This window comes from Muscardinus avellanarius (assembly GCF_963383645.1).
Source record: "Muscardinus avellanarius genome assembly, chromosome: 1".
Lineage (NCBI taxonomy): Eukaryota > Metazoa > Chordata > Mammalia > Rodentia > Gliridae > Muscardinus > Muscardinus avellanarius.
The window spans coordinates 232136382-232275801 of NC_137786.1; the positions used below are offsets into that span (position 1 = coordinate 232136382).

A 139420-nucleotide genomic window follows, 5' to 3' on the forward strand; every position below is an offset into this window, starting at 1 on the left:
AGACCCTGTTTCAAAATAAAGAATAAAATCAGGCTGGGGGTGTAGCTCAGAGGTCAAATGCCCCTGGGTTCTATCCCCAGACCCGCGGAGGGGGGAAAAAAAAGAATTACTAAGAAAGCCTACACTTCCGGGAAGATGGCGACCGAGAAAAGCGGGACTTAAGAGCCCCGCTAACAACAAATATCCATTACCACAAAATCAGCGCCTTCCAAAGCCAGGAAACAACATCACCAGAGAAACAAAAAAAATCACCAGGCTCCAGAGAGAAAGCGGACTGAGAACAGAGCCACAGAGGAGATCCTCACGCCCGAGGACGCGGCAGACGCGGCAGCAGCGCCATACTGCCGGAGGCACTGGCGAATTCACGGGACGGCCACAGCAAGCCAAGGGGAGCCGCTGCGGAACAGCCAGGCGGGATTTCTCGGCACAGAGGACATCTAAAGCTCCCAGTGTCTGAGCTCAGCACACGCTGCAGGGATTCAGAGTGGAAATCAAAACCAAGAAAAAAAAAACGCCAGCCCAACAGCCGAGGGCGTAGCAGCGGCGCCATATTACCACCGGCGGCAGCAGCAGCGAATTCACTACAGCTACATCTGCGTACTCAAGAACAGTGAGTCAAATTACCGGCCACAGCGGAGAAATCCCAGTACTGTACTCACTGGGACTTGACCCAGTGGGGGAGGGGCGGTGGCAGTGATATCACACCATAGGAGAACGTGCAACCTGGCACCCCCCACAGTCTAAAGCAGCCTCTATCGACTCTCTGGGTCGGAGACTCTGTGATACAACCCAGTAAAGGAGTAGTGGGGTCTGAGATACTACTGACTCGAGATCCAGAACACCTTAAGTGAAGTCATAGTGACCCAAGGGAAGAACCCAGAGAAGACACAAACTTCCGAAATCATGGGAAAGAGGAATAATACTGGAGCAATGAATGCTCACAACCCCACAACATCAGAATCCGATAAAACAGAAAATCAGAGATTTCTAGAAGATCAAATCAGGAAAATAACTGTAGAAATAATAGAGGTGCTTCGAAAAGAACTCAGAGAGAGCCAAAAAGAGATAAAGGATGCAATTAATGAAGTTAAGGCCTCAATTCAAAGCACAAACAACCGCTTAGAACACATGGAGAACAGAATCTCGCTCTTAGAAGATGATCATTCCAAAAATGAACGCATAGTTTCTAATCTAGAAAAAAATATCCGACAGCAGGAATCTGATATTGAAGACATATGGGCCCATTTTAAGAGAGCTAACCTAAGAATAATTGGAATAGAGGAGGGAAAAGAAAGTGAAACCAAAGGGATCAACAATCTCTTCAAGGAAGTAATAGCAGAAAATTTTCCAGACATAGAGCAAGAGGTTGATACACAGGTCCAGGAAACTTATAGATCTCCCTTTAGACAGGATCGGAGAAGAGTATCCCCACGCCACATAGTTGTCAAAATGACCAGTGTGGAAGCCAAGCAGAGAATCTTAAAGGCAACAAAAGCAAAGGCCAAGTGACATTCAGAGGCAAACCAATTAGAATCACTCCAGACTTCCCAAACCAAGTTATGAGAGCCAGAAGGGCTTGGAGTAACATATTCCCAATTTTGAAAGAAAACAACTTCCAGCCAAAAATTTCCTACCCAGCAAAACTTTCTATCAAATTAGATGGAGAAATAAGAAGCTTCCATGACAAACAGAAATTGAAGGAATTTATGTCTTCAAAACCAGCACTAGAGAAAATACTCAAAGAGATTAACTACAAAGAAGAAATAGGTAACACACATCAGAACTAGAGAAACAAGATTTTCCATCCAACAGACAGCTAAGATTGGTTATCTGTGGAGATTGATTATTTATGTTAGTCTTTTACCTATCTGTAAAGGGTATTGTTTGCCTTTATTGTTGTTAATTTTTAGGATTTCTATTTGGAATATTAATATACCTTCAGATATAGCATTTGGAAATATTTTATCCCATTCTATTAGTAACTGTTAACTCTGTTTACATTGTCTTTGGATATACAATATGTTTTTTATTTTTTAGGGAGTTTGTATACTCTTCTGTTGCCTGTGCCATTGAAATCATAACCAAGAAATCACTGCCAATTTCAATGTTGTGAGGTTTTATGTCCCAGATTTTCTCCTAAAAGTTTATAGTCTTAAGATTTATATTTAGGTCTATTATCTATTTTGAGTTAATATTTGTATATGGGATTAGGTAAGGGTCCAATTTTATTCTTTTCCATGTAATTATTATTTTTCAACAATATTTAGTTAAAAGATTATTATTTCTACCACCAAATGTTCATGGAAACCTTGTCAAAAATAACTTGACAATATAGGGAAGAATTTAGGTCTAGGCTTTTATTTAACTCCAATGGTTAATATATCTGCCTTTAGAATAGTACTACACTGTTTCAATTATTGTAGCTTTATATGGTTTGAAATCAGAAAATATATATCTTCTAGCTTTGTTCTTTTTCAAGATCGTTGTGGGTACCTAGAGTCCATATTCCATATTAGGATAGATTTTTTTTCTGAAAAATAAATATATAAATATACGATAGTTTCACCTAAAAATAGAAAAAAATAGATTCTCTGGTAAGAAAGAAAGCACAAAGAAATATTGAAATGTTATCTTTAAGTCATCAAAAGCTTGGTATCAGACAAATGAAACTGTTATGTGAGATTATCATTTTTAATTTTGGATAAATTGCTATAATACTAGATGTCAACTACTAAGCCAAGCATAGGAGGGGGGGGATAGGGAGAGAACGGGGTGGGGATCGGGTGAGGGCTGACTGGGCAATGTGTGCATGTATGTCTACAAAAGTATGTATCCCACTATGATGTATGAATACAGTGCACCAATTAAAAATAAATATGAAAAAGAAAGAAAGCAAAAAGAAATATTAAAATGTTATCTTTAAGTCATCAAAAAAAAAAAAAAAAGAAAGCCTAGCATTATTTGAAACTAATCTATTTGGGGAAAATCAAGTTGATTTTATTTTGGGGGTTCCTAGAGATTCAACCCAGGGGCATTCTACCTTTGAGCTATACTCCCAGTCTTTTTTATCTGTTTGAAATAGGGTATTACTAGGTTGCTGGAAGTCTCACTGAATTATTGAAGCTATTACTAGGTTGCTGGAAGTCTCACTGAATTATTGAAGCTGTATTCAAACTTAGAATCCTCCTGTCTCTGCATCCCAAGTACTGAGATTACAAGAGTGCCCCCCATGTCTGCCTTAGAAGCAGTTTAATGAATGTTGACAAACATTATTTTGTATAAGGAACTAAGCTAGATACTCATGGAAATACAAAATAAGAAGCCGGGCTCGGTGGCTTGATATCCCCGTGCTTGGGAGGCTGAGACAGGAAGATCGCACAGGTTCGAAGCCAGCCTCAGCTACTTAGTGAGGCCCTCAGCAACTTAGTGAGACCCTGTTAACAAATGAAATCTAAAATAGGTTGGGGGTGTAGCCCGGAGGTAGAGGCCTCTGGGTTCCATTCCCAGGACCAAAAACAAAGAAATACAGAACAAGACCTGGACCTCACCCTCCCGGCACTTGTTGCGTCCTCTAGGGTTTATATCTGATTGTAAGCACCTCCGACTTAAATATAGCTTTCCCCTACTTAGTGAGATCCTGTTTCCAGGTCTGGGAGTATAGCCCAGAGGTAGAAAGCCCCTGGGTTCCACCCCCAATACCACCAAAAAAAAAAAAAATATATATATATATATATATATATATATATATATATGTATGTATGTACGTATGTATATGTATATAAACTTTCCCCTGTCCTACTACCTGTCCTACCAGGTAAGAGTGCTTTGTCTCAGTCCATAGTGATGGCCGTGGTGGTCTGAATTATGGTCCCCTAACTCCTGGAACCTGTGAATATGTTGCCTTATATAGTTAAGGGGTTTTGCTCATGTGACTAAGTTAAAGATCTTGAGGAGGGAGCTTATCCTAACTGACCCAGAGGACTGAATAATCACGTGGGTCCTCATAAAAAAGAAAAGCAGGGACCGGGCGTGGTGAGGCATGCCGCTGTCCCAGTTATTTGACAGGCAAGAGGACAGCGAGTGCAAGGTCAGCCTGGGCACTTTGCCAACCTCTCAGAAAAGAGCCGGGGAAAGTCAGGCGCGGTGGTGCACACTTGTAACCCCAGCATTCCGGAGGCTGAGACCACAGCCTCAGCTACTTAGTGAGGCCCTCTGCAACTCAGTGAGACCCTGTTTCAAAATAAAGAATACAAAATAGGGCACGGGGTGTAGCTCGGAGGTCAAATGCCCTGGATTCAATCTCCAGACCTGCAAAAAAAAAGAAATAAGGGCTGGGGATACAGCTCAGTAGTAAAGTAGCCCTGGGTTCAATCCCTAGTACCACAACAAAAAGAAAAGGAAAAGAAAGAAAGGATAGTCTGAGAAAATAGAGCATTAGAGTGTTGGCTTTGCAGTAGGGTTGGGCCATGAGCCAGGGACCACAGGTGGCCTTAGAATTAGAAGCTGAGAAGCCGGGCTGGTGGTGCACGCTTGTAAACCCAGCATTCGGGAGGCTGAGATGGCAGAATCGTGGTTCTCAGACAGCCCCAACTGCTGAGTTAGGCCCTTTGCAACTCAGTGCGACCCTGTTTTAAAATAATAAAAAAGCTGGGCGTGGTGGCACACTCTTGTAATCCCAGCATTTGGGAGGCTGAGACTGGAGGATCGCGGTTCGCGGACAGCCTCAGCTACTTAGTGAGGCCCTCTGCAACTCAGTGGGACCCGGTTTCAAAATAAAGAATAAAAAATAAGGCAGGGGATGTAGCTCGGAGGTCGAATGTTAATAAAGAATAAAAAATAGGACTAAGGTTGCAGCTTGGAGGTAGAATGCCCCTGGGTTCCATTCCCAGTACCTTAAAAAAAAAAAAAAAAAAAAAACTGAAGATAAGGAGTGGCTTCTCCCTTCGAACCTCTGGAAGGCAGCAGCCCTGCTGACTTCTTGGTTATAGGATTTCTGATCTCTAGAACTGTAAGGTAGTACATTTGTTTTATGACACTAAGTTTGAGCTAATTTATTATAGCAACAGTAGGGAACTAATATAGCTACATGTTAAAAAGTCAGAGTTCTTGGGATTTTGTTATAAATCACAGAAACTGGCTGAGACTTAACTTAGGAGAAAGAGAATTATTTAGGAAAACCCAGGTAGCTTACAGACGGGACAGGGTATTAGAAACCCAGGCTTGGGACCGAGACATGGGCCTAGCAGCCCCAGTGTCCAGGCAGCAAGAACCCCCAGCTATGCCATCCAGGTACCTGGAATAGGTCGGCTCCAACCTTTCTTCAGTCCTTGGCTTGTTTACCTTGAGATTCCAGGTCGCGGAGGAGAATGCAGGTGGCCTAAGCTGGGCCATGTGCCCCGTGGCTTGGGGAGGACAGCCCCTGCTTTGTGAGCCTGCCTGGTGAGAAGGCTGAGCCTCCGAAAGCAAAGCGGCTGCTGTTGGGAGGAGGGGACAGAAACTGCACGGCCCTGAACAGGCACCCTGTCGTCCCTCTGCCTAGGGCTTCCAACCACCTGCCTTTTCAGACCCTGTAATCCCCCACGTCTCCAGCCACCGCAGACCGCCAGGTGGTCCCTCCCAGAGCTCACCGCCTGTCGTTGCTCTCCTGTCCCCCGCCTTGCCCCGTTCCCAGGAAACTCCTGACCCCAGCATCTCACCTCGGCGAATGCCTTCCTCGCAATGCTCGGGTGCACCCTAACGAAGGTGCTGCTTCCTGGCAGGACTCACCTGTGCCCTCCACCCGCTGGGGTGTTCGTGGTGGGGGGTGATGAGGTCTTCCTCATTTTGGATCCCAGAGTTACACACATATGGCGGCTCTCAATAGTGGGTACTGCAGCATTTCCCCCTAATGCTTCTCCCACCATCTCAATATCATTCCTCTTTATTTTGCGGATCTGGGATGGAACCCAGGGGCATTCAACCTCTGAGCTACACCCCCCTGCTATTTTTTATTCTTTATTTTGAAGCAGGATCTCATTAAGTCACAGAGGGCCTCACTGAGTAGCTAAGGCTGTCTGCGAACCACGATCCTCCAGTTTCAGCCTCCCGAATGCCAGGACTACAAGTGTGTGCCACCACGCCCAGCTTCAATCCTCTTCTAATTGAGACTTTCCAATTCTTTCTCATAGAGTTCGAGCAAACTATGGTTATGGTTGCCTGTGGGCCGTACACCACATCTGACAGCATCACGTATGAGCCCCTGCTGGACCTGATCGCCATCATCAACCATGACCGGCCGGATGTCTGCATTCTGGTAGAGGCCCTGGGCCAGCGGTGCACAGGGAGGCAGAAGGGGGAACTGGGGAGTCAGCCTTAGAAAAGAGTCCTGGGGGAGCTTGTGGAGGGGCTGGGGTGCAGCTCAGAGGTAGAATGACCCTGGGTTCATCTCCAGTACCGCAAAAGAAAAATAAATAAAACTAAAAAATAGGGCTAGGGGTGTAGCGCAAATAGAAGGCCCCAGGGTTCAATCCCCAGTACTACACACAAAAATAAAATGATTGGGCTAAAGCTCGGAGGTACAATGACCCTGAGTTTAATCCCCATTGCCAAAACAAATAAACATACTACAGTCAGCATGGCGGTCGGTTCCCTTGCTAGATATAGAAAAGCCCAGCGTCATGGAGGGCAGGGTAAGGCTGTGGGGCCCGAGCGCCTCCCTCAATCCAGGTCTGCTGCTGTGGAATCGGCTCGGTGCCCTGCCCATCTACTGGGTGGACCCTGGGCCTAGAACTGCTAGAAGAGCTTACCTGGAGGCCTCCGCGGACATGCACAGCTTTGATTTGTCCATCTGGTGCCTTTGTCCCCTCCCGGCTCCTTTGCAGTTCGGTCCTTTCCTGGATGCTCAGCATGAACAGGTGGAGGTGAGTGTCCCGCTCGGGCAGGCGCGCTGGGGGCTGGGCCTGGCATTCAGTCCAGCCCTTGGTTTTAGTTTTTATTTTTTGTAGTTTATCCACATCTGGAATAAGCCTAAATTAACCTGTGGCTAATCAGAAAAACACCGTAGGCGAGCAATTTTTATAAAAATATGGAATTTGAGGGTTTCATCTCACAACTACAGGCTGGAAGCTGGGGAGGGAAATGATGTGGCCCGTCGCGTGTGGCACTTGGTGCTAAGGCCCCGGGGCAGCGCCACAGATGCAGGTGTCGCGGGGTCAGGGAGCCGTGCGGTGAGGTGCTTGACACAGTGACAGCCCAAGCGGGGAACTTGCCTCTAGCTGTCCTTTGATGCATAAACACGAAGAGCTCCTCCCAGCATGACCGAGCCAGGGTCCCCTACCTTCAGCTCAGAATACTTTGCCTTCTGTGGACAAGACTTCAGGGCACTCTTCCCTCCGTGTCTCTCAGCCTGCTTTTTTTTTTTTTTTTTTTTTTTTTTTTTTTTTTTTCCAGTACTGGGGATGGAACCCGGGGACTACACCTCCTGCCCTAGATTTTATTCTTTAATTTGAAACAGGGTCTCACTAAGTTGCGGAGGGTCTCACTAAGTAGCTGAGGCTGTCTGCAAACCGCCATCCTCTGGTCTCAGCCTCCTGAATTGCTGGGATTATAAGCATGCGCCACCACACCCGGCTTTTTTATTCTTTATTTTGAAACAGGGTCTCACGGAGTCTCAAAGGGCCTCACTAAGTAGCTGAGGCTGTCCAAAAACTGTGATCCTTCTGTCTCAGCCTCCCAAATGCTGGGATTACAAGCATGTGCCACCATGCTGGGCTTTCAGCCCCCATTTAAAGGGTGAATTCTTCCCCATATTTCCTGCCCTCACCTAGGCTCAGCTCCTTACAGGTAGAGATCACTTTTTTTGTATGTGGTGCTAGAGATTGAACACAGAGGACAGAGGCATTCTACCTCTGAGCTACACCCCCTGGTCCTTTTTTCTTTTTCTTTTTCTTTTTCTTTTTTTTTTTTTTTTTTTTTTTTTTTTTTTTTTTTTTTTTTTTTTGGTGGTGGTACTGGGGATGGAACCCTTCTACCTTTGGGCTACACTCCCAGACCTATTTTATATTTTATTTGTACACAGGGTCTTTTAAGCCAGCGAGGCTGGCTTTGAACCTGCGCGATCCTTCTGTCTCCGCCTCCCAAGCGTGGGGATTACAAGCGTGCGCCACTACACCGGGCTGTAAATCATGTTGACAATGACATACATGCACACTGGCACTTGGTACCCCGCCCAAGCCTCCCCATTTCCATCCCTCCCAATACAGGTACTCAGATTGACATTTGTATATATTCACATGTATACACATGGTCTATGGTAGTATTTCCATTAATGAACCTCAGTTCCTCCATCTCTACCCTACAAGAGGCTTCTCCTCATCATCTGGGTCTCCTGCATCCATTTACTCCCTATCCTGCACATAGTAAAGAAAACATATGACCCTGCGCTCTCTGTGATTGGCTGATCTCACTGAACATAATGTTCTCCAGGCCTTTGCATTTTCTTGCAGATGATATAATTTTGTTCTTCTTTATTGCTGAGTAGAATTCCCTGTTATTTCCCATAGTTTTGCAATCCATTCCTCTGTCGATGGACACCTAGGTTGGTTCCATAATTTGGCTATTGTGAATTATGCTGCTATAAACATGGGTATGCATATATTTTTGTAGTTCTCTGGTTTCAGCTCCTTTGGAAAGATACCCAGGAGTGGTCTCCCAGCCCTTTTTGTTGTGTGTTTGGAAACAGAGTCTTGCTAGTTACTGAGGCTGGCCTTAGATCTGCGATCCTTCAGTCTCAGCCTCCCGAATGCTGGGATTACAAGCGTGCGCCACCACGCCCGGCTAGATCACAGCTTTGTCATCTCTGCATCTCTTTCACCTCTCAGCCCAGCAGCTGGTTACCTAAGGGTCACCAAGTAAGTGAACACCAGCCATCCAGCCTCCAAAGCCACCTCCTTCCTTTTCTTGCAGAACTGTCTGCTGACAAGTCCATTTGAAGACATCTTCAAGCAATGTCTGCGAACCATCATTGAAGGGACAAGAAGGTCAGAATCTCAAACTCTGGAAGAATCTGAAGCTTCCCAGGTTCTTCCCGAGTTTCCCACTGAGAAACCCAAACTATTTCACAGTCATGGTAGTTCCTGTCCTTGCCGTCCTTTTGAACTCTGAGATCAGATAGAACCCTTGAACTTCAAGTGCGCAGACGCCCAGTGAAGCAGCTTCTTTGTGAAGCCCAGAGATAAACACTCGAAAGGAAAAGCCGTGCAGACTCCCTCTCTCCCTGCTCTTTCTCTTTATTTACTTGCTTTTCTCACTCTCTTTTGTATAAACTAGTATTCCATGGGAATGTCCCCCGATGGTTTTGAAAAGCATTAGATGACTGACAACAAAATCGTGGGCGAAGCCAAGCATGGTGACGCATGGCTGCAGTCCCAATACTTGGGAGGCTGAAACCGGAGGATTGCAGATTTGAGAACAAACCTCAGCAAGTAGTGAGATTCTTATCAGACCCTCTTTCTAAATAAAAATAAGCTGGGCGTGGTGGCGCACGCTTGTAATCCCCGCGCTTAGGAGGCAGAGACAGGAGGATCCCGCAGGTTCGAAGCCAGCCGCGTGCGCTGGTTTAAGAGACCCTGTTTCCAAATAAAAAAAATGTAAAAATAGGTCTGGGAGTGTAGCCCAGAGGTAGAAGGGCTTCCAGGAACCCCAGTACCACCAAAAAAAAAAAAATTAAATAAAAGCTGGGGGTGGTGGCGCATGCTTGGAATCCCAGTACCTGATCGCAGGTTCAAAGCCAGCCTTGGCAATTTACCAAGGCTCTCAACAACCTAGTAAGACCCTGTTTCCAAATAAAAAATAAAATCAGGCTGGGGGTGTAGTTCAGAGTTAGAATACCTCTGGGTTCAATTCCCAGCACCAAAATAAATGAATAAATAAATAAATATTTTAAAATAGAGCTGGGGGCGTAGCTTAGAGATAGAATGTCTCTGGGTTTAATCCCCAGTACCACACAAAGAACAACAAAAGATAAAAATAGCCAGGTGTGGTGGCGCACACTTGTAATCCCAGCATTTGGGAGCCTGAAAGTCAGGATTGCAGGAAGATTCTAACCCGGAGGATCCTGGTTCAAGGACAGCCTCAGCTACTCAGTGAGGCCCTTTGCAACTCAGTGAAACCCTATTTCAAAATAAAGAATAAGCCGGGCGTGGTGGCGCACGCTTGTAATCCCCACGCTTGGGAGGCAGAGACAGGAGGATCGCGCAGGTTCAAAGCCAGCCGCGCGCGCTGGCTTAGGAGACCCTGTTTCCAAATATAAAATGTAAAAATAGGTCTGGGAGTGTAGCCCGGAGGTAGAAGGGCTTCCAGGAACCCCAGTACCACCAAAAAAAAAAAAAAAAAAAAGAATAAAGCTGGGCGTGGTAGTGCACGTTTGTAATCCCAGTATTTGGGAGGCTGGTAATCCCAGTATTTGGGAGGCTGAGCCTGGAGGATCACGGTTTGCGGACAGCCTCAGCTACTTAGTGAGGCCCTCCAGAACTCAGTGAGACCCTGTTTCAAAATAAGAAAAAAATAGGGCAGAAGATGTAGTTTTTAGGTCCAATGCCCCTGGGTTCCATCCCCAGACCCACAAAAAAAATAAATAAAATAAAGACTAAAGCCAGGCGTGGTGGTGCATGCTTGTAATCCCTGTGCTTGGGAGGCCGAGACAGGAGAATTGCACAGGTTTGAAGCCAGCCTCAGCTACTTAGACTCTCAGCAACTTAGTGAGACCATGTTCCCAAATAAAATATAAAATAGGTCTGGGAGTATAGGTTGGAGGTATAAAAGCCCCTGGGTTCCACCCCCAATACCACACACACGGAAAAAAAAAGAATAAAAAATAGGACTGGGAGTATAGCCTTGGAAGTAGAATGCCTCTAGGTTCCATCCCAAATACCACAAAAAAGAAAAGAAAAGATAAAAATAAAATAGGGCTGGGGGTGTGGGTCAGAGTTAGAATGCCCTGGGCTCAATTCCCAGTACTGCAAAAAAAAAAATCTTATCTTGCAAGGCTCCAGGCCGCCCCCTCTGTGATGAGTGCTGGGCAGAGCCCAAGTTCCTTCCCTGCTCAGTGCTTCCTGTGGGTAGGACTGCAGCGAGGCGCGCTAAGCACTCAGTGAGGGTGGGGATCTTGAGTCCTTGCCATCGCCTGGACGGAAGGGACCATGAAACCTCACAGCGGTGATGTAAGAGCGGCGTGGTTCTAAATTGAGAGGAAAGTCAGGATTGCAGGAAGATTCTAAAGTGAGAAGCAGGAAGCATGCGGGAAGCTGACACCTCAGTTCCTGTCCCTTCTCCAGTGCCAGGGGCTGCAAAAAGTGCTCTAGTGACAACTTGCGTGCCTGTACCTGAGCGCATAAAGAACAAACATTCCAGAGGCCGAGCTTCTAAGAACAAGTCTGTAACAAAGGTGGCTTAAAAACAAGATGTCCAAGTTTCCATCTCGGCCCGTGAGAACAGATCCCAGAGGCGATTAGCTGTAACACTGCCTTGCACTGGCAGCGGTGTGGGGGCAGCAGACCCGGCAGGGAGCACCCTGGGGTCACCCTGGAGCCTGGAGACCGGCAGTGCCAGTGGCAGCTGCCCTCCCTCAAGTGGAGGTGACACCGGGGCTTCCCTCCTCTTCCCCAGACCCTTTACGATCCCCGTCGATCTCAGATCCCCATCAAGCTCATCGCACCTGGAGCGTGCTCAGGCTCCTCGGGAGATCACTCCCTGAAAAGCAGGAGCGGGCCATGTGCCCCTTAGTAGGCCCCCAGGGATGGCAGCCGTGCCCGGCGCTAGCCAGCTTGAGGTCAGGGTCTGATGTGGGCTCCTCACCCCGTGTGCTGTTGACGGCAGTGATACAACAAGGAACAGACGAGGCATTGTCCCCGGCCTGGTCCCGGCGCCGGCACCCAGCACCACCAGGCACTTTCATGGGGCCCTGGTGCCGCCCCGCCCTTCCAGAGCAGAGTATGGGTGTCCGCCCTCAGGTGGGCCGTCAGAAAGGCCAAGCATTGGGCTCATTGGTCAGAAGCAGTGGGAAAGCGAGCGCCTGCCCTGGTGGCCGGCCCCAGTGCTCCTCTGCGGGAGGGAGCAGCTGGGGCCCTCCCACCATGATGTATGAAGTGGTGCAATGCTGAGCATCGCTGGAATTTTCTTCCTGATCCCTCCCCCGACGCCCGTTCATAACCACGAGCAGGAGGGCTGTTTCCGCCTTAACCACTGCTCTTCCGAAGCCTGTGCTGAAACAGAGCCATCCCAGCCTCCAATGGCAGCCAGCTGCCCCTCGATTCTTCACATCCCTCACAGACTTTGAACACAGATTGTCCCCTTCGAGTCACCCCGTGGCTTGTTTACCAGATTCTAGCACCCCACCGGACTCGGTAATCACAGTGACCGTGCCAAGGTCGACGGGATTGTGATCAGCACACGCAGCGCCCTCGTTGGGCTCATGGCCTTCTGTTGCAGCCGTCTTGGCTTGCTCGTGTAGTAGGCGTGACAGACAAGGGTAGAGGGACGGGCACTGGGCCTTGGTCGACGCGAGGGTCCCGTGCCTGGAGGGCCACCAGCATTTCGGGCACAAAAAGGAAGGAGGGGAGGGAGAGCGATGGCGGGCTGTGACCACGCCCACAGGGGCGCTTCACACCTGCTTGGTTCCTAGTAGGCCCCGCTGCCAGGGACAGCAAGGGAGCCAAGGGAGCAGGATTTTTCCCCTTTCCTCTTTTGTGTGGCTGGGGAAAATAAAACAGTTGGCCTGGAGAGGAACGGCTTTCTCCTTCACTCCCTGGCAACCCTAGGGCCCCTCCTCCTGCCACCGTCAAAGGAAGCGTCTGCTCTCATCTTGGTCTCCGCCGTTGCTGTTCACTATTTCACTTGCCCCAGACAGTCTGCTCAGACGTAGGACCCGAGGGCCTGGCTTCCCTCTGTGAGAGGGCAGACAGAGTGTGCCAGCCCAGCGGAGCCCGGCGTCTGTTCTGCTCCCTGGAACTGTCTGCTTTGTTTTCCAATATTTAATTACCGCTGAGTCTCAACACTAGCCAAGAGCGTTCCATCTGATCTTGGAAACCTTGGAGCAGACTCAGGATCCGGCCAACACTCCTGGTTTCTCCTGAAGAGACCCCAGCTTCACTCGGATCACCGAGCTGTGTGTCAGGGCACCGTTTTTTGTTTTGTTTGTTTGTTTGTGGTATTGAGGATGGAACCCAAGGGCATTCTACCTCTGAGCTTCACCCTCAGCCCTATTTTTTATTCTTTATTTTGAGACAGGATCTCACTGGGTTGCAAAGGGCCCCCACTAAGTAGCTGAGGCCATCCGCAAACTGCAATCCTCCTGTTCCAGCCTCCCAAGTACTGGGATTACAAGCATGCGCCAACACGCCTGGCCAGGGCACTTTTCAGTACCACACCTATTCAGTAGTATGGGGTCAGAGCTGCAGTTGCAGCGCTGGCTCTGGGGCTGTGATCCTTTAGTCAACTCCTTATCTGTCTAAATTTTCTGCATCTTGATTTCTTCCCTTTTCTGTGTGTGTGTGTGTGTGTGTGTGTGTGTGTGTGTGTGTGTGTTCTGTACTGAGAATTGAACCCAGGGGTATTATACCTCTAAACTCTACCCCCAGCCCTATTTTATTTTTATTTTGAAACATGCTCTAAGTTATAGAGGCTGGCTTCAAACCTCCTGGCAATCCTCCTGTCTTGGCCTCCCAAGTCCTAGGATCACAGGCATGCGCCACCACGCCCAACTTCTCTCTGTTTTCTTCTAAACAATTGTTTCCCTACACACTCACACACAGAGAATGGTGTCCTGGGTGATCCAAGCCAGAGGTGTACACACTAGCAAATGGCCTTTCCCTCGCAGTGTCCCAAGGGCAGAGCACCTCTTAGAGCAGAATTCCTTCCGGGCCTCCCTGGAGGAGGGCCTGCCATGCGACGCTCCCGCGCTTCAACCCGGCCGTGCCGACTCGCCACGCTCATTTTCTCCCTCTTCCGCTGTGTTTGGCATCGTAGCTCCGGCTCCCACCTAGTCTTTGTCCCTTCGCTGAGAGATGTGCACCACGAGCCCGTGTACCCACAGCCGCCGTTCAGCTACTCCGATCTGCCTCGAGAGGACAAAAAGGTAGCAGCGGGCACTGGCCCTCGCCCCGGGAGGGGTTCAGGACAGGCTGGCCCCTCCCAGTGGTCTCCCTGTCCCATAGAGACCCTGACTAGCCTAGAGGTTTTGTGGGGAAGAAATGTCCAGCTCTTCTGTGCAAATGTTTGTGCCAACTCCTTGTCGTTTTAGCGAGTACAGTTCGTGTCAGAGCCCTGCAGCCTCTCCGTCAACGGGGTGGTCTTTGGGCTGACGTCCACAGATGTGCTGTTCCACATGGGGGCCGAGGAGATCAGCAGGTGAGTGGGCCTTGCAGGCCGGAGGCATGGCGGCCGCCTCCTGCGTCCTGCCCACCCCGGCCAAGACGCCGTCCTGACCTGAGCGCCACCCAACCCTTTGGCCACCTGGGTCTCTACTCAAGAGGAGCGATCAGATGCGTTTGTTCCTGTCGCCGTCTGAGCAGACCCCGAAGAGCCGCGTCTGCCTGGACTTTGCACGTCACCTACAGGCCCAGAAATTCCCTTCTTGGCACTTTCCTCTTGCTCCCAGTTGGTTACCTGCGGGAGTGAGGGGATCGTGTGGGTGGAGGGTGAGCTGCAGACGTGCCCCGCAGGGCTTCGTCTCACCAGACAGCGTGTGACTCCACAGAGAACCAGACGCCGCCAGATCTGTGGCCTGGGGGTTGGTGGTTGGGTTCGCGGTGGCTCTTGACAAGAAGGAGCATGCAGGGCGGCTCAGGAGTTCAGCGTGGTGGGGCCCAAGATGCCCCATGCTGGTGCAGACGTTGCGACCTATTATACAAGATGGCGCCCGCGAAGGCCTTTCTCCATCTTGGCTACCAAGATTCCTGCCCATTCCCGTACCTCAGGGTCCTGCTTCCCTTTCCTGTGGGAACAGCCTGCGCTGCTATGGGCAGGTGGTTCTGCTTCCCAGGGGAGTCCTATGGCTGCACCCTGGCCGTTCAGCTCCCCCCCCCCCAGTTTATGGAACCCTCAGCCCTCCCCACGGAGCAGCTAGGAAACGGTTCTGCGTTCCACATCCTACTGTCCTTCCTTTCCCAGCTCTTCTGGAGCTCCCGACAGATTCAGCCGAATACTCAAGCACGTCCTGACCCAGAGGAGGTGAGCTTGCCAGCTCCCATCAGCTGACCGTGCAGAGAGTACTTTGGGATCATGGGCTGGGACAGATGTGACTGTCAAAGCCTTCATTGGGCCACTACCAGGGACTTCGCCTTGTGATGACAGGCCTGCGTTCTGGCCCCCATACATGGAAATGAAAAAGCCAGAAGCCGGGAGTGGTGGCAGTACTTGGGAGGCTGAGACAGAAGGATTGCAAATTTGAGGCCAGTCTTAGCAACTTAGATTCTGTTTCTTTTTCTTTTTTGGAGGGGATTGAATCCAGAGAGGTTCTACCTCTGGGCAACACCCCAGCCCTTTTTATTTTTTTATGGTGAAACAGGGTCTCACAAAGTTACTGGGGCAGGTCTCAAATCTGCGATCCTTCTGTCTTAGCCTCCCAAGTACTAGGATTACACGCATGAGCCACCATGCCTGGCTGAGACCCTGTTTCAAAAAGAAAGGACTAGGGGTGTAGCTCAGAGAGTGCCCCTGTGTTCAATCCCAAATACCAAAAAAAGGAAAGCCGGTCTGTGAAGGGGAGCTGTGTGGAAGCTGGTGGTTCCTGAGCCAGCCCCACACTGACCACCTCTCTCCCCTCTGCAGCTACTACCCGCTCTACCCTCCCCAGGAGGACATGGCCATCGACTATGAGAATTTCTATGCCTATGCACACCTGCCGGTCACCCCGGATGTCTTCATAATCCCCTCAGAGCTGAGGTACTTTGTCAAGGTAGGTCAGACCTGGCTTTTTCCAGAAACATCAGAAGCAGCTTTTGACTCTGCCTTCCAGAGCACCTGGCACTTGGTCTTTGTGGGTCTGCGCTGGGGACAGTGGCCTCTGTGGCCCAGCACCAGGGCCTCAGTGCTTCTAGGGAGCTGGCAGGATAAGAGCAAATCTGTGGGTAAGATGGGCGTGGGGACACACACCTGTAGTCCCAGCGTTTGGGAGGCTGAGACAGGAGGATCATGGTTCATGGACAGCCTCAGCTACTACTTACTGAGGCCCTTTGCAACTTTGAGACCCTGTTTCAAAATGAAGACTAAAAAATAGGGCTGGCAGTATAGCTCGGAGGTAGAACTCCCCTGGGTCCCCCCTCCCCGGTACCGCAATAAATAAATAGTTAAAAAATTAGCCAGGCATGGTGGCACACGCTGGTAATCCCAGCATTTAGGAGGTTGAGACCAGAGGATCACGGTTCGCAGACAGCCTCAGCTACTTAGTGAGGCCCTTTGCAACTCAGTGAGACCTGGTTTCAGAATAAAAAATAGGGCAGAGGGTGTAGCTCGGAGGTCAAATGCCCCTGGGTTCCATCCCCAGACCCGCAAAAATAAATAAATAAAATATAATAATTAAATATAGGGCTGGGGTTGTAGCTCAAAGGTAGAATACCCCTGAGTTTAATCTACAGTAATGGAAAAAAAAAACTTAAAAATTTTAAAAAGAGTCGGAGGTAGATTGTCCCTGGGTTCAATCCCCAGTACACCCACCCCCGAAAAAACTCCACAGCTTGAGTGAACAGTGCCCCTACTCTTCCCGGTGTGCAAGCCCAGGCGGCAGCGAGTAGGAAGGCCCTCAGACAGTCACTGTCAGTCAGCCCGGCCGTGTTGGGGCGACCTGGGGGCATTTCGTCTGTGCCCTGTCCTGCCCTGCCGTGCCCCCAATGGGACCTCCCAGAAGGCTCAGCTGGGGATATTTTGAGAAGCCCTTGGGGTCCTGGTCTCGGCCACCAGCGGCCCTGCCTGCCTTGGGGTTTGGTCTGTGGCATAGAAGTCCACCCAGACCAGAGCTCCTCCAAACCAGAGCCATCCAGCCTTGGGAGGTGAGTATTTTTCTTCTTAAGGAACAAGAAACAGCTGGATCAGGTTTGTCTCCAAGTAGGAGAGCTGGCTGTCCTGCCCGGTCACCTCCTTTACTCTGTCTCAGAATCCCAAGGATTTCAGTGAATGTGTTTGGTCGCCTTTGTTGTTCTTGTATGAAGCCCTCTTTGGGGTCGGTCCACGAGGCCTTGGTCACATTGGCCCCACCAGTCTTCTCCCTTCCCCAGGACATCCTCGGCTGCGTCTGCGTGAACCCCGGGCGCCTCACCAAAGGGCAAGTGGGTGGCACCTTCGGCCGCCTGTACCTCCGGAGGCTCCCCAAGCACGGGCCAGAGAGGCAGAGTCCATGTGTCGCCGCCCAGGTGGTCAGGATCTGAGTCTCCAGCCCCTTTCCGTCCCCCATGGGTGGCCCTGGAGCACACCAAGCCCAGGCATCACCCGCTGATGACTGCAGGCTGTTGGGCCATGAGGGCAGCCTCCCACCGGGTTTCACTGGAAGCTCGGCTTTGGAATGGACGTGCGGTGTCCAAAGGGAACCAGCGGTGCATGCTCAGAGAAGGCAGGAAGGAATTTTCTACACAAATCAAACATGGGAACAACTTCTGGAGAAGTGAAAATAAATTCTGAACGTAACTTCTGAGTATGTTCTTCCACTTTCTTTTTCCTGGTTGTGGCCAAGGAATGTTGCCCTGTGTCCGGGGAAGGCAGAGCCGGTCATGCTGGGCTTCTAGCCAGCCCTGGAGCTGGAGGCCCCACCCAGGCCCCTGCCGCTGGGCTGAGCTGGGGCGCCGGGCTGCGGATCGAGCAGCTGGCAGCCGGCCTGGCCTTCTCTGCGTGGCCTCACATGCGAGCAGGTCCCGCCTGACCTCTCCATCTGGAGGAGGCGGCCTGCGAGCTGTTCAGCGCCGCAGTCCCCGTGGTGACCATGCTGTGCAGCTCTGGTAGCGCTCAGATAAGGGCAGGTGTGCATGCCCATGTGGTGTGCGTGCCCACACGGGCGCCCGTAGTAGGCTGGCAGGCCGTCCTGCTATGCGTGACAAAGCCACACCCAGAAAACCCCAGCTGTGGGACCCCCGGCATTGTGTGAGGGAGCTGGGAGTGCAGATGCCTCAGGCCTGGGCTCAGAGAAGCCAGAAACCTCCCAGCGGCCAGCCTCTGCCTCCCCATCTCACAATGGTGCGGGGGAATTGGGCCACAGATCTGGCCAGGGCTGGGCAACATGGCTCCTTTCCAACCCAAAGAAGTACCACTTCACCTCTAGTTTTGAGACAGTTTCACTAAGTTGTTGAAGTCCTCACTAAGTTGCTGGGGCTGTCCTCGAACCTGCGATCCTCCTGTCTCAGGCTCCCAAGTACAGGGATTACAGGGGTGCGCCACTGCACCTGGCTTCGTTAGTTTTACAGATGCCTCCTGTGAGTAAGATTTAGAAACAGGTCCCAAGTTGGGGAGCCGGTTTTCCTCTTCCACACATGGGGCGATGTACCTCGTCAGCCTCCAGATGTGGCATTTGTGGGGGCCACACGTCTCCCAAAACCCAGCACAGGTACCCCAGGTGAGGAGCATTTGCGTTTCCACCATGCCGAGTATCAGCTAGAAATCCGCCCCTCCCTGCCTTGGAAAGCGCAGGCCTGGGAAGATTAACCCCCAGGCCTCTGGCCATGATAAGCCGGCGGGCTCTGAGCTGCATCCTGGCCCTTATCACTGCGGCCATGTGGGCTCCCCTGGGGTGCCCCGGCACTCAGCGGTTGCCACGTTGACAGACGCCTCTTGGGGGATAGTAATATCTTGCTCCCCTCTTGGCACAGTACGGAGCCTCTTTCCTCTTCCAGACTCAGGAAGATCCAGAGGGGTTGGGGGGCTGGCGGGCTGGAGGCCAGTGCAGGGTGGGGCCAGAAGGCGAGGGAAAGAGGAAGCTGTCACTAGGCCCAGAGCGGTTGCCTGGATACACGGCTGTTACTGCTGGAAATGATCCCGGAGCTCTGAGCAACCATTTAAGATTCGCAGAGAGCAGGATGCGAACCCGAGAGCAGACGTAGGCCAGAGCTGCCTCTGCCGCCAGACTGGAAGCCAGTGCCAAGCGGTGCCGGCTGGCTGTCCCCAGACTCCGTGTGTGTCATCGCAGGGCTCGCTCCTGCCTGCCTTGGGGTGCACTGGTAGATCTGAGGCTCCGGGAGGGGGCGGTGAGAGGCCAGGCCCGTCTGCTTCTCACCCCGCCAGTGCATCTCTGAGAGGTCTGGTCATGCCTCGTGCCCTTGACCCATGATCCCAAGGGCAAGATAGACAGCGCTGAAGAAACCAAGTCCAGTGATGTGTGTGTGTGTGTGTGTGTGTGTGTGTGTGTGTGTGTGTGTGTGTGTTACTGGGGATGGAACCCAGGGGCTTTCTACTTCCAGGCTACACCCCCAGACCTACTTTATTTTTTATTTGGAAACAGGATCTAAGCTACTGAGAGCCTCATTGAGTTGCTGAGTGGCCACAAACCTGTAATCCTCCTTGTCTCGGCCTCCCAAATACTAGGATTGTAGGTGTACACTACCATGCCTGGCTTTGTTTGTTTGGTGCTGGGGATTGAACCAAGGGGCAGTCTACATCTGAGCTACACTTCGATACTTTTATTTATTTATTTATTTATTTATTTATTTATTTATTTGCAGTACTGGGGATTGAACCCAGGGTCATTCTACCTCCAAGCTACACCCCCAGCCCTATTTTATTCTTCATTTTGAAACGGGGTCTCGCTAAATTGCAGCAGGCCTCACTAAGTAGCTGAGGCTGGCTCTGAACCTGTGATCCTCCTGTCTCAACCTCCCAAGTACTGGGATTATAATCTTGTGCCACCACACTGGCCGTGTGTGTGTGTGTGTGTGTGTGTGTGTGTGTGTGTGTGTGCGCGTGCGCGCGCGCCCGCAAAACAGGATCTCACTGAGTTGCAGAGAGCCTCACAAAGTTGCTGAGGCTGTCCTTGAACTTGCAATCCTCCTGTCTCAGCCTCCCCAGTACTGGGATCATAGGTGTGCACCACCATGCTGGGCACTTCATTTCTTTCCGTGGCCAAATGATACCCCACTGTGCAGCTGTACAATACTCATTTAGCTGTCCAGCCGTGGTGAGGATGGGCTTGTTTCCACCCGTTGGCTGCTGTGAAGAGTGGACTTCTGCCTATAAGCTTTTGTGTGAGCCCTGTTTTTGGTTCTCTTGGGTATATTCCTAGGACTGGTGGAAGGTGCTTTGGATTTACAAAGGAAGGGAGAGAGAAGGGAATGAAGAGGAGGAGAAAAGGAAGAGGGAGAAGGATGGAGGGAGAGCGGGGAAGAGCCACAGGCCTGGCACTGCTCTGGCACCAGCTGGTGGAGTCTAGGATGCCTCCCAGGGGAGTGTGGGCTGCATCCTGTGGCCTCGGGGGACAGGTCGGACACGGCCTGTGAGTGGGGGTGAAGCAGTATCCAACCTGCATCCAGAGAGGACGGCAGAGCAGGGAAGAGCGAGGTGAAGCTGGGCCGCAGAAGCCAAACCCGTATTTTCTTCTTTTTTTTCTTTATGTATTTCTTTTGTAGTACTGAGGGTTGAAGTACAGTTCAGTCCTTTTTATTACTTTTTGTTTTGGAACAGGGTCTCACTAGGTTTCTGAGAGTCTCACTACTTGCTGAGGCTGTCGAACGAATGAGTGAGCCTGCCATCCTGCCGTCTCCCAGGTACAGCAGTTACAAGCATGTGCCACCATGCCCGGCCAAAGACCAAACCCTTTGCAAGCCATCAGAGGACGGGCCGTCAGCAGCCACTTCCCACTGCTGTGAACACAGCACCCAGCTTCTGGGCGGGTGCCCAGCTTCCCTCCAAGCTCTTCCTCTGCCTACACCAAACTCTACTGCAGCTGGCTTCGGGGGTGGGTGTGACCTGAAGCTTTCCAAACTGGGACACCCAAGACTTCTAGGGGTGACTTTTTACCAACAGGAAGGGAAACCCATTCTGAGTGGACGAAACCAGAGGACGCAGAGCCAGGAGAAACAGAGACCTCACTAAGCAGCTGAGGCCGTCCACAGACCGCGACCCTCCAGTGCTAGGATTACAAGCGTGCGCCACTACGCCTGGCCTTTTTGAGGGAGGACATGCTGGGGATTGAACCCAGGGGATTCTGACTTTGATCTATATACCCAGCTTCCTCCCCCCCCCTTTTTTTTTTGTGGGTCTGGGTATGGAGCCCAGGGACATTTGACTTCTGAGCTACACCCCCTGCCCTATTTTTTATTCTTTATTTTGAAACTGGGTCTCACTGAGTTGCAGAGGGCCTCACTAAGTAGCTGAGGCTGTCCACGAACTGTGATCCTCTGGGTCTCAGCCTCTGGAATGCTGGGATTACAAGCGTGCGGCTAGAGAATGAACTTTTCTAAGGACTTAGGTGCAAGTGAACTGACATCTAACCCTCCCACAAAACCAGCCAGAGAGGCTCTGAGAGGTTTAAGGTCCCAGGTCTCAGAGGAGAGCCCTGAAGCTGCGAGTTAAACTCGGCCATGTTGATGGCCCACCATCAACTCAGCCGCCCAACCAGGACCCCTTGAGAAGAGCCCTAGATGCCAGCCCCGAGCCTGGAGCCATGGAGGCTGCTGTCTGTTGGGGCAGGTGGGGTGAGGGCAGCACCCAAGGGGGCTGTGGAATGCCAGGAGCAGCTCTGGTGAGATGGGGGTGTGGAGAGCATGCTGTGGGGCGCACTGGACTCCAAAACTAGGAGGGGCAGGGATGGGCAAGATACACTTCCATGGCCGTGGAGGGCACTTTGGACAGCACTGGCACCTGACCGCAGCGTGAAGGGTGGGAGCAGCAGTGGGGAGATGCAGAGTTCTGGCTGGGAGGCCAGAGGACAGGCCTGGCCGTCGAGGGGGCTCCACCAGCTGCACCCAGGCATTGGGGCCCCTCTGCCACCACCCTGGGGTAGGTCATTCTGGGTTCTCTGTCCCTGGGTACCCAGGCCTAGCACTGCTCCCTGGGGTGACTTGGAAATGACGGGGGCCTGGGCTGGGCCGCCTTCAACCAGGCTGGGCTCAAAGCCAGCTCCAGATTCTCCTGACCAGGCCGCTGCTGCCACTGCCTCCTCCTCCTCCTCCTCCTCCATCTCCTCTCCCTTCCCATCCCCCAGAGCCATCCTGACAGCTGAGGGCCTACAGCTGCTGCTGGACAAGGGCCCCTTGGAGGTCTCAAGGCCAGCTGCTCCTCCTGCCCCCGCTGACCTGCGCCCTGACCTCCCAGCTGACTCCCCAGGCCAGCAGGGCCCAGCCAGGGGCTCTTCTGCCCCTCGTGCTGAAGGCTCTTCCGGGGTCTGCGGGTTCCATGCTGAGGAAGCAGAGTCAGTAGCCCCCAGGGGAGAGGTGAGGGGGGTGAGGCCAGGGCAGCCCCCAGCCCCAGCCCCCTCCAGAGGAAGCCTGGGACACCCTAGGGAGGGTCTCCACGGATCCCTCCATTGGTGCTGAGCCCTGATGGCTGCAATCTATCTACCACAGAGCAGCTCCAGGGAGAAACAGCTAAGTCATCCCCAATTCCTCACAAGCTCTCATAAGGCCCACTGTCTGCTTGAGGACTCGAATGATCAACTCCTGAGAATATTCCAGGCAACAAAATGCCTCTGGGGATGGGCATCACAGGGCTCAGGGCAGGGGTGGGAGGGCTCAGAGGAGGATTGGTCATATTTTTTTTTTTTTTTTGCAGTACTGGGGATTGAACCCAGAGGCATTCCACCTCTGAGCTACACCCCCAGCCTGATTTTTTTTTTATTTTGAAACAAGGTCTCACTGAGTCTCATAGGGCCTCACTACATAGCAGCTGAGGCTGACCACCAACCAGGATCGTCTCAGCCTCCCAAAAGCTGGGATTACAAGCCTGTGTCACCACGCCCAGCTTTCTACCCTGATGTCTTCCTGGAAATCTTTTTCACGTATGTATGGAGCAGCATCGGGTCAGGATGACTCGGTGGGGCGCGGGGATGTGCTTCTGTGACTCACAGACCACCCTCGTTCTGGAAGACCATGCAGCTGTAACAATGGGAGCAGGAACGCTGGGCTGGGCCGCACACGCCTGTGATCCTAGCGGTTGGGAAGCTCAGAGAGAGGATGGCAGGTTCAAGGCCAGCCTCAGCTACTTAATGGCAGCCTCTGCAACTCAGTGAGGCCCTGTTTCAAAAGAAAGAATACAGCAACCGAGCGTGGTGGCCCACGCTTGTAACCCCAGTACTTGGAAAGCTGAGACAAGAGGATTGAAGATAGGCGGCCGGCCTCAGCTACTTAGGGAGGCCCTCTGCTACTTTAGCAAGACCCTGTTTCAAAATAAAGAATGAAAAATAGGGCTGAAAGCCGGGCGTGGTGGTGCGCACTTGTAATCCCAGCATTCCGGAGGATCGCGGTTCGCGGACAGCCTCAGCTACTTAGTGAGGCCCTCTGCAACTCAGTGAGACCCGGTTTCAAAAGAAAGAATAAAAAAAAAAAAAAAATAGGGCAGGAGGTGTAGCTCGGAGGTCGAATGCCCCTGGGTTTCATCCCCAGACCCGCAAAAAAAAAAAAAAAAAAATAGGACTGAAGGTGTGGCTCAGAGGTAGAATGCCCCTGGGTTCAATTCTCAGTACCACACACACAAAAACAAGGAGGCCCGGAGTATAACTTGAAGGTAGAAAGAATGCACCTGGCTTTAATCATAAGGAAGGAGAGAGGGAGGGAGGGAGGGAGGGAGGATGCTCGCTCTGGGAGATTGGGGTAGAGGTGAGAAGACTTTGTGCCTCTTTGCAACTTCTGAATTTTGAGCCGTATGAAAGCAGTCGTTGGTCCAAAAAGTAATTGAAATGAAAAAAAAAAAAGGATTGTACCCTCACATGCAAGTCTCTTGTATTTGTGGTGCTGGGGATTGAACCCAGAGGCATTCTACCTCTGAGCCACATCCCCAGCCCTTTTTATTTTTTGTTCTCAAACAGGTTCTTAGTAGGTTGCTGAGAAAGACTTGCTAAGGCTGTCCTCAAACCTGTGATCCTCCTGTCTCAGCCTCTCAAGAACTGGAGGTGCACGCCCGGCTCACGGACTGCTGATACCCTCCTAACGTATTCGGCAACTAGCATGACATATATCCCTCACCTTTAGTTATTCCGTAATGGGCCTTTACTTCTCAGTGGCAAGTAACGGAAACCCAGCTGAGGTGTTCTTGCTTAGGTAATAGGAACTGCTCCAGGTATGGCTGGATCCAGGAGCACAGTCACTGCCATGGAGACTCATTCTCTTCGCTCCGCTTTTCTGTGTTGATTTTATTCTCCGGCAGGCTCGCCCTCAGGTTGGCAGAAATGACCGCTGGCATTCTTGGCCTCCTAAATACGGGGATTGCAATCCTAACAGTCCCGGTAAGTCCCCAGGCTCATGGCGGTTGGTGTCACGTAGGCTTGGCAGGCGCAGGCTTCACACCATGTGTGCAGTTGGGGGTGGACTCAGCCACCCTGGAGACTGGCGAGCTGAGGCCGGCAGGCACCAGAAGCACCGGGGTGGATGCTGGGCAGCGCTGTCCCCTCCCAGGCCTTGGCCCGCTGGATGTCCCTGGGTTCCTGGTCACAGGAGGCCTTTCCTTGCAGTCTCCTGGCCTTCCCTTTGCTGGCCTCTGCCCGCTCCCCTGAATGTCCTTCCCTCGCTCCACCCAGCACATTCCTGCTCATCTGCACACACTTTGTCCTTGAAACCCTTCTTTCTTATCTGTACTAGGAATGGAACCCAGGGGCCTTCTACCGCTGAGCCACACACCCAGACCTACTTTATTTTTATTTTATTTTATTTTATTTTAGTACTGGGAATGGAACCCAGGGGCATTCCACCTCCAAGCTACAACCTCAGCCCTATATTTTATTCCTTATCTTGAAACAGAGTCTCACTAAGTTGCAGAGGGCCTCACTAAGTAGCTGGCCGCAAACTGCGATCCTCCCGTCTCAGCCTCCCAAATGCTGGGATTACAAGCAGTGTGCCACCATGCCCGGCTCTTATTTTTTATTTGGAAACAGGTTCTCACTAAGTTGCTGAAAGCCTCACTAAATTGCTGAGGCTGGCTTTGAACCCGTGCGATCCTCCCATCTCAGCCTCCTCCTAAATATGGGGATTACAAGCGTGTGCCATCCCCCCCCCCAGGCTTCCTGAAATCCTCTAACACTCCTCCCTCCTCCCCTTGGCAGGACAAATCCTTGTTTCTGTTTGGTTCTTCTCAATTCCCAGCTGCTGACTGAGCCTCACCAGGTGACTCAGAGCCCTCTGCTACCCTCGAGGCACAACTTGGCTGAGAATTAGTTCTTCATTTCCTCGGGGAGGTCCCTGAGGGGCTGGGCCCAGCTGGCTACCTGTGTCTTTCCCAGTCCCCTGAGGCCCTACTCAATGACCAGTTTCCTTGAAGGCATGGGAAGTTGTTTAAGAAGGCCTCTGCTGGCTCCATTATTTTTTCTCTAGGCCAAATAGCCCTGGGGGAAAAAATAGGGCCATCCTCAGGGGCCTCTGGGAGGAAGCGCCTGGGCCAGTCCCTGCTAGGACAGCTGTCACCACCCTGGAAACCCCCCTGTCCCTGGGTCAGAGGCCGGAATCCAGACCTAAAGGAAAGTCCCCCAGCACTCCCTGCCACACAACTCCCAAAGAGGGGTCCCCGGGTAACTGGGGTGACCGCCTACCTCCACTCCCAGCAAGGACCGCAGATCTGCAGCTGGCAGGAGACCGGGGACAGAAGGAAACAAATGAATGGAGGAAAAATGGAGCCGGGGCCTGGGGTGGGCTCAGGCCCTGCTGGCCAGGTGTGGGGAGCCTGGTGGCCCTGCTGGGGAGGCGGCCCCTACTGAGGTCTCCCTCACTCGGTGCCTCCCCTAGACACACCCTCAGGAGGCTCACCACCCTTCCCCGGGACTCTGTCACTCCACCACTGGGTCCCCAGGGGTGGGGGTGCAGGAAGGGATTTCCCCACCGGCCAGCGAGGGGGAGGGGCATCCAACTCTGTCCCCAGGGCCGGTGGCTGCTAACCAACCAGGGTAATTTCCAGGAAGAAGGAGCCTGGAAGGAAGGAGGGGCTGAGTCAGTGGGGGGTGGGTAACAGCAGTGCGGGAAGATGCTGGGTTGTCTGGCAGAACCTCCCTGCCCTGGAGGCTCCAGGCTGAGGGAGAAGACAGTATCCCACTCCTCCATCCTCTTCCTTCTTTTTTTTTTTTTTTTTTTGTGTGTGTGTGTGTGTGTGTGTGTGGCACCAGGTTTTGAACCCTTAGTCATTCTACCTGTGAGTTAACCCCTGGCCCAATTGTTTTTTGTTTTTTGTTTTTTTCTTTTTGTGGGTCTGGGGATGGAACCCAGGGGCAGTCAACCTGAGCTACACCCCCTGCCCTGTTGTTTTTTTTTTTTTTTATTCTTTCATTATTTATTATTTGTGTGTGTGTGTGGTGGTACCAGGGGTGGAACCCAGGGGCTTTCTACTTCCAGACTATACTTCCAGACCTATTTTTATATTTTATTTGGAAACAAGGTCTCCCTAAGTTACTAAGAGCCTCACTAAGTAGCTGAGGCTGGCTTCGAACCTGCGCAATCCTCCTGTCTCAGCCTCCCAAGTGCTGGGATTACAAGGGTGCGCCACCACTCCCAGCTTTTATTCTTTACTTTGAAACAGGGTCTCACTGAGTTGCAGAGGGCCTCACTAAGTAGCTGAGGCTGGCTGCAAACCCCAATCCTCCTGTCTCAGCCTCCCAAGTACTGGGATTACAAGTGTGTATCACCACACCTGGCTTCTTTTCACTTTGAAACAGGGTATCAGTAAGTTGCAGAGGGCCTCACTAAGTAACTGAGGCTGGCTACAAACCTATGATCCTCCTGTCTCAGCCTCCTAAATACTAATATTACAAACGTGTGCCACCACACCTGGATTCCTTTATTTTTATTTATAGTACTGGAGATTGAACCCAGGGACATTCTACCTCTTGATCTACACCTTCATCCTTATTTTATTTTTTATTTTGGAACAGTCTCACTAAGTTGCTGCCCCTGGGCTTGAACCTGTGAACCACAGGTCAGCCTGTGTACGGGGATCACAGGTGAGCCCATCATACCTGGCCATTCTGGTGTCTCTGAACCATGGTGGTCTGCCTTTCTCCTCCTGGCTCCTTCTCCATCAGAGCATTCAGGAGCCCCTCCAGGGGACAGGCCAAGCCCCCATGCTGAGGCATCAGACCTGGGCCCAGGGCCCAGGTGGGGGTGGCCTGTGTTTACCTGAGGAGTGTTCTTGGGTCTGAACTGTAGGCTAACCTGGTGTCCAAGGCTCAGGCTCCACCCCCCAGCTCCTTATGCATAGCCTAAGAAGCAGTACAAAAAGCCAGTTTTAGGTCACTACAGTGGTGCACACCTGTAATCCCAGGACTTGGGAGGCTGAGACAGGAGGATCAAAGGTCTGAGACCAGCCTCAGCAATAGTGAGACTTGGCAGTTATTTATTTTGAAACAGGGTCTCACTGAGTTGCAAAGGGCTCACTAAGTAGCTGAGGCTGTCCTTGAACTGAGATCCCCCTGTCTCAGCCTCCTGAATGCTGGGATTACACGCGTGCACCACTGAACCTTATTTTAAAAACAGGATCTTGCTACGTTGATGAGAGTCTCACTACTTGCTAAGGCTGTCCTTGAACCTGACATGCTCCTTTCTCAGCCTCCCAAGTACTGGAATTACAGGTGTGCACCGCCATACCTAGCTTTCCCAGAATTCTTTTGTGGGGGGGGGGTACTGGGGATAGAACCCAGGGGCGTTCTACCTCTGAGCTATTCCCCAGCTCTTTTTCTTTTCTTTTCTTTTCTTTTCTTTTCTTTTCTTTTCTTTTCTTTTCTTTTTTTGTGGTACTGGCGATTGAATCCAGGGGCATTCTACCTCCAAGTGACACCCCAGCCCTATTTTTATCCTTATTTGGAAAAAGGATCTCACTGAGTTAGTTGCAAAGGACCTCACTAAGTAGCTGAGGCTGTCTTCGAACCAGGATCCTCTGGTTTCCACCTCCCGAATGCTGGGATTACAAGCGTGAGCCACCACAACTGAATCTCAACCCATTTTTAATTCTTTATTTTGAAACAGGGTCTCACTGGGTTGCAAAGGAACTCACTAAGTAGCTGAGGCTGTCTGCGAACCACGATCCTCCTGTCTCAGCCTCAGAATGCTGCGGTTATGAGTGTGTGCCACCATGCCCAGCTTCTAAAATTCTTATTGTAATGTTTCATAAACCTATGCTGCCTACTGGACCACGTGTTCCCATTAATAAAGCACATGTGGGTTTCTTGTTTGGGACTCAGGGGACCTGACTATTTTCCTCTTTTACAAGCAAGGACACTCAGAAAGAGAAAGTTCTTTGCCAGAGGCCACAGAGCAAGTCAGCTCAGACCCTGGCCAGACTCAAAGGCCAGTCTTAGGTCCCTGGCTCTGTCCCCCCAGACCCCCTGGGCTGGGATGACAGAGGCTGATGAGAGGCTAAGGGGAGGGGCCAGAGCGCTTCTGTCCAGCCACCTCTAGGCTAAGCAAGTTACTGTCCACATCTAATCCTCAGTTTCTATCTGGAAAATGGAAATGATGGTTTGGGCTTTGGCCCTCTAGAAGATTTGCAGCTTTCAGAGACAACAGGCAGTTGGTAAAGGTCCGGGCAGGTCTGGAAGTGCCAGGGGCCGCCCAGGTAATGAGAGCTACACTAAATTAGCTACATGCTTGGTCCATTTTCTGCTCTATAATATGATACCACAGACTGGGTAATTTTATTTTTTGGGTGGTACTGGGGTTCCTGGAAGCCCTTCTACCTCCGGGCTACACTCCCAGACCAAGTTTTATACTTTTTGGAAACAGGGTCTTTTTTTTTTTTTGCGGGTCTGGGGATGGAACCCAGGGGCATTTGACCTCCAAGCTACACCCCCTGCCCTATTTTTTATTCTTTATTTTGAAACCGGGTCTCACTGAGTTGCAGAGGGCCTCACTAAGTAGCTGAGGTTGTCCGAGAACCGAGATCCTCCTGTCTCAGCCTCCCAAATGCTGGGATTACAAGTGTGCACTACCACGCCTGGCATTATTATTATTATTATTATTATTATTATTATTATTATTATCATTACTACTTGGGTACTGAATATGGGACCCAGGGCCATTCTACCTCTGAGTTATACACCCAGCCCTATTTTGTTTTTAATTTTGAAACAGTGTCTCACTAAGTTACCACATGCTGGCCTGGAATCTGCAAGCCTCAGGTGTCAGCCTTCCAAGTACTGTTTTGTTTTTGTATTTTCGGTACTGGGAATAGAACCCAGGGGCATTCTACCTTAAGCTGCACCTCCTGCCTGGTCTTATGTCTTATTTGGGTCTCGCTAGGTTGATGAGAGTCTCACTACTTGCTGAGGCTGTCCTGGAGCCTGTGATCCTCCTGTCGTCTGCATTACAGGCGTGTGCCAGGTGAATATGAACATCTTTTTTTTTTTTTTTTTTTTTGCGGGTCTGGGGATGGAACCCAGGGGCATTCCACCTCCGAGCTACACCCCCTGCCCTATTTTTTATTCTTTATTTTGAAACCGGGTCTCACTGAGTTGCAGAGGGCCTCACTAAGTAGCTGAGGCTGTCCGCGAACTGCAATCCTCCAGGTCTCCGCCTCCCAAATGCTGGGATTACAAGCGTGCGCCACCGCGCCCAGCTTGAATATGAACATCTTTACGGAGGACATTATTCTGCCTAGCATGACCCTTCTTCCCATCCTCCCACCCTCTGGGCTTGATCGACACTTCCCCTGTCCCCTGCATCCTTCCTCCGGCAGGAGGAGACTTCCTGCCTGGGCTCTTCTAAGGGCCACTCCCACATTTACAGTATGGAAGTCCACCCTCCTGTCATACTGTTTCCGGCTGTCACCCCCCAGAAAATGAGGTTCCTCTCACCCCACCACTATCCACCTCCTGCTTCGCGGCTCTCTAGCGCCTACCCGCCCGGAAGGTTATCCTGTCCTACGTGGGACCGTGGATTTCTTGTCTTTCCCTTCAGTGGCGGAATCTCCCGCACTTGGCCTTAGTATTTGCTTAACAAATATCTTTCGAATCATTGAATGGAGCAAGGGCAGAGCCTATCCCCAGATGCTGTGCAGCGCGGGCCCTTCACTATTTCTGGAACTGTAAGACTGAATGAATGAGTCATGGCCCCACCCCCGCTCAGGAAGCCACGTAACTGGACGGCAAATACAGGTGTGCCAGGCCGCGCGCCAGTTCATCCTCTCTCTTTCTCCCTCTCGTCTCTTTCTTTCATCTCTTTGTTTCCCTCTCTGTAGGGGACAGTAAGCTCTTTACAACGCTCAGACGGTTTTAACGTTGGCGTCCAAGGCCCCATTCATGCCTGGAGCAGCCACTGAATGTACTTGTGCGGGCGTCTCCCCCTACCCATCCTAAGAAAGGAACCGGTCCACAGATGCTCAGAGGATTCGGAAGGATTCCTTGCCCGGGCTCCGCTCCCCGGCCTTTCTAGAACAGAGGGTTTTGACAGCTGGAGCCCGGGGAGTCGGGCCCCGGCACCGGCCTCGCCTGCGGGCCGCCGCGGGAGCCAGCACCCGCCCCAGCGGGAGCTTCTGGAGAGGAGGGCCGGGGGCGGGGCCGGGGGCGGGGCCAGGTCGGAGCGGCCCGCCATTGGCTCGGCGGGGAGGGGGCGGGGCTCAGGGCCTCTGTCCGCGCTGTAAGTTCACAGCCCGGGTCGGGTCCCGGCTCCGCGCCGTCCGGCTCCCGAGCTTTGGGCGCCCGCGACTCCGCCGCCTCACGGTGAGTGGGACCCGGGCTCCGCAGCCGCCCTCGGCCCGCAACCCGGCGAGGCCCGGTTCCAGCCGGGGCGGGGCCGCGCTCGCCTCCCGCAGGTCCTCACGCGGCGCCTTGGGCCCCCGGGCTCCCCGCCTGTCTCCGCAGCCGGCCGGGGGGCGCCGCACCCCCAGCCTGACTCCCCAGCCCGCCCCGCGTCTGTGCTGAGCCCCCGCCTGGCCGCAGAGGCTCTTCTCCCCGCCGCCCCGGGTCCCCGCCCCGGCTGGGTCTGTATTTTTAGGCGCAGGTGAGGTGTTCTCCTATCTTTAGCCGCAGGCTGCAGTGTCCTGAAAGGGACCGGGCCGGGCTGGGCCGCCCCTGGGCAGGGGACCGGGAGGGGTCGGCGCCCCACCAGCCCGGGCGGAGGAGCCGGATCCGCGGCCGGGTGGGGGCCAGCGCGCCGAGCCCTGGCCCTGCGCCGAGCGGACACTCGGACATCGCCCAGGCGGGGAAGCACGGGGGGGCTCCTCCCAGAGCTTGAGACGAGCAGGGTCCCCGGTCGCCCTTCCCGCCCCTCCGACTGTCTGACTGCGCGACCACCGACTCCCAAGAGGAAGCGAGCAGGCGACCCACCCTCCCCCGGCACGGGAAGGCGCAGCTAGCGCGCGGTGGGAGCGGGGCCGCCGGAGCTCGGGCGCTCCGGGGACCGCGGGGGCGCGCGCCATCTAGCGGCGGCGGGCGGCCCGCACCGCGCCCCGGGGCTCGCCGGGGCTGGCCAGCCGGCCCGCGGGCGGCGACGCCCAGGGCCAGGGGTCTTATTGGAAGCGCTGCCCCCGGAGAACCAAAGTGCTCGAGGAAGGCTTTGCAGATATTTGGCGAATATCCATTTTACAGACCCGAGAGTGACACCACCCGGCCTATTGTGCAGCGGAATGCGCTCTTGGAGCATAGCAGGGAGGGCTCCAGCGGCCCTCGGGTGGCCTTATTCTCAGTCCATTTTATAGGTAGGAGAGGTGAGACCCGGCGGGAGAGGTGCCTGGTGCAAGGTCTCCGACTCCCACGTGGAGCTGGATTCAAAGCCGGCCTCAAGGTCGGGGACTGTTCCTTGAACACCCTGGCGGCTGTGGTCTCCAGGACCACTCAAGGAGGGGCTCTGTCTCTCCGGGGGAGGTTCAGGGCAAGCCCAGAGAGCCGAGATGGCTCCCATCTGCTCCTCCGCGGCTGGGAGCTACCCTTTCCGCCCCCCGCAGCCTTGTGCTAACGAGCGCTCTCCCTCCTATCTCTGGACTCTGGCGAGTTGCAGGGGAGGGGCAGCCAAGGGGCCAGACCAGAGGGGAGAGGCCTGATGTTTCTCCTGCTTCCTAACCCGATCCCGGCTGGCCTGCCCCGCTGCCTTGGAGCCGCGGGGCGGGCTGGGTACCCGTGCTGCTCTCTAGCTGGGTGACCTTGCATCTGTGGGCTCAGCTCCAGCCTCCGTGCAGGGCAGGCCGGCACTCCACACTCGCTGGGATGTTGCTGGGAGCATGGGAAGCTGCCTGGCAGGCTGGAGCCTGGGGTCTTGTGGTTGCCAAATCCAAATTCTTGGGGCTTGCTTGTTGTAATTCCCAACTCTCCCCTGGGTGGTGGATGCTGGCCCCACCCTCCCCTTAGCCTCTTCTCCCACATCTGGAATTGGGCGGGTACATCTGGCCCTGAGTGAGACAGCTGTCAGGGACGCCCAGTTTGCTGGGGAAATGCTCAGGCTGTCTTGGCGCTGATTCGGTGGGGGTGTCCAGGGGGCCCAGGCTCCAGTCAAATCCCACCAGACAGCTCAGCTCCCTGGGAGGGCAGAGGAAGAGCAGGCTATCCCAGGAGTCTCTCCTGAGGAGGGGATGGATTGGATATTTGTCAGCATGCCCCTGGGCCTGGCACGGTGGACAGGGAATGAATGGGAGTCCAAGACCTCTGGCGCCCGCCTCCCCTCCCCCAGGGCCTCCCGAGCCCAGCTGTCCACCCGTCTTTTCCCCTGGTTTCCTGTTAAGCTGCAGGTGCTCTGGGAGGAGCAAGATGTCCTGGCTCTGGGGCTCAGCATGACTGGCCTGGAGTGTCCGGTCCTGGGGTGGGGTTTCCTGAGCCCTGACCTGCTCTGGAGGGGGTTGGGACTCTGCGCCTCCTGCACCCTCCCTCCTGCCTCCTCCTGCCTCTGGCTGGTCCGCAGGTGGGAGGCCATGGGAGAGGGCAGGCGCTCCTGTGTGAATCCTGCCCCGCCTTAAACTGCTGGGTGACCTTAGACAAGTTCATTTTTGTCTTTTTTTTTTTTCCGTTTTCTTTGCAGTACTGGGGATGGAACCCAGTGTACCTCCAAGCTATGCCCCCATCCCTATTTTTTATTCTTTATTTTGAAACAGGGTCGCACTGAGTTGCAAAGGGCTTCACTAAGTAGCTGAGGCTGGCCCCAACCCATCATCCTGTCTCAGCCTCCTGTTTCTATGTCTTTTATGCTGATTGCTCATCTGGTGCTGGTCCTTCATCTGATACGCTGTATTGGGCCAGTCAGGCCCTCCATGCACCAACCCAGAACCACAGGACATTCTTTTTTTTTTTTTTTTTTTTTTGTAGGGTCTGGGGATGGAACCCAGGGGCATTTGACCTCTGAGCCACACCCCCTTCCCTATTTTTTATTCTTTATTTTTTTGAAACAGACTCTCACAGAGTTGCAAAGGGCTTCACTAAGTAGCTAAGGCTGTCTGGGAACCAAGATCTCTGAACCTCTGGTCTCAGCCTGCCAAATGCTGAGATTACAAGACACAGGACATTCTTGCAACTTTTGTTTTTGCAGTATTGGTACTGGGGACAGAACCCGGGGGACTTCTACCTCTAGGGTCTACTCCCAGACCTATTTTATATTTTATTTGAAAGCAGGGTATATCCAAGTACCAGACCTATTTTATACTTTATTTGGAAACAGGGTCTTACTAAGTTGCTGAGAGCCTCACTAAGTAGCTGAGGCTGGCTTTGAACCTGCTCAATCCTCCTGTCTCAGCCTCCCAAGCGCTGGGATTACAAGCGTGCGCCACCACGCCTGGGTTGGCTCCTTTCTTTGTTAAACCAGTGTGACACCCTTTGTTAGTGTATTTATTTTATTTTTTGAGGTACTAGGAATTGAACTCAGGGGCATTCAACCTCTGTGCCACACCACATCCCTATTTTATTTTTATTTTGAAATAGCATCTTACTAGGTTGCTGAGGCTGTCGTCAAACCTGCAATCCAGTCTCTTGCCTCCCAAGTACTGGGATTACAGTCATGCACAGACATACAACCTAAGGCTGCTTTTGAACCTTTGACCCTCCTGTGTGTCACCACGACTGGCTATATTTATTTTACTTATTTTATTTTATTTGTAGTACTGGGATTGGAACCCAGAGACATTCTACCTCTGAGTCACAACCCCAGCCCTATTTTTTATTTATTTTATTTTTTGGTGGTACTGGGAATAGAACCCAGGGGCCTTCTACCTCCGGGCTACACTCCCAGACCTATTTTATATTTTATTTGGAAACAGGGTCTCTTAAACCAGCTGAGGCTGGCTTCAAACCTGCACGATCCTCCTGTCTCAGCCTCCCAAGCGCGGGGGGATTACAAGCGTGCGCCACCACGCCCAGCCTTATTTATTTTAATTTATTAATTTATTTATTTTTGCGGTATTAGGGATGGAACAGGAGCATTGTGCCTCTGAGCTACACCCCAGCCCCATCCCATATATATATATATATATATATATATATATATATATATTTTTTTTTTTTTTTTTTTTTACTCTTTTTAGTTTTTGAAACAGGGTCTCACTAAGTTGCGAAGGGCCTCACTAAGTAGCTGAGGCTGTCCACGAACCGCGATTCTCCAGTCTCCGCCTCCAGAATGCTGGGATTACAAGCGTGCATCACCACGCCCGGCCTTCCCAGCTCCATTTTTTTTTATTCTTTATTTTGAAACAGGGTCACACTGAGTTGCAAATGGCCTTACTAAGTAGCTGAAACTGTCCAGGAATGATCCTCCTGTCTCAGCTTCCCAGATGCTGGGATTACAAGTGTATGCCACCATACCCAACTTGGCTATATTTATTTTTACACATTAAAAATAGCTTTATTTTTTTCCTGACTACGTAAATACATGCATATAAATAATGTGTGTTCATTATTAAGAAGTCAGTGGCTCAGGGGGCGGCTCAGTGGTAGAGCACTTGCTTAGCGCACTCAGCAAGGCCCTGGGTTGAATCCCCAGCACTGCTTAAAAAATAAAAGTTGGCTGGGCGTGGTGGCACACACTTGTAATCCCAGTATTTGGGAGGCTGAGATGGGAGGATCGTGGTTTGAGGACCTACTTCTTAGTGACTCAGCTACTACTTAGCGAGGCCCTTTGGAATTCAGTGAGAACCTGTTTCAAAATAAAGAATATAGGGTTGGAGATGTAGCTCAGAGGTAGAATGCCCCTGGGTACATTCCCAATACTTCAATCAATCAATCAATCAATGTTGTTTAAGCTGGACGTGGTGGTGCACCCGTGTAATCCCAGCATTCGGGAGGCTGAGACAGAAGGATCTGTTTGCGGACACCTTCAGCTACTTAGTAAGGCCCTTTGCAACTCAGTGAGACCCTGTTTCAAAATAAACAGGGGTGTAGCTCAGAGGTGGAATGCCCCTGGGTTCCATCCCTAGTACCACACACACACAAAAAAAGTTGCTTATTAAAGTCTAAGCTGGGTGAGCCGGGCGTGGTGGCGCATGCTTGTAATCCCAGCATTCAGGAGGCTGAGACCAGAGCCTCCGCTACTTAGTGAGGCCCTCTGCAACTTAGTGAGACCCTGTTTCAAAATAAAGAATAAAATATAGGACAGGGGGTGTAGGTCAGAACTCAAATGCCTCTGGGCTCCATCTCCAGACCCACCAAAAAAAAAAAAAAAACAGTCTAAGCTGGACGTGGTGGCCCGCGTTTACATTCCCAGTATTTGAGAGGCTGAGACAGGAGATCGCAGGTTTGTGGCTTCAGCTACTTAGGACTTCTGCAACTTCATGAGGCCCTGTTTCAATATAAAGAACCAAAAAAATAGAGCCGGGGGTATATCTTGGAGGTAGACTGCCCCCGGGTTCAATCCCTAGTACCACACACACAAAAATAAAATTTGAACAAGAAAAGAGCCAACCCGAAATTCCGTCACCTCGAGCCGCCATACTTCAGCATTTGGGCAAAGACCACTTGGTGTTCACGTACGCCAAATGCATAATCATGGTAGGGCGAGGAGACCACGGTTTCAGGGTCACTTTTATTCAGGACACTCTTCCACATCAGTGACTCCACCTCCCTGCGCCCGCCTGTCCGGGTAGCTCCTGTGATAACTTCGTGCCGCCCTTCCAGATTCTTTTCTGTTCTTCTACAGGATAGATTCCTATACAGACCTGTACGTGTCTCTACTAATGATGGGGAGGGGATGGCATCGTCCATACCACGTTCTTGCGTTTTGCCTTCCTCTGCAATGCCTCGTGGAAATCCTCCCAAATGTGTGTGATACCTTTATTCATTCTTGTGTGGTGCTGGGATGAAACCCGGGGCCCTGAGCATGCCAAGCAAGTGCTCTTCCGAGCTACACCTCCTGCCCTATTTTTTTATTCTTTATTTTGAAACCAGGTCTCACTGAGTTGCAGAGGGCCTCAATAAGTAGCTGAGGCTATCCGCGAACCGCAATCCTCCAGGGTCTCAGCCTCCCGAATGCTAGGATTCCAAGTGTGCGCCACCACGCCCGGCTTTTATTCTTTTTATTTTGAAAAAGGGGCTCACTGAGTTGCTGCAGCTGATCTTGAATCTGAGATCCTCTTGTTTCAGCCTCTCGGTACTGGGATTACAAGCGTGTGCCACCACATCCAGCTACTTTAATTTTATTTTATTGTTTTTCTTTTCCGGCACTGGAGATGGAACCCAGGGGCATTCTACCTTCGAGCTACACTACCAGCCCTATTTTTATTCTTTTTATTTTGAAACAGGGTCTCACTAAGTTGTAGAGTGTCCTCACTAAGTAGCTGAGGCTGGCCACGAACCTGCGATCCTCCTGTCTCAGCCTACCAAGTACTGGGATTACAAGCGTGCACCATCATACTTGGTTTAATTTTATTTTTTTCTTTTGTTCTTTCTTTATTATTTATTTATTTATTTATTTATTTATTTATTTTTGTGGTACTGGGGGTTGAGTCCAGGGGCATTCTATCTCTAAGCCATACCCCTGCCCTGTGTGTGTGTGTGTGTGTGTGTGTGTGTGTGTGTGTGTGTGTGGTGCTGGGGATGGAACCCAGGGGCATTCTACCCCTGAGCTACACCCTCAGCCCAATTTTTTAATCCTTATTTTGAAACAGGGCCTATGTTGCGGAGGGCCTCACTAAGTAGCTGAGGCTGTCCACGAACCCAGATCCTCTTGTCTTAGCCTCCCAAGTACTGGGATTACTAGTATGCACCACCACACCAGGCTCCTAGCCCTATTATATATTTATTTTGAAACAAAGTCTTGCTAGGTTGATGAGAGTCTCACTAATAGCTATACTGGCCGGGCGTGGTGGTACATACCTGTCATCTCAGCACTTGGGAGGCTGAGACAGGAGGATCACAGTTCATGGACAGCCTCAGCTACTTAGTGAGGCTCTCAACTACTTAGTGAGACCCTGTTTTTCAAATAAAAATATAAAATAGGTCTAGGAGTGTAGCCTGTAGGTAGAAGGCCCTTGGTTTCCATCCCCAGTATCACAGAAAGAAAGAAAGAAAGAAAGAAAGAAAGAAAGAAAGAAAGAAAGAAAGAAAGAAAGAAAGAAAGAGAAGAAAAGAAAGCAAGCAAGCTGAGCTCTCATTCCACCTTCTCCTCAGGTGCTAGGAGCAGGGAGGAGATACAGAAACTAGCCATGCAGCCCCGCCCTGAAGGAACTCCTAGGTTGGAGGAGGAGAAAAGGGTCCTCAGAAGGGACCTCACCTCCAGGTAGATGTGACTGGGCCCTACAGAGGTGTCTCCATTCACGACTGTTGGTTGGATATCCAAACGACAGTTGGATATCCCCAGCCTACTGCGTGTCCAGCCCCTTATCACACCTGAGTGGGAGAGACAGTTTTCAAACAATCTGTCAATAGCGTAGGGAGAGGCCAGGCATGGTGGCGCACGCTTGTAATACCCTCATTCAGGAGGTGGAGACTGAGGATCGTGGTTTGAGGACAGCCTCAGCTACTTAGTGAGGCTCTCAGAAACTTAGTGAGACCCTGTTTCCAAATGAAATATAAAATGGGTCTGGGAATATAGCCTGGAGGTAGCAAGCCCCTGGGTTCCACCCCCAGTACCATAAAAAAGAATTTTAAAAAAGAATAAAAAATTAGAGCTGGGGGGGGGGGGTCACTCAGAGGTAGAATGCCCCTGGGTTCCTTTTAAAGACAGCGGTCTAGAGCCCGGCGCGGTGGCGCACGCTTGTAATCTCAGCATTTGGGAGGCTGAGACCTGGAGGATCACGGTTCGCAGACAGCCTCAGCTACTTAGTAAGGCCCTCTGCAACTCAGTGAGACCCAGTTTCAAAATAAAGAATAAAAAATAGTGCAGGGGGTATAGTTCAGAGACCAAATGCCCCTGGGTTCCATCCCCAGGCCCGCAAAAAAAAAAAAAAAAAAAAAAATAGGACTGGAGGTGTGGCTCAGAGGCAATGTGGCATCCACGGGGAAGTAACACAGAAAAAAAAAAAAAATCAGATGCTTCCCCCAGTATGCAAAAACTAGGAAGAAATGGGTAATAGGAGGAACTCTAGTTGAAGAAAGGGCCCTATGGAGAAGCAATTAAGGTGACCTATCAGAGGGGATGGAAGGGGGGAAGATGGAATCTCTTTAAAGCACATGATATTCTTAAACAAATATATCAAAGTCAATCACTAAATCAAGCATGGGAACGAGGGGGAGGGAATGGGATGGGGATTGGATAAAGGCTAATTGGGTGATGTGTGCTTGTATTCCATTGAGATGTTTGACTACAATGCACCAATAAAATATATATTTAAAAAAAATAGGGATGGGGTATAGCTCAGAGATAGAACACCCCTGGGTTCCATCCCCAGCACTGCAAATAAAGAAAAAAGAGGATAATGACCTAGGGTGGGGGGGTCTATGAAGACATGCTTCCAGCAGAGGGCTCCCCCAGGAGCGGAATTCCAATTGAGGTTCCAGGACTGATGCAGAGACCAGAAATGAAATGGCTGCTCCTGGTTTTGTCCACCTATTCCTGACTTGTGTATCTCCTTTATATTTTAGCTCCTGGGACCTGGACCGGGTAGAGACCGAGGGGCTGAGACTAAAGCACATTGCTGTGGACACACTCTCTGCCTTTCCAATTCTGATTCTCAGAAAAGAATCTGCTTCCCTTTGGGGAGGATCCTTGTGTTATTTAGACCCCCGGACTCCACTGGCCTTCCATCCTGCTTTCCCTGATTCCTTGGGCCAGCTGGTCACGCCCACACCCCCGTCTCCAGCCCTTGGCAAGTTCTCAGCGCCAGAGCCTTGCAGGTTGGGGCGGTCGAGAGGAGGCTGCGCGAGCCGTGGGCTGGGCGTCCAGGCCTGAGGCTGAGGTCACCATGTCCACCAAGGTCCCCATTTACCTGAAGCGTGGCAGCCGCAAAGGCAAGAAGGAGAAGCTTCGGGACCTGCTGTCGTCAGACATGATCAGCCCTCCGCTCGGGGACTTCCGGCACACCATTCATATCGGCAGCGGTGGTGGCAACGACATGTTTGGGGACATCTCCTTCCTGCAGGGCAAGTTCCACCTCCTGCCGGGAACGGCAGTGGAGGAGGCCGAGGAGGATGGCAGCTTCGACCTCCCCTTCCAGTTCACCCGCACAGCCACCCTGTGCGGGCAGGAGCTCCCCGTCGGGCCGTCGCCTCTGCTCAAGAACGCCATCTCCCTTCCGGTCATCGGTGGGCCCCAGGCCCTCACCCTGCCCACAGCCCAGGCCCCACCCAAGCCACCGCGCCTGCACCTGGAGACCCCGCAGCCTTCCCCGCAGGAGGCCGGAAATATGGACATCTGGAGGATTCCCGAGGCCAGCTCGCCCCGCAATGGGCTGACCCCGGAGTCCGGGGCCGAGGAGCCCTTCCTGTCCCACGCCAGCTCCCTGCTGTCCCTGCACGTGGACCTTGGGCCCTCCATCCTGGACGATGTCCTGCAGATCATGGATCAGGACCTGGACGGCGTGCAGATGTCCACGTAGGGCGCTGGCTGAGCAGCCGGGCGCCCGGGCTATGGGGCGGCCAGGAGTCGAGACCAAGGTCCCCCGTGTCACTGGCCAGTGATTCTCACTTTGAACCTTTCCCTCTCTCCCATCCTCTCCCCACGGACACAGTGAGCCTCACTGATGTCCCCTGACCACCCACTGAGGACACACACAGACGTCAGCCTGGAGTGCCCCAGGCCCCTGGATGCGGGCCTGCTGAGATGACCCCCCCGCCCCGTCGGATGCGCTAGAGGCAGCTGGCGGGCTGGCACTGGGCAGGCTGCTCTGGACCGCTGGCTTTGTGTCCTGGACTGGCCTTGCTCAGCAGATACGTCCTGCCCTTCCCTTCCTCACGTAACCAGGGCACGTGGTTGCAATAAAGCTGCTGCTGCTGTTGGCTGAGCATTCTGCCCCTCGTCCCAGCCTTCCTCCCAGAGGTGGGCCGCCTGGGAGACCCCACCCGGAGCTTGGTGGAGGGCAGGCCCTGCCCTCAGGGGTCGGACCCCTTCTCATCCCGAGGTGAGAATGAGGCGGGAACAAACCAGTGTCCCCTGTGGGTCCTCAGACACTGGCCCAGGAGTTTGGCGAGAGGTGGCTGAACCTGAGTTCAACCTCTGCCCAGGGAACTGGGCTCAGCCAGTTCCGAGTCTCCCCACAAGCCTCGAACCAGCGACCAACTGGCAGCTTCTCCAGCTTCAGGGGGCGTGCGTGGGGAGGAGGGACGGCAGGGGCTGCGAGAGACCTGGCAGTGCCCACTCGTGGACTTGTCCATCATGTTAGACAGACACATGTTTACTGAGCACCTGTAGTCTACGTGGCAGGGCTCCAGGCTCTGGGGATGCAAGGCAGATTTGATCCCTGCTCTCCGGGAGCTTATATTCGGTCTAGCCAGGGGAGGGATGTTAAATATATACACACAGCCAGTGTGGTGGAGTGCGGTTGTCATCCTAGTACTTTGGAGGCTGAGACAGGAGGATCACAAGTTCGAAGCCAGCCTCAGAAACTTAGTGAGATCCTGTTTCCAAATAAGAAATAAAATCAGCCAGGCATGGTGGCACACGCTTGTAATCCCCACACTTCAGATGCTGAGACAGGAGGATCGCACACGTTCAAAGCCAGCCTCAGCTACTTAGTGAGGCTCTCAGCAACTTAGGGAGACTCAGTTTCCGCATAAAATATAAAATAGGTCTGGGAGTATAGCCCGAAGGTAGAAAGCTTCTGGGTTCCACCCACAGTACCACACACACACACAAAAAAAAAAAAAAAAGGAGAAAAAAAAAGAAAAAGAAAATCGGGCTGGGGGTGGAGCTCAGAGGTAGAATGCCCCTGGGTTCAATCCCCAGTGCCACACACCCAAAAAAAAAGTGTAAACAAGAGGTGATTTCCAGCTTGGGGTAAATGCTAGTCAGAAAACATCACGACTAAGCCAGGTGTGCTGGCTTCGAGCCTCCGAGTTCCTCCTGTCTCAGCCTCCCAAACGCAGGGATTACAAGCGTGCGCCACCACACCTGGCTTTGTCTCAACATTTTGAACTATGTTGTAAAAATCATCACCACCAATACATCCTATATAAGAGTAGGGGAAAGAAAACAGAATAGAGAATTAAAATATCAAAGTAATATGCTCAGCCAGGTGTGGTGGGGCACATCTGTAATCTCAATGCATGGGAGGTTGAGACATGAGGATCATAAGTTTGAGGCCAGCACTAGCAGTACAGCAAGACTCTCAGTAACCAAGCACCCTGTTTCAAAACAGATACATGAGCCAGGCATGGTAGTGCATGCAGGTAGTACTTCGGAGGCTGAGATGGGGATTGCAAGTTCGAGGACAGCGTGGCAAGTAGTCAGACTCATCAACCTAGGGAAACTGTTTCAACCTAAAAATAAAATGGGGTTGGGGTAGAGATAGAATGCCCCTGGGTTCAATCCCCAATACTACACACACACACACACACACAGTGAAAAGGGCTGGGAGTGTGGCTCAGAAGTAGAATGCCCAGTACCACACACACAAAAACCCTCATCTGGAAGTGGTGACACATGCCTGTAATCTCAGTATTTAGGAGGCTGAGACAGGAGGATCACAGGTTTGTGAGCAGCCTCAGCAAATTAGCAAAACTCAGCAATCTAGTGAGATCCTGCTTCTTTCTCTTTCTTGGTACTGGGGATTGGGCCCAGGGCATTCTGTTTGCAAGACGAGTGCTTTACCACTAAGCTACCTCCCAGCCCAAGATCCTGTTTCAAAAATGAAAAATAGCTGGGCGTGGTGGCGCACGCTTGTAATCCCAGCGCTTGGGAGGCTGAAGCAAGAGGATCACAGGTTCGCGGCCAGCCTCAGCTACTGAGTGAGGCCCTCCAAAACTTGCCGAGACCCTGTTTCAAAAATTAAAAAATAGTGCTGGGGGAGCTGGGCGTGGTGGCGCACGCTTGTAATCTCAGTACTTGGGAGGCTGAGACGGGAGGATTGTGTAGGTTCGAAGCCAGCCTCAGCTACTTAGTGAGGCTCTCAGCAACTTAGACCCTGTTTCCAAATAAAGTGTAAAATAGGTCTGAGTGTAGCCTGGAGGTAGAAAGCCTCTGGGTTCCACCCCCAGTACCACAAAAAAAAAAAAAAAAAAAGAGAGAAAGAAAGGAAGGAAGAAAGAAAAAATAGGAACAGGGGTGTACTATAGCTTGAGGTAGAATGCCCCTAGATTCCATCCCCAGTACCGCAAAAAATAAAAAATAAATTAAAAAATAAAAAAAACTAAAAAATAGAGCCGGCAGGTGTGGCTCTAAGAAATAATGCCCCTGGGTTCCATCCCCAGTACTGCAAATAATAATAATAATTAATAATAATAATAATAAATAGGGCAGGAGGTATAGCTTGTAGGTAGAATGCCCCTGTGTTCAATCCCCACATCCACAAAAAATTAATATATTAAATTTTTAAAAGGGTTGCAGGTAAGCCGGGCGTGGTGGCACACACATGTAATCCAGCATTTGGGACGCTGAGACAGGAGGATGCACGGGTTTGAAGCCAGCCTCAGCTACTTAGTGAGGCTCTCAGCAATTTAGTGAGACCCTGTTTCCAAATAAAGTAAAAAATAGGTCTGGGAGTACAGCCTGGAGGTGGAAAGCCCCTGGGCTCCACCCCCAGTACTACAAAAAAAAAAGGGGGGGGGAGGTTTGCAGGTGTAGCTTGAAGGTAGAATGCTCCTGGCTTCAATCTCTAGTACCACAGTACACGCGCGCACACACACACTCTCTCTCTCTCTCTCTCTCTCTCTCTCTCTCTCTCTCTCTCTCTCTCTCTCTCTTTCTCTCTCTCTCTCCTGGGGCTGGAGGTTATAGCGCAGTGGTAAAGTGCTTGCCTAGCATGCAAAAGGCACTGGGTTTGGTCCTTAGCAACAAGTATAATTAAGGCCCAGGAACAATCTCAACTTACAATTTAGAGAAATCGTTACTGTGCCCCATGGTGGAAACATTCCTCTCTTGAGTTCTAAAGACTAAATCAGCCAGAGTCCAAAGCTTCGGAACAGAAACAAAACATCTGGCCAGAGTTACTAAGATCACAAGAGGCAGCAGCCCTGCTCCCACGCCTTGGTTTCTGTCAGAGAAACGGCACAGACCCGGCTCCTGGGTCAGAGCTTGTAGAGTAGGTATTGTTCAGCTCCGTGGCAGGTCTTAGAGGAATTCTGAAAGTACTGAAGGGTAGGCCCAGATGTGGTGGTCCACGCCTGCAACCCCAGTACTTGGGAGGCTGAGACAGGAGGCTCAGAGGTTCATAGCCAGCCTCAGCAACTTTTTTGTGTGGACAGGGGATGGAACCCAGGGGCATTCTACCTCAGAGCTACACCCCCAGTCCTATGTTTTAGTCTTTATTTTATTTATTTATTTTTTTTCGGGTCTGGGGATGGAACCCAGGGGCATTTGACCTCCGGGCTACACCCCCTGCCCTATTTTTTATTCTTTATTTTGAAACCGGGTCTCACTGAGTTGCAGAGGGCCTCACTAAGTAGCTGAGGCTGTCCGCGAACCACGATCCTCCAGGTCTCAGCCTCCCGAATGCTGGGATTACAAGCGTGCGCCATCATGCAGCTGTGACCCTGTTTCAAAATAAAGAATAAAAAATAGGGTTAGGGGTAGAATGCCTCTGGGTCCCATCCCCAGTACAGCAAAAAAAAAAAAAAAAAAAAAAAAGGGGGCGGATATTTAGCCATGCTTGCCAGTAGGTTTGCACCATTTGGTAATGAAGGAGCAGGAATGTTACAGAGAGAGGAACAGCAGCACAAGAACTCTTCAGAACCCAAGTGAAGGGAGTGAGCTGAGACAGGAGCGGGAGAAGGGGAGGCAAGTGTCAGTGAAGTTGAGGCACTGGGTTTAGCAGAGTCAGGTTCTGTGTATCAGACAGAGAAGGTTAGGCCAAGTTGGGCCTGGCAGTGCACGCCTGTAACCCAGTGCTTGGGAGGCTGAGACAGGAGGATTGCAGGGTCAAGGTCAGCCTTAGCAATGTAGCAAGCCTCTCAGCAACCTACTGAGACCCTGTTTAAAAAAAAAAATAAGGCCCGGCATGGTGGCCAGGCGTGTAGTAGCCTCAGCTACTTAGTGAGGACCTTAGCAGCTCAGTGAGACCCTGTTTCAAAATAAAGAATAAAATAGGGCTGGGGTGTCACTCAAAGGTAGAATGACCCTGGGTTCCATCCCCAATAGCACAATAAAGAAAAGAAAGAGAAAGAGAGAGAGAAGAAAGGAAGGAAGGAAGGAGGAAAGAAAAAGAAAGAAAGAAAGAAAGAAAGAAAGAAAGAAAGAAAGAAAGAAAAAATAGGGCCAGGGGTATAGCTCAGAGGTAGTGTGTCCTTGGGTTCGATCCCCAGCACCGCACACACACACACACACACACACACACACACACACACACACTCACAAATCTGGTCAGGCCAAAAACCTGCCTGGTTCACCTTCCCTGCCTTCGTCCTCCTCTTTCTGAATTGGGCACAGGAGATTGCTTGGCATGCATGAATCCCTGAGTTAGAGCCCCAGTACAGGAAAAACAAAAATTTATCAATGTTGTGCGTGGTGGTGCACAACTACAAACCCCGCAACTTGGGAGGCTGAGGCAAGAGGACCGCAAGTTTGAGGCTGTCCTCAGCAATTTGGAGAGACTTCATTCTCAAAAAATAAAAAGGACCGGGAACTGTAGCTCAGTGGTTAAAGCGCTCACCAACCATGCACGAGAGGCACTGGGTTCAATCCCCGGTACTACAAAATAAAGACAACTAGCTGGGCGTGGTGGCGCACGCTTGTAATCCCCGCGCTTGGGAGGCTGGGACTGGAGGATGGCACGGGTTCGAAGCCAGCTGAGCTGGCTTAGGAGACCCTGTTTCCAAATAAAATATAAAAAAGGTCTGGGAGTGTAGCCCGGAGGTAGAAAGCCTCTGGGTTCCACCCCAGTACCACAAAAAATATAAAAATAAGTAAATAAAAATAAAGACAACGGCCCTGCGTTCGGGACCGCGGTGGGCGGGACACGGCTCCTACCCTGGGCTCCGGCCCCCGCCCTGGCCTAGCTGACCTCCCGCCTGACCCTTCCGCCAGGCTCCGCGCCCTCGCAGTGCAGGGGGCGGGGCTCCAGCCCGAGCCGCGGGGCGCGCGCCCGGCTCCCTCGCGCCTGCGCGTCGCGCTCCCCCGGCTCCCTCCGCTTCCCTCCCCCGCCTCCGCGCTCGCGCGCGTGCGCGCGCGCCCGCCCGGCTGCGCCTGCGCAGAAGGCCGCGGCCGCCGGCGCTCCGCGCGGTCCGGCGCCTGCGCGCTGCGGCTGCGGGGCCTCCGGGCCTGAGCGAGAGGAGCGGGGAAGATGGCGGCGGTGGTGGAGAATGTAGTGAAGCTGTGAGTGCTTGTTTCTTTCGCCCCCTAGGCCGGGCGGTCTGCGAGGGCCCCAGGAGCAGGGGGCGGTGCGAGAAGAGACGAGGCGGAGAGAGGAACTTGCCCGGGGAGGCCAGGTGGCGGCTCCTCTGGGGAGGGCGACGCGGGACTCCGGAGAAGACGTTGCGCTTCTTTGGGAAACTTGTGGAGGCCCCAGCGGGGCGCCCGGAGCCCGAGGCCGACCGCGCCCGGGGCGCCCCCGCCGGGACCCGCGCCCAGCGGCCCGTGACGTGTGGGGCGGGCGCCGGGCAGAGGTACCCGGGCTTAAAAATACTCCTGGGAAGAAGCGATCGAGGAGCCCGAGGTTGAGGGAGGGAAAGAACCGAGGGGAGTGGGCCTTGGCGCCATCAAACGCGGCCCGGGACGCCCAGCCCGCGCGGCCCCGAGGTGGCCATTCTCCTCTGGAAAGCATCGCGCTGTCAGATCTCGAGCCAGGCTGGGAGTTCGTGGTTGCTCGGAACACTGAGACCGGCCCGTTAGCGGCTCCCGTGAACTAGGGATGTTTGGGGACTTTGGTGTGTTCAGCCCGTTGTCTCCCTGCAGAAGAACCTGCATGAGTTTTGAAGCGGACTGTTTGGTTAGTGTCTCGTGGGCAGACAGAACAAGCTCTTTTTTTAATGGCTGTATTGGGTTTGATGAAAGGATAGGAATATTGAGAGGTGTCTAGCATTTTGACTGGATGACAGGGTAAAGGTTTGGGGACTGTTCTAAGGGACTCTCAGCGTCTCATCTCTCTTTGTCCTGGATTGAGCCACTCTTCCTAAGAACCATTCTTTTAAGGTTAAGTTACTCCCCCAGCCCCCGCTCTTTTTTTCTTGAAGAATGCTTTCCCGCTTCCATTAAGCTAAGTGCTTCTTCCTCCTCTTGTGGCTTTTTTTTTTTTCTTCTTAACTTGCTTTTGCTCTATGCTGCCTATTTGAGCCACCCCTCCTCCCAAAGCTATTATCTTTCCCTCTGATCTGCCCACTCCAGTTTCCCCAGCTCTCTCTTCAGGCTGACATTTCCCTCAATTTAGAAATGACGCTGTTGATCTGCCATATTTATAGTTATCCTTCCTGACTCAGATGTTCTTTCTTTGTTTCCCTGCCTTTTGTTGACTTCTCCCATCTCACTGTAACAGGAGGTTTTACACAGGTTTTATTATTGTAGAAAGAGGTTCTGAGAGGTAGATGTAATGAGGGTCTTCATATTGAAAGACTTTCAAGAAAATGGGTTGCCAGTCTTTACATGAAGTTACAAGTGATGGGTTCTCCATTTAAATAGAGCATGGCTTCTTATTTATGTTTAAAGAGCTCTAGAGATTATGGAAGTCACCAGCCACTGATTCCTGAGTGCAAGTGATGAGAAATCAGCTTTCTCGTAATCAGTTCTAGTTACAGAGGACTGCGGACCATAACTGATTTCCCCACAGGACTGTCTTTTTAAGAAGGACTTTTATTTTTGTGCCATTCTCGACCTGGAAAGAGATGCTTTTCTGGCACTTTGCTTGATTATAGTTTACCTCGTTTTCTGAGAGTTGTGGTTCTGCATTGGACTCAAGACTTCCACTACCTCATCTTTTCTGACTTTCAACTTGTTCTGGGAGAGGGATTTTTCTACTTGTAAATCATCTGTCTCTTCCATAAGTGATGTCAGAATTGAAACAGTCTTTGAGGGGTCTTATTTATTTATTTTTTTGGTGGTACTGGGGTTCCTGGAAGCCCTTCTACCTCTACACTCCCAGACCTATTTTTACATTTTTATTTGGAAACAGGGTCTCCTAAGCCAGCGCGCGCGACTGGCTTCGAACCTGCGCGATCCTCCTGTCTCTGCCTCCCAAGCGCGGGGATTACAAGCGCGCGCCACCGCGCCCGGCTGAGGGGTCTTAATAGGGCAAGGTATTTGTACAAAATAACTGGCTGCCAACTAGTTAGTAAACTTTCTGAGTTAGGTAAAAAGATCTAGAGAATAATGTTACCTTGAAATATCTTGCTTTTCTCATCAGATTCACACACAGACACACATTTAGTGATTCATTCCTAGACATCTTACCCACAAGACCACTTGCCCTACCTTCTGAGATCCCAACCAAATTACAGGGGCTTTGCAGAACAGCTCTCATCCATTCCCTCAAACCATTTCCAGCCTCGTCTGACTTGGGAGCCTTCAGCCTGTCTAGACCTTCTTCCGTTTGACTTCCAGTGTCAGTATCAATTCCCATCAGCAGAAACAAAGGAGCTGCTGCACTCAGCCTTGTTTATCCAATTTTCCTGTGTGGTGAGGACATGGCTGCCTCTTAAAGGCGAATGAACATGAGCCTCTTTCCTTCCCCACCCTACACGCCAATACAAGATTCGTGCCTACATCAAGTTACAGTCATTATAGCATTTCGAGTCAAACCAGGCTGTCCTTGTGATGTTGCTGTGTGTGTGGTGTGTGTCTTTCACTTGCTGGAAACATGCTAAGCCATGCCATGGTTTGTTGTGACAGCCCCCTCAGATTTCAGAGCAGGGCATGTTGGTATATCTCAAGTTATGACCATAAGCGACAGAGCCTTACTTTTCCAGCTCTTCATGCCCCCTCCCTCAGAATCATGATATGTCAGCCTGGCATGGTGGCACATGCTTGCAATCCCAGTACTTGGGAGGCTAAGACAGGAGGATCACGGGTTCAAAACCAGCCTCGGCAACTTAGCAAGGCCCTCCTCAACTTAGTGAGACCCTGTTTCCAAATAAATAAAATAGGGCTGGGGGTATAACTTGGAGGTGGAATGCCTCTGGGTTCAGTCCTCAGTACCAAAAAAAAGAGAGAGAGAATCCTGCTGTGTCAGAGCTTGTCTAGTCCAACCTCCCCAATACATAGAAGAGGAACAGAGGTTCATATGGATTGACTAAATGTCCACATTCCTGTGGTAACTTGAACCCAACCACGTCTTTACTCCCAAGTCCACCCTGGTGTATCTCCAACATCTTTATTGATAATGGGAATATTGTGCAAGAGAAAACACCTCTGTCCCTAATTTGTTCATTATGATTGATTGAATTTTGAGCTGGGATGTAGCTTAGTAGTAGAGTATGTGCCAAGCTTGCAGGAAGCCCTGGAATTTTTTTTTTTTTTTTTTTTTTTTTTTTTTTTTTTTGCGGTACTGGGGATAGACCCCAGGGACATTCTCCCTCCAAGCTGCACCCCCAGCCCTATTTTTTATTCTTTTCTTTGTGTGTGTGTGTGTGTGTGTGTGTGTGCGCGCGCGCGCGCGCGCTACCGGGGTTCCTAGAAACCCTTCTGCCTCCGGGCTACACTCCCAGACACCGATTTTTTATTTGGAAATAGAGTCTCCTAAGCGGCTGGCTTCAAACCTGCGTGATCCTCCTGTCTCTACCTCCCAAGCGTGGGGATTACAAGCATGTGCCACCACACCCAGCTTTATTCTTTATTTTGAAACAGGGTCTCACTAAATTTATGGAGGGCCTCACTAAGTAGCTGAGGCTGTCTGTGAACCTCGATCCTCCGGTCTCAGCCTCCCAAATGCTGGGATTATAAGCATGCGCCACCATGCCTGGCTTTTTATTTTTTATTTTGAAACAGGGCCTTACTGAGTTTTAAAGGGCCTCATTAAGTAGCTGAGGCTATTCACAGACCACTATCCTCCTGTCTCAGCCTCCTGAATGCTGGGATTACAAGCGTGCATCACCACGCCTGGTTGGTCCTGGAATATTGACTAAATAGAAATATGAATTGCCAGCCAGGCATAATCGCTTGTAATCCCAGTACTTAGGAGGCTGAGACTGGAGGATCATAGTTTGTGGCCAGCCTTAGCTACTTAGTGAGGCTCTTTGTAACTTAGTGAGACACTGTTTCAAAATAAATAATAAAAAATAGGGCTGGGGGTATAGCTCTAAGGTAGAATGCCCCTGGGTTCAATTCCATACTACCACACACATAAAAAAGAAAAAGTTACCATCTTTAATAGCACAGGGCTACATGAAGTAAGAAGCTCAGAATGAGTGTTCACACCCCCCCCCTTTTTTGGTGATTCTGGGGCTTAAACCCAAGCAAGTGCTCTTCACCCTCCAGCCCCTCTTCTCCTCATTGTGGGTTAAGACTCAGGTCTGGTTAGACACATGAGGAAGTCATGTGTTCCTGATGGTGATTTATTTGTAAAGTACCTTTCTTGTGATGGCTTAGTGAAGGGGCTTGGTGTCCCATGAGGCAGAAATGGAGGCACATAGGACCAGACAAACAGCCTGCCAGTCCCCTGAGCCTTCTAGAGAAGCAGTTGGTAGAGGAGAGGGCCGATCGGCACCCACGCCTGCTGCGTATCTTCCACACAGCCTTGGGGAGCAGTACTACAAAGATGCCATGGAGCAGTGCCACAGCTACAACGCCCGCCTCTGTGCCGAGCGCAGCGTGCGCCTGCCTTTCCTGGACTCACAGACCGGAGTGGCCCAGAGCAACTGTTACATTTGGATGGAAAAGCGACACCGGGGTCCAGGTGAGGGTGCAGACTCAGATGCTCCCTCCTCTTACGTGGTGGGTAGATGAGCGGCCCCCCTTGCTCCCCCCTGTGGATGAACATGGCCTTTCTAAGCTCAGAGGTGGCCCACACCTCTAATCCTAGTACTTGGGAGGCTAAAACAGGAGGATCACAGGTTTGAAGCCAGTCTCAGCAACTTAGCAAGACACTGTTTCTAAATTAAAAAAAAAAAAAAAATAGGGCTGGGAGTATAGCTTGGAGTAGAATACCTCTAGGTTCAATCCCCAGCACCACCAAAAAGAAAAGAAAAGAAAGCTAGGAGGATGAAACGGGTAGGTAGGTTCATACTAGCGCCTTTGTTTTCTGCCCTGCTGAGAGCGTCTGGAAAGCAGCGTGTTAGCCAAGGTCCCTAAGCTTTCAACTACTCTTCCACAAACTATCCTGCCCCACCGCAGGCTCTCACTGTTAGTGTTCCTCCTTCACTCTGAAAGCTAGAATTTAGCGGCGCCTTCTCTTCTAGAAAATGTTTGGTATTGTTTTCTGGGACTGGATTAGGGTTTGACTTCTTTTTCTTCCTTCCGTAGGATTGGCCTCTGGACAACTGTATTCTTACCCTGCCCGGCGCTGGCGCAAAAAGCGGCGAGCCCACCCACCTGAGGATCCTCGGCTTTCTTTCCCATCCATCAAACCAGGTAAGGGACACCCTCCTGAGCTGAGCAGGGCCGTGGCCTACTGTATGGCAAGAGGCCTGCTAAGCAGCTCTTACCACCAGGCCCTGTGCTAGATCTCCAAGATACTAAAGTGAATTTAACTGATTCCTTCTTCAGAGAGCTCAGTCTAGCAGGGGAGGCAGGTAAAAGCTAAGGTACTGTGCCAGCTGAACCAGGGTGTCTTGGCTCTGAGCAGCCGGAGAACAGAGGCTGTGGGCAACCTTTGTTGGCCCTGGCACTGTGCAGGCTCTGAGCTTCAGCCTTCTGAGCTTTGCTTCATCCTGACCATGTTGTAGACACGGACCAGACCCTGAAGAAGGAGGGGCTCATCTCCCAGGACGGTAGCAGTTTAGAGGCTCTGTTGCGCACCGACCCCCTGGAGAAGCGAGGCGCCCCAGATCCCCGAGTTGACGATGACAGCCTGGGCGAGTTTCCTGTGACCAACAGCCGAGCCCGGAAGGTACAAGATTACCCCTGTGGCCAGGAGAGCTCTAATGACAACCTTCTTTTCATGGGGGACCACCCAGTTAGCAGAGCGGAAACAGAGGGTGGGAGAGCGCTTGCCCAGCACCCACAAGGCCCTGGATTCATGCCCCAGAACTGTAAACAAGCAGAGCAGAAGCTGAGGCAGCCCCTGTGGGCCTGCCCCTGGGCCGACTGTCTTCTCTGCTGCCTCTAGTCTTTCCTCTCCTTTCCTTCTACGTACGGGCTCTCATTCATCCTCTTTTGCATCAAAGTTTCTGTCTCAAGCCAGGTGTGGTGCGCATGTGTGTAAACCCCGCGCTTGGGAGGCAGAGACAAGAGGATTGTGCAGGTTCAAAGCCAGCCTTGGCTGGCTTAAGGGACCCTGTGTCCAAATAAAGTATAAAATAGGTCTGAGAGTATAACCTGGAGGTAGAAAGCCCCTGGGTTCCATCCCAAGTACCACCAAAAAAAAAAAAGTTTCTGTCTCAAAGTTTTTTGGTGTCTAAGGTTGCAGAGGTGAAACAGACCAAATCCCTACGCTGGGAAGCTAACGCTAAGTGTAGAAATAAGGAGAATTGTAGGTAAGGGACTGCTGTGAAGAGACACAGAGGAAGGAAAGCCCTGAAGGGGCAGGAATGGGATCCTCGGGTGAGGAATGACGCCAGCATGGCAGGTCCCAGAGGAGGCTCTGGGCAAGGGCGTGGCCAGTCCCGTGTCAGGTGAGCTTTGGGATGTGCACTATTTCTGCTCACTCTGATTCTTCTGTCTGCAGCGGATTCTAGAACCAGATGACTTCCTGGATGATCTCGATGATGAGGACTATGAAGAAGACACTCCCAAGCGCCGGGGGAAGGGGAAGTCTAAGGTGAGGGCCAGTGTGCTGCCTGTAGCATGGGGCAGGGCATCCTGCAAGGCCTGGGCTCATTTCCTATAGAAGCCTCTCTCCCTCTCAGCAGCCACTCTCAGGAGAGATTAATTTAATCCTAAGTAAGGTTTTTTTTTTTGTTTTTGTTTCTGTTTTTCGCTCCTCTTGCCAGGGTAAGAGTGTGAGCAGTGCCCGGAAGAAACTGGACGCTTCCATCCTGGAGGACCGAGACAAGCCCTATGCCTGTGACAGTGAGTGCCTCTGAGTGGGTGGGGCGTCCTTGCCGTGGACCCAGCTCCTGCTCTGGATGTGAGGAGGGAGGGTTGTGTTGTTGCCCCGAGTGCTAAACAGGCCTGGGTGCTCGGCCTGCCTGCAGACTGGTTCCCCAAGATCCCAGGCTGGCCTGAGCCTCTGCTCTGGCCAGCGGCCCTGCATGCTCTGGAGCAATCTCCGCTGCTCTGGGATGGAGGGGGGCTGCTCCCAACAGGCAGGGGCCTGGCCCGAGGCCCCCAGCGTCTGTCCTCTTTCCCTTGCTTGGCTCGGCCGCTTCCCTGCCTCCGCCCCGAGCAGCCGTGCTGTCGGGTTCTCTCTCGCTTGCTCGCTCTCCTGCTGCCGCCGCCACCCCGTCTCAAGCGTATCAAGGCCTCCTTCTCATGACTTTTCTTTCTGTCTTTCAGATAGTTTCAAACAAAAGCATACCTCGAAAGCGCCCCAGAGAGGTAGCTCTCTCACCTTTTCAGACTTTCGGTTTTCCTATCCCTTTTTCCCTCCTCCCACGTTCCTCCTGCCTTTCTCATCTCCTGTGATGCTAGCTTGGAAGTGTCTGGAATGGCATGGCGGTAGGAGCTGTGGAACTGCAGTCGCGCTCCACTCCTCAGACTCCCAGGAACTGCCTTTACTACTGCTTGTCCCCCACAGACTCACTCCTAGGGCCGCTTCCCCAGTGCATGGGGTGGTTCCAGAGGCATTTGAGGGACCTGTTACACACAGACCCATCTGTTCTCCCGTCCGCAGCAGGCACCCAGTGGTCACTTAATGAGTCCATTGTCCCCCACCTTCTCCCATCGCCCTCAGTCCTTCCTGCTGGCCCCTCACCTTCCTTGGTGTCAGGATTATAAGGTGCCGGTGGGGATCTGCTTTTCTTGCCGGTTGGCAGGGGCTGGACAGGCACGGTGCGAGAGTGTGTTCACCTTTCCCTTGGGCTATCTCATTTGGCATTTGTCCCCAGCAGACCCATCCTCAGCCCTTTGTCCATTCAGCAGGGGTGGGTTCTGTGGTACATATGGGGAATTTGAGCGTCCCACATTTACTGAGAAGCGGAAGAGTTTGCAGGCTCTTCCTCACCTTTCCCCTTCTTGCCATGATGCAAGGTCATAGAACTTTCCTTCCCCTTCCCGACCTGGAGCTGCCCAGGCTGCTCCTCTCCCCAAGCAAGTAGTTGATGCAACAAGGCCGAGCCCCCACTAAAAGCCGGCAGGGAAGAGTAGTAGTGACCGAGGGGCTGGGGTCCGTGAGGGAGGAGAGTCCCAGGAGCTGCAGAGCTCCTGGACCTGGTGCTCCCGGCTGAGGGGTGGTGTCCAGAGTAGAGCTGCGGGCCGGGGGTGGTTGCCCTTTGCCTCCGGGGTGGGGAAGTGGCATGCGTGAATCCTGACACCTTTCTCTGCAATCTCCTCCCCACTCAGTTTGTGGAAAACGTTACAAGAACCGCCCGGGCCTCAGTTACCACTATGCCCACTCCCACCTGGCTGAGGAGGAGGGCGAGGACAAAGAAGACTCCCAGCCGCCCACCCCGGTGTCCCAGAGGTCCGAGGAGCAGAAGTGTAAGCGGAGGTGTCAGGCGGGGAAGTGAGGCCGCCGAGGGGCACCCGGACCCTGAGCGTCGTCAGACTCTCCTCTTCCTCCCTGTAGCCAAGAAGGGTCCTGATGGGCTGGCCCTGCCCAACAACTACTGCGACTTCTGCCTGGGGGACTCCAAGATCAACAAGAAGACAGGACAGCCCGAGGAGCTGGTGTCCTGCTCTGACTGCGGCCGCTCAGGTACCTCCGTCCCCAAGGAGAGGGCTGTTGGCCCGCTGGCTTTCAGTGCTCTCGGGCCGCTCGCCTGAGCCCTCCCACGTTTCCGGCCATCCATTTTACTCACCTCCCCCCACAGGGCACCCATCTTGCCTGCAGTTCACCCCCGTGATGATGGCGGCCGTGAAGACCTACCGCTGGCAGTGCATCGAGTGCAAATGCTGCAACCTCTGCGGCACCTCCGAGAACGACGTGCGTGCCCCGCCCGCCCGCCCGCCCGCGGCTCCCCACAGCCCCTGCGAGGCAGCTCGCTTTTCACGGGGCGACATGCCTCCCGCACACCCCTGCAGCATTCCACTGGAACTTGGATTTGTCGTCAAATCCACGTTTCCTGAGCTCCGGCTTTGGGTCTGACACTTTCTAGGCTCTAGGGATACTAGGCAGGACAGGGCCCCTGTGTTCTTCTGGGAACAGCAGTAAGCGAAGAACGGGCTTTCATGATAGCCTTGAAGAAACGGAGCCAGCGACTTGGCGGACAGTACCTGGGCACTGCTTTAGATGTGTAGTCAGACATGACTTCTGAGGAGGGAGGTTGGCGTTGAAATTTGGATGATACCAGGAGCCAGTTCAAGAAGGTTTGGAGGTGGAGCACTCCCACTGGAGGAGCAGCCAAAATGGAGGCCTTAAGGCCAGCAAGCTGGGTATTGAGAAAGCCGCTGTGCAGGCTGGAGCCTTCCTGTGCATGGGAGAGCGTGGGAGATGGATCGGAAGTAGGCACCACTAGAACTGTGGGGGGGTTTGTGTGTGGTACTGGGATTGAACCCAGGAGCATTCTACCTCTGAGCTACACCGCCAGCCCTATTTTTATTTTTTCTTTTCTTTTCTTTTTTTCTTTTTTTTTTTTTTTTTTGGTGGTACTGGGGTTCCTGGAAGCCCTTCTACCTCCAGGCTACACTCCCAGACCTATTTTTACATTTTCATTTTTGGAAACAGGGTCTCCTAAGCCAGCGCGCGTGCGGCTGGCTTCGAACCTGCGCGATCCTCCTGTCTCCGCCTCCCAAGCGCGGGGATGACAAGCGTGCGCCACCACGCCCGGCTTATTTTTTATTTTGAACATGGTCTCACTAAGTTTCTAAGGCTGTGATCCTCCTATCTCAGCCTCCCAAGTACTTGGATTACAAGTGTGCACCACCACGTGTGGTCGGTTTGCTTTGTTTTGTTTTGTTCCAGCACTGGGAATGGAACCCAGGGGCATTCTACCTCCAAGCTACACCCCCAGCCCTATTTTTAATTTCATTTAATTAATTTATTTTTTGAAGTACTGGGGATGGAACCCAGGGGTATTCTACCTCCCAGCTACACCACCAGTCTTGTTTTTTTTTTTTTTTTTTTTTAAACAGGGTCTCACTGAGTTACAAAGGGCCTCACTAAGTAGCTGAGGCTATTCTCAAACTGTGATCCTCCTGTCTCAGCCTCCCAAATGCTGGAATTACAAGCATGCACCACCACACCCTGTGTGTGGTGGATTTTTTTTTTTTTTTTTTTTTTTTTTTTTGGTGGTACTGGGGGTGGAACCCAGAGGCTTTCTACCTCCAGGCTATACTCCCAGACCCTTTTTTTTTTTTTTTTTTTTTTTTTTTTTTTTTTTTTGGAAACAGTCTCACTAAGTTGCTGAAAGCCTCACTAAGTAGCTGAGGCTGGCTTCGAACCCATGCGATCCTCCTGTCTCACCCTCCCAAGCGGTGGGGATTACAAGCGTGCGCCACCACGCCTGGCTGTGTGGTGGATTTTTGAGGGGATTGAATTGGCCCCTCATCTATGCTAAGCACACACTCTACCACTGAGCTACAATCCCAGCACTCAGGCCTCGGGTTCTATTCTAATATAGTGGGATGCTATTGGAGGCTTTTAATCAGCGGTTTGATGTGTTTTGTTTTCTATTTTGAGAAGATAATGTTAGGTGCTCTGTGGACAAAGATTTAGGAAAAGAATGGAGGCCAGTTAGTCAGCTGAGAGCTCGGGCGCCATCCAGATGAGGGTGACCGACTTGTTTGGGGTAGAGATGGACAGTCTCTTTCTTATCAGGAGATCCCTGCATCTCTTCCTACCTGCACCTGCCCCTCTAGGAGGTAGCAGCAGTGTTCCCAGGAGCCCTCACCTTCCTCCAGCCAGTGCCTGAGGCACGTGTCCTTGAACCCCTTCCTCCTCTTGTTTTCCCTAGGACCAGCTGCTCTTCTGTGATGACTGTGACCGTGGCTATCACATGTACTGTCTCACCCCATCCATGTCTGAGCCTCCTGAAGGTAAGTGGGCAAGATCTTTTATCCAGAACAATTACTTTGTAAATTAGAAAATCACCTGTACAGTAAATATTGAATTTTGTGTTCTCTCTGTTACCAGTTGCTTTTCCGAGTTAGGGTTTAAGAACCTTACCTTGCTTGGTTCCAGCTGCTTTCCCAGCATTTTAGCCTAAAAGATTTAACATTTACACATTATCATCAGTTGCGTTTACAAAGACAGAAATCAGCAATCCATGGGAAAGAGATGCTGAGCAGAGAATAGCCGCTCAGTAAAGAGATTGGTCTCCCTCCTCCCAGTCCGGAAGCTGAGTTGGTAGCTTGTCTGATGTGACGCTTTCATTTCAGCACTTCAAACTTGATGGGTGTGAGTGTTCGTTTCCTCTCCCCTCCTCTCAGTTGGGGACGGAGTTGATTCTGGAACCTGGCTGGGTCACTCAGCCTCACCAATAGTTGGCTTTAATAGTGCTCCAGTTAGGCCGGGTATGGTGGCGCACGCTTGTAATCCCTGCATTTGGGAGGCTGAGAGAAGGATCACAGTTCACAGACAGCCTCAGCTACTTAGTGAGGCCCTCTGCAACTCAATGAGACCCTGTTTTAAAATAAAGAATAAAAACTAGGACTGGGGGTGTAGCTTGGAGGTAGAATGCACCACCTTGAAGAAGGTGCTGCTTCTAACACCCCTCCCTCTGGGTTTTGTGCCTGAACCCCTCTTGATAGATATCCGGGAGCTTACCTAGGAGAATGAAAATGTGTGGGTGCTGTCCTGTGCACAGAGAATGTGAGCCAGCTTTCTAGGCAAGAAAGTGGTCCACTGAGAGTGCTAAAAGCCTCATAATAAGGGGGCTTTGGGAGGAAGTCAAGCTTTGCATTTTGGGGTGTGTGTGTGTGTGTGTGTGTGTGTGTGTGTGTGTTTTCCCCTGGGGATTGAACCCAGAAGCAGTCTACCTCCAAGTTATACCAGTAACCCGATTTCCTTCCTTCCTTCCTTTCTTTCTTTTTTTCGGGTCTGGGATTGGAATCCAGAGGCATTCAACCTCTGAGCTACACCCCCTGCCCTTTTTTTTTTTTTTTTTTTTTTTTTTGGGTGGTACTGGGGTTCCTGGAAACCCTTCTACCTCCGGGTTACACTCCATACCTATTTTACGCTTTTTTTTTTTTTTTTTTTTTTTTTTGAAACAGGGTCTTTTAAGCCAGTGAGGCTGGCTTCGAACCAGCGCGATCCTCCTGTCTCTGCCTCCCAAGCGCAGGGATTACAAGCGTGCACCACCACGCCTGGCACCTGCCCAATTTTTTATTCTTTATTTTGAAACAGGGTCTCACTGAATTGCAGCGGGCCTCACTTAGGAGCTGAGGCTGTCCACGAACCGCGATCCTCCTGTCTCAACCCCGAATGCTGGGATTACAAGCGTGCACCACCACGCCCGGCTTTTTATTATTCTTTGTTTTGAAACAGGATCTCACTGAATTGCAAAGGGCCTCACTAAGTAGCTGAGGCTGGCGGAGAACCTGTGATCCTCCTGTCTCAGCCTCTCAAGTACTGAGATTACACTACACCTGGCTTATTTCTTTTTTTTTTTTTTTTTCGACCTCCGAGCTATACCCCCTGCCCTGTTTTTTATTCTTTATTTTGAAACAGGGTCTCACTAAGTTTCTGAGGGCCTCACTAAGTAGCTGAGGCTGTCTGTGAACCACGATCCTCTGGTCTCAGTCTCCCAAATGCTGGGATTGCAAGCGTGCACCACCATGCCCGGCTCTATTTCTTATTTTGAAACAGGGTCTCACTAAGTTGCCAGGGCTGGCTTCAGACCTGCCATCCTCCTGTCTCAGCCCCCCAAGTACTGGGATTACAAGACTGCACCACAACGCCCGGCCTGCATTTTTTTTCCCCCTTAAGAGTGTGTGTGTGTACATGTGTGTGTATGTGTATGGTGTATGAGAGAGAGAAATACTGGGGTTTAAATCCAGGAGCATTTTACCTCTGATCCACACCCACACCCAGCCCTTTTTTGTTGTTGTTGTTGTTGTTTTTTGGTGGTACAGTGGTACCCCAGGGGCTTTCTACCTCTGGGCCATACTCCCAGACCTATTTTATATTTTATTTGGAAACAAGGTCTCACTAGGTTGCTGAGAGGCTCACTATATAGCTGAGGCTGGCTTTGAACCTATGTGATCCTCCTGTCTCAGCCTCTCAAGGGCAGGGATTACAAGCATGTACCAACATGCCCGGCTTCCAGCCCTATTTTTTATTCTTTGTTTTTGAATCAGGCCTCACTAAGTAGCTGAGGCTGGCTGAGAACCTGCGATCCTTCTGTCTTGGCCTCCCAAATGCTGGGATTACAGGCAGGTACCCACAAGCCTCGCTTTGCTTTTTTTTTTTTTTTTTTTTTTTTTAACCCATCAAATAGCAGCTTGCAGATGAAAACTTGTAACTGGACAAGGCTTTCCCCCTGGCATCCTGTCAGATAGGCAGGTAGAGGAGAGCTGCAGGCCGTCCCACCCTCAGCTGAGCACCTAGAAGGCATCAGATGGTCTCAGCTCTAAGTCAGGGTTGACAGACTGTGGCCTGCAGCCAAGTCCAGCTGCAACCAGTTGATATAACTTACAAGCCAAGAATAATGTTTATATTTCTAGAAAGGTGTTTGTTTTTGTTTTTGTTTTGTTGTTGTTGTTGTTTTTTGGTGGTACTGGGGATGGAATCCAGGGGCCTTCTACCTCCGGGCTACACTCCAAGACCTATTTTATTTGGAAACAGGGTCCCTTAAACCAGCTAAGGCTGGCTTCGAACCTGCACGATCCTCCTGTTTCAGCCTCCCAAGTGCGGGGATTACAAGCGTGCGCTACCACGCCCGGCTTCTAGAGAGTTTTATAAAGCAGAGGAAGAACCAGGCGCAGTGTCTTACCCCTGTAATCCCAGCCCTATTTACTTACTTACTTACTTATTTATTCCAAGTCTGAGGATGGAACTCAGGGGCATTCAACCTCCGAGCTACACCCCCTGCCTTATTTTTTTTATTCTTTATTTTGAAACAGGGTCTCATTAAGTTGCAGAAGGCCTCACTAAGTAGTTGAGGCTCTCCTCAAACCGTGATCCTCCCTTCTCAGCCTCCTGAATGCTGGGATTACATACGTTTGCCACCACGCCCCGCTAGTCCTATTTATTTTTATTCTTTATTTTGAAACAGGGTCTCACTAAGTATCAGGCTGGCTGCAAATGGTGATCCTCCTGTCTCAGCCTCCCGAATCCTGGGATTACAAGCCTGCGCCACCACACCCAGCTGATAGTTTTTTCTTGTTTTTATTTAATTTTCAGTACTGGGGATGGAACCCAGGGAGCTACACCCCAGCCCTATTTTTATTCTTTATTTTGAAACCGGGTCTCACAAAGTTGTAAAGATCCTAAGTAGCTGAGGCTGTCCGCGAACTGCGATCCTCCTGTCTCAGCCTCCCGAATGCTGAGATTACAAGTGCGCGCCACCACGCCAAACTTTAAACCCTGCTCTTTTGACCTTCTGATTGATTGGAAAGGAGTGTGTGTGTGTGTGTGTGTGTGTGTGTGTGTGTGTGTGTGTTTTACTGGGAATGGAACCCAAGGGCATGCAGTACCTCTGAACTATACCCCTGGCCCTATATTTTTTAGTTTATTTCTTATTTCTCATTTTTTGTGGTACTGAGGATGGAACCCAAGGGTATTCTACTTCTGAGCTACACCCCCCAGCCCTATTTTTTATTCTTTAATTTGAAACAGGGTCTCACTAAGTAGCTGAGGCTGTCCACAAACTGTGATCCTCCAGTCTTAGCCTCCTGAATGCTGGGATTACAAACATGTACCACCACACCCGGCTAGTCTTTTTATTTTTTTATTTTTTTATTTTTATTTTTTTGTGGTGGTACTGGGGTTCCTGGAAGCCCTTCTACCTCCAGGATACACTCCCACGGGCTACACTCCCACACCTATTTTTTTAACTTTCTTATGTGGAAACAGGGTCTCTTAAACCAGCACGGCTGGCTCTGAACCAGCACGATCCTCCTGTCTCCGCCTCCCAAGCACGGGGATTACAAGCTTGCGCCACCACACCTGGCTAGTCTTTTTAATTTTGAAACAGGTATTTACTGAATTGCGAAGGGCCTCACTAAGTAGCTGAGGCTGTTTACAAACCACGATCCTCTGTTCTCAGCCTCCCAAATGTAGGGATTACAAGTGCGCATCACCACACCCGGCTTCTTTTTATTTATTTTATTGTGCTGGGATTGAACCTAGAGGCATTCTATCTCCAAGTTATAACCCCTATCCCTATTTTCTTACTTGAAAACAAGGTCTTGCTAAGTTGTGAAAGCCTTAAGTTACTGAGACTGAATTGGAACCTGAGATCCTCTTGTTGAAACTTCCCAAAGTACTGGGATTAGGGGCATATGCCACCATATTTCATCTTTTTTAATTTTTGAAACAGTCTCACTAAATTGTAGAGGGCCTCACTCACTAAGTTGTTGAGGCTGGCTGTGAACCTGTGATCTCCTTTCAGCCTCCCAAATACTGGGATTACAAGCATGCACCACCATGTTTAGCTAGGTCATGTATTTCTTTTATTTCTTTTTCTCTTTTCTTTTCTTTTTTTTTTTTTTTTTTTTTTTTTTTTTTTTTTTTGGTGGTACTGGGGTTCCTGGAAGCCCTTCTCTGGGCTACACTCCCAGACCTATTTTATATTTTTTTATTTATTTGGAAACAGGGTCTCTCAAGCCAGCGAGGCTGACTACGAACCTGTGCGATCCTCCTGTCTCTGCCTCCCAAGTGCAAGGATTACAAGCGTGCGCCACCACGCCCGGCTTCCTAAGTCATGCATTTCTGATGAGTTTAGAAAAGCTGTGAATCCTTTCCCAGAATAATATTCAAAACCTCGTATGTACAAGTATGCTTATAATTTCAAAACATTAAATGTTAATTATCTCAAAAGAAGAAAAAAGGAGCTGGGCATTTTGACACATGCCTATAATCCCAGTAGTTTGAGACTGAGACAGGAGGATTGCAGGTTCATGGTCAGCCTTTTGCGGTACTGGGGATGGAACCCTTTTCCTCTGACAGGTCTTTAGCCTCACACAGGCATCTGGCTATGGTGGCAGCCATCTCATCTTACAGCGTGTTTCACAAAACATTTGGGGATCAAACCGAGGGCCTTGTATGTGCTAGGCAAGCACGCACTCTGCCACTGAGCTTCATCTCCAGCTCTTTTCATTTTTATTTTGAGATAATGTCTTGCTAATAAGCTGGCAAGGCTGGCCTGGCGCTTGCAATCCTCCTGCCTTGGTCTCTTGGGGAGCTGGGATTACAGGTGGGCACCACCATGCCAAGCAGAAAGCTCTGTCTTAAACCAGGCATGGTGACACGCATTTGTAACCCCAGGACTCGGGAGGCTGAGACAGGAGGGCTGCAGGCTCAAAGCCTCAGCACTTGGCAAGGCCTCAGCGCCGTAGTGAGCCCCTGTTTCCAAATAAGAAAATCAGGCTGGGGTATAGCTTAGAGGTAGAATTCCTCTGCATCCAACCCCCAGTACAAAAACAAAAGGCTTTATCTTAACATCAGTCCAGAATTGGATTTCTGGGAGCCTTTTTCCATGTCCTTTGTGCTACTTTTGGGGTCGTGAGAATTGTGATTGATTCTTCTCTAATAACAAGTTTAGCCGGGCGTGGTGACGCACACTTGTAATCCCCGTGCTTGGGAGGCAGAAACAGGAGGATCGCGCAGTTTCAAAGCCAGCCTCACTGGCTTAAGAGACCCTGTTTCCAAATAAAATACAAAATAGGTCTGGGAGTGTAGCCCGGAGATAGAAGGGTTCTATCCCTAGTACCACAAGTCTAAAGTGGGACACTTTATTTTTTTTATTATTATTATTATTTTTTTTTTTTTTTTGGTGGTGGTACTGGGGTTTCTGGAAGCCCTTCTACCTCCGGGCTACACTCCCAGACCTATTTTTTTTTTTCCCCAGTATTCCATGGACACATTTATTAAAGGGGCCAGGGCCAGAGTGGGTACAGGTTGCAGGTTGGGAAGGTGCTGGGGTGGGCGCGATGCTGCCGGCCTGAGGCTCAGACGCAGGCGGCCAGGCAGGGACTCGGCAGTGGAGCTTGGTCAGCGGCACGCAGGCGGACGAGCGCTCCTCACGCTGCCGAGGTCAGTGCTCAGGGCGTGGTTGAAGTCTTATAGAAGATGCGGAGGGTGTAGGTGCCTGGCTCCCGCGGGGGCCAGATGAGGAGGAGATCCTGGCCCCGGAGGTCTCTGACCATCAGGTGGCAATGTGAGTGGCAGCGGCGACAGCACTCGGAGATCAGGGGAGGGCGCCTGGGCGACTTGGGGGTGGGCCAGCGACAGCCACACCGGCCACAGTGAGGGGGCGAGCAGCCAGGGCCCCGGGGGAAGGGGGGCCGGGTCGGAGGGCAGCCCCTCCTAACCCCGCTGTGGTAGGGGCGCCGCTCCCGGGTCCAGGCCCAGTGGGTCGGCTCCTTGGCCATAACCTCCTCACAGCACCGGCGGCTCACAGCGGCCCTGAAGTCCATGCACGCCCACAGCACGTCCCTCTGCCGCAGGAACTTCCCCACACGGGCACACCAGCCTTCCCCCAGCGCCCACGGGAAAATCTCACACTTGGGCTCCTCCAAGTCCTCCTCCATGTCATTTGCAAGGAACAGTGCCAAGAACAGGCTGCCGTGGTTGTACTCCCTGAGAGTCAGTTTGGCGCGCTGGAAGTAGACCAGCGCCATGGCCAGGAGGTACTTATCAGAAATCTGGAAGCAAGGGTCTTTGGAGAGGAATTCCTGGAAAAAACTGTCCTCCAGAAGGTTGAAAAAGGCCTGGAGCTCCTGGTCCTCCTGGTGGGGACGGAGAAGCCCATTGCCCCCACCTTGACGGCCGCAGCCCCCCAACTTCACCTGCGTGGTCACCACAGGGATGGTGGCAGAGTCTCCAGCGTCACTCATCTCCCAGGGGGTGGAGGAGGGGAGGGGAGGGGGCGAGGAGACCTGCGCTTAGGTGATACCCACAGCAGCTATTTTTACATTTTTATTTGGAAACAGGGTCTCCTAAGCCAGCGCGCACGGCTGGCTTCGAACCTGCACGATCCTCCTGTCTCTGCCTCCCAAGCACGGGGATTACAAGCGTGCGCCACCACGCCCAGCTTAAAGTGGGACACTTTAAAAACTTATATCTAAGCTGGGCATGGTGGCGCATGCTTGTAATCCCAGCATTTGGGAGGCTTAGACTGGAGGATCTCTGTACGTGGACAGCCTCAGCTACTTAGGCCCTCCGCAACTTAGTAAGACCCTGTTTCAAAGTAAAGAATATAAAAAATAGGGTACAGGATGTAGCTCAGAGGTCAAATGCACCTGGGTTCCATCCCCAGACTCACAAAAAAATAAAATAAAACTTGTATCTGGTTGGTTGTGGTGGCTCACACCTATAATCTCAGTACTTGGGAGGCTGAGACAGAAGGATTGCAGGCTCACAGCCAGCCTCAGCAACTTATTGAGGCCCTCTACAACTTAGATCCTGTTTCAAAATAAGATGAGGTTAGATTGTAGCTCACAGGTAGAATGCCCCTGTGTTCAGTCCTCAGTACCAAAACCAAAAACAAACAAAAAAAAACTTTTATCTGCCTAGACCCTCCTGCTGTGCCCAGGGCTTCTGGTATAACAGGGCAAAGCGGGCCTGAGCGTCTATTCCAAAACTGTCCTCTGGCTGAATGTTTTTTATCTTCGTGGAGAAAGTTTTTGTTATCATCTGAAGGCTGAGTGGTCCCTCTCAGCACTAGGTAACCATGAAACGCTGCCACAGAACTTCTCCCGTGCTGCTTGTAGATGAGGTGTGGGGAGCGGAGGGACAGCAGTAGGGGTGTGTGGGGCCACCCTGACCTCCTCATGCTTCTCTGCAGGAAGCTGGAGCTGCCACCTGTGTCTGGACCTGTTGAAGGAGAAAGCTTCCATCTACCAGAACCAGAACTCCTCCTGATGTGCCGCCCCGCTCCCCGCACCTCAGGCTCTCCCCACCTTGTTCTTCACACCCACCTTTCCCGTCCTCCTCTCTCACAAGTCCAGACTCTTGGGTGGTCATGCCAACCTGCCTTCGGCCAAGCAAGCAGGGGTGGAGCTCTGACCGCCTGTGGCCCAGGGAGAAAGGAGCAGCCCGCCGCCCAGGCAGCTGTGGGCCCAGCCTTTCTCCGCTCTCCATGAAGCGCATTCACTCTGCTTGCCTTGGGCCCAGGCCTTGTGGTCACAGGGTTCAACTGTGTCCTCCGAGAAAGGGCGGGAGAGCAGCTCCCTCCTCCCAGCCGCGCCTCAGTTCTGGTCTCCGGGGTTTCCTCTCCCTGCTCCCCCAGGCTGGGCCTGTTGATGGGAGCCTCTGGAGTGAGCCACCGGAGGCCTGGCCCGGAGCTCGCCCTCACGCCCCTGTGCTGCTTGCCTGCCTCCTCCCTCCAGGGTGAGGTCCTGCTGGGCCCTTGCCTGAGCCAGGATGCTCCTGGTCACCCTCCCGTCTGTGTCTGCCCACCCCGCCCAGGGGAGGGGCGGCTTCGCCTGTCCTGCGCTCGCCTGGCCCGCTCACTGCAGCATCTCTAGAGACCCACGCATTGCCCACCCTTGGAACTTTTTCTGCCTCCCTCCTGTTCCTTTTGGTTTTGTGGGGAGAAGGGATGCCGCAGGGGGCCAGGCCAGCATTTGGGGTCCACAAGGAGACGTTGGATAATGTGCCTGTTTTTTAACTCAACAAAAAAGCCTACCTCCAGAATCCCCTTTTCGTTCTCCCTGGACCTGGGCATTCGGCTTCCTGCCCTTCACTGGCTTGGGAGCCTCAGCCTCCTGCCTGGCTCCTGGCTCCAGGTCACAGGGCACCCTAGGCGCCCCTCACCCTTGCACGCTCGCTCGCAGCCGGTGAGTCTTCGCGCCCTGACTCCTTGGCTTTCTGCTTAGGGCGTTGACGTTGAGTAGGAGGGGACGGTCCGTGTCGGGCTGCCCTGGAACGGCCTTCCTCTGCTCTGGGCAGGCCCGACTCACTGTCGCTTCGGAGTTGTGTCTTCTCCCCCCTTTCTTTAGTCCTGTGTTCTAAACATTAGTAAAAATAAACATTTTACACAGAGCCTTCTGGATGGTTTATGTCCTCTCTTCTGGTCAAGAAGGCCATCATTGCATCTAAAACATTCTTTAGGACAGTATTTTTTCTTAACATCTGAAATATAGATTTACCCACCCAATAGAACTTTTGTTGAATCTTAAATGTAAAGCAGATAAGATATTGGTTATTTTGTTAGTTTTAATTTGCTATGTAATTTCAAGTTTATAACAATTATTATAAAGAACAATGAAGCTCTTTTGATCAATACAGAATCTGGGTTAAAGTCCACTTTGGCATCCTATTTATTTCTATGTTTTGGTTGATCTGGGGGGAATTTTGTTGAACTCGGATAGAAGTGATGATAGTTCATCTTGCAATGTCCGATACTTAAAATGGATTCAAAAGCTTGATTATTATCTACATATAAAAAATGACATAGCAAACCAATGGTGTCACCACAGGGCACAGGTTGGCTTTTGCTCAAGAACGTGGGCAGCCTGGGTCAGTGAGAGGCCCTTGGTCAGCGGTCTCAGCCTTGCTTGTCCAGCATAGCTTTAGCCTCCTGCAATGCTGTGGGCACGGCTGGCTGCGGTACAGCCCCGCAGCCTTTCCCAGGATGTTTACCACGCGCACGGAATGAATCCCTTGAGCCACTGAACATTCTGATGCTGTGTAGTGGGTCTTGTTACCTATTCCACTCATTGTGTTTTGAAGTTCTTCATTTTGTGTGGTCTTGAGCATCAGACCCAGGGCCATGCACCTGCTAGGCAAACAAGGCCTTTGTACTACTGAGGTAAACCCTTAGCCCTTACTTTTTTTGTTTTAAAGAAAGATTTCAATGAACCATTTTTGGGCCCTCTGAATCTGCTCAGTTGTTTTCTGGAATATCCCTAAAGTCATTGTTGGCTGTTGGAAGGCTGAGCGCAGCCCGTCCTCTTACCTTTACACTAAGTAGGGCAGGAGTTGAGAGAGTGAGGCCAAGACTGGTAGCTAAGGGCCAGAAAAATGGGAAAATGAGAACATTGGAACAGGCCTCCGAAGTTGTGGGAAGGGGCTGTGGGAGATGGAAGTTGGAGGGATGGACAGCGTCAGCGGGTAAGATACAGAGTGGGAAAGCTGGGGCTGCAGGTTAGTGTCTACATTTGTTCAGGACAAGATTCGCAAGGAAAGGAGTGATACTAAATCTTGAGCTTAGGAACTTGAATCTTGTCACGAGGTACCTAAACTAGTACAAATTAGTCCTTTCCCTAAATCCGAACTGGTCACAGGCAATTGGTGCCCAGTAGTCGGACTTTTAGACTTAAGGCCAGCGCTGTCCATGGTAACTAGCTTTTGTGTAGCTTAAAGCTTGCAACCATTTTCTCCATCATTTGCCCAAAACGACTCCTTGAGGGCCTTTAGCCCTGTTTGGTAGGCGAAGGAGCCAGGGTCACGGCCTCTAGGCGTTGGGCACACCCTCGAGCGCTCAGGTCCTAGGGTTGGCGGGCAGGGGGCCGGCGGCGCCTGGGGAATCCCGCCGGGTCCTGGCCCCGCCCCCTGGCCCATCACGCTAGAATCCCCGCCCCCAGTGGGCCGACGAACCGCCACTTCCGCGACGTCCAATGAGACCCGGCCGGGGGCGGGCCGGGGCGCCGCTGAGGGCCAATCTGGCTGGGGCGGGGCGGGGCCGCGGCGGGTGGGCGCGCGAGCGCTGCAGCGCGGGCTTCCCGGCCCCGAGAGGGCCTGCCGTGCACGCGCGCCCTCCCGCCCGCGCAGCCTCGGCCGCTGGCCCTCGGGTCGGGGCGCGGGGCCTGGCCCTGCTCTGCATTCGCGGTCCGCACGGGGCTCGGGAGCCCGCCAGGGGCAGGGGCGGGAGCCGCGGGACGCGCGCCTGAGGTGGGTGCGGAGCGGGAGGCCGGGCCGGCGGGTCGGCGCCTGGGTCCGCCCCGCTGACCCGCGCGGGTGGAGGTGGGAGAGGCCGGCCGGGGCGCAGAGCCGGCCGCTGGTTCGCCGGGTCCCGGGCGCCCGGCCCTGCTCCCTGCCCCCCCAGGCCACCGTCCTCCCGCGGGGACACCCGCCCTCCCGCCGCCAGAAGCGCCTCACCCTCGCCCTTTGTCGCCTGCACCTGCGCGCTCGCCGGCCGCCCTCCCCCCCTCAGGCCCTAGCTCCCTCCTGGTCCTCGCTCCTGCGCCACATTAGACTCATCCGTCCCCCATAACGAGCCTTCCCCTTTGTCGTCTGTACACCTGCCCCCCTCAACTCTGTACACTCACTCCACCCCCCAACATCATCCAGACCCAGCCCAGGCCATCATCCCACCTCCCTCCCAGGAGCCTCCCCTGGAAGCCCCATTGTCCCCCACACCTGCCACTGAGTCCCAGGCCCTCTCAGTCCGTACTCCTTTGTTGTCTCTGCAGCTGTCCCCAGGACTATTCATCCTTCTCCCCCAGAGAGGCCAAACCCTTCCAGACTCCTCTCTCCCTCTGACCAGAGATGCCTGCTCCAGCTCTGTTCTGGCGCTCACCCGCATGGCGCCCAGCCCATCCTCACTCAGCCTGGCCACTTCCCCTCCTCTCTCAGTTCATCACCGGTCCCCAGCCTTCTGCTGGTCTGTCGCCCTGTCCTCACCTCTCCAGCCTTCCTCCCTGAGCTCTCTCTCCTCTCCCCACAGGAGCTCCGGAGGAGCCATGGAGCTGAGTAGCAAGAAGAAGCTGCACGCGCTGTCCCTGGCTGAGAAGATCCAGGTGCTGGAGCTCCTAGATGAGTCCAAGATGTCCCAGTCAGAGGTGGCCCGGCGCTTCCAAGTCTCCCAGCCCCAGATCTCACGCATCTGCAAGAACAAGGAGAAGCTGCTGGCCGACTGGTGCAGCGGCACCGCCAACCGAGAGCGCAAACGCAAACGCGAGTCCAAGTACAGCGGCATCGACGAGGCCCTGCTCTGCTGGTACCACATTGCCCGGGCCAAGGCCTGGGACGTGACGGGACCCATGCTGCTCCACAAGGCCAAGGAACTGGCAGATATCATGGGCCAGGATTTTGTGCCCAGCATTGGCTGGCTGGTCCGCTGGAAACGCCGCAACAATGTAGGCTTCGGGGCTCGCCATGTCCTCGCCCCTCCGTTTCCCCCCGAACCACCTCCTCCAGGGCTCACGTCCCAGGCCCAGCCACCTCTTTCCCTTAAAGACTTCTCCCCAGAAGATGTTTTTGGCTGTGCGGAAGTGCCCCTGCTGTATCGGGCAGTGCCTGGCAGAGCGGCCACATGTGATCGGGTGCAGGTACTGCTGTGTGCCAACAGCAGGGGCACTGAAAAGCGGCGGATATTGGTGGGTGGGGTCCAGGCTGCCCCGAGATGCTTCTTTGGGGTCAACAGTGAAGCACTGCCTGCCTCCTACCACCCTGACCCAGGCATCCCTTGGTCAGAGTGGCTGGCACAGTTTGACCGGGACATGGAGCAGCAGGGCCGACAGGTAGCCTTGCTGCTGGCTGCTGGAGTCGTGGAGGAGTTGGCAGGCCCGCCTGGGCTGCACCACGTGAGGCTCTTGCCTCTGTCCGCCTCCAGCACCACGCCCCCCCTGCCCAGCCCCGTGGTCTGGGCCTTTAAGGCCCATTACCGGCACCGTCTGCTGGGAAAGCTGGCCGCCGTCCAGATCCAGAGGGGCAGTACCTCACTGGCTGCGGCTGGGGCGGGCATCACGGTGCTGGACGCTCTGCACATGGCGGCGGCGGCCTGGGCCAAGGTGCCTCCTCAGCTCGTCCTGAGCAGCTTCATTCAGGAAGGGCTGGCTCCCGGCAAGACGCCCCCACCCTGGGACAAATCCTCTGTGATGCCGCCAGTCCCCCGTGGGCTGAGCCAGGAGGAGTTCTACCGCTTCGTGGACCTGGAGGGTGAGGAGCCGCGGCCTGGGGTGTGCAAGGAGGAGACGGATGCTGAAGATGAAGAGGGAGGTGGGGAGGACGGCTTCCAGCCTCTGCCCGCCAGAGCCGACGCCCTGCGGGCCCTGGGCACCTTGAGGAGGTGGTTTGAGTGTAACGGCGCCTCTCCCGAGCTCTTTGAAAAATTCTACGAGTGCGAGGCAGAGGTGGAGCGGCTCTGCTGCCTGTGAGGTGCCCAGCGGCCGCTGAGCATCTGCTGTTTCCCATGGAAACGCCTCTCCAGAAGGCAGGTCACCTTTTCCCATGGAAATACAGCATGTGGAAGGTGGAGAAGGTAGAATCGAGACCCCCAAGTCTAAGCGCGGCATGCAGTTGCCAAGCCCCTGAGAAGTGGCTCTAAAGATGGGGCCTGGAAAGTAGGAGGCTGGGATATGCTGCTTTTAAACCCTGGGTGAAGGAAGGTTTTGAGAACCTTGGGAGAGAATTTGTTTAGAGAGGCTGGGGCTTGGGAAGGTAGGACTGGGCTTTATAGACAATGACCCCAACCCTTGAACTCCATGTTAAAAATAGTCTGCTTCTGGAAATAAAGTTGTGGATTTTTTTGTTGTTTTTCTAGAAAAGAGGCCAGGGTGTGACTTTCATGGGAGAAGGGTGAAATCTTTCCACTCAGATTTGAGAAATTGACTGCTCCCAGGTTATGGTGGCACAGGCCTATAATCCCAGCAACTCAGGAGGCTGAGCAGGAAGGATTGGAAGTTCTAGGTCAGCCTGGACAACTCAGACAACATAAATAAAAAGGACTAGGGGCTGGGTATAGTGGCGCACACCTGTAATCCTAGTACTTGGGAGCCTGAGACAGGAGGATCACAAGTTTGAGATAGGCCTCAGCAATTTGGCAACACCCTCAGCAACTTAGCAAGAGGCCTATTTAAAAAAAAAAAAAAATGGGGGAAGCCGGGCATGGTGGTGCACACTTGTAATCCCAGCATTTGGAAGGCAGGAGGATCACGGTTTGCGGTCAGCCTCAGCTACTACTTTGTGAGGCTCTTTGCAAGTCAGTGAGACCCTGTTTCAAAATAAAGAATAAAAAAATAGGGCTGGGGTGTAGCTTGGAGGTAGAATGCCACTGGGTTCCATCCCCAGTACCGCAAAAAAAAAAGGGGGGGGGGGAGCCAGGCACAGTGGCATACCTTTGTAATCCCAGTACTTGGAGGCTAAGACACGAGGATTGCAGAGTCTCAGCCAGCCTCAGCAATTTAGTGAGGCCCTCTACAGCTTATTGAGACCCTGTTTCAAAATAAAACATAAAAATAGGGAGTACCTCAGAGGTAGAACACCCCTAGATCCAATTCCCAACACACACACACACACACACACACACACACACACACACACACACACACAGAGGACTGGAGATTTAGCAAATGGTAGAGCACCCTAAATTCAACCCCCAGTATTCCTGTATCAAAAGGAAAATCAATTCCTGACACTCGCTTTAGCGCAGCTCTCTGTAGGGCTCCTCCTTCCAAAGTTCTCGCTGCCAGGACTCAGGATGGCCACTCTTCTTGGGCCACCCTGGCGCGATCCGGGGCTTCAGGACAAAGATCTCAGGCTTGGTCCCTGACATTCTGCAGCTCGGATAACTTTGCTCTCTTGGTCTCCAATTGAGTGTGTTTGGGGCAGGGATGGGAGGCAGGCCGGGGAAACAGAAAGGAGACAGACCTTGGAATGGTTATTCATTCATTGAATTTTTCCCCCCCTCAGAACTAGGGGTTAAACCCAGGAACATTCTACCTCTGAGCCACATCCCCATCCCGATTTTTTATTCTTTATTTTGAAACACTGAGTTGCAAAGGGCCTCACTAAGTAGCTGAGGCTGGCCTTGAACCACGATCCTCCTGTCTCAGCTTCCCAAATGCTGGGATGCCAAGCCTGGGCCACCACGCCCAGCTTTGTGGCTCTTTCTTGTCTAATCCAAGTCTATCTACTTCACACCTGACTGGCTGTAGCTCTGGCGCTGGGGCCTGATCTCCTGTTCTTTCCAGTATCCTGGGAACATCTAGCCTGAGGCCACTCTGGTTCTTCAGCTGAAAGGTGCAAATTTAGCACAGCACAAGAGGAAACGAGAGCTAAGATTTATTATTTACAGACCTTGGCTGGGAGGGCGCAGTGAGTGGGGAGGGTAGTTCTCTGTCCAGAGGTTTCTGAAGACAGAAATGAAAAGTTAGGCTTAAAGCAGGCATGTGGCTCCGGTCTTAATCCCAGAATTTAGGAGGCTGAGATAGGAGGATCGCAGGTTTGAGGTCAACCTTGGCAACTAAGCGACATAAGGTTCCAAGATAAAAAATAAAAAGGAAGCCGGGTGTGGTGGCGCACGCTTGTAATCCCCACGCTTGTGAGGCTGAGACAGGAGGATCGCACAGGTTCAAAGCCAGCGTCAGCTACTTAGTGAGGCTCTCAGCAACTTAGTGAGACCCTGTTTCCAAATAAAATATATATTAAAAAAATAGGTCTGGGAGTATAGCCCGGAGGTAGAAAGCCTCTGGGTTCTACCCCCAGTACCACCAAAAAAATAAAAAATAAAAAGGAAACCGGGCATAGTGGTGCAGGACTGTAATCGTAGTACTTGGGAGGCTAAGACAGGAGGATTGGAGGTTTGCAACCAGCCTCAGATATTTAGTGAGGCCCTCGACAACTTAGTGAGACCCTGTTTCAAAATGAAGAATAAAGCCAGGCGTGGTGGCGCACGCTTGTAATCCCAGCATTCCGGAGGCTGAGACTGGAGGATCGCGGTTCATGGACAGCCTCAGCTACTTAATGAGGCCCTCTGTAACTCAGTTAAACCCTGTTTCAAAATAAAGAATAAAAGATAGGGCAGGGTGTGTAGCTCGGAGGTCAAATGCCCCTGAGTTCCATCCCCAGACCCGCAAAACAAAAACAAAAACAAAAATGAAGAATAAAAAATCAGGGATGTAGCTTGGAGGTAGAATGCCCCTGGGTTTCATCCCTGGTACCACAATAAAATAAAAATAAAAATAAAAATGAAGCCAGGCGTGGTGGCGCACGCTTGTAATCCCTGCGCTTGGGAGGCGGAGACAGGAGGATCGCGCAGGTTCGAAGCCAGCCGTGCTGGCGTAAGAGACCCTGTTTAAAAAAAAAAAATAGGTCTGGGAGTGTAGCCCGGAGGTAGAAGGGCTTCCAGGAACCCCAGTACCACCAAAAAATAAATAAATAAATAAATAAATAAATAAATATAAATAAAAATAAATAAAAATAAAAATGAACCAAGTGTGGTAGCGCACACCTGTAATCCCAGTACCTAGGAAGCTGAGGTAGGAAAATCACAGTTTTGAAGATAGCCTTAGCAAGTAATGAGACTCTCAGTAATTGAATAAGACCCCATTTCAAAACAAAAACATACAGCTGGGCATGATAGCGCGCATTCGGGAGGCTGAGACAGGAGGATCGCGGTTCGCGGCCAGCCTCAGCTACTTAGGCCCTCTGCAACTCAGTGAGACCCAGTTTCAAAATAAAAAATAAAAAATAGGGTTGGGTTTGTAGCCTGAAGGTAGAATGCCCTTGGGCTCCACCCCCAGTACCGCAAAAAAATAAATAAAATAAAATAGGAGTAGGGATGTCGTTCAGAGGTGGAAGTCCCCTGGATTCAGTCCCCAGTACCAAAAACAGAAAAGAAGCCAGTCATGGTGGCACTCATTTGTAATCTTAGTACTTGGGAGGCTGAGACAGGAGGGTCACAGGTTCGAGGGGAGTCTCAGCAAGTAGTGAGACTGATCACCGGAGCAAGAAAAATAAAATAGGGCTGTGGGTGTAGCCCGTAGGCAGATGCCTATGGGTTCAATCCTCAGTGCCACACACACAAAAATATAAAAACAGTGTGGAGTTAGGCACAGAGAGAAGGGGAGGCGATAGCATTATATAGAAGGAAGTGGGGGCAGGTAGCTTTTGTTTTTTGCAGTACTGGGGATGGAACCCAGGGGGCCATTCTACCTCCGAGCTGCACCCCCAGCCCTATTTTTTATTCTTTACTTTGAAACCAGGTCTCACTGAATTGCAAAGTAGCTGAGGCTGTCTGTGAACCACCAGTCTCCTGTCTCAGCCTCCGAAGTGCTGGGATTACAAGCGTGGGCCACCACGCCTGACTCTACAAATACATATATATATATTTTGAATATTTAAAGAAGTTTATTTAAAAGATAGAAATACAGAAAATAGAAATTCAGAAAATAGTTACAGCCCCATGCCAAAATGGCATGAGGGGGGAGGGTGGCCCAAGGCAACTCACCACTCCCCCTATATATATATATATTTTTTTTTTAACAAATATTTTAAAGCTGGGGCTAGATGTGCACCTGTAATTTTACTTATTTATTTGTTTGTTTATTTTTTGTGGCACTGGGGATGGAACCCACGGGCCTTTTACCTCCAGGCTATACCCCCAGACCTATTTTATACTTTATTTGTTTTTTGTGGGTTTTTTTTTTTTTTTTGCGGGTCTGGGGATGGAACCCAGGGGCATTTGACCTCCGAGCTACACCCCCTGCCCTATTTTTTATTCTTTATTTTGAAACCGGGTCTCACTGAGTTGCAGAGGGCCTCACTAAGTAGCTGAGGCTGTCTGTGAACCGCGATCCTCCTGTCTCAGCCTCCCGAATGCTGGGATTACAAGCGTGCGCCATCTCGCCTGGCTCCACTTTTCAATTAGGTGATTTGGGGTTTGTTTTTTGCTATTGCACTGTGTAAGGAAATTACTTTTTTTGTGTGGTAGTGGGGTTTCTGGAAGCCCTTCTACCTCCGGGCTAACCTCCCAGAGCTTTAACATATATATATATATATATATATATATATATATATATATATATATATATATATTTTTTTTTTTTTTTTTTTTTTAAACAGGATCTCTTAAGCCAGCGAGGCTGACTACGAACCTGCATGATCCTCCTGTCTCTGCCTCCCAAGCGCGGGGATTTTTTATCGGTTGGACAACTTCTGGAACACCTGAAGTTTGTGATTTATGGTAATCACCCTTAGAAAATGTTGTAGTTAGCCGGGCATGGTGCACATGCTTGTAATCTCAGTATTTAGGAGGCTAAGACAGGAGGATCTCAGGTTCAAGGCCAGCCTCAGCCACTGATTGAGGCCTTCAGCCACTTAATTCCTGTTTTATTTTATTATTATTATTATTATTATTATTATTATTATTATTATTATTATTATTTGCGGGTCCGGGGATGAAATCCAGGGGCATTCAACCTCCAAGCTACATCTTCTGCCCTATTTTTTATTCTTTATATTGAAATCGGGTCTCACTGAGTTGCAGAGGGCCTCACTAAGTAGCTGAGGCTGTCCGCGAACCGCGATCCTCCGGTCTCAGTCTCCCGAATGCTGGGATTACAAGGGTGCGCCACCACACCCAGCTAGTTCCTGTTTTTTATTTTATTTTATTTTATTTTATTTTATTTATTTATTTATTTTTGCGGGTCTGGGGATGGAACCCAGGGGCATTTGATCTCCGAGCTACACCCCCTGCCCTATTTTTTATTCTTTATTTTGAAACTGGGTCTCACTGAGTTGCAGAGGGCCTCACTAAGTAGCTGAGGCTGTCCGCGAACCACGATCCTCTGGTCTCAGCCTCCCAAATGCTGGGTTTACAAGCGTGCGCCACCACGCCCGGCTCTAGTTCCTGGTTTTTTGTTTTTTGTGGGGTTTTTTTTGGTGGTACTGGGGGTGGAACCCAGAAGCTTTTCTACCTCCAGGCTATATTCCCAGACCTATTTTTATACTTTATTTTGAAACAGGGTCTCACTAAGTTGCTGAGAGCTTCACTAAGTAGCTGAGGCTGGCTTCGAACCTGTGCAATCCTCCTGTCTCAGCCTCCCAAGCACTGGGATTACAAGCGTGCGCCACCACGCCCGGCTCTAGTTCCTGTTTTAAAATACAAACATAGCCAGGCATGGTAGCCCATGCTTGTAATCCCCGCGCTTGAGAGGTGGAGACAGGAGGATCATGCAGGTTCGAAGCCAGCCACGCTGGCTTAAGAGACCCTGTTCCAAATTTTTAAAAAATGTAAAAATAGGTCTGGGAGTGTAGCCTGGAGGTAGAAGGGTTCTATCCCCAGTACCACCAATAAATAAATAAATAATAAAATACAAAAATAGAGCTAGACATGGTGTCACATGCCTGTAATCCCAATACTTGGGATCAGACAGGAGGATCATAGATTCATGACCTGCCTCAGCTACTTAGTGAGGTACTACTCTGCAACTTAGACTGTTTCAAAATGAATAAAATGGGGTTGGGGGTGTGGATGGGAGGTAGACTGCCCCTGGGTTCAATCCCCAGCAACACACACACACACACACACACACACACACACACACACTCCTGGCGGTGTAGCCCAATTCCAAGTACCCAAAGGAGAAACAAAAAAACTTTGTAGTTACTCCTTTCAAGCACAAGGGGGTGCAACTAACATGCACTTGTGCTTTTTTGTGTGTGTGGTACTAGGGGTGGAACCCAGGGGCTTTCTACCTCTGGGCTATACTCCCAGACCCATTTTATATTTTATTTGGAAACAGGGTCTCACTAAGTTGCTGAGAGCCTCACTAAGTAGCTGAGGCTGGCTTTGAACCTGTGTGATCCTCCTGTCTCAGCTTCCCATGCGCGGGGATTACAAGCGTGCGCCACCACGCCCGGCTGCTAAATAAGTTTTTTAAGGGACCTGGCTATGAAGGGTATTAATGAAAGCAGGAAGAAGGTTCTTAGTTCTCAGGGGACCAGACCTTATTATTAACTTTTTTCCACCACAGGGAGAGAGGCCGGTTTCTCTTTAGATTCTCTGCTGGTGAGTGGAGGTTTTCTGATCGCCCAGCCTTCCAGGAGTCAGCCCCCCACCACTAGAGGACCGCAGTCTAGTCCTCCGTCCGACAGCTCTGCTGGCTGCCCAAGGTGGAGGAGTCAGTGCCCCACACATCCTGGCACACTGCCATTCCTTGTTTGCTAAGGACAACGTTCTTTACTTCCTTCTCGCTCAATTAACAAGAGTTTTTGTTTGTTCTGTTTTGTTTCAGACGATGAGGATTAGGCCCAGGGGTACTCTACCACTGAGCTACATCTCCAGCTATTTTATTTATTTACTTATTTGAGACCCGGTCTCACTACACTGCCCAGGATGGCCTTGAACTTGCAACCCTCCTGACTCAGCCTCCTAAGTAGCTTGTATCGTGGGTGTGCACCACCACACTTGGCCTTGTTTACCTTTTTCTTTTCTTTTTTTTTTTTTGTGGTACTGGGGATTGAACCCTAGGGAATTTTACCTCTGAGCTACACCCCCAACCCCATTTCTTTCTTTTTTTTTTCTTTTTTTGGTGCTGGGGATGGAACTCAGGGGCTTTCTACTTCCGGGTTACACTCCCAGGCCTATTTTTTTTAATAATTAGTTTGGAAACAGGGTCTCACTAAGTTGCTGAGAACCTAAGTAGCTGAGGCTGGCTTTGTTAACCTGGGTTATCCTCCAGTCTCAGCCTCCCAAGTACTGGGATTACAAATGTGCGCTGCCATGCCCAGTGTAAGAGCTGCAGATAATTTTTTTTTTTTTTTCCGGTACTAGAGTTGGAAGCCAGAGCCATTCTACCTTCAGGCTACACCCCCAGCCCTGTTTTTTATTCTTTTATTTTGAAACAGGGGTTCACTGAGTTGCAAAGGGCCTCACTAAATAGTAGCTGAGGCTGTCCTCGAACTGCGAACTTCCTGTCTCAGCCTCCCAAATGCTGGGATTACAAGTGTGTACCACCATGCCTGGCTTTTTTATTTTTAAATTAAATTTAATTAATTAGTTTATTTACTTTTGCAGTACTGGGGATGGAACCCAGGGGCATTCTACATCCGAGCTACACCACCAGCCCTATTTTTTATTCTTTTTTTTTTTTTTTTTTTTTTTGTGGTACTGGGGTTCCTGGAAACCCTTCTACCTCTGGGCTACACTCCCAGACAACTATTTTTTATATTTATTTGGAAACAGGGTCTCTTAAGCCAGCAAAGCTGGCTTTGAACCTACGTGATCCTCCTTTCTCTGCCTCCCAAGTGTGGGGATTACAAGCGTTCACCACCACGCCCAGTTTATCCTTTATTTTGAAACTGGGTCTCACTGAGTTGCAGAGGGCCTCACTAAGTAGCTGAGGCTATTCATAAACCACGATCTTCCGGTCTCACCTTCCGAATGCTGGGATTACAAGCGTGCGCCACCACATCTGGCTTCTTTTTTATTTTGAAACAAGTTATTGCTAAATTGCTAAGGCTGGCCTCAAACCAAGTGATCCTCCTGTCTCAGCCGCCAAGTACTGGGATTATAAGCACGTGTCACCTCGCCCAGTTTATTATTTTTGTTTGTTTGAAATAGTTTCTCACTAAGCTTCAAAGAGCCTCATTAAATTATGGAGGCTGGCCATGAACCTGCAATCCTCCTGTCTCAGCCTCCCAACTACTGAGATTACAAGTATGCCCACCAGCCCGGCTCCAGCTAGAGTGTTGATGACACGCAAAACCAAGCAGGGCCTCTGCTCCATGGAGCCAGACTAGAAGAGACAGAATATAATCAAGGAGTCACACAAAGGAGAGTGTGAAATTACAGACTCTCTCGGGGCGGCCCACACCGCAGTACCTGGGAGCTTAGTGAAATGCAGTCTCAGACCTTCCCTGAGCCAACTCAATCAGAAACTCAGGGTCAGACTCAGCAATCTGTACTTTAACAAGCCTTCCAGGTGATTCTTTTTTTTTTTTTTTTGGTGGTACTGGGGTTCCTGGAAGCCCTTCTACCTCCGGGCTACACTCCCAGATCTATTTTATATTTTTGAAACAGGGTCTCTTACGCCAGCACGGCTGGCTTCGAACCTGCGCGATCCTCCTGTCTCCGCCTCCCAAGCGCGGGGATGACAAGCGTGTGCCACCACGCCCGGCCCTTCCACACTAACATAAGCCAAAGAAATCCACCTACATGGGTTACTGAAAAAAGTCTCCCTAAACCGGGTGTGGTGGCGCACGCCTGGAATCCCCGCCCTTGGGAGGCTGAGACAAGAGGATCTCACGGGTTCGAAGCCAGCCTCAGCTACTTAGTGAGGCTCTTAGCAACTTAGTGAGAACCTGTTTCCAAATAAAATAGAAAATAGGTCTGGGAGTGTAGCCCGGAGGTAGAAAAGCCCCTGGGTTCCACCCCCAGTACCACCAAAAAAAAAAAAAAAAAATTGGCATTGTCAATATGATTTACATTATGATGTGACTATAATGCACCGATGAAAGCATAAAAAAAATAATAAATTGGGCTGGGAATGTTGCTTGGGGGCAGAATATCCCTGGGTTCAATTCCCAGTACCAAAGAAAAGAAGGAGGAAGAGCAGGTGGAGGAGGAGGGGGAGGAGGACAGCAGCAAGGGGAGAGAAAGAGGAAGAATAAGGGTGGATGGGGAGGCGATGGGAGGAAGAGGAAGAACCACAAGGTTAACAGGAGTTAGGGATTCTGTGGCGGGAGCCCTGCAGCAGGGCGGGGCTGGGGCACGCAGGCTGGGGGAGCCAAGGATCCATGCCAGGGACCGTGGGCAGGGTGTCCTGGTGCCTGCAAGGGACTGGGGACACCAGTGAAGTCACACCCACAGACTGCATCCTCTGGGCCCCGCTGTTTAGCGAGTTGGATGGACAAGAGCCAGTCACCGCTGGGAAAATAAGGCTGCTAAATTGGGCGTGGTGGCGCACACTTGTAATTCCAGCATTTGGGAAGCTGAGACGGGAGGATCGCGGCCGGTTCGCAGACAGCCTCAGGAGCTTAGTGAGGCCCTCTGCAACTCAGTGAGACCTGTTTTAAAATAAAGAATAAAAAAATAGGGCAGGGGTGTAGCTTGGAGTTAGAATGCCCCTGGGCTCCGTCCCCAGTACCACACACACAAAGGCTGCTGTTTGGCAAAGGGCCTGCAGGCGCCGTTGGAACATGCTTGCGCTGGTCCTAGGTACCCGCTCTGCGCACTGAGCCCCAGGCACCAGCTTCCTCTGTCCCTCAAAGCAGGTTCTCCAAAGATGCCCTAGTTCCTGGGAATTTCTGCTCTCTAAATGAGTTCCTAAAAGGAATGGCGACCTTGGCCCGGGTGTGGAGCTCGGTGGTAGAGCACTTGTTTTGCTTGTGCAGGACTGGCCTTGAACCTTATTTATTTATTTATTTTGGGGGTACTGGGGATGGAACCTATGGGCTTTCTACCTCCGGGTGACACCCTCAACCGTATATTTTATTCTTTATTTTGAAACAGGGTCTCACTGAGTTGCAAAAGGCCTCACTAAGTAGTAGCTGAGGCTGTCCGTGAACCGCGATTTTCCAATCTCAGCCTCCCGAATGCTGGGATTAAAAGCGTGTGCCACCACGCCCGGCTTTAGTTTTTAATTCTTACTTAGCAATTGAGGTGGGTAACTGCCAAGGGGTGGGATGACAAGGCAGACGCAGCCAGCTTCTGCACCCCTCTCCTGGAGATGACCCAGAGGGGTCAGGACAAGCGAAGAGACAGGTGTGCGAGGACTGAGGGAGCAGGCGAGGTGGCAGGGACAGGGAATTGCCACTTCATTAGGTGAATGTTTATTGAACACATCTGCTCGGGCATCCGCTAGCCCCAGAGGAGAGGCTGTAACACAGTCAGCAGCTGCGCAGCCGAGGGCTGGGGTGCAGGGGAACCCCGAAATGGGGGGATGAGGAGGTGCACCTGCCTGGGCAGGAGTCTGCGCTGCTCCTGAAGGTAATGGGGACACCTGAATCCATGGGACAGGTGGGAGAAGAGACCGGACCCCAGGGCATGGGTGGTGTGGAGGTGGCCAGGGTCTCTGAGTGCTCCAGAGAGGACCCCGGCCGGCTCCTCTTTGCCTAGGGCTCTCTGGTTCCGGGAAATAAAGGGATGAAGGTGAGCGGTGCTGGGGGGCCGGGACCTTGGTGCCCTGCTCAGGTGTCCCATGGCCTAGGGGGTCAGAGCCTCAGGATTTTTTTTTTAATTTTTATTTTTTGGGGTGGGGATTGAACCCAGGGACATACTACCTCTGAGCTACACCCCCAGCCCTTTTTATTTATTTTATTTATGTATTCATTTTATTTTTAAGCAGAGTCTTGCCAGTTTGCCGAGAGCCTAAGTCACCGAGGCTGGACTCGGGCCTGGCTCCCGCCCCGGGACCGCACTGGCACTGAGCTCGGCGCTCAGGCCCAGGCGTGCAGGAGGTGCTCGTAGCTGAGGAAGGTGACCGCATTGACCGGGAAGGCGCGGGCGCTGTTGATGGCCAGTCCGCGGAAGAAGACCCGCGGGCCCTCGCGCCGCAGGCTGCTCGCCGCGCAGTCCAGCAGTCCACGGTAGGCCGGCCGCCGCGGCCCGTCCATCTGCATCCGCGACTTGAGCACGTCCAGCGGCGTGGCCGCCACCCACGAGGCGATGCCCGCGAGGCCCCCGGCCACCAGCACGGTGCCCGAGCCTGGCGGGAGCAGCGGGGTCGGGGTCGGGGTCAGGATCAGGGTTGGGGTCAGGGTCAGGGTCGGGGCCGGGGTCAGGGTCAGGTCGGGTCGGGGTCAGGGTCAGGGTCAGGATCGGGGTCAGGGCCGGGGCCGGGTCAGGGCCGGGGTCAGGGTCAGGGTAGGGCTGGGGTCAGGGTCGGGGTCAGGATCAGGGTCAGGGCGGGGTCAGGGTCGGGGTCAAGGTCGGGGTCAGGGCCAGGGTCAGGGTTGGGGTCAAGGTCGGGGTCAGGGTCAGGATCGGGGTCAGGGTCAGGGCCGGGGTCAGGGCCGGGGTCAAGGTCGGGGTCAGGGTCAGGATCGGGGTCAGGGTCAGGATCAGGGTCAGGGTCGGGGTCAAGGTCGGGGTCAGGGTCAGGATCGGGGTCAGGGTCGGGGTCAAGGTCAGGGTCAGGGTCAGGATCGGGGTCAGGGTCAGGATCGGGGTCAGGGTCGGGGTCAAGGTCGGGGTCAGGGTCAGGATCGGGGTCAGGGTCAGGATCGGGGTCAGGGCCGGGGTCAAGGTCGGGGTCGGGGTCAGGGCCTGGGTCAGGGTCAGGGTCGGGTCGGGGTCACGGCGGCCGCCCCCCAGCCCACTCACCCGGGCTCTGGCCTGGCGGCGTGCCGCGGCGGCACAGCCCCTCGTAGGTGACGAAGTAGAGGCCCAGCGTGGGGGTGTCCCGCAGCACCAGGCTCCAGGCCCCCCGGAACAGCCCCCGCGGGCCCTCCTCGCGGACGATGGTGGCCGCGCAGTGCACCGGCCCGCGGTACCGCGGCGGGGGGCTCCCGGGCTGCCCCCGCGGCTCCGTCTGGTTCTGTAGGCGGACTTTGATGAGGTCGAAAGGGGCCAGGATGTAGGACTGTGGGGAGAGAGCGGGCGGCTGGGGGCCGGCTGGGGGCCTCCTCCGGGTCAGCCCTGCCCTCCTCGGACATGGGGCGGGGGCGGGTCTCCAGCCTCCCAACCCACAGCCCAGGGAAGAACTGACCCTTAGCCGGCGTGGTGGCGCAGGCCTGTAATCTCCCTACTCGGGAGGTGGAGATAGAAGGTCACAGGTTCAAGGCCAACCTTCCCGACGCTGTTTTGAAATACAACATGAAAAATAAAAGGGGTTGGGGTGCAGCTTGGAGGTACACTGGCCCTGGGTTCCATCCCTGGTACCAAAACAAAACCTAGTTCCATCTCCAGTGACAACCCAGCCTCGGCTTGGTTCCCAGTCTCTCCTTAGCTTCAACAGTCTGTCATTTCTTTTTTTCTTCTTCTTTTTTTTGTGTTACTGGGGATGGAACCCAGGGACAGTCTACCTCTGAGCTTCACACCCAGCTCTATTTTTTTATTCTGTTTATTTATTTATTTATTTATTTATTTATTTATTTATTTTTGCGGTACTGAGGATGGAACCCAGGGGCATTCTACCTCCAAGCTACACCCCCTGACCTATATTTTACTCTTTTTTTTTTTTTTTATGGGTCTGGGGATGGAGCCCAGGGGCATTCTACCTCCGAGCTTTATTCTTTATTTTAAAAGAATTTTGAAACCAGGGTCTCAACTAACAGAGGGCCTCACTAAGAAGTTGAGGCTGTCCACGAACCGTGATCCTCCTGTCTCGACCTCCCAAATGCTGGAATTGCAAGAGTGTGCTACCATGACCGGCTTCTTCTTTATTGTTTTGAACAGGGTCTCCCTAAGTTGCAGAGGGCCTCATTAAGTAGCTGAGGCTGTCCGGGAAACGTGATCCTCCTGTCTCAGCCTCCCGAATGCTGGAATTACAAGCATACGCCACCAAGCCCGGCTTTATTCTATATTTTAAAACGGGGTCTCACTGCCGGGCGTGGTGGCGCACGCTTGTAATCCCCGCGCTTGGGAGGCGGAGACAGGAGGATCGCGCAGGTTCAAAGCCAGCCGCATGCTGGCTTAGGAGACCCTGTTTCTAAATAAAAATATAAAAATAGGTCTGGGAGTGTAGCCCAGAGGTAGAAGGGCTTCCAGGAACCCCAGTACCACCAAAAAAAAAATAATAAAAAAAAAATAAAATAAAACAGGGTCTCACTAAGTTGCAGAGGACCTCACTAAGTAGTTAAGGCTGGCTGTGAACCTGTGATCCTCCCGTGTCAGCCTCCCAAGTACTGGGATTATAAACCAGTGCTACCACGCCCAGCTCAACAGTTTATCTTGACATAGTTGCATCCCAGACTCAGACCCTCCCTTTTCCTCAGCACCCACCTTCACCCAGGCCCAGTCCCACTGCTACCCCCTAAATCCATGTCTTCTTTGCCCAAGACAATGGTCAGAGTTGGAACAGTGGTCAGGAGCTGTCACCCAGTGTCCTGGACTCAAGGAATCTCTAGGGCTTGGTGAGTGACGGAGAAGCTGGGCCTGTCACTAGAACAAGGCCGATAGTGACCTGCTGTAGCCCGGGGGTCCGTTCTGTGTGTGTGTGCGCACACACACGCGCATGTTTGGTGCTGAGGATTGACCCAGGGGCGTTCTACCTCCAAGCTATGCTCCCAGCATGATTTTATTGGAAACAGGGCCTCACTGGGTTGCTGAGAGCCTCACTATATTGCTGAGGCTGGCTTTGAACCTGCGATCCTCCTGTCTCAGCCTCTCAAGCGCGGGGATTACAGGCGTTCAGCACCACGCCCGGCACTCTTCCTCATCTTTGTGAGATGCAGGTCCCAGGTCTTAGGAAATACATAGGTGTGTGCCCTGCCCAAGAAGGACCAGAAGAAAAGCCGGGATTCCTGGGGTCGTGTTAATCATTAATCCCCTTCAGCAGCAGCCTGACTTTGTCCTTTGATCTCGCTCCCTGCCCTGTGAAATGTGTCAAGGGTATGGGGCAGGTGCCCACTAGGAGGTGGCCTGGGCACCCAGCTGGGGCATGGGATGGAGCCAGGCACCTGCCCCTCTGCCTCTTTATTCTCAGAGATTCTATTGAGTTCAGGTTCCCACTGGGACCTGGAGGCCAATTTTGCCTCCACTCCACACCTCAAAAGCCCAGGCACTCTGGCTGAGACCAAAGCTCCAGACCAAATGAAATGATGGCATGGAGTGACCTAAGGATTAATGTCCTGGGCCTCTAGCAGGGAGATGTGGGCCTGGGGCTTTGGGTGAGGCTCAGGGATCATGGCCCCAGGCGCGGCTGGCAAGGCTGGGCAGGTGGGACCAGCTCGGCTCTGCCAGGGCTGTGGTCCTTCAGGGTCAGCGGTCCTGGGAGTGACCTTCCCACAGCTCTAAGGCTGGCAGGTCCTTCTGGAGATGGACAGGCCCTGGCAACCAGGGAGTGGGCACTTGGCTGCTTCTCTGTGATGTCTGCCCTGCCCCCCAATGCTTATTTTATTTTGTTGTGGTACTGGAGGTTGAACCCAGGGGCATTCTACCTCCGAGCTACACCCCCTGCCCTATTTTATTCTTTTTTTTTTTTTTTTTTTTTTGGTGGAACCCAGGGGCCTTCTACCTCTGGGCTACAGTCCCAGACCTATTTTCTATTTTTTTTTTTTTAATCTGGAAAAAAGGTCTCTTAAACCAGCTGAGGCTGGCTTTGAACCTGCACGATCCTCCTGTCTCAGCCTGCCACATGTGTGGGGGAGGATTATAAGGGTGTGCCACCACGCCAGGCTTTTATTCTTTATTTTGAAAGAGGGTTTCACTAAATTGTGAGGGCCTCACTAAGTAGCTGAGGCTGGCTGTGAACCATGATCCTCCTGTCTCAGCTTCCTGAATGCTGGGATTACAAGCATGCGCCACCATGCCTGGCTTTATTTTTATTTTGAAGCAGGTTCTTGTTAAGTTGCTGAGGCGGACCTCAAATCTGTGATCCTTCTGTCTCGGCCTCCCAAATGCTGGGATTACAGGCATTGCCACCTCCTCGGCTTGCACCCCAACTCTTTCGGCCATCTTCCTCCTCTGTTCCCATAACTCTTACCCCCAGGCCTGCGGACTGGCAGCCACCATGCAGCAGGCCAGGCCACCAGGAGCAAGCAGCACCTCAGGTGCTTTTCTGGGACGCCCACCTATCCCCAGCTGCGGGTCGCCCGAGGGCGCAGGGTGGGCACACACCCCTCTGGTCATCGCTCGCCACCTGTGTGCGTGCTTGGCGCTGCTCTCACCTGCAGGACGCCCCCGGTGCAGCCCGCTATGAAGACGTGCGTGTAGCTGGGTGGCTGGGCCCGCCGCTGCTGGTGGGATGTCGCCGTGAGTACCAGCAGCGTGTTGCTGTAGACCCCGAACAGGACGGAGTTGACCACGGCTATGCTGGCGATGGGGAAACTCATTCCCTTAAAAAAGCCCAGGAGCTGCAGGGAGACACGGAGTCGCTAGGGAAGGCAGCACGGGCCTCCTGGGCCGTGTCCAGCCCCAGCAAAGCCTCCTCTGGCTGGATGCCACTTCCCGCCCTGTCCAGGAGGTGGCGGAGGTGGGGAGGCCTTGAGTGCTAAGCTCCCATCCAGGGCCCACACTTGAGCCTTCCCTCCTCAAGGAGAAGAAAGCTGGTACTGCCTGCCCCAGACCCCTCTCGCCCTCAGAAGTGGCCACCCACCGACTCATGGCGGTAAGTCTTGACCATGCAGTCCACGATGCCCCGGTACGTGTTCTGGGTCTGCAGCCGCACCTGCAAGGAGAGGATAGGGTGGCTGGGGTGGGCGGGAGGCCAGGGCTGCCTTCCTCCCCCGGCTCAGTGATCAGCGGGCAGGCCTGACCTCGGGGCACCCGGCATCTGGTTCAGGTGACAGTCCACTCATCCGGTGGCTCCTGGAGACTCACCTTTACAGTGTCAAAGGGATGTCCCAGGACCAGGCCCAGCGCTCCTGTGGCGACAAGAAGGTGCTTTGAGTGAGCCCCCTGGCAGGCCCAGGAAGCAAGTCTGTGCAAGAGGAAAGAGAGGTTCAGGCCTGGCCTGACAGCACACATGTATAATGCCAGTACTTGGAAGGCGGAGACAGGAGGATTGCAGGTTCAAGGCAGCCTCAGCAACCAAGCAAGACCCTTGGCAACTTGGTAAGACCCTGTTTCAAAATACAAATAAAACTAAATAAATAAATAGGGCTGGAGGCATAGCTTGGAGGTAGAATACCCTTGACTTCAGCCAGGTGTGGTAGCACACGCTTGAAATTCCAGTACTTGGCAGGCTGAGACAGGAGGATTGCAGGTTCAAGGACAGCCTCAGAAAATAGTCAGACTCTCATCAACCTAGTGAGACCCTGTTTCAAAATAAAAATAGGAGCCGGGCGTGGTGGCGCACGCTTGTAATCCCAGCATTTGGGAGACTGAGACAGAAGGATCTGAGTTTTTGGACAGCCTCAGCTACTCAGTGAGGCCCTTTGCAACTCAGTGAGACCCTGTTTCAAAATATAGAATAAAAAGTAGGACTGGGGGTGTAGCTCGGAGGTAGAATGCCTCTGGGTTCCATCCCCAGTACCACAAAATAAATAAATAAATAAATAAATAATAAAAATAGGGCTGGAGGCGGCGCTCAGAGGTAGAACACCCCTGGGTTCAATCCCCAGTGCCACACACAAAAAAGAATCCCCCCTGCCGGGCATGGTGGCTCACGCTTGTAATTCCCGAGCTTGGGAGGCAGAGACAGGAGGATCGCGCAGGTTCGAAGCCAGCCATGCTGGCTTAAGAGACCCTGTTTCCAAATAAAAAGTATAAAAATAGGTCTGGGAGTGTAGCCCGGAGGTAGGAGGGTTTCTAGGAACCCCAGTACCACCACACACACAAAAAAAAGAATACCCCTGTGTTCCATCTCCAGTACTGAAAAAATATACATAAGTAAATAAAGGGATTGAGGCTGGAAGTAGGAGGCCCGGCCTTCTCAGACACCTGCTATCTTCCTTCCTGCCAGATTCCAAAGAGACCGCAGCTGCTCTTGCCCCACCTGACCCTGCCAGGCGCGCACTGAGCCAGACTGAGACCCTGGGCCCGCTGAGGACGCGCACGCAGGGGGAAGAGCCAGCTGCAGGCGCAGCCCCACAGCGACCGTGACTTCCTTCATGGCACAGCGCGGGGGCCTCGCCGGGAGCGGGCCCTGGTCTCCAGTGCAGAGCGAGAAGGCCCTTCCGGGAATCCTGCGGGTGCCCACTCCCCACTTCCAGCCTCGCCCTCCAGAGTAGAGGCCACTTCTGGAGGCCGCGGGAGGCTGACTCGGAATGTCTCTCTGTTTCTCCTAAGAGTAAATTCACCCAGAAGTGGGGCTGGGCACGCACGACAGGCCTCAGGGCCCCAGAGTGCCCGGCAGGTAAGGCAGAGGCCCAAAGGGAAGAGGGGCAGCGGGTGAGGTCAAGGGCAAACTTCCTCTGGACCCTGCGCACTGGGCCTGCAAGCGGCACTCGCAGCACAGGGTGCTGCTTGGTCCCCTGGCCAGGCGGGCGGGGGAGGGACGGTGTGGCCTTGGGATGCAGAAGCGCCCCTCAGCCTGTCCCTTCCTCCCCTCTCCTCCCTGCGGCTACTCCCAGGAGGCTCTGGGAACAGCTGGCTCTGGGACTTCCAGGGAATCAGGACTTTGGCCTCAGCTCCTCCTCGGTCACCCACCTTCCCCAGGAAGTAACCCACCCATGGGGCGATGTGACAGAAGGCAGAAAAATGTCTCACCAGAGATCCAGCCAGCCATAAACTCCTCCACGGACATGGTCTGGGCTCGGGGCAGGCACTGGCGCTCCACGGAGGAGGGAATTAAAAGCGTAACTCCCTTCCCTGCCCTGGACCAGGCAGATAACGGCCCACTAATGTTTAACCTCGGCTGGAGGGTGAGAAGTGGCCCGGTGCCCGGATCTCAGGCAGCCAGGAGGGGGAGTGAGCCAAGCTCCATGGTTGAGATGCGGAGCCGGAGCCGGGGCTCTTCTGGAGCCGGGGGAGGGACGGCTGGCCTGGTCTCCCTCCTGGGCAGACTTGCCCTGCGGCCCGGGATGGCGGCTGGGGACCAGCTGGCCAGACCCCTCCAGGGCTGCCTGGGTCAGGAGAGACTGCCTGCCCACGGTCCCGCACAGACTCCTGTTCACTGGCACCTGGCACAGGCCTCCGCTTACCAGGCAGTGAGGCCGCGGCCACCAGGGGGCAGGCGCAGCCCGCAGGAGCCAGCAGCAGCCACGGGATCCTCCTGGACCCGACCCGGAAAAGGAGCTGACCCCCCAAAGTGACTCACCAGGCCCTGCAGCCTGCCCACTCTCTCCAGAGTTGCTTAAGGCTCCACCGTAAGTCAGAAAAGCGGCCGAGGCCTCCTGTTCCTAAGGGAAAGAGGGCTATGGAGATCTTGGCTCTGCCTGCAAGCGGCTCGGAATCAAAACCCGTTTTGCTTTCTGTCTGCCTGTCTGTCTGTCTGTCTGTCTCTCTCCCTCTCTCCCCTTCCTGAATGGGCTGGTGTGTCCAAGAGGGCCCTCCTTAGAGTCAGCACCTAGATATTGGACTTTCTAGCCTCTGAACTGTGAGAGCCAAATTTCCTTTCCCCTTGAATTGAGACCAAATCCTTCCCAGGCTCTGCGATCCCTCACGGCCCCACCCATTCTCTGGTGACCTCACGTCCGGGCACCGGGCGCGGCCTCCCTGCTCTTCTCCAGACAGCCTCCCAGTCTTTGTACTGACTGTCCCCTCTTCCTGGCCACAGCCTCCCCGGCTTCCTTCAGGCTGGGCTAAGAATCTCCTCCGCTGCAGGCCTCCCCAAGCATCCCCTGCGACGTCGATGCCCATCCTGGCTCTTCCTCTCCTTCCTCCCATTGCGCTTCCTACCGGTGTGGGATACAGCTAACTGGTTGTCGAGGCAAACGAGGATCTCTGGCCATTTTGTCCACTGTGTCTCAAAGGCCTAGAGCAGTGTGTGCACAGGGTAGGCTCTCTAAATCTCAGCTGAGCCGGTCCTGGTGATGGACATCCGTAATCCCAGTCCTTGGAGGCTGAGATGGGAGGATTGCAGGTTTGGGGCCAGCTTTAGCAAACCATCGAGGCTCACAGCAACTTACACTGTTTGTTTGTTTTTTTTGTGTGTGTGTGTGTATGTGGGTCTGGGGGTAGAACCCAGGGGCATTAGACCTCCGAGCTACATCCCCTGCCCTATTTTTTATTCTTTTTTTTGGTGGTACTGGGGGGTGGAACCCAGAGGCTTTCTACCTCCGGGCTATACTCCCAGACCTTTTTTTCTATTTTATTTGGAAACAGGGTCTCACTAAGTTGCTGAGAGCCTCGCTAAGTAGCTGAGGCGGCTTCAAACCTGTGCATCCTCCTGTCTCAGCCTCCCAAGCGCGGGGATTCCAAGCATGCGCCACCACGCCCGGCTTTTTATTCTTTATTTTGAAACCGGGTCTCACTGAGTTGCAAAGGGCCTCACTAAATAGCTGAGGCTGTCCGCGATCCGTGATCCTTTGGTCTCAGCCTTCCGACTGCTGGGATTACAGGTGAGTGCCACTGTGCCTGGCTAGTGAGACTGTTTTAAAATGAACAAAAAGCCGGGCGTGGTGGCGCATGCTTGTAATCCCCGCGCTTGGGAGGCTGAGACAGGAGGATCGCGCAGGTTCGAAGCCAGCCTCAGCTACTTAGCGAGGCTCTCAGCAATTTAGTGAGACCCTGTTTCCAAATAAAATAGAAAATAGGTCTGGGAGTATAGCCCAGAGGTAGAAAGCCTCTGGGTTCCACCCCCAGTACCACCAAAAAATAAAAAAAATAAAAATAAAAATAAAACGAACAAAAATAAAAATTAAAAAGGGCTGGGGCTATAACTTGGAGATAGAGTGAATGAGTGGATGGAAAACTCCGGGAGTAGCACCAGCGGTCAGACCCAGGACTCTGGTTCTCCCATCACCAAAGGGCCCCAAAGAACCTGGAGCCCAGCAAAGTCCCACTCTCCCACTCTGGGTTTCCTGGAGTTCTTGGTTTCCTACTGGACGCGGACGTCCAAAGACCCGTCCCGGGCTCCCTTCACAGAATCCATTCACCCTGGTATTTTCTTGCGGTGGGGACAGGTCCCAGGAGGCAGGACCTTATCACTCAGGGCCAGGGGCCGCCCCAAAGACCATCCTGAGGACTGGCCTTCAGGATGGGGGGCCGTCATCCTAACCCTGCCACCCACTCTCTCTCTGAGTGATGTCAGTCACCCCCTTCTGTGCACCTTGGAGCCCTTTATCACTTGCCAAAGTAGGGCACAGCCCAGCTGGTTGCTGTGTTCAAGCCTCTGGGTCCTGAAGGCCAGTAAACACTTCTTCCTTCTAATTCAGAATGGGCCCCTGCCTCATGAGTGTGTGTGTGCATGTGTGTGTGTGTGTGGTACTGAGGATTGAACCCAGGGGTATTCTACCCCTGAGCTACACCCACAGCACGATATTTTTATTCTTTATTTTTGAAACAGGGTCTCAGGAAGTAGCTGAGAATGGCCACGAGCCTGCGATCCTCCTGTCTCAGCCTCCCAAGTGCCAGGATCACAAGCGTGTGCCATCAAGCCCGGCTCCCCACCCCTTTTTCAATCTGGCCATCTTGCCTCAGTTGAAGAGAGGCCCTCCTCACCACGCTGCTGGAGTCTTGCAGGAAGCCTACCTGGCAACCTGTGGGCCCACAGGTTCATCCTCTTTGTGGCACAGCAAGGCTTTCACCCTACGGTCTAGCTCACAACCAATGCCCTTTGCTTGCTCCTCAACAGCGCCCCCAAACCCTCCACTCTGGGGTGTGGGAGCCGGGCTTGATGGCACACGCTTCTGATCCTGGCACTTGGGAGGCTGAGACAGGAGGATCGCAGGCTCGCGGCCAGCCTCAGCTACTTCCTGAGACCCTGTTTCAAAAATAAAGAATAAGCCGGGCGTGGTGGCGCACGCTTGTAATCCCCGCGCTTGGGAGGTGGAGACAGGAGGATCGCACAGGTTCGAAGCCAGCAGCGCTGGCTTAAGAGACACTGTTTCCAAATTTAAAAAAAGTATAAAATAATTCTGGGAGTGTAGCCCGGAGGTAGAAGGGTTTCCAGGAACCCCAGTACCACCCCCCCCAAAAAAAAGAATAAAAATATTGGGCTGAGGGTGTAGCTCAGGTCTTCTTGTTTGTTTTCTGTACCCAGGACTGAATCCAGAGGTATCCTACCTCTGAGCTAGAACCAAGCCCCGCCCCAGTGTGTGTGTGTGTGTGTGTGTGTGTGTGTGTGTGTTACTGGGGATTGAACCCAGGGGCATTCTACCTATGAGCTACATTCCCAACCCTATTTTATTTTTGTGTTGAAACAGGGTATCACTAGGTTGATGAAAGGCTCACTATTTGCTGAGGCTGGCTTTGAACCTGTGATCCTCCAAGCTCAACCTCCCAAGTGCTGGGATTACAGGCCTGTGCCATCATGCTTGGCTTTGTGAGGATGTCAGCAATTTTGTGAGATCTTGTTTCTAAATAAGACATAAAATAGAGTCAGGTGTGGTGGCACTTAATGAGATCTTTTTTTCAAAATAAAAAGATAAAGCCAGGTGTGGTGGTGCACGCTTGTAATCTCTGCATTCGGGAGGCTGAGATGGGAGGATCGTGGTGTGTAGACAGCCTCAGATACTTAGGCCCTTTGCAACTCAGTGAGACCCTGTTTCAAAATAAAGACTACAAAATAGGGCTGGAGATATAGCTTGAAGGTAGAATGCCCCTGAGTTCCATCCCCAGTACTGCAAATCAAAAATAAATAAATAAATAAATAAATAAATAAATAAATAGGCCAGGCATGGTGGTGCATGCTTGTAATCCCAGCATGTGGGAGGCTGAGACCTTTGCAGACAGCCTCAGCCACTTAGTGAAGCCCTTCACAACTCAGTGAGACCCCGTTTCAAAAATAAAATGACTTGCTGGACGTGGTGGCCCATGCTTGTAATCCCTGCACTTGGGAGGCTGAGACAGGAGGATCGCACAGGTCCAAAGCCAGCGTCAGCTACTTAGTGAGGCGCTCAGCAACTTAGTGAGACCCTGTTTCCAAATAAAATATTAAAAAGTAGGTCTGGAAGTATAGCCCGGAGGTAGAAAGCCTCTGGTTTCCACCCCCAGTACCACCAAAAAATAAATAAATAAATAAATAAAATAAAATAAAAAAGACTTAAAAAAAAATAGGGCTGATAGGGCTGGAGTGTAGCTCAGAAATAGAATATCCCTGGGTTCAATCTCCAGCATCACACACAAAAAAAGGTAAATAAAAGGGGCTGGGGGTGTGGCTCAGAGGTAGAATGCCCCTGGGTTCAATCCCTGGGTTTCTTTGTCCCTCAGCCCTGCGCAGGCCCTGCAGACAGCAAGCCCTTGCGGAGGCTGAGCTGTGGCCCCTTTTCTGCAGCTTGTTTAGTGAGGCCACAGAGCCACTGTGTCTTGGCGCAAGGGTCACAGAACTGTGAAACGGAAGGGAGATGAGCCTCCTTGAGTCCCTTGGTCATGCTGAAAAGGAAGACACACATATGGGCTCCTCCGGGCATCGCGTGGTCCTGGGGGGCAGGCAAGATGCTTCCATCTTCCATCCCAGGCAATCTGGGCAAGGCCAGTCCCCGTCCCCTTTTGCTGGTCCCAAGCACCTTGTCACTTGGAAGGATCTCCAGTTTCTCTGGCATGGCCAGCTGCACCAGGGGCTTGTTTTTCTCCCCGTGGTAGGCACCTCGGGCATACACACGCTGGCGTTGTCAGGACATGTTGGTGACGTGATTGGGGACAAGGTGGCTTCACACCTGCCTCTCCTCTCCAGCCTGGGAATTACCTCAAGGCCTCAGAAGCTGTGAGTCTAAGCCCGGGCTCACGTGACTGCACCCTGGAAAGACAAGGTGCCTGTGTGCGGTACTGGGGATGGAACCCAGGGACGTTGTACCTCCAAGCTGCACCCTCAGCCCTGTTTTATTCTTTATTTTGTAACGGGGTCTTGACCGGGCATGGTGGCGCACGCTTGTAATCCCTGTGCTTGGGAGGCAGAGACAGGAGGATCACACAGGTTCGAAGTCAGCCTCTCTGGCTTAAGAGACCCTGTTTTATTTATTTATTTATTTTTTTAATTTTTATTTATTTTTTATTGGTGCATTATATTCATACAACTTATTGGCGTAAAAAACTTGTGTGTACAAACATGTACTCATCGCTGATTTAACCCCTACCCAAATACCACCCCATTCTCTCCCCGTCCCTCCCTTCCCTGCTTGGCTAAGTGATTGACTTCGACATGCTTAAGTACATTGTGTGCTTTAGAGATTTTTCTCTTCCCCCTCCTTTCTCTTCCTTTAGGTTATCTTGTTTGCTCCTCTTTTCTCCCTAACTCTCACATATTAGGGAAAGCATCTGATTTCTTATTTTTTGTGACTGTGTTTTATTTATTTTAAATAAAAATATAAAAAATGGGTCTGGGAGTGTAGCTCGGAGGTAGATGTTTTTTTTCCTGGAACCCCAGTACCACACACACACACACACACACACACACAAAGGAACAGGGTCTCACTAAGTCACAGAGCGCCTCACAACATTGCTGAAGCTGGCAGCAAGCCTGTGATCCTCCTATCTCAGGCTTCCAAGTACTGGGATTACAAGTGTGAGCCACCACTCCCGGCTGAAGCCGGGTCTTCCCAGGGTTTCAGACAGAGACAGCAGGCGTGAGAGTGAGAAGGGTCCTGGAGGCTCATCCAGCCCAATCTCCTCGTCTCTCTCTTTTTTTCCATATTGAGAATCGAACCCAGGGACATTATAACTCTGAGCTACACTCCCAGCCCTATTTTTTTTTTTCCCCCCAGGTCTGGGGATGGAGCCCAGGGGCATTCAACCTCCGAGCTACAGCCCCTGCCCCATTTTTTTATTCTTTATTTTGAAACCGGGTCTCACTGAGTTGCAGAGGGCCTCACTAAGTAGCTGAGGCTGTCTGCGAACCGCGATCCTCTGGTCTCAGCCTCCCGAATGCTGGGATTACAAGCGTGCGCCACCACGCCCGGCTTCCCAGCCCTATTTTTATTCTTTATTTTGAAACAGGGTCTAAGTTGCAGAAGGCCTCACTAAGCAGCAGAGGCTGGCCGCGAACCGGCGATCCTCCTGTCTCAGCCTCCCAAGTACTGAGATTCCGGGTTTTCTGGCGTCTTGCCACACCCTGTCACTTGGGTCAACAGCTAGCGCGGTGGATGGGGAAGCTGCCTAGGCTCACTCGGGTCGGGGGTGGGGCGGGCCCGTGACGCACGTGGAGGGCGTGGCCAGACCTGCCGGCCTGCGGTGGGGACGCTGGCCCCCGGCTCCGGCAGGGCGCATGCGCATCACTCCTGGGCTACGATTGGCTCCCGCATCGAGAAGGCGGGGCCGCGCGCTGTGTTTCCTCCCGCCGCAGCTTCCGCGGCGCCGCCCCAGCCGCTGGAGCCCGGTCCCGGCAGTGGCGGGTCGGGGGTGGGGCGGGCCCGTGACGCACACGGGGGGCGTGGCCAGACCTGCCGGCCTGCGGTGGGGACGCGGGCCCGTGGCGCCGGCAGGGCGCGTGCGCATCACTCCTGGGCTGCAATTGGCTCCTGCGTCGAGGAGGCGGGGCCTGCGCGCTGCGTTTCCTCCCGCCGCAGCTTCCGCGGCGCCGCCCCAGCCGCTGGAGCCGGGTCCCGGCAGTGGCGGGTCGGGTGGTGGGGTCCGAGCCTGCCCGGGGGGGCCGGCCGCACCGCAGGATTCTGTCCTCGGGCGGCGGGACCTGAGACCCTGCGAGGTGAGGCCACCGCTCCGCTCCCGGGCCCCGCTCCGGGCCGAGGGTCGCTGCGCCCTTCCTGGGCGGCCGGGCGCGTTTCGACCCTCGTCTCTGAACGTCCCCGGCCTGACCCCTCCCACCAGCCCGACCCCCGGTCAGCGCGGGGACACCCCCGCCTCCAGTCTGCGCACTTGGTCTGCCTCTCGCGACAGGTAGTTCAGCCTGTACACCCAGCCCGGGACCCCTACTCTTTCCTCATTGAGAGCTGGAGACCCTCGGTCCCCCTTTGGACCCCCAGTAACTCTCTCCTTTTGCAGATGGACGGGACAGAAGGAAATGCCGCACAGCCCGGCCCCGCCGAGCGGTCCCACCGAAGCAGCGTGTCCTCCGTGGGAGCCCGAGGTGGGTCCCTACCCTCCTCTCCCCTCCATACTCCTGGGACCCCAGCCCTGGAGACGTGGCTCTGGCTTGTTTTCTCTTTTACTAAGAATAATTTTGTATAGTAAATAAGGAAGGTGCGTTGGTGTGTAGCATACTCTCACAGGTCAGAGGACGGGGCTCCGTCACCGAGCTGATACTTTTCTTGAATTCCTCTCCTCTTCACTTGTAAGATAGGCACGTGTCTCCTAGCCGGGGGAAACCCAAGTGAGACCACAAGAATAAAGAAGTAACACCTTTACTCCCTTTGTTCCATGTCTTTCTCACAAACAGCCTTTTAAAAGCAGCTATCATTATCCTTTTATAGGGAGGAAATTGGGCCCTGCAGAGATTAAGTCACAGGTTATTGGAGCCCGCCAGTGAGTATGAGCTTGAGCCCTCGGTGCCTCCGTGTTCTCTGCCTGGAAATTGGGGCTGAAGCTCGGCCTCCTGGAGATGATCTTTTTTTTTTCGGGCATTGAGATGGAACCCAGGGGGCATTCAACCTCCAAGCTACACCCCTGCCCTTCTTTTTTTTTTTTTTTTTTTTTTTTTGTTTGGTGGTACTGGGGTTCCTGAAAGCCCTTCTACCTCCGGGCTACACTCCCAGACCTATTTTATATTTTTATTTGGAAACAGGGTCTCCTAAGCCAGCGCATGCGGCTGGCTTCGAACCTGCGTGATCCTCCTGTCTCTGCCTCCCAAGCGCGGGGATTACAAGCGTGCACCACCACGCCCAGCCCTGCCCTATTTTTTATTCTTTATTTTGAAACCGGGTCTCACTGAGTTGCAGAGGGCCTCACTAAGTAGCTCAGGCTGTCCACGAACCCCAGTCTTCCAGTCTCAGCCTCCTCAATGCTCGGATTACAAGCGTGCGCCACCACGCCTGGCTCCTGGAGATGATTTTCTGCTCTCTCAAGATGGCTGTTGGAGCAGAAGAGATATGCTACATTCCTTGATTCATAGCTCCTTTTTGAGGGAGGGACGTGCCCTTTTACAGATAAGGCAGCTGATATTTAAACTGACTTGATCCAGTCAGCCAGCTGTGCTGGGGCTCCAGGGATGGGGCTGTGAATTTGGCTGCCCTTTGGCTCTGGGCTCCAAATGGGAGTCCTGTATTTTGTCACAAAGGAGGGATCTTCTGTTTGGGTGCTTTTTCCCTAGCTTGCTTAAGGCTGTCTTGGAAGGTTATAGTATTGGCCCCTGAGGCCTACTGAGTGGTAAGGGAGCCTAGACCTGGAAATTTCTTTGACCTGAGTGGCTTTATTCTCATTTTAGCCTGGACCAGAGAAAGATATTCTTGCCTGAGGAAAATTGCAGGCCATCAGCCTTCCCCACTCCTGGCTTGATAAGCTGACTGCTGTGGTTCAGAATGGGTCAGCTTATCTGCTGCGGTTCCTCACCTGTGGAATGTTCTAGTTCTGCCCTGGCTCCCCACCTGTGGAATGTTCTAGTTTAGGGTAGAAGCACAGAAGAATGCCTGGAGCTGGCAGAGGAGTGGAGGGCTAGCTCTAAATTGAACCGCAGAGGTGTCTGGGCCCGAGCTGCAGGGTTTCTGGCTGAGGGCCTTGTGAGTGTCCCAGTAAGCAGTGATCTGAACCAGGGCTTTTGGGGATGCTGGGGCTCTGCCTCTGGAGTGGAGGGGTAGAGGGTGCCTGCTTGGCCTGTCAGCAGGCATCAGCTGCCCATGCCTGGCCCCCTTTGCAGCAGCTGACGTGCTGGTGTACCTGGCCGACGATTCGGTGGTGCCCCTGGCGGTGGAGAACCTGCCCTTGCTCAGCGCCCACGAGCTGCACCGTGCAGTCCGGGAGGTCCTGCAGCTCCCAGACATCGCCCTGGACGCCTTCGCACTCTGGCTTGTCTCCCCTCTGCTGGGTAAGGCTGGGCGGTGAGAAGCCCAGGTGGGAGGGCCGGAAGGAAGGGTGCGGACCAGTGCCGGGAGGGGCAGCCCCCTGGCTCCTGCCCCCGCTGCGCAGCTCTTTCAGGGGACCTAGGGGTCCTTCACCTGGGACTTCAGAAGGAACAGGGCGCCGGGCGTGGTGAAGCATGCTTGTAATCCCCGCACTTGGGAGGCAGAGACATGAGGATCGCGCACTGGCTTGGGAGACCCTGTTTCCAAATAAAAAATGTAAAAATAGGTCTGGGAGTGTAGCCCGGAGGTAGAAGGGTTTCCAGGAACCCCAGTACCACCAAAAAAGAAGGAAAGAAAGAAAGAAAGAAAAGAAGAAAGAAAGAAAGAACGAACGAACAAGGCTATGGGAGAGGGCGGGAGGGGCTCAGGTCCCTGGCCACACTCCAGGGACCATTTCATCGTACCCTGTGGCCCAGGCCTAGAGGAATTCGAGGTCTGGAGGAGAGAGATCAGTGAGCGTTAGGACCAAGACTGAACTGAGGTAGCCGGCCTCTGGCCTGCGTCCTTTCCCTTGGGTGGGCATGGCCCAGGAAGCAGCACCCCGACAGTGAAGCCTTGGCTAAGGCTGGGGAGGGCCAAAAGAGCAGGGACGCTGTTTCTGTGCATGGCAGCCCCAGTCCTCCCTGGCTTCCGGCCCTGTGGCCACCCTCATCTGCCCTTTTAGGCTGGGCCCGGGTGGGTGTGAAGAGGGGCAGTGGCTCTCCAGACCCTCGGGCCAGGGATCCCCGGGTGAGGAGGGTCCCTGAGCCTGCTGGCTTGGACAGGAAAGGGGGAAGGGAGAGGAAACCCCATTCCAACATTTGGGGAAGTGAATGGGTGCCAGGGCCAGACATGTTTTCTGAGCTTCAATATTCCTTTTGTTGTAGAGGAATAGGAGCAAGAAGGGGGCACTGGTTGCGTGGGGGCGGGGGTGAACAGGATAGCCCGGTCAGGCCTTGGGGCCCCCAGTGGTTACCTCCTCTCCCGAGGCCACAGGGTTTGTGTCTCTACCCAGGAGGCAGAATCTCCAGAGGCTTGGCAGAAGAGAGGGAGCTCCCAGCACCCCCGGCCCCCGTTCCCTTCTGCCCTTTCCTGGCTCCTCCCTGCACAGCTGCTCTAGGGCTCCCGCCCACCCCTCTTCCTGCCGAGCATCTCTGGCCCTCCCACGCCCAGCCCAGCCCCTCCCCTGCCCTCTGGGCTGCTGGTGGGACTGTGGGCCCTTGGCTGTGTCTTTGGAAAGCTGGGGGTGGCCCCTGAGTCCTCCGGAAGCGCCCAGTGCCCTGGGCAGCAGCTCCCCTCCTCCTCTCCTCGCATTCCTGACACTGAATGGCCTTCTGTGTGGCATGGCCCCTCCAGGAGGGCGGCGAGGCTGCGCCACAGTCAACACCCACATTGTTCCCAGACTGGTTTGGGAGGCTGAAAGGCTGCTTTAGCTTTGCCTTGGGCCTCCAGAATCCTGGGCCTCCCCACAGCTGACTGGGCGAAGCAGTAAGGGGCCGGGGCTGGGGGTGCCAGCGAGGCCGGCGGAAGGTGCTGCCTGAGGAGCCAGTCTTCAGCGTGTGCTTCCTTGGCTTCCTTCGTCTGTGTGCTTTGGTAGGGATTCCTTCACAGTGTGTCTTGGTAAGGGTTGGACTTCTGGATGCCTCCGTCACTGGGTGGGACAGGGCTCCAGGAAGGAAGGCCACATCTGGAAGCCAGCGGGACCTCAGGGTTCACACGGTCACGGTCTCTTGGAGGGATCTTCTGGTCTGCTGGGGCTCAGAGTGGAGGCAGGAGGAAGGAAATCCTGTCCCCAGGTCTACCCTTCGCCATAGCATGTCTAGTGGGTCCCAGCAAGTCGTTACCTTGTTCATCCACAGGATGTGCAAAGCTCCCCTGGTGCTGGGCAGTGTCTGGACGCTGGGGTGAGCGGAAGAGGGCTGATGGAGCCCTCCCTCAGGAGTGCCTCACGTTCAAAGCGTGGTGGAGGGAGGCTTGGGAAACAGCCCTGCTCCTGTGTAGCCACAGCCACGTGGTGGCCTGGAGCAGCCCTGTCCCTTGGTGGGCTTCGGTTCCCACTGTGAAGTGGTTGATCACAGCCCTGATGCCCCGACAGGGAGGGGGGCAGATGGTGGGGCCAAATATCTGGAGTAATGAGGGCTGTGGAGCCGCTGGGAAATGTGAATCACAAGTGATGGGAAGCCAGACGTGGTGGTGCACGCTTGTAATCCTGGCATTTGGGAGGCTGAGACAGGAGGATCACGGTTCGAGGACAGCCTCAGCTACTGAGTGAGGCCTTTTGCAACTCAGTGAGACCCTGTTTCAAAATAAAGAATAAAAAAATAGGGATGGGGGTATAGCTCAGAGGTAGAATGCTCCTGGGTTCCATGCTTAGTACTGCAAAAGAAAAAAGTGATTGGAGATCCAGGGTGTGGTGGCGCACGCTTGTAATCCCAGCATTTGCGAGGCTGAGACAGGACTGTGGTTTGTGGCCAGCCTTAGCTACTTAGTGAGGCCCTCAGCAACTCAGTGAGACCCTGTTTCAAAATAAAGAATAAAAAATAGAGCTGAGGGTGTAGCTAAGAGGCAGAATACTCCTGGGTTCCATCCTGAGTACCACAAAAAGTAAGAATAAAAAAGTGATTGGACAAGGCCAGGTGTGGTGGTGCCTGTAATCCCAGTACTTGAGAGGCTGAGACAGGAGGGTCGCAGGTTTGAGGACAGCCTTAGCAACTTAGTGAGACCCTGTTTCAAAAGAAAAAAAGAAAAAGGTGGAGGTTTAGCTTGGAGGTAGAATGCCCCTGGGTTCAACCCAGTAGAAAGAAAGAAAGAAAGAAAGAAGAAAAAGAGGGAGGGAGGGAAAAGAGGGAGGAAGGACGAATGAACTAGAGAAGCTGGCTGGGTTGATGTAAAGGCTGGAGGCAGGGAGGCCGTTTTGGAGGCTGTGGCTGCTGTTTGGGATCCAGGTCGGGGTCCCCGGGGAAGGTCCAGATGATCCTAAGAACGGGGACGAGCCCCTTTGCCTAGGCTGGCAGGAGGTGCTCAGCCTTGCGAGCTGTGGGGCAGAGGGAGGGGCGTTTTGCCCATCCTGCATCCGCCGCCGGCTCAGCTCCTCTCGAGGGCAGCGCCCCAGGCGGCCGCTGTCAGCGGGTAGCCCTGGCCTGAGAGTGGAGCTGCCTGTCACCCTGGGCCAGCAGCCCAGAGTTGAGGGGCCGTGAGCCGGGTGCTTGGTCAGTGCACAGTCCATGGTGAGAGCCCCTGCGTGCCGGCCAGACACAGTCCCCGTGGCTCCTGCCCACGGGCTCCCGCAGCGGTATGTGCACTGGGCAGGGAGCGTTGCATGGTGGCAAGCCAGTGCTGGTGTGATGGTGAGGTAGCCAGTTTCCCGAAGGGCGGCCTTAGTCAGGGGTCCAGGGCAGATGGCCTTGAACTAAGATCTGTGCCGGCCAGCCCTGTGTCCCAGGAAACAGGAACAGCGTTTGCAGAGGCCCGAGGCGTGAGGCCCAGGAGGCAGGAGCCGGAGGTGTGCCATAGAGGCCAGAGCGCCAGGGCATTGGCCGTGTGGTGGAGACTGGCGAGGGTGGGAAGGCCCTGTCCCCAATCCCAAATTCTGCTCCTGGGAGCAGTTCTGGGTTCCTCTGCCGCCCCCATCCTGGAGCGAGCTCCAGCAGCGTCCTTTCACTGTGTGACTTTGGACAAGCAGCTTGACCTCTGGGCGAGGTAGAGGGTAGGGTTGCTGCAGGGTAAACGCGCGTGGCACCTGCTCAGTCACCGCTGGCTGTGACTGCCTCTCAGCGGGCCGTGTCCCGGGCGGGGCGGGGCCCCTGGTCCGCGGTTCGTGACTTTGTCCCCTCTCTCTCTGCAGAGGTGCAGCTGAAGCCCAAGCACCAGCCCTACAAGCTGGGCCGGCAGTGGCCGGAGCTGCTGCTGCGCTTCACCGACGCCCCCGACGACGACGTGGCCGTGGGTCAGTGGTGCGCGGGCAGGGAGGGGTGGGCAGGGAGCCCCCTCACGGGCCGGCTCTCGCTGTGAGCGTTTCCTGCCCAGGGTGAGGGCAGGGCGGAGTGGAGCGCGGTGGCCAGGCAGCGACTCCAGCCTCTCTCCCCAGATGAGCCCTCATTGCAGTTCCGAAGAAATGTGTTCTTCCCAAAGCGGCGAGAGATCCAGGTGAGGCAGGAGCCCGGGCAGCGCCACCCAGGTCCCGTGTGCCTGTGTCCCCAGGCCCCGGACGTTCGCGCCTCGCTGGGACCCAGCTAAGCAGCCTCTGGCCCACAGATCCAGGATGAGGAGGTGCTGCGGCTGCTCTACGAGGAAGCCAAGGGCAACGTGCTGGCGGCGCGGTACCCGTGCGACGTGGAGGACTGCGAGGCGCTGGGCGCCCTGGTGTGCCGTGTGCAGCTCGGGCCCTACCAGCCTGGACAGCCGGCCGCCTGCGCTCTGAGGTGAGGGCAGTGTGCGCCGTGGCAGGAGTGCCCTGGGGAGCGGCCCCAGGTCCCACAAGGCAGGCACGGCCTGGCCCTCTCACTGCCGCTGCAGCTCGGGCATGGCCGCCGCCTCTGAGCCTTCTTTTCCACTGAGTGCAGTGCACAGCCTCAGAGGACCCAGATGTGCATGGGGTGGAGCCCAGCCTCCGGCTGAGTCAGGAGTCTGGCCCTGTTCTTGGGAGTCACAGTCAGGGACCCATCAAATACCGATTCTCTGGTGACAGTAACGGTCCAGTTGAGTTGCAGGCCCAGGGTTGGGGCCTCATTCCCTTGACACTCAGCAGGCCAACTGTGCTTCCCAACCCTCCCGCAAGAGGCCCATCCCTGCCAGGTGACCAGCAGGCCTCTGAGGAGTGAGGGTGGTCGGCCTGGCAGCATACCAGCCGGCTCTCAGCTCCCTGAGGCATAGGCCTAAGGTTACAGATACTCCAGTGGCGCTGGCTTCCAGCCCTGCCTTGCATGTGTGGGTGAGGGGAGAGCCTCGTGTAGGGGTGGGAACCTGTCAGGCTGATGGCTGGAGCCGGGCAGGCCCACCCTGGGCCCAGTTGCGCCTGAGAGCTTTGGGAAGAACAAAAAATAAAATAGGGCTGGAGGTGTAGTTCAGAGGTAGAATGTCCCTGGGTTCAATCCCCAGTACCCCCCCACACACACACACACACAATTTCCCTAAGATGAGACATACCTGTAATTCCAGTACTTGGGAGGCTGAGTCAAGAGGATCACAGGTTCAAGGCCAGCCTCAGGAACTTAGATCCTCAGCAACTTAGCAAGACCCTGTTTTAAAATTAAAAAAAAAAAAACAGCTGGGGGTATAATTCAAAGGTAGAAAACTTGTGGGTTTAATCCCAGTACCAAATAAAAGTCCCTAGCCTTGAAATGCCAAGTGTCCAGCCTCGGTGGACAGACATTGCTCTGAAACCCTCCCGCAGTGCTGTCCCTGCCGCGGCAGCTTCGGGCTCCCTCTTGGCCTCCCAGCCTTCCCTTCAGGCCTCTCCGCGGGCCTTACGGCACACCTGGCCCTGCGCGGAGGGAGGTGGGCTGTTCCCATGGTCCAGCGCACCACGGGTGCTTAAGGTGGTACGTCTCTTCTGGGGTGAACACTGGGCCTGATGGTGCCTGTACTTGTCCCCTGCCACCGTGGAGGTTCCATGAGTGTCCAGGGTGTCGAGTGGGAGGGAGGGAGTCAGGGCCAGGCCGTGTGAAGACCATGGCCGTGCAGAGGGCGCCCTGGCCTGGCAGGAAGGACAGAGCAGGGTAGGAGTGTGGCGCTGGATGATGACTGGGCTGGTCATAGAGAGCCTGGCCATCACAGTCCTGCTGTGCTGTGCCGTGGGCACAGAGGCCAGGCTGGGGGCAGGCTGGAGGGCCTGCCCTGTGGAGGGCCTGGGAGTGAGCCCTGTGTCGGGTCCGATGTCTGTCCCAGGCCTCTTACGCGGTGCCCTGCTCAGAAGCAGCTCTGTCTCTGCTCTGGGCGCCCTGTTCTCTATCCTAAGGGCGTTCCCACCCCCACACTGGGATGGGCCCTGCACACCAGGTGGGGGCGGGGGCAGGCAGCGGGGTCTCTGGCAGTTAGCGTGCGGGGCAGGGACCTCGGGCGCCTCCACTGTGCGGGGGCCCTGGTGCGCTCGGATGCCCTGTTGGTCCCCAAGGCGCCCACCAAACCCTGCCTGCCGTGAGTGTGTGCCCCACGCTAAGCCCTTGGCACCTCTGGCAGGGCCGTCAGCACCCACCTCCTTTCTCCTTCCCCAGGGAGAAGTTGGACTCCTTCCTGCCTGCTCACCTCTGCAAGCGCAGCCACGGCCTCTTTGCTGCTCTCCGGGGCCGCGGCGCCAAGGCTGGGGCGGGCGAGCAGGGCCTGCTGAAGGCCTACCGCCAGGTGCAGGAGCTGGCCGGCGGCAACAGCGTGCACGAGGCCGCCCTGGGCCCCCACTACCGCGCCTACCTCCTCAAGTGCCACGAGCTGCCCTTCTACGGGTGAGCAGCGCCACCCTCACAAGCTCTGTCCTGGGGCTGGGGCCCTTGGCTGGGCCTCCTCCCACCGGCCATGGTCCCTTGGTCACCAGCCTGGCCTGCTCTCCCTTCATCAGCTCACTCACTCTCACGGGCAGCGTACAGCAGACAGCGCTTGCTCACCTACTGTGTGCCAGCCACTCCACATACACTGGAGAGACCTTGGTGAGCCCGAGACCGCATGAGCTCTGCGTGGTGACGCTCAGTGCAGGGCTGGGGCGGAGGAAGAGGGCCGCCTGCACAGGGGCACTGCTGGCAGCTGGGCAAGTGGAGGGGCGGTGGGTGGGCCAGGACCCGTAGTAATGACAGGGTGAGATGGAGCCGGGCATGATGGCGCACGCCTGTAACCCCAGGGCTTGGGAAGCTGAGCCAGGAGGATCGAGGGTTTGCTACCAGCCTCATACTCCGTGAGGACCTCTGCAACATATTGAGACCCTGTTTCAAAATAAGGAATAAAAACTAGGGCTGGGGTGTAGCTTGGAGGAGTATGCCCCTGGGTTCCATCCCCAGGACCACAAAGAACAGAACAAGAAGGGCTGAGATTTGACCAGTGTCGGGAGGGGTCCAAGGTGGAGGCACCACGCCTTTGGCGTTATATGTGCACTAGAGGAGTTGAAGGAAGCCGGGTGCCAGGTGTGGTGGCGCAGGTTTACAATCCCAGTACTGGGGAGGCTGAGACAGAAGGATTGCAGGTTCATGGCCAGCCTCAGCTACTTAGGCCCTCAGCTACTTAGTGAGGCCCTCCGTACTTAGTGAACCTGTATTTCAAAATAAATAATAAAAAATAGGGCTGGGAGCCAGTAGTGGTGGTGCACGCTTGTAATCCCAGCATTTGGGAGGCTGAGACAGGAGTATATGGGTTCACAGACAGCCTCAGCTATTTAGTGAGACTCTTTGCAACTCAGTGAGACCCTATTTCAAAATAAAGAATAGCCAGGCATGGTGGCACATGCTTGTAATCCCTACGTTTGGGGGGCTGAGACAGGAGGATCGCACAGGTTCAAAGCCAGCCTCAGCTACTTAGGTTCTCAGCAACTTAGTAAGACCCTGTTTCCAAATAAAATATAAAATAGGTCTGGGAGTGTAGCCTAGAGGTAAAAGGCCTATGGGATCCATCCCCAGTACCACCAAAAAATAAAAATAAATAAATAAAAAAGAGGGCTGAGGGTGTAGCTCAGAGGTAGAATGCCCCTGGGTTCCATCTCCAGTACCACGGGGGTGGGGGTAAAAGCCTGGGGATATAGCTGGGAGGTAGAATGCCCCTGGGTTCAATTCCCATTGCTGCAAAGAATAAAAAAGTTAAAGGAAGCTAGGTGCTGTGGCACATGTCTGTAATCCCAGAATGACCCTGGGTTCAATCCCCAATGCCATACGCGCACACACAAAAACCTGCTATCCTCTTTCGTCCTCCCAAGTGCTAGGATTTTAGGCATGTGCCACCACCGGACTCCCGTGTGTGTGTGTGTGTGTGTGTGTAGTGGTATTGGGGATTGAACCCAGGGGCATTCTACCTCCAAGCTATACCTCCAGCCCCATTTTATTCTTTTATTTTGAAACAAAGTCTCATTAAATTGTGGAGGGCCTCAAAAGTTGTTGAGGCTGGCCACAAACTGGTGACCCTCCTGTCTCAGCCTCCCAAGTGCTGGGACTACAAGTGTACACCACCACAAGTGTACACTACCACGCCCAGCTTCCCTTCTCAGTCTTAAACCTAGAAAGCAGCTCCCTGGCAGCCCTCAACGTTTTTTTTTTTTCTTTTTTTGGTACCGGGAATTGAACTCTGAGGCATTCTACCTCTGAGCTACACCTCCAGCCCTGTTTTGTTTTATTTTATTTTGAAACAGGGAGGGCCTCATCAAGTAGCTGAGGCTGGCCATGAACCTGTGATCCTCCTGTCTCAGCCTCCCAAGTGCTGGGATTACAAGCATGCGCCACCTTGCCTGGCTAGCCCTTTTGTGTCCCAGCAGGTCCCTGCTGCTGGAGGGCCTTTCCCCTGGGCAGGGCAGCCGGGCTGTGTGGCCTGGCCATTCCTGAATGCAGCTTGCCAGGTCTTGCTGCCTTCAGTGCCCACCTGCCATGTGCTGCCTGGCTCGTGCCCTCCTATCCTGCAGGACCCGCTCAGATGCCACTGTCCTGTGAAACTGACCTCTCACTCCTTTCTGCATCTTCTGGGACAGGTTTCTGTTTACCCCTTGGTTCCCCAGACAGCTTAGTTTCTGAGGGCCCGGCGTGGGCCCCCTCTTGCCAGGTGCTGGAGAGGGAGCTGACCTCGGCCCCTCCCCAGGTGTGCCTTCTTCCACGGTGAGATTGACAAGCCAGCCCAAGGCTTTTTGCACCGCGGCGGGCGCAGGCCAGTGACTGTGGCCATCAGTCTGGATGGTGTGCATGTCATCGACAACCGGGAGAAGGTACCAGTCTCAGCGGGGTGAGAGGGTGTGGGAGCCCCGCCCAGGCGAGCTGGCACCCTGCAGCCAGTGCTGGGAGCTGGGAGCAGGCTGAGTGGGCAGTCCGGGAGTGACCTGCTTTCTCTTGACTCCGGGGCTGTTCATCGTCCTGACGCCTTCCCTGGGTTGGCTCCTCTGCCTGCTGCACCAGGCTGGCTGAGGCCATGGTGGGAGGGAGTCCAGCTGTGCCTGGCTGCCTGCCTGGCCAGTGGAGACCAGCTGGTGGTTTTCCAGAAAGACCCCTGGGCTGGAAGCCCTCTGCACGTGTCCCAAGCCCTGCTGATCCTGCACTTGGCAGCTGGCTCACCTCTGCCAGTGTAGATGATGGTGTCTCAGCCCTCCCTGTGCAGCCATGGCTTCCCTGCTGGGCAGGAGGGCCTCCCCAAGCTGGCGAAGAGTATTGGCTGACATCTGCTGTCAGGACCTGCCTCCTGGAAGGCAGTAGTGAGGAATAGGGTCCTCAGCCTCCCTGTGCCCTAACCCCTGTGGGACGTTGGTGAAAGTTGGGCTTTTTCTCCCTAGAGAGACGCATGAAGGACTTAAGACTCGGCCTTGGCGAGGCACACATTCCCGCCAGGGCCCCTGGCCTCACACTGGGTCTCCCTCCGGCCAGCATGTTCTGCTGGGCCTGTGCTTCCAGGAGCTGTCTTGGGACCACACCGCCCCCGAGGAGGAGGAGTCTGTGCTGTGGCTGGAGTTTGATGGGGACAGCGAGGGCATGCCTGTCAACAAGCTGCTCAGGATCTACTCCAAGCAGGTAGTGAAGGTGGCAGGCTGGCTGGGAGCAGATGGAGCAGCCCCGGGGCTGTGGAGAGGGACGCCCGCCCTGCAGACCTTGCTCCGGGCTGGGGCTGGGGCTGGGGCCTGGGGCTGGGGCTGGGGCTGGGGCGGCCTCTCCCTGGGGCCTGCCCAGTGCTGTGGGCAGCTGCACTGCCACCTCCTGTTGTCGGGCTCCTGTGAGGTTGGTGTGTAGTTTTTCCAGGTCTCAGTGCTCAGGTGAGGAGCGGGCAGAGAAGGGTGAAGACCTTGTTTCTGTTCCACAGTGCGCCTTCCACCCAGCCTCCATTTGCAGCCTCCCGGCCCTCTCCTCAGGCAGAACCCTCCCTGCAGTAGCCCTCTCAGGCACTGTGAGGCTCCTCTTCTCAGCACACAGTACACTCTAGGGACTCCCATCTTCCAAAGCCCATATCCTCAGCCGGGTGTGGTGGCGCATGCTTGTAATCTGAGCATTTGGGAGACTGAGGAGGATCGCAGGTTTGCTGCCAGCTTCAGCTCCTTAGTGAGGCCCTCCGCAACTTAGACCTTGTTTCAAAATAAAGAATAAAAAATAGGGCAGAGAGTGTAGCTCGGAGGTTGAATGCCCCTGGTTTCCATCCCCAGACCCGAAAAAAAATAGAATAAAAATATAGGGCTGGGGGTGTAGCTCGGAGGTCAAATGCCCTTGGGTTCAATCCCCAGTACTGCAAAAGCAAAAGAAACATTTTCTCTCCCATCCACATCTCAGGTCTCCAAAAAGTTGGAAACAACACAAGTGCTCACCATTGGTTGGATAGATGAACTGTGCTCACCCTTGAGTATGTCTGTTGTATGCAACCTGTTTGTTTATGGTGTTAGGAATTGAACCTAGGGGCATTCTATCTCCAAGCTACACCCCAGCCCTGTTTTATTTTTGATTTTTGAAACAGGGTCTCATTAGGTTGTTGAGAGTCTCACTAAGTTGTTGAGGCTGGCCTTGGACCTACCTTTCTCAGCCTCCCAAGTACTGGGATTACAGGCATGTACCACCATGCCTGATTCAGCCTTTTTTTTTTTTGAGAGAGAGAGAGAGAGAGAGAGAGAGAGAGAGAGAGAGAGAGAGAGAGAGAGAGTGTGTGTGTGTGTGTGTGTGTGTGTGTGTGTGTGTGTGTGTTATAGGGGATTGAACCCAGGGCCTTCTACTACCTCTGAGCTATACCTGTAGCCCTGCTTTATTTTTTGTTTTGAAACAGGGTCTCAGAGTTGCTGAGGGCCTTGCTAAATTGCTGAGGTTGCCCTCGAACTTGTGATCCTCCTGTCTTGGCCTCCCAAATACTGAGATTACAGGCAGGCGCCACCACGCCCGGCTCTGGCGCAACCTTTTGAGACTGGTTTCTTTTCACTGAGCATCATGCTGTTAAGATTACTCATCGTATTGTTTGGTACATCAATGCATTCTTTTTTTTTTTCTTTTTTCTGGCAGGGCTGGGGATGGAACCCAGGGCCTCACGTAGGCGAGGGCTGTGCTCCACTGCTGAGCTGCGCCCACAGCCCCCTGTCCTTTTCCTCCTCCAGTTCATTGTGCAGATGCACGGTTGTTTATTCACCCACTCAAGAGCATCAGGTGTTTGAGTTGTTCTTTTTTGGGTGGTGGTACTAGAGGATTGAACCAGGGCACTCTACCGCTCAACTACTCCCCCAGACCTTGTTGTTGTTGTTGTTGTTGTTCGTTTTGTTTTGTTTTTTGGTGGTACTGGGGATGGAACCCAGGGGCCTTCTACCTCCGGGCTACCCTCCCAGACCTATTTTATATTCTCTATTTGGAAACAGGGTCTCTTAAGCCAGCAGAAGTTGGCTTCGAACCTGCGTGACCCTCTTGTCTCCACCTCCCAAGCACAGGGGTTACAAGCGTTGCGCCACCACGCCTGGCATTGTTGTTTTTGAGATCAGATCTCACTAAGTTGTCCAGGCTGGCCTCGAACTTGTGGTCCTCCTGCCTTAGCCTCCCAAATAGCTGGGATAGTAGGCAGATACCACCACATCCTGCACTGGCTGGATTTTTTTTTTTTTTTTGGTGGTGGTACTGGGGTTCCTGGAAGCCCTTCTACCTCCGAGCTACACTCCCAGACCTATTTTTACATTTTTATTTGGAAACAGGGTCTCCTAAGCCAGCGAGCGCAGCTGGCTTCAAACCTGCGCGATCCTCCTGTCTCTGCTTCCCAAGCGCGGGGATTACAAGCGTGCGCCACCACGTCCGGCGTGGATTTTTTTTTTTTTTTTCAGTACTGGGGATGGAACCCAGGGACATTCTACCTTTGAACTACATCCCTAACCCCCTTTTTATTTATTTTATGGTACTAGGGATTGAACCCAGGGGCTTTCTACCTCTGAGCTATACTCCTAGCTCTGTTTAGGGCTCACTAGGTTGCTGAGAATCTTACTGAGTTGCTGAGGCTGGTTTAGAACCTGCGATCCTCCTGTCAGCCTCTGAAGTACTGAAATTACAGACATGTGCCACCACGCCCAGCTGAAGAGCTATATTTGATCTTCCTTGGGAAGCTGTGCCTGAGCTGTTGTTCCATTGAGGGAGGAGGGTCATGCAGACTGTGCGCAGAGGACAGTGTGGGGAGACCGTGGCCTCAACCTCAGCCTGGGTCAGCTCTCTCCTGCCCACTTGTCCTCCCTGAGAGGGCCACACTTGGGTGCTCGGGCTGGACCAGGGGCCATGGGGCCAGCAGGAGGCAGGGACCCAGTCTGCCAGCCAGTCCTCAGCTCTGGGGTCCCGTCCTCAGAACACAAGGCGGGCAGTGGAAGGGCCCTTGCTCCTCTGGTCCCCAGTCCCTGTGCAGCACCTGGCATGCAGAGCGTGCTCACTAAATACCTGTTTCCTGACACCTCTGTCTGTGGCTCCCTCGGAGCCCCGTCCCAGACGTCTGGCCACTTCACTCTTAATGTCAATGTGTGCGCTGTTTCAAATCTGTTGAGAAGGCTTCAGTCACTTTTAAAGAATGTGCTCAGAGGTGCCACCCCCGCATGACGGCATCCAGGCCCGCAGGCCCTCCAGCCCAGCCCCCCAGGGTTCCCCCCACAGCTGGTCTCCCCCATCTGCTCCCACCTCCCTTCCCAGACCTGGGGACCCCAAGTGGGGACACCTCCCCAGCCCCAGGCCCCTTCCTCTCTCCTCTCTCTAAAAATGGTGTCTGTTCCCAAATTGGCTCCCACGCGTCCACCGGGGGCAGCCGGCCTGGCGCTGCGGCCTCACGCTGCCCTCCTCTCACCAGGCCGAGCTGATGAGCAGCCTCATCGAATACTGCATCGAGCTGAGCCAGACCGCGGAGCCCGCTGCCCCCCCGGAGAGCACGGCCGGTCACTCCAGCCCCACGCAGCCCCCCACGCAGCGCCCCAAGCTGCGGAGGCAGGGCAGCGTGGTGTGCAGCCGGATCCAGCACCTCTCGACCATTGACTACGTGGAAGACGGTGAGCCGGCCATCGCCTGCACGCCACACGTGTTTAACACGCCAGGGGAGCGGCAGCGTAGGGAGGACCCACGGGCGGTGGGGGCAGTTCCGGAGCAGTTCCAGAGCAAGTCAGACACAGGAGGGGCAGGAGCAGAGAGAGCAGAGACGCCCTGAGGCCCTTTCCTGTCCCTTCTCAGTTAGGAGGACTCTGTCCACCATAGCAGAATGTGAGATGTGGGAACCACCCAACGCCTTTCCTTGAAGGCGTAGCTGTGTGAATGTAAATTATTCCAAAGCAAAAGGTTTTTTATTTTTTATTTATTTATTTTAAGGGGAGTAAAAGGTTTATTGGAAGAAACAGAGAATAGGAAAAAGTGGTCGAACACCCCTAAGGACTATCATCAGGGCTCTGGTGTCCCAGCAGCTGCCTTCAGGTCACTACCCGAGTGTAGCCTGGGCCAAGTGCCTTCAGTTGCAAGCTGCTTTCTCCCCAAAGTCCACGCGATCTGCCAGAAAAGGAATAGGGGAAGTGGCAAAACACCCCTAAGGGCTGTCGGGGCTCTGATGTCCAGCAGCTGCCTTCAGGACAATACTTGAGGGTAGCCCTAGCCAAATGCCTTCAGTTGCAAGCTGCTTTCTCCCAGAGTCCACGCAATCTGCCAGAAAAGAAGTGTAGGTCACCTCTAGGAGCCCCGGTCGACCTTGATGTCCAGTGGAAGCCTTCAGGTCACTACCCGAGTGTATCCCGGGCCAAGTGCCTTCAATTCACCCCACCTTCTCTCAAAGCTAACACGACCTGTGAGAGAGAGAGAGAAAAGCTCCCCAACGGGGAGGGGTTCCCAGAGTGGGTAACCCAAAAGGTTTTATTTTTTTAACGCAATAACTTAAATCTACATTATTTATTTATTTATTGTGGCACTGGAGATTGAACTCAGTGGCATTCTACCTCTGAGCTAGTCCCCCATCCCATTTTTATTTTTTATTTTGAAACAAGTTGTCATTAAGTTAGCTTGTATAGCTTGTATTGGCTTCCAATCTCTGATCTTTCTGTCTCAGCCTCCCAAGTACTGGGATTACAGCTGAGTATCACCACACTTGGCTTAATTTATTTTTTATTTTATTTTAGTGCTGGAGATGGAACCCCAGGGCCTCACACATGCTAAACAAGCACTTTAACACCAAACTTCACCCCAGCCATAATTTCTACATTTAAATAATAGTTTGGCCAGGTTTGGTGGTGCACACTTATAATCCCAGCATTTGGGAGGCTGAGACAGGAGGATTGTAGTGCACAGACAGCCTCAGCTACTTAGCAAGGCCTTTTTTTTTTTTTTTTTTTTTTTTTGGTGGTACTAGGGGTGGAACCCAGAGGCTTTCTACCTCCGGGCTATACTCCCAGACCTTTTTTATATTTTATTTGGAAACAGGGTCTCACTAAGTTGCTGAAAGCCTCACTAAGTAGCTGAGGCTGGCTTCGAACCCGTGCGATCCTCCTGTCTCAGCCTCCCAAGCACTGGGATTACAAGTGTGCGCCACCACACCCGGCCCAGCAAGGCCCTTTACAACTCAGTGAGACCCTGTTTCAAAAGTAAAAAGTCTAAAAACTAGGGCTGGGGATGTAGCTTGGAGGTAGAATGTCCCTGGGTTCCATCCCCAGTACTGCAAAAAAAAAAAAAAAAAAAGTTTGAAGCCAGGAATGGTGATGCATACCTGTAATCCCAGTACTTGGGAGACTGAGACAGGAGGATCACAGGTTCAAGGACAGCCTTAGCAATTTTAATGAATCCCTGTTTCCAAAAAATAAAAAATAGTGCTGAGGTAGTATAGCCAGAGGTAGGCCTTGGGTTCCACCCTCAGTACCATAGTACAGATGAATACATAAATAAGTAAATAGTAGTTTCATAATGAGAAACCGGCCTTTTCCTGTAGTATCAGTTTACCCTGCAGGGGTTTTCCTTGTAAGAACTAAGAGTCATTTTCCCCAATCTCCTACTTTTGGACGTTACAGTTCTTTCCAGTTTTCAGTTATTGCAAACAACACACCTATAGCTAATTCTGTGTTTAGAATCTGATCTGTTTCCTTGCAGTAAACCCCCAAAAGTGCTCTTGCTGGTCCCAGGGTAGGCATGGCTTAGGTGGGCTTTGGATGCCGGTCAGCTTCCACAGAGACGGTGCCCGCGCTCCCCTCCTGGCAGAGAAGCCGTCAGAGAGGACCTGGCTTGGTGCTTGAATACGGTGGAGCTGGGCATTTTATGTGCTCAGTCACATTCCTTTATGGATTGCTCGCCTTTTCCCTCCTGTGTGTGTTATTTGATGGGCTCGACAGTACTGAGGGGTTCTCGCGGTGTGGGATCTGATGCTCTTTTCAGGAGTAGAGTGGGGTTGGGGTTGGGCTTGGTGAAGTCCGTTTCGTCACGGGCTGCAGGCGCACCCACCGTGGCTGGCTGGCTGCAGGCCTGATCGCCTGGCCTGCCGTTAGCTCAGGAGAACGCTTTGGGTCTGGCTGCGCTCCCTTGGTCAGCTATACGTGTTGCAGGGATCTGGCTGTTTTGGTTAGTTGAGTGAGTTCTGGTGAAAGTTCCTCAGACCCAGGGCTGGCCCGGCCTCAAAGCCAAGGCCACTGCCGGGCTTCTGAGGGTGGCCACGTGTCCCTCCCTCCCGTCACTCGTGGAGGATTTGGGGTGGGGGACAGGCCCAGAAGGACAACAGGGTTGAAGGGGGTTCAGTCCAAACGCCCTGGGAGGTGCCGGCACTCAGGCCCAGGCCCGGGGCCGCCTCCTCTCAGCGCGTCCTCTCGCTCCCACGCAGGCAAGGGGATCAAGCGGGTGAAGCCGAAGCGCACCACGTCCTTCTTCAGCCGGCAGCTGTCCACGGGCCAGGGCAGCTACACCGTGGTGCAGCCCACCGACAGCCTGGAGCAGGGCTGAGGCCGCCGCAGGCAGGAGGAGGGCGCCTGGGGAGCACCCGGCCCGGCCGCAGTGGTCTTGTAGCTGGGATCTCAGCGGGCGCAAGGCTGCCTGGCCGCTCTAGTCTTCACTGTCAGACCGGGGTGACCTCTGTGCTTCTGCCCTGGGGCAGTGGCGGGCTGCGTGGAGCTGACCAGGGCCTCCGCAGGGCCTCTGGCAGCCTGACCTCCTTCGCCTGGACTCTGGGCCCCGCTGTCCAGGACCGCCAAATGGGGTCCAGCTCCCCCACCACCCACAGACGCACCTCGTGCCACCTGGAGGAGGCTGCAGCCCTGCTGTGAGGACTGCACGGCTCGGTGGCGGGCGGAGGGTCAGGGCTTGGGCCCTGCGGGCTCCCTGGACTGTGCTCTGTCCCTGCACTCGGTGACCACACCTCATATTTCTTCTGTGGCATTCCACCCCACCTGCCAGGCGGCTGTCGCTGCGGGAGGTAGAAGGGCCTCCCAGGGCTGGACCACACGGAAGCAGGGGAGGTCTTGGCTGAATGGGACCAGAGGAGCCAGACAGGATGATGACTAGCAGGCCCTCCAGACCCACACTCCATCCTGGGAAGAACTCCCCGAGCGCCCCTCGTCATTCCGCAGGCACAGGCGGCCTGCCCTCGCTGGCGCCTGGGCGTCCGGTTCAGGGTCAGTCTCGTCTGTGCTTTGGTCTGGAGGAGCTGTAAACTCGCCAAGCAGGCAGGCGCCGTCCCGAGGCTCTCCCTAAGCTGCAGGGCTCCCCAGGGGCCACTGGACAGGAAGAACTTTAGATGCTGGGCTCGCTTTTCCCCAGCTCTGCCCCAGGGCGGGGCTTCCTGGGCTGCCTGCAGGAACGCAGGCCAGGGTGACACCAGGCTTTGGTCTGTCATTCCTTCCCAGGGAACCATGGAAGCGTGAGCCTTTTATGTACCACGTGTAAGATCGCTCACCTCCCCCGGTGGCCCATGAGCTCCAGATGTTTCCTCCAGATGTCCTGAGTGGGCCCACCTCTCTGCACTTTGCTTTTGTCAGTGAGTAAGTGGAAAGAAACGTCTCAGTGGCACACGCCTGTGATCCTAGTGCTTGGGAGGCTGAAACGGGAGGATGGCAGGTTCACAGCCAGCCTTAGCAACTTAGCAACCCCCCCCCCAGCAACTTAGTGAGACCATTTCAAAATAAAAAGGGAGCCGGGCGTGGTGGCGCATGCTTGTAATCTCAGTATTTGGGAGGCTGAGACAGGAAGATTGCTGTTCACAGACAGACTCAGCTACTACTTAGGCCCTTTGCAAGTCAGTGAGACCCTGTTGCAAAGTAAAGAATAAAAAATAGGGCTGGGGGTGCAGCTTGGAGATAGGATGCCCCTGGTTTCCATCCTCAGTACCACACACACACACAAAAGTGCTGAGGTTGTAGCTCACAGGTAAAATTTCCCTGGGTTCAACCCCCAGTACCAAAAAAAAGTGGACCTGGGCGTGGTGGTGCACGCTTATAATCCCAGCATTCGGGAGGCTGTGACTGGAGGATCATGTTTTGCAGACAGCCTCAGCTACTTAGGCCCTTTGCAACTCAGTGAGACCCTGTTTCAAAGTAAAGAATAAAAAGTAGGAATGAGGGTGTAGCTCGAAGGTTGAATGCCCCTGGGTTCCATCCTCAGTACCGCAAAAAACAAAAAAAAAAGTGGGAAGAAGAGGCCTGGCGTTTGCTCATCCTCTGGATGGCCAGCAGCAGGGCCTCGTCAGGTGCCCCGCTCGTCTCCCCTCCTGGAGTGTGTGACCTCACTGAGCTGCCAGCCCACGCCTGGCTCAGGCCCTGGGCCCGGGGCCACTGACTGTGGACTCCAGGTGCGCCCTTATCTGATGGGCTGGCGTGTGGGGTGTGGTCGAGTGTGCGCCTGGGTGTGTACACAGATGATGTGTTTCCACGCTTAAGTTTCTAAGCATCCATTGTGCCTTAACCTCTGCCTACTCTGGGACAAAGTGCTCTTCTACTAAATGTCCTCTGAATGACCTCATTCTTTTGTATCATGTGACTTAATAATAAAATCTGTTTTTCTAGCAAAATTTGGAGTGGTTTATGATACAGAATTCTGGGGGCGTGTTAATTACAGCCTGTTAGGCCTATGCTAGGTTTGTGTCTGGGTGTGCAGCCCTGGGGCCGGCAGCCTGAGCCACGGTGAAGTTCTCTAGTCCTGGAGGTTTGTCAGGGACACCCAGGGAGAGACAGCCCAGCAGGGCTCTGGGGTCACCTGGGGTACTCTGCAGATCCCTGTGCCCGCCTCTCTTGGCCCCTGAGCCTAGCCGGAGGCCATTAGTGCCCCACAGACCCAGTTTGGAGCTGGGGACGGTGATGTATTTGGGCAGCTGAGACAGGATCGCAGATTCAAGGACAGCCTCAGCAATTTAGTGAGACCTTCAGTAATTTAGACCCTGTTTGAAAATACAAAAAGGGCTGGGGGCATAGCCTGGAAGTAAAATGTCCCCAGTTTGACCCCCAGTTCCACCCACAAAATCTTTTTTCCTTTGCAGTACTGGGGATGGGACCCAGGGGCATCTACCTCCCAGCTACATCCCCAGCCATAGTTTTTAGTCTTTACTTTGAAACAGGGTCTCACTAAGTTGCGGGGGGCCTCACTAAGTAGCTGAGGCTGGTCGCAAATCCCGACCCTCCTGCCTCAGCCTCCCGAGTGCTGGGATGACAAGCCTGCGCCACCACGCCCAGCTCTACATTTGTTTCTAGAACACCTGCCTTCTGCCTCGGGGCCTTTGTTCAATCTGGCTCCTCTCTCCCTCTCTCGGTGGTACTGGATACCAGGGATTGTACACAGGGATGTTCTACCTCTGAGCTACACCCCAACCCTTTTTTATTTTATTTGGTAGGGGTTACTAAAGATTGAACCCAGAGGCATTCTACCTTCGAGCTATGCTCCCTCCCCTATTTTATTTTTTAATTTGGAAACATGATCTGTCTAAATTGCTAAGGCAGGCTTCTGACCTGAGAGCCTCTGTCTCAGGCTCCCAAGTACTAGGATTACAAGTATGTGCCACTCTGCCTACCACCTAGCTTTTTTTTTTTTTTAACAGGGTCTAAGTTGCTAAGGTTTTGTTTTGTTTTCTGGGTTGGTTTTTTTTTTTTTTTTTTTTTTTTTTTTGTACTAAGGATTGAACCCAGGGAGGGTCATTCTACCTCCAAGCTACACCCCCAGCCCTATTTTTAACTCTGTTTTGAAACAGGGTCTCACTAAATTGCAGAGGGCCTTACTAAGTAGGTGAGTGGTTTTGTTTTATACTGTGTATTGAACATAGGGACATTCTACCTCTGAGCTATACCTCTAGCCCTATTTTATTTTATTTATTTATTTATTTATTTTTGCGGGTCTGGGGATGGAACCCAGGGGCATTTGACCTCTGAGCTACACCCCCCGCCCTGATTTTTATTCTTTATTTTGAAACAGGGTCTCACTAAGTTGCGGAGAGCCTCACTAAATAGCTGAGGCTGTCTGAGAACCGTGATCCTCCGGTCTCAGCCTCCCAAATGCTGGGATTACAAGCGTGCGCCACCATGCCCAGCCCTATTTTATTTTTTTATTTTATTTATTTGTTTGTGTGTGTGTGGTGCTAGGGTGGAACCCAGGGGCTTTTCTACCTCAGTGGTGTACTCCCAGACCTATTTTATATTTTGTTTTGTTTTTAGTTGCACTAGGGGTAGAACCCAGGGGCTTTCTACCTCCAGGCTATACTCCCAGACCTATTTTATATTTTATTTGGAAAGAGGGTCTCACTGAGTTGCTGAGAGCCTCACTAAGTAACTGAGGCTGGTCTTGAACCTGTGCGATCCTCCTGTCTCAGCCTCCCAAGTTCAGGGATTATACGCATGCGCCACCACGCCCAGCTTTTGTTTTTTATTTGGAAACAGGCTCTCACTGAGTTGCTGAGGACCTTGCTGAGTTGCCAAGGCTGGCTTCGAACTCGCGATCCTATGTCAGCCTCACAAGGACTGGGGTTGCCAGTGTGCGCCACCACGCCTGGTTCTTCAGGGGTTTTGCTGCATGCCATTTACCCTTGGGTTGCGCAGAGTGGCAGGTGACTTGCTCCCTGCCGGCCTGACCAGCCAGGAGCCCAGGCCAGCAGAGACCTGGCCACCAAGACCGCCCAGGGACTCAGTGTAGCGCGGCAAGGGCTTCATGGCCCCCAGGTGCTCCCTAGCTCTTCAGCACCCCGGCAAAGGTGGCCGGGACAGTCAGCACAGGGGTCTCACTGCCCCTTCCCAGGCTGGGGCAGGTCGGGTCGTTCTCCTACCCCGACGGTGGCATCTGGGAATCCTGCAGTCCAGCCACCTGGAGCGAGCTGGCCACCACTGCAGCCCAGCAAGAGGCCGGCCCGGGCCCTGCCCTGCTGCAAGGCCTTCCCGCTGTCCCGTAGGAAGACAGAGGCCCTGCTGATTTCGAAAGGCCACAGCAGGGTGACCGGAAGCTGTGGCTCAGGGGACAGGGATAAAGCTGGGAAGGAGAGGGCAGAGCCAGTGGTTGGGCCTGGGCAGGAGCCAGCTGCCCAAAAGGTCATCAGATTGTCAGGCAGTGGGATGGGAACACCAGTGACCAGGAAAACCAGCCACTTTGCACACCAGTACCCGCTACAGAAAAGCCAGCCTTGCGCAACTAGAGACCCAAGGAACAGAGCTGGGGAGGGTGGGGAGTGAGCAGAGAAAGCCCTGGAGGGGCTGAAGCAAAGCCAGGGCTTGGAACCTGGCTGTGACCTGAGCCCGAGAACAGGGTGCCTAACCCCAGAGAGGTGCAGCCTGGAACAAGAGTCTCACTGCTGTGTCCTGCTTCCTGGCCAGGAGGCCTCCAGGGCCACCAGGCACGTCCTCCTTATCCAAATCCAGCCCACATTTAGACAACCCAAACTCACCCAGAATGGGTCTCAGGACACATGGTGGTTGTTTTTTTTTTTTTTTTTTTTTTTTTTTTTTTTTGCGGGTCTGGGGATGGAATCCAGGGGCATTCGACCTCCGAGCTACACCCCCTGCCCTATTTTTTATTCTTTATTTTGAAGCCGGGTCTCACTGAGTTGCAAAGGGCCTCCCTAAGTAGCTGAGGCTGTCCTTGAACCGCGATCCTCCCGTCTCAGCCTCCCGAATGCTGCCCAGCGTGCGCCACCACGCCCGGCTCCAATTTTTTATTCTTTATTTTGAAACAGCGTCTTACTAACTTGCCAAGTGCCTCACTAAGTAGCTGAAGCTGTCAGCAAACTGATCCTCCGGTCTCAGCTTTCCGAATGCTAGGATTACAAACATGCGCCACCATGCCTGACTTTTATTCTTTATTTTGAATCAGGGTCTCACTCAGTTGCGGAGGACCTCACTAAGTAGCTGAGGCTGGCCAAGAACCAGGATCCTCCTGTCTCAGCCTCCCAAGTACTGGGATTGCATGCCTGTGTGCCACCATGCCCAGCTAGCACATTGTTTTGAAGCTGCAAGACTGGTTCCAACCGACCAGACCTGCTCCATCAGCTTTCTGCTTGGCCCCAGGTGTGAGTCCAGCTACAACCACCAGGGGGCAGCTGAGCCTGCCCTTTCCTCCAGCCCCGGAGCAGAGGCCGGAGCCGGGAACCAACCACCCCACCCAGTCCAGGCAGTCTGGATACACTGTCACAGGCCAGGACAGAATGGGGGGGGCCATGGGTGTGAGGCTGCACCCCAGCCCCACTCAGACCAGGCGCCCTGACTCCTAGCCCTCTCCTGACGGGGTCCCAGGCCGCGTGAGCACCTCGTCCAGGGCTTCCCCAGCTTGGTAAAGGGAGTGGAGCCGCCCATCAATCAGGATCCACATCCCATACAGAGCCTGCCTTGAGTTCTTAGTTCTTATGTGAAATGAAGTCAAAGTATTTAAAGCCAGAGCTATTTGGGGGAATCAGGAGGTGCGGTAGGCACACCCTGCGGCCAGGCATCTCCCTCCGCTCCCCTGCACCTCAGGAGCTGAGTCCCGACCCTGCCCAGCCGGCCCTCCTGCTGCGCAGCGGTCTGGGCCCCTCTCAGCGCCTCCATCCCCCACAGGTGCACCGCCAGTTATTCTAAGCTTTCTTTCTGGCAGCGCTGGGGATAGAAGCCAGGGCCTTGAGCATGCAGGAAAGGTACTCTACCGCTGACCTACACTTCCGGCTCCCATATTAAGCTATTTAACATAAATATAATTTGTAAACTGGGCGTGGCAGTGCACGCTTGTAATCTTAGTACTTGAGAGACTGAGACAGAAGTCGCAAGTTCACAGCCAGCTTCAGCAATTTGTGAGGCCCTCTGCAACTGTTTCAAAATAAAAAATAGTGCTGGGAGCCGGGCATGGTGGCTCATGCTTGTAATCCCAGCATTCGGGAGGCTGAGACCAGAGGGTCTCAGTTCGCAGACAGCCTCAGCTGCTTAGTGAAGCCCTTCATAACTTAGTGAGATCCTGTTTCAAAATAAAGAATAAAAAGTAGGGCAGGGAGTATAGCTTGGAGGTCGAATGCCCCTGGGTTCCATCCCCAGACCTGCAAATATATATATAGTGCTGGGGATGTAGTTCAGAGGTAGAATATTCCTGCATTTGATCCCCTGATACCACACACACTAAATAAATAAATACATAAAATTTGTAACAGGAGATAGTAATAGCGAGCATTCCTTCTTAGGATTCTGTCCCCTGGCAGCCGGCCCAGGCAGTGGCTGCTGAGCCTGGGGCCCGAGGAGCACAGGGTCAGGCAGCAGCCTCCCCTGGGTCCACCCGGCCCACATGCTTCCCACGGGTGCTGCCCAGTCAAACCAAAGGGGTTCTGAGCAGAAAAGGCCTCTGCAGAGGTTCTCACGCGAAAACAATAGCTTTGGTGGCCGGAATCCCAGGTAGGGAAGGGGCCATTGGGATTAAGGTGTGGGCCTGCTGAGGCTTCTGCCTGACACTCCCCATAGAAATGAAAGATTATAGCCGGGCCTGACAGGTTTGTATTGTAATCCCAGTACTTGGGAGGCTGAGACAGGAGGATCGCGCGGGTTTGAAGCCAGCCTCAGCTATTTAGTGAGGCTCTCAGCAACTTATTAAGACCCTGTTTCCAAACAAAATATATATTTAAAAAACAGGTGTGGGAGTCTAGCCTGGAGGTAGAAAAGTCCCTGAGTTCCATCCCCAGTACCACACACACAAAAAAAGAAAGATTATGACCTTTCCAGAATTTAAAACTATATTTTCTTTTCCTTCCTAATTTGTCTCCTTTCTACCTACGATTTTATTTCTTCTATTCTACCTCATCAGTTCCAGGGTGGTCTAGTGCTGGGGGCACTGTCGGCCAGCAGACCCCGGCTGAGGACATTGCTGTTGCCAGAGACCTGTGTGTGTGAGGGAGGCCCCGGCTTTGGGCCTCTGGTGGGCCTTGGAGAAGGGAGAGGGCCTTGGGGCTCTGGAATCCCAGGAGGGGAGCGGCAGGACGCTGCCTGCCTGTGGTCTGGCTCTGCCCAGGGGATGGGTGGGCTGAGAGAGAAAGTTGGGAAGCGGGTGCGTGCCACTGTGGAGGGTGGAGGTAAGTCGGGGCTTGCCTCTGGCCGAGGGGCGGCAAGAGCCTGCGGAGGGGCACCATTCCACAGCTTGCCTTCTGCTGGCCGCTGGGGAGCACTGGCGTCGCAAGCTGAAGGTGACAGTGCGCCAGGAAGGCGCCAGCAGGAGGGGCAGGGCGGGCAGCATTCCAGGGAGCCGCCAGCCTGGGCCAGGCTCCGGAAGGGGTGTGACCTGGAGGACTGGGCGCTGAGGACAAAGGGCAGAGACTGGTGCTTGGCAGGTGTGTGTGTGTGTGTGTGTGTGTGTGTGTGTGTGTGTGTGTGCGCGCGCGCACATGTGCGTGCGTGCCTCTGTGTGTGTGTGTGTAGGGGAGGGGGGTCAGGGAACAGGGAGTGTTGGGAATCCAGGGTTAGGGAACTGACCCCATAGGAGGAGGCTGCAGCCCCAATGGCTCAGAAAGGGCCTCAGAGACCAGTGCCACACACACGGTCACATGCCTGGGTGGCCCTCCCTGTGTGAGGATCCCCTGCCTCCTCTGGCCTTTTATTTATACTAATTAATTAACTAGTTAACCAATTGGTACTGGGGATTGAACCCAGGAGCTACACCCGCAGCCCTTTATTTGGAGCCGGGATCTGACAAGTTGCTGAAGCTGGCCTCGAACCTGCAGTCCTCCAGTCTCAGCCTCCCAGGTGCTGGGCTAACAGCCCTGGCTAGCTCCTCCCTGCCTCTGGACCCATTTGGGTCAGGAAGGGAGGATGCAGGCGGACGGGCCATGGAGCTGCTTTGCTGTGTGCATCAGGACAGGTTGCCTCCCGCCTGGCTCACCCTCAGCCTGTGGCTTGTGCGACGTGGCAGAGGCCCCTGCCGCCCCAGGCTCCTGGTCCCCAGAGCAGCTGCTGTCCCTTGTCCTCCTGGCCTGGGGCTGTGGGTGCAGGCCCCAAGCCGGGCCTGCTGTCGTATTTATAGTGCGCAGCTGACCTGGAAACTATTTCCTTCCTTCAGTCAGTCCACAAGTATTTAACAAGAGCCTCAGTGACCTTTATAGAATATGAATCGTGAACCCACAGGCAGGCATCTAGCAAGGTCGGCCGGGTGCCAGGACTCAAGGACACAGAGTTCCTACCAGATGGCAGCCTTCCCCTCAGGAGCTGAGTTCAGGGGGAGGGGTGTTTCAGAGGGTCAGGGGGCTCGCTGGTGGCCACGGGAGGGTGGGGCACGCCAGAAGGCCACTGGGTAAAAAGCCTGCATTCCATCAAGACAATTCATCAAAATTATGAAATATTACTTAACAGGGGCCTCGGATGGGGAAAGCAGTGGGGAGGGGTCACAAGCGGGCCTGGGCCTGGGGGTGGGGCCCGGGTTGTTTTTCTGCTTGGGCTGCGGGAAGCCAGGCGAGGCCGCGTGACAGGAAGGCCCTCAGCCAGCACGCGATGACTTGCAGCTCCCCAGGCAGATCCGTGGCGCCCCAGGACTCAGAGGAAGAGGGCCCAGGCTGAGGGAATCTCTGGCCCCACAGGATCCCAAGGTGACCCTAAACCACAGCTCCCAAACCACCCCTTGGAGCCTGGGGCTGGAGTTCTGGGTACATTCTCAAGTGGCGGCAGCAGTACCGTCGGGGTCCTGCCCTTCCTGGCCCCTCTTCCTTTTTCCAGAGTTTCCTGTGGGGATTTTGGGGTCCTTCCCTGGACTGGTATTTGGAAACAACAGAGCTGAGCTGGGATCAGAACAAGATGGAGAGCCAATGACCCTGACTGTTGGGGGCCTGACCCTGGACTGTGGTGTCCTTGTCCAGCCGGCCTGGGAAGGGGCAGCCGAGCCCGCCCGCCCTCAGCCGCACCCAGGATTCAAGGTTCTGTTGCCTGCGGTTTTCTGGAACAGCTTGTTTTGATCTGCAGGACTTGCTGACGCACTGGCCTCCTCCCCCACTGGGGCGGAGGTATTTTTAGCCTTGTTTGTAGAGGATTAATGTAGAAGGCTGGCTCCTAGGCACAGCCATGGCCCTCTAAGGCAGCACAGGGTACCCCTGGGTGGCCTAGCCCGCTCCTCCTCAAATACATTCCTTTTCAGAGGAAAACCAGCTGGGCGGAGCTCGGAGGCCAGGAGAGCAAGGAGCCCTGTTTCTGTGTGAGGAGAGGCCTGGGCTGTAGAATCCTGTGCTTTGTCCCTACACACACACACACACACACACACACACACACACACACACACACAGTCTGCGCTTTGTCCCTACACACACACACACACACACACACACACACACACACACACACACTGTCTGCGCTTTGTCCCTACACACACACACACACACACAGTCTCTTTTTTTTTTTGGTGGTACCTGGGGGTAGAACCCGGAGGCTTTCTACCTCTGGGCTATACTCCCAGACCTATTTTATACTTTATTTGGAAACAGGGTCTCACTAAGTTGCTGAGAGCCTCACTCAATAGCTGAGGCTGGCTTTGATCCTGTGTGATCCTCCTGTCTCAGCCTCCCAAGCGCGGGGATTCCAAGCGTGCGCCCCCACACCCAGCTTCATTCTCTCTTTTATAAACTGGGGATTGAGCCCAGGGACTTACTACCCTCCAAGGTACACCCCCAGCCTTTCTTATTTTTTTCTATTATTATTTTTATTATGATTTGTGGTACTGGGGGTGGAACCCAGGGGCATTCTACCTCCGAGCTACACCCTCAGCCCTATTTTTTATTTTTTTAAATTTGGAAACAGGGTCTCACTGAGTTGCAGAGGGCCTCACTAAGTAGCAGAGGCTGGCTGTGAACTGCCTTCCTCCTGTCTCAGCCTCCTGAGTGCTGGGATTCCAAGTGTGTGCCGCCACGCCCGGCTTTATTTTTTGTTTTGAAACAGGGTTTCACTAGGTTGGTGGGAGTCTCTACTTTGTTGAGGCTGTCCTCGAACCTGTGACCCTTTGGTTTCAGTTTCCCAAGTACTGGGATTACCGATGTACACCACTACGCCCGCCCCTCCTCCTGCTCTTTGGAGAAATAAAATCTAAGATAGCTTGTTTCTGGGATTTGGGAATGATATGTTGTAAGTCAGGCCGACTTTGACACCAGAGAAAGGAAAAGGCAGGAGAAGACGTCAGCTCGCCCTGGACGCAGCAGAATGGTGACCGTGCCCCTCGCGGCTGCCCTGTCAGAGAGTGAGGGCTGATGCCACAGCCGATGCCCAGCGCCCAGGGCGAGGGCGCCTGCACCACCCGGGCTTCTAGAACATTCTCAGAGGCAAGTCCCTCTTTCCTCACTGTTCTTTCTCCAGCCAGGTCACCCCACCCCTGGGAACGCTGCCCACACAAGACTGAATCTCGGGGAAGGGTCAGCTGCCCCAGTCCCTCCACCGCTGAGCTTGGAGGGCTGGGCTGGCCGCCGCCAGGGACAGGCCCGGGCTTGCCACCACAGCCTTCCGCCTTGGCAGACAGTCTCCAGTCACATGAGACAGAGTCACGGTTTTCCGAGAAGCAGGGGAGGGTGCGGCTGGGCCCTGAGGCCATCTTGCAGAGGCCGGGGACAGATCTCCCAGGCCCCTCCCCATTCCCGGGCGTTTGTTTGGGGCTCTGTTTGGGGCTGGGGTGGGAGGTTGCCTGGGAGGAGGCTTCCCGGCAGGGCTTCTGAGAGCTGCCATGGCCTTCTGGTGACTTGGGCCACAGATCCGCCTTCCCTCGGGCTGGAGGGACCCCTCGGGCCGGCCCGCACCTGCACCTGGCCCCGCACGTCCCTGAAGCCGCAGCCCTGCCCGCCTTGGTGCGAGGACAGGCCTCAGGCCGCCCTGAGCCCGCGCCGAGGCACACGCGCCGAGGCACACGCAACGTGGCACACGCGCCGAGGCACACGCGCCGAGGCACACGCGCCGAGGCACACGCGCCGAGGCACACGCACAAACGCAGTGTCGTTAATCACTTTCCTGCCCACCCCTCATCGAAAGCACAGTAAGTCGCAAATTTACACCCATCTGGGCCCGTGGCCCCGCAACTACACGGATTTCTGCCCAGGACCTTCTTTGATCTTGCAACCCCTTTTCGCATTACTACGCGTAATTCCTTAAGTCCACCCAGCAGCAGGGTGAGTTACCAGTTCTGGGGGCAGAAGCCCCCTGGTAACCGGAGCAACACACAAGGACAGGGCCTGCGGGGCCCACGCCCGCCAAGGCGGCCCAGCTTCTGGCCGCCCACCCTGCCCCAGCCATGTAAAAATAAACAGGGCTGGGGTGCAGCTCGGAGGCACAACGCCCTGGGCTCCATTCCAGGTACCTCAGAAAAAGAAAAAAGCAAAAAAAAAAAAAAAAAAAAAGCAAGCAGGGGTCCTGGCCGGGCCCGCCCGGGTGGGGGCCGCATTCCTCCCCGCCCCCGCGCTGACGTCACCAGGATCACGCGCCGCCCCGCCCCCACCCGCAGAGATCCCTCCGCCTGGAATTTTCCAGACGCCGCGCTGCCGGCCCTTCTTTCGGGCCCCGCGGGCGGGGTGACCCGAGGCGACCCCGCGCCCACCTGGGGGGAGCGGGCCACACGTGCGCAGGAGGGGCGCCCTCGGCCTCCGCCCCCCCAGCCGGGGGTCGGCCGGCCCCATCCCCAGCCCGGCCGGGGCAGTGGGCCGCCTGAGGGAGCGGCCACGCCCGGGCTCGGGCAGGGCAGGGTGGGGAGGGACTTTTTTTGGGCAGTGGAAGAATCATCCCGTTGAGTAATGCCCTGGTGACGCGACCCGGGGCTATAAAAGCTAAAGTTGCGGCCCGGCCGGCAGGAGTTAGCGACAGGGAGGGCCGGGCGGGCAGCGTGGGGGGAGGAGGGGGCCAGCTCAGGGACTCGGGACATGGCAGAGCCCGGCAGGGTGGAGGGCCCGGGAGGAGGTGGAGGAGGAGGGCTGAGGGGGAGACTGGGGCTTGGGGGCACCATAGTGGGGAGGGCCTGCGCTCCAGGCAGGCAGCCCCTGCTGGGGCCTGAGAAGCTGACCCCCAGGAGGGCGAGGCCCTGCGGGGGCCTCGCTGCCCCCGGGCCTGGGTGACCACAAAAACGTAGGCAGAACCTGGAGAGGTAGTGGGCACCAGAGGCGGGGGCAGTGAGGCCCCAGGAATAATCAAGGCAGCAGTGGGTGCAGGAGGGCTGGGGGGGGGGCTCACTTGGAACCTGCCAATCCCAGCAGCCCCCTTTTCTTCCAGACCAAGGGTGGAGAACCCGCCCGGGGATGAGGCCTGGTCTTATGGAAACGACTTAGCTTCGCGGGTCTGACAGCTGTGGCCCAGGGTGGTATGTAATGGTGGCTCGGCCTAGTGGAGCCCAGGCCGGAGGTGAGGGGCGGCCTGAGCATTGACTGCGGAGTCACAGAGCCACCCTCACCCGGTTGCCGCCCAAGGAGTGCGGCAGGAGGGCGCCGAGGCAGGCTGCGTGTGTCTGGGGCAACTCTGACCAACACTTTATTTTCCAGGTGGCAGTGCCCCCCTCTGGACTTTCCTAGGTTCCCTGCTAACCTCTTCTGTGAGCTCACTCTACCCCTCCACCACCTCCTCACTCTCTGAGGTCACCCCCTCACTTAAAACTTTAGCTCTGGTCGCCTGGTAAGCCTTGGGAAGTCTCCAGAGCCCCCCCCCCCCCGTTGGAGTCGGCATTGTTGGTAATGGTGGAGAGGAAGGCAGTCCTGGCCGCGGCTCTGGGTGGGGCGGGTGCTGTTGCTTCGGGAGAGGGTGGGGATTGGATGGGCCACCTCGGGTGGGCCTGCTGCCCTGGTTGGAGCCGAGAGTCACCCGAAGGCCTCATGGACGCGGTTTGTTACTGTGTAGCGTCCATCATGGCGAGCAAGATGGCCCAGGAGGAATGGAGCCAGTGTGAGGCGTAGCAGTGCAGGAGGGGAGACCCTGGAGGAGACAGCCACTTAAATTGATGTCTGCAGATTGCATCCCAGAGGCTTAGGAGGAGGAGGAGGAAGTTCTCCAGTGTCCAGGTCTTGCTCAGGAAGCCCTGTATTCAGGAGGCGCCACCATTTAAGGCTTTCAGATGAGCTGATGGGGGCGACCCAGAAGTCCCTAGCAGAGGCGTCTGGCTTGCCCGGCCATCAGCTTTGAATGAATGCCCAGGAGCACCGGCCTCCAGGCACAAGAATGTGCCTCTGCCCCCTCTCTTCCCCGGGGGAGAGGTTTTCAGATGCTACATCTTCTAAATTGAATCTCCGGTCATTCTAATTGTGTGCCACGAACCTTTCTTCGAGAAGATTCTTAAGCTGTAGGACGTTTTAATGATGCCACCACAGAATGATGCCTGGTAGATGGCCTTGCAGATGGAGCCTGGGGACCTCGCACCTGCCCGTCTGCTCGCCTGCCCGCCCGTGCAATGGCCGAGGAAGTCTTAGTGCATTGATAAAACTTTGGGGTGTTGGGAAAATGTTCAAGTGTAAATGTCTTGGGGGGGGGGTTGTGAGATGAAGCTGATTGCTAGATTGTGGGGAGTCCTGTGGTCATGCCCAAGTTCAGGAGGGTACAGACTGCTAGTGCCCAAATTTTGTGTGTCAAAGATGGCAGGCCTCGTTGGGGGCGTTCTGATGGCATCAAAGATTACCAAGAAGAACATGGTGGGCATACCAGTAGTGGGGTTTTTGGGGGGGCAATACTGGGGATTGAGCCCAGGACCTTGGGCATGCTGGCAGGCGCTCCACCACTGAGCTGTATCTAGATCTTTGGTTCTTCCCCTATTTTTTAACTGGTTAGATTTCGAGGTACTCTTGGGGTTCTACAGGGAGTCCCTGAGGTGGGAGTTGGAGGGGGAGGACTCAGCTTGGCCCTGGTGTTGGGAGGGGCGGGGATGAAGACTGAGGGATGGGGAGGGTTGCTGAAGGATGCAGTGTTATGGATGTGGGTGGTGGGGAATGTGGGTTGAAGGGAATTCTGGGGGAAACATGGGCTGAGCTCTGGGGAATAGAGCTGGAGAATGAAGAAAACACTAGTTAACAATAGTAAATTATTAATGCTGGCCAAACTCCTGGTTGATAAGTGATGAAAGTTGCTTGAAAACTTTTAAAAGTACTTAGAACTTTAAGCTCAAGGGGAAAAAGCAAGATTGTTTTGTTTTGCTATAAAGTGAAAAAGACCATCTGAAAAGGTATAACCGAGAACCTGAATGTTCAGGCACCTGACAGGGTGACAGGGTGCACCTCACCGCCAGCTCCCAGGGGGGCATCAGAGGCTGTGAGCTGTGGGACTTGCAGAGCAGCCATAAGTCTTTAAAATAAAAAAGGGGTTTCCAGATGCCTAAATTGTGGGCTTTTAAAGCAGTTAAATGTGCACTTAAGGTGAAACTAGATGAACTTCTCTAGGTTTGTAGTTCAAACTTTGTCACTGAGGTTTTGTGATTGAAAATTCAGAGTAAAGTATAAATGCAATGATTCTAAGGGAATTTTGTAAGTAACGTCTCCTAAACATCTTTTGTGGTTGGTCAGTAACTATAACAAAACTTTTGTTTACTTATCCTCAGATCATAGCCAGTGTAACAAGGAAAACCAAATAACTTCCTGTGGTCACTGAAATGATAGCAAATATTTGTACCTTTGCTAAATTTAAAGTGAATAACCCAGGGTATCTTTCATTTGAATGTACTTTACAAATAATCCAGGACTAGAGAGAAAATTCAAAGTAGTTTTGGAAATAAGAGCGAACTGGGAAGAAAGGGGGCACCTTACTTGATACGATCTGTAAAAATTGAGAGTATAAAACCCTATTTGTTTCTGAGCTGCCTCTGGAATGGGTGAAGCAATACCAGGGGCTTTGTCATGTCTGTTTGCCCTTGAAATTGCATCTCAAAAATGTTTGATTCCCCAATACCTTTTATCCTTGGGACTTTCCTGTTTTTAAGTTCTTAAAAATGTGTGGGTGTGGTGGTTCCGTTCTTAACTGGTGACTTGGGCGTGACGCACAGGTTGCTGTCACGGGAACTTAGTGTATTAGTCACGCTTGTACGGGGAAATCTCTCTGGCTGTGCCGTTGTGAACTGGACATTGTAAAAGCAGGGGTTAAAGTTTGCTTGTTGCTCTTATAGGCAAGAGCTGTTGGATCGTGTACGTGACTAATCATTTTTCTTCCCCTTACAGCACAAATAAAGGTTTGAGTTCTAAACTCCTTAGAATCCTTGCATTGCTGCGTTGCGTTGCTCGAGCCGTCACATTGACTTCATAATAAAGCGCGTGTGTGCCCATCATAGACTAGGCTAGACTCGCCGTTCACTGGCCCCAAGTCTTGAGGCCAGTGGTAGAGCCAGTACCTTCCCTGAAGCAGAGCTCTGTCCTGAGAGGTCTGCACACTGGGGGAGAGGGATCTGCTCGCTGTTGGGAGTTGGTAATGTTTGTGTAGAATATGCTGAACTGCATGACCCTGAAGGTGAGTGTCCATGGGGACCCCCTGGCCGTGGAGTCCTCGCATTGCTGGATTATATTTGCAATGGTGCTTAGGTCATTTGTTTTAGGGGGAAAAAGTATTCTAAAAATAGAATGAACAGGTAATGTTTTAAAATTTGCAGTCTTTGGGAGACTGGCATGTATTTGAGTCTAAGCACTTGAGTCTACTAAAGAATTGGGCGTTATTTTTCTTTTGGTGCGTGACTAAGCAGCTTGGGCCTCCTTATGTAAGTACTCTCACGCAAGCACAGCCTAAGCAAGCACAGCCTACGCCCGGCGTGGGTGAGCACCCTGGAAGCCAAAGCTGTGTGCTGGCTGGGAGGGCGGCAGGCTCTTCCGGGAGCTCATGTGTCCTGTGTTACTGGTGACTCAGATGTTCCTTCCCAGGAGCTTTGAGCTCAGAATAGAAACACTGCCTCGGGTGCTGAGGAGGTGCTAGTTCCCAAGAGCGGGGAGGCAGAGGGTGGGCACAGGGCCTGCTTGCCTGGGAAGGGGAGATGGGGCCTGAGCTGGAACAAGCAGGGTGGGGACCAAGCAAGGGGCGGGCAGTGGCCCCAAGGGGTCTTGGTCAAGAGAGCAGCAGAACTTGCCACTGCCCTGGCTTATGGGTGTGTCTGGTTGGCCTTGCAGACCATCCTTTGGTGACCCCTCTCAGGCACTACTGTGAATCCCCGGCAACCCGCCTCCCTGGGCTCCTGACACTGCCGAGGGCGGCTGCGGCTGCTAGGTCTCCCCTCCCTCCACCCCTTCCCTGGGCCTCCTTCCTAGCTTACCCAGCGTGGCTTCCTACCCTACACATACTTTGCTTATACAGTATGCTGTATTTCTCATCTTTCTATATGATTGCAAAACCCAATTCCAACCCTGAGGACAATTGTTATGTCTCCATGTAAATGTTAGCGTTTCCTAACAACTGCAGCAGCCACAGGGAGCTTACCCACAGGTGTACAGCTTTGACGTTAAGGTGGTCACCGGCTGGGGCAGGCAGCGGAAGGCTAGCTCACCTTCCTCCCGGAGGGTGAAGGACTCGGCTGTCTACCCTCGAGTATCCTGGGTCATGGGGTAGGACTGGGTGTCCATGGAAGTATTGGCTGTTATCACGGTTTCAGTCTGTCCTCTGAGCTCCCGGAGGTGGTGGATGATCCGCTGGAATTTGTCAAGTGGATGTTTGGTGACCTTGTATAAGCTAAAAGTAATGGGGTGTAAGAATAGCAAAAATTTAAATGCCCTGAGAAGCAGGTATTGGCTGACACTCCTGTGTGCCCAGGTTGGAAAAGCTGGTAACTGCGGCAATGACCTGTGTCAAGGGACTCGATTGGTGCCCCCAGCGCCTCCCTCCAGGTGTCTTACGGGCCACAGCCACGCAGGCCCTCTGTGCAGGCTCGCCTCTGTGTTGCTAAGTCTCTGCGGAAGTGGACCTCGACCCTGGTGGCTCACTGTGCTAAGGTACTGGCAAAAAAGGAAGAAATGACCAAGCAGGCTTACAGGGTTTTGTGGTATGTCTCAAAATTGGATATTTAACACAAAAATATGTGGATGCAGACCAGGACTGGCAAGGGGAGGGTAGTGAAGGGCGTGCCCTCCTGCTCTGGCTGCTGCAGAGGGACAGCACCTACCTGCTGGGCCTGCAGTCTTCCCTGCACTATCTGCCTTCAAATAATTCTTTGAAGGCGGGCGTGGTGGCGGACACTTGTAATCCCAGTATTTGGGAGGCTGAGAGGGGAGGATCGCAGTTCACGGCCAGCCTCAGCTACTTAGGCCCTCTGCAACTCAGTGAGACCCTATTTCAAAATAAGGAGTAAAAAAAATAGGGCTGGGGGTGTAGGTCGGAGGTAGAATGCCCCTGGGTTCCAAACCCAGCACTGCCAAATAATAATCATCATTCTTTGAGTTCTCGTAATAAAAAAGATTTATTGTAAAGTTTGCAAAAAGCGACTTGAAAGAAAATTCAGTAATCTGTTAACAAGTGTTACTGGTATATTTGTTTCTGGAGGGTCTTCTGCATCAGATGTATGTACTTTTATACAGAAATGAGATTATGCCTAATCTAAATTCTGGTTGTAACTGCTTGTCTTTAGTATTTAGTGAGCACCGGGTCACTGGAAGCATCTTCTTAGTGGTGAATTAATGTCCTGTTGCATGACTGTAATGTAGACGAGCTTGTTTAGGTGAGCATGTAGGTACTTGCCCGCAGTTGCTTTCCTCTGAGGAAGTAATGCTTTGATGACCTTCCTTGTAGATCATACCTTATCACACCTGTCATTTCTTTGAGATGAACAAATACATTTCTAGGAGGGAATGACTGTTAAACTTGTTAAAACTTTCGGTTCATATGGCCAAGTCGCCCTCTAAGGAGAGATTTTCCCCATTAGTTTTCTCATTGGTGAGGAAACCCAGTCCTTCCTCTTTCCTAGACTGGGTTCAGGATTTTAAAAGCCTTTGCTACACCTGACGACCTTCGAGTGACCTTCGAATGTGACATTGAACATCTCTCCTTGTTGACAGGCCATTTGCAGTGTGCTTGTGTTTGCAAGGGGGAGGGACTTTCTACTCTTCCATTTCTTGCTTTTCTATTGGTTGTTTTGTAAATACTATTTACATATTAAGTATAAAAGTTATCCTTTGGGTCAAGCGTGGCAGTGCACGCTTGTAATCCCAATACTTGGGAGGCTGAGACGGGAGGATCCCACAGGTTCGAAGCCAGCCTTGGCTACTTAGGCTGTCTGCAACTAAGTGAGACGCTGTTTACAAACAAAATATAAAATAGGTCTGGGAGTGTAGCCCAGAGGTAGAAAACCCCTGGGTTTTATCCCCACTACCACACCAAAAAGTTATCCTTTGGTATATTTAATGCAAATATTTTTCCAGGTTCTAGATTGCCTTTGACATTTGTTTATACGTAACATTTTCTGAGGTTAGTTAATCCAATCACTGTGGGTTTTGGACTGGGCATTATGCTTAGATCTTTCGCACCCTGAGCGTATAAGTAGTAACCTGTGTTTTCTTGTGGCACTGAATGGTTTTGTTTGGAGTCTTTGATGTGGTGGGTCGCCAGAGCTTGCTCCTTCCCTGTGGCCAGAAGGGGAAGAGCTGTCCCCTTGCCTGGGACCTGGAGAGCTCAGGGCAGCCTGCGGTGCCTCTTTGATTTCCCCAGGGCCCATCCTAACTGCCTCGGACCTGTGGTGAACCTGAGTTCTAGCCCTGGCTCCACACATCGGTCGCAGTATGGGAGAGACCGACCTAAAGGTCCTGCAGCCTGTTCTGCGTGCTGTGGGGCTGCAGGCCATGCTTATTAGTGAACACCAAGGGCCTCGTCCCCCCTCTGCCCGACTTCCTCTCCCCCATACTGTCCGGCCTGAGGACCCGCCATTTCCTCTTGCTGTGGAAATCAGTGTGTGTATTCTAGTCTGTTCTGTTTTTAACTTTAAATTTGTTTCTATTAACAATTTCCGTATCAGCAAAGTCCACAAACACCTGTGCAGTGGTTTTTTTCTTAGACTTGTTTATAATCCTACAAGAATTCCAAAGATGAGCCCTGGGAAGTCTGTGCTCTCTCTCTGGCAGTGCCAGGGTGGGCCCCATGGCCTTGAGCAAGCCCCACCCTCCTGAGCGCCCTGAAGCCCAGCAGCACTGTTCTGTGTGAGGTCCAGGGCCTCAGATGACCTCAGAAACAGCAAGGGCCCCGCTTGGCCCTGTACTGCTCGTGCTGTGGGTACTTAGGTTGCAGCCTCTACGTTGATGAGCAGGGTTTTGAATGTTTGAAATCGTGCTGTGGTGAACATCTCCATGAATGGGCGAGTGTGTACACTCATCCCGGGCGGCGAGTGTGTGTGGCCGTGATACTCCTCACACTCGTCACCTTACCTGTTTCCCTGTGTAGTGTGCCATCATTAGGTTATTCAATGTCGTTTATTGAATGCTACTTTATATTTTTTGTGGTAAAATGCACATAACATATCATGTATTGTCTTAACCAGTTTAAAGTATACAGGTCAGTAGTGTTAAGTACATTCATGCTCCGGGCGTGGTGGTGCACACTTGTGATCCCAGCATTCGGGAGGCTGAGACAGGAGGATTGCGGTTCGCGGACAGCCTCAGCTACTTAGGGAGGCCCTTTGCAACTCAGTGAGACCCAGTTTCAAAAAACAAAGAATTAAAAAAGAATTAAAAGATAGGGCTGGGGTATCGCTCCAAGGTAGAATGCTCCTGGGCTCCATCCCCAGTATTGCAAAAAAATAAATACACTCATGCTATTGTGCAACTAGTTTCCAGAACATTCTCATCTTGCACAATTGAAACTGTACCTATTAAACAACGTCAGACTCCCCATTCCCTCCTCCAGGTGCCTGGCAACCTCCGCTCTCTTTTCTGAGATTGACTTGGATACCTCATGTAAGTGGAACCACAGTATTTGTCTTTTTGTATTGGGATTGTGACGGGCTTATCTCAGGACAGTCTCCAGGGTCAGAATTCCCTTCCCTTTCAAAGGAGCTGAGTAAGGGCCTTAATGTCTATTTCTCTTACCTGCTTGGGGTTGGTGAGCGCTTGGGCTGTTGTGAGGACGGCGTGGTTGTGTGCTGTGTGGACAGACAGCTCTTTGCGATCCCTGCTGTCCTTTTGGTTAGTGGACACCAGGTGATAGTTGACTTGTGCTTTTGACTTGCATTTCCTATACTTACCAGCCATTTGTGTATCTTTGAAGAAATGTCTATTCAAGTCCTTTGCTCATTTTAAAATTTTTGTTGTAATTAATGACTTGTAGAAATTCTCTGAATATTAACCCCTTATCAGATATATGATTTGCAAATATTTTCTCACCATCCCATGAAATTGCTTTTTAACTCTCATTTAAGTAAGTTTTAGTTTGCAGGGCTGGGGATCAGACTTGGGTCTTCACGCACGCTGAGCAAGCACTCTGCCACAGAGCTGTCCCCAGCTCAGGACTTTTTGGTTTTAATGTGGTCTACTTTACCTTACTTTTATTTTTACTTTTGGTGCCATGTCCAAGAAATCGCCACATTCGGTGTTCTAAAGATATATTGCTGCTTTTGAGAGTACTTTGTCTTCTTCTCTATTTCCGTAATCATTTGGTCAGTGAGTATTTCACCACTTGATATTCCAGCCACATTTTTCCTCCTTGGCCACTTAACATGAAATGTCCACGTTGACGTTTATAATGAAGGTCCTCGTCTAGTTGGGAAGGTGAACTTTGGCCAGTTAGGATTGTCAAACTTATTCTTACTCTCCTTTTTTTCTTTATTGTTGGTGCCCAACGTATCATACAGTGACTTAAAATGTTCTAGTAAGTCTAAGGATAACGGATACGTCTGGATTTGCTTCCCACTACTTTTTCTTTAGCAGCTAAACACGTATGTGCTCATACAGTTTAATCAATACCCTTCTCCATCCGTCTATGCTGGTAAAAAATAATAGCAATCGAGTAAATGTTCTCTTTTCTCTAGATTTGCTAACATTCGCTATTACAGTTTTTAAATAGCAAGTGGGGCACCGGGCGTGGCGGCGCACACTTGTAATCCCAGCATTCGGGAGGCTGAGACCAGAGGATCGTGGTTCACAGACAGCCTCAGCTACTTAGTGAGGCCCTGTTTCAAGATAAAGAATAAAAAATAGGGCTGGGGGTGTAGCTCGGAAATAGAATGTTCCTGGGTTCCATCCCCAGTACGGCAAAAAATAAATAAATAGCAAGTGGGGTCTATGGTATTCTTAAAACAAGCATATTCTCTCCCCCTCACTGGAACTTGAGTATATAGAACTAGAATAATATTTGGTCCATGACATGACATAGTTCTCTTTTATTTTCTTCCTTGAATGTTTTTAATAATGTTAACATTTCTGAAACTCCTATCAATATAAAAACTAGGATAACCAAGGAAATGGCTTCCTTCTAGCCATGCGGCGTCTTCCCCACAGGTTAGAGCTGAAGGCATCTGCACCCTGATGCCTGAGTTTATTTATCACTTGCTTTCCTTTCATGTAACTTTTAGGAATCTTATCCAACTATATTTTTCCAATGTATATGTTTTTGTCTTAGTTGTTTTTAACTTTCTAGAAATGTTGCATGTCCTCTTCTGGAGCTTTCTCATGTGCTCTGTGGTCAGCAGTCCTCCCTTGCCTGGTGTGTGGTTCGCTTGGTCTCCTTGCTACACGGAGCCCATGCTGTGACTCCACCACGGCTCCTTAGCCAGTTCTCCCATTGCCTGGGACTGGGTTGCTTCTGTCTGACAAGTGATCTGTGATGCTTTCTTGTTTTACAAAACTAAAAAATGACTCTTGGGGTTGGTACTGTCAATCACTCTCCTCTCCAGAGGAGACCAGGGTTTACCTGTTGACTGGGTTTCCTGCCAAACCTCTTTCTGTTCCTTTACATCCACACTGAAAACAAAATATGTTGTTTTTCTTTTCTGTGTAAGTGGTAAGATGGTATTGCATACCAGATGCCATTATTGACTTGCTTTTTTTTTTAATTTAACAGTAAGGGAAGTCAGATTCATACATATTCAGAACTGCCCTTACGCTTTTAAATGACTGCGTGATGTTTCTGACCCTAGGCACACCATGAGTTACTTTAGCTGCTCCGCCACCGGTGGAAACGGTCAGTCTTAATCTGTTGGTATTGCAGCAGTACTGTGTGGCCCTCTTCGTACACAGCCCCTCACACAATGCAGGCATGTTTTGCAGGGTCGGTACCGTGACATGGAATTGCTGGGCCACAGGGCGTGGGTCCGACCTTTTACTGCCTGGCCCTACTGCTCTCCACAACCAATATACAAACTGCAAAACTAATATGAGAATATGATTTTTCAGATCCTCTTTGACATTCTGCATATAAAACTTAATGGACTTTATCTCTACACAGTGACTTGTTGGTATAATAGATGGTTGTTATCTGTGTGAACTTCACATTTATGAGCTTAAGGGGAACAGGGGCCTCAGGGTCCAGGACATGAAATAGTATAAATTGTTAAATTACTCATGTCACAAGCTGCCAAGGACCCTGACCTAATGCCTGACATCAGTGTGGCCTCTGGGCTTTTCCTGAATGGAACCAACTCTTCTGAAGAGACCAAAGTTTTGCAGATTAGGTAAGTGCCTGGCTAGCGTTTCTGTATGTGTTATTGCAGTGGGTGGGACTGTCGAGTATATATGTGGCAGGATTTATAAGTCACTAGTCTTGAATTTGAAAGTCCAACAGTACAGAAAACATAACCACCGATGACTTCACTTTTGTCCTTTTGTGAAATGGTAAAATTTGTCCTATACTGTTAGTATCTGCTCTAAGATTGGGTTGTATCGTGCATACTGTCATTTTTGTGGCTCTATAATATTTGATTTTGCTGGACTAATCATGTGCGGTGGGATTGAGTTTAAGCTGGTTAGTGGCTGACACACTCATGTGCACCAGAATTTACTGTGAGATGGTGATTGTGCACAAGAAGGTAAGGGACCCTTCGGTTCCAGAAGTCTTTGTTTTGCTGCTTTCACCCCTACATGGGTTAAACACAAAAACCAAAGTATTCTAAGAAAGCTGTGACGTGTCCAAAAGGGCCACGGAGTTACGGAGCTAAGTACACTCCAAGAGCCCACTGAGGCCCGGCGCACGGTGCAGTCCCCTGCAGCGCAGGGCTGCCTCCAGAAGGAGGTGCTGGCTTCCCGCGCCCGGCCCCCAGCAGCCAGCCGACGGCCCTCCTGCTCCACTGGGAGGTGACGGCCCAGTGGCCCTCCATCTGGGCGGCAGAGCAAGGCCCGCCTCAGCCTCTGCCCCATGGCCGACCCCAGGGCAGATGCTCTGCCAGCCCCTCCCGGCTGTGGCACTTCGGTGTGTAGAGAATGCCACAGCAGTGCTTGTTTGTGCTAAGCTTCAAACTCTGAACATGACGCCCACCGTGGCTACTTCTCTAGTCCCAGCCCTGTCTCAGCTGTGCTCACCTTGGGCCCTTCAGCATCCCTGTGAACGGTACCCATGTTTGAACTGCCCGCCCCCCTCTGGGGAACAATTCGGTGGTTTCTAACAATTTTGCCTGCACATAAGGCTATCTACTAAGTCATTTATCTGTGTTTTATGTACATGGGCAAGCACATCTGTTTGGGGATAGTCTCCTTAGGAACAGTTCTGGGACAGCACACGTGCGTCTCTGAATACCATGGAGCCGCCGGCCCTAGAGAGAGGTGGTTCAATCGCTATTTCCTGTCACCTTCATCAGCCCTGTGTTCTCTAAGTCAGTGTGAGAAATGAAAAAAAGTATCTCTAGTTTTGATTTGTATTTCTATTGGGTTGTATACTTACAGATATAAGAGGTTTTTTATATATTTAGGAAATTAACCATTTGTCATTTGTGCTACAAATACTTTCCTTACTGATCTTTAAGTTTTATGGTATTTTTCTACTTAGAGTTCTAAATATTTATAAATGGATATATCACTTATCAATAGTTTATTTTTCCTGGACTTTATGAGTCATAGGACTCATGCCACTCAAGGTTATTTGTTAAACCCATGTTTAACCATAGTTCTCTTCTCTTCACTGGGTCTACCTGGACTTAACGTTGGCGTAACAAACAGCTCAGGTACTTAGCCTGTTGTCGCGATACCATTTGCTGATTAGTAGCAGCTGTTGGCCCCCAAGCTGTCTACCCGTGTGCCAGCCCCAAGCGGTTTTAAATGTTGTAATCTGTGCTTTCACATATGATAAGGCCAGTCCTACTTCATTGCCCCACTTTTCTGGAATCTTTTGCGTGGTTACTTTGACCGCCCCTGTGACGTCCTCATGACTGTCCTAGGCAAAAACAAGGCACATCTTTGTGCGCTTACTGACCGTGGTTTAAGCTAACTTGTGTTCCATGGAAGCTGTGGTCAGCGCGGTGCGGCCCATGTGCCTGCCTGGGTGTCGGGACTCCCACTCCATCCAATGGCAGTCCCAGTCATCTTTGAAGTCGAAATGCTCCTATACACGTTACCCTGCTAAAAATGCCAATAAGTGTATGCAAACCCAGCACATCACAGCCAAGGTCGTCTTCGGAGAGAGTGAGCTGCTGGGGGGTTGCCTTGTACGCTGCGCCCTGTGGCTGGCTCTGCCACCGGCTGCCCTGCGCCCTGCAGTGTCTAACTGGTATCCTCTTGTGACCAGCCTCTGAGCTCTGCCCGGCCCTGAGCCGCCTTTGGCTCCTGCCCACAGCTTGCTGGGGCTTTTCTTTTTCCCCACAGTGCTCGGGACGGAACCCAGGACCTCACGCATGCGAGCCAAGTGCTCTTTGCCGCCACCCCCCTGGAATGTGGACGGAATGGGTTGATGCTTTCCCAGTGTCCACCATCGTGAACACCGGGCCGCGCGGCACAGGGCAGGTGCTGAGGCTGTTGAGGTGGGGCCTGCCATGGAGTGCTGCCCCCACAGGAGCCCACCCTTCTCAGCCAGTGTGTGGCAGGCGCAAGGGCGGGCGTGGGCAGGAAGATGCGTGCGGGCTGCTTCATTCTCCTGAAGTCCACACTGTTCTGTTTCTAATGAGGATTTTTTTCTGACTTACTGTCTACCGGGCAGGGCGGCTTCTCTTGCCCAGCAGTGACAGACTAGCCCAGGGCGGCCCGCATAAAGGCCTTTGAGGGGGTGAGGGGCTGCCAAGCCGCCTGGGGGTTCAGCCGCCTTTTCCTCAGTCTGGCCAGCCCTGTCTTTGTTTTTCTCTTCTCTGGTTTAGAGACAAGCAGAACACAACAGCTCAGCAATATCTCAGTGTTTCGTCACTTTGTTTTCCTCGGTTTGTGGTGTGGAGATCCAGCCTAGGGTTTTGCACACGTGTCTCAGCGTTGTAATTTGCACTTTCGGTCCTGGGAAGCAGAATGAGTATTTTTGTGCGTGTTTGCTGGTCTACATCACTCTTGTGCTCCTGCTCCGCCTGTGTTTTTACTGTGTGAAAACTCTGTGTCAAGGACACTTGCCCTTCTATACTACAAAATGTTTTCAGCTCTGTTGTTTGCCTTTTGATTTTATGTGTTGGTTCTTGCCCATGGTTTTAAATTTTTTAATGAAATCTACCAATTTGCCGGGCGTGGTGGCGCACGCTTGTAATCCCAGCGCTCGGGAGGCTGAGACAGGAGGATCGCACAGGTTCGAAGCCAGCCTCAGCTACTTAGTGAGGCTCTCAGCAACTTAGTGAGATACTGTTTCCAAATGAAATAGAAAATAGGTCTGGGAGTGTAGCCTGGAGGTAGAAAGCCCCTAGGTTCCACCCTCACCACAAAAAATATATGTATATGTTTATTGGTGCATCATAGACTCACATCATGACATGGCTCACAGAGATGGTGACGTCCGTGCACGCTGTGCTTGGCAGGCTCCCCCGCTCCCTCCATGAGCCCCTTCCCATACAGGGTATGGAGATTG

At 53.0% G+C, this 139420-nt stretch overlaps 7 protein-coding genes across 10 annotated transcripts in view; 5 read left to right on the forward strand and 2 right to left on the reverse strand.

Annotated features, from left to right (window-relative positions):
• The window catches only part of POLA2 (DNA polymerase alpha 2, accessory subunit), a gene marked incomplete at both ends in the record, with an annotated part of 39416 nt that extends 22020 nt beyond the window's left edge, over nucleotides 1-17396 (forward strand). Inside the window, 8 exons of the mRNA XM_080718121.1 lie at nucleotides 6168-6292; nucleotides 6861-6899; nucleotides 8944-9017; nucleotides 14002-14110; nucleotides 14276-14382; nucleotides 15145-15204; nucleotides 15805-15931; nucleotides 17247-17396. Coding sequence (XP_080574247.1) covers nucleotides 6168-6292; nucleotides 6861-6899; nucleotides 8944-9017; nucleotides 14002-14110; nucleotides 14276-14382; nucleotides 15145-15204; nucleotides 15805-15931; nucleotides 17247-17396 — 791 coding nt within the window. The remainder of the gene's footprint in view (nucleotides 1-6167; nucleotides 6293-6860; nucleotides 6900-8943; nucleotides 9018-14001; nucleotides 14111-14275; nucleotides 14383-15144; nucleotides 15205-15804; nucleotides 15932-17246) is intronic.
• Nucleotides 17397-39332: 21936 nt separating this feature from the next.
• CDC42EP2 (CDC42 effector protein 2) lies at nucleotides 39333-40011 on the forward strand (the record flags this gene model as incomplete). Its single annotated transcript, XM_080710782.1, has 1 exon — nucleotides 39333-40011. The coding sequence occupies exon 1, from the start codon at nucleotides 39379-39381 to the stop codon at nucleotides 40009-40011; it is 633 nt and encodes a 210-aa protein (XP_080566908.1). The 5' UTR covers nucleotides 39333-39378.
• A 5835-nt stretch (nucleotides 40012-45846) lies between these two features.
• DPF2 (double PHD fingers 2) lies at nucleotides 45847-64713 on the forward strand (the record flags this gene model as incomplete). 2 transcript variants are annotated; one of them, XM_080715761.1, is made up of 12 exons in its annotated part: nucleotides 45847-45878; nucleotides 50225-50385; nucleotides 50952-51059; nucleotides 51374-51537; nucleotides 52315-52407; nucleotides 52580-52658; nucleotides 53085-53126; nucleotides 54090-54227; nucleotides 54316-54444; nucleotides 54560-54672; nucleotides 56642-56723; nucleotides 64637-64713. In XM_080715761.1, the coding sequence occupies 12 exons, from the start codon at nucleotides 45847-45849 to the stop codon at nucleotides 64711-64713; spliced, it is 1218 nt and encodes a 405-aa protein (XP_080571887.1). The 2 variants fall into 2 exon arrangements, with proteins under 2 accessions (XP_080571887.1, XP_080571888.1); XM_080715762.1 differs by lacking the exon at nucleotides 53085-53126.
• On the reverse strand, nucleotides 62892-63686 carry LOC308272569 (speedy protein C-like; the record flags this gene model as incomplete). Its single annotated transcript, XM_080709441.1, has 1 exon — nucleotides 62892-63686. The coding sequence occupies one exon, from the start codon at nucleotides 63684-63686 to the stop codon at nucleotides 62892-62894; it is 795 nt and encodes a 264-aa protein (XP_080565567.1).
• Nucleotides 64714-68477: 3764 nt separating the features above from the next.
• TIGD3 (tigger transposable element derived 3) lies at nucleotides 68478-69893 on the forward strand (the record flags this gene model as incomplete). The annotated part of the gene is made up of 1 exon (XM_080717080.1): nucleotides 68478-69893. One exon carries the CDS (start codon nucleotides 68478-68480, stop codon nucleotides 69891-69893), a length of 1416 nt encoding a protein of 471 aa, XP_080573206.1.
• Nucleotides 69894-80898: 11005 nt separating this feature from the next.
• SLC25A45 (solute carrier family 25 member 45) lies at nucleotides 80899-87809 on the reverse strand (the record flags this gene model as incomplete). Its single annotated transcript, XM_080692719.1, has 6 exons — nucleotides 80899-81167; nucleotides 81785-82043; nucleotides 85291-85476; nucleotides 85719-85790; nucleotides 85943-85986; nucleotides 87773-87809. The coding sequence occupies 6 exons, from the start codon at nucleotides 87807-87809 to the stop codon at nucleotides 80899-80901; spliced, it is 867 nt and encodes a 288-aa protein (XP_080548845.1).
• A 7292-nt stretch (nucleotides 87810-95101) lies between these two features.
• Nucleotides 95102-113129, forward strand: FRMD8 (FERM domain containing 8; the record flags this gene model as incomplete). 3 transcript variants are annotated; one of them, XM_080695552.1, is made up of 10 exons in its annotated part: nucleotides 95102-95186; nucleotides 96909-97076; nucleotides 100937-101038; nucleotides 101180-101238; nucleotides 101347-101513; nucleotides 103305-103529; nucleotides 105850-105973; nucleotides 106623-106766; nucleotides 110026-110221; nucleotides 113011-113129. In XM_080695552.1, 10 exons carry the CDS (start codon nucleotides 95102-95104, stop codon nucleotides 113127-113129), a joined length of 1389 nt encoding a protein of 462 aa, XP_080551678.1. The 3 variants fall into 3 exon arrangements, with proteins under 3 accessions (XP_080551678.1, XP_080551679.1, XP_080551680.1); XM_080695553.1 differs by lacking the exon at nucleotides 100937-101038; XM_080695554.1 differs by lacking the exon at nucleotides 96909-97076.
• Between the last annotated feature and the right edge of the window lie 26291 nt (nucleotides 113130-139420).